The 144,179-nt window shown below is 43.5% G+C and overlaps 3 protein-coding genes across 5 annotated transcripts; 1 reads left to right on the forward strand and 2 right to left on the reverse strand.

Moving 5' to 3' along the window:
• Positions 1 to 4,234: 4,234 nt before the first annotated feature.
• LOC136642601 (tigger transposable element-derived protein 1-like) lies at positions 4,235 to 9,264 on the reverse strand. 2 transcript variants are annotated; one of them, XM_066618636.1, is made up of 3 exons: positions 9,135 to 9,264; positions 8,134 to 8,283; positions 4,235 to 7,568 (listed from the first exon to the last, which is right to left on the reverse strand). In XM_066618636.1, exon 3 carries the CDS (start codon positions 6,753 to 6,755, stop codon positions 4,896 to 4,898), a length of 1,860 nt encoding a protein of 619 aa, XP_066474733.1. In that variant the 5' UTR covers positions 6,756 to 7,568; positions 8,134 to 8,283; positions 9,135 to 9,264; the 3' UTR covers positions 4,235 to 4,895. The 2 variants fall into 2 exon arrangements, with proteins under 2 accessions (XP_066474733.1, XP_066474732.1); XM_066618635.1 differs by lacking the exon at positions 8,134 to 8,283.
• On the forward strand, positions 9,229 to 48,767 carry CMTR1 (cap methyltransferase 1). Its single transcript, XM_066618634.1, has 24 exons — positions 9,229 to 9,336; positions 10,844 to 10,978; positions 12,674 to 12,828; positions 15,193 to 15,351; positions 15,820 to 15,912; positions 20,478 to 20,549; positions 21,396 to 21,490; positions 21,573 to 21,645; positions 21,852 to 22,050; positions 23,244 to 23,362; positions 24,389 to 24,485; positions 24,817 to 24,949; positions 26,604 to 26,783; positions 28,633 to 28,689; positions 29,208 to 29,265; positions 33,784 to 33,852; positions 34,270 to 34,401; positions 34,934 to 35,056; positions 36,071 to 36,162; positions 36,484 to 36,552; positions 37,729 to 37,776; positions 38,585 to 38,697; positions 39,289 to 39,397; positions 45,512 to 48,767. Exons 2-24 carry the CDS (start codon positions 10,849 to 10,851, stop codon positions 45,711 to 45,713), a joined length of 2,577 nt encoding a protein of 858 aa, XP_066474731.1. The 5' UTR covers positions 9,229 to 9,336; positions 10,844 to 10,848; the 3' UTR covers positions 45,714 to 48,767.
• A 1,130-nt stretch (positions 48,768 to 49,897) lies between these two features.
• Positions 49,898 to 78,717, reverse strand: CCDC167 (coiled-coil domain containing 167). 2 transcript variants are annotated; one of them, XM_066618637.1, is made up of 5 exons: positions 78,633 to 78,706; positions 76,036 to 76,113; positions 62,708 to 62,802; positions 59,863 to 59,915; positions 49,898 to 53,178 (listed from the first exon to the last, which is right to left on the reverse strand). In XM_066618637.1, exons 1-5 carry the CDS (start codon positions 78,672 to 78,674, stop codon positions 53,075 to 53,077), a joined length of 372 nt encoding a protein of 123 aa, XP_066474734.1. In that variant the 5' UTR covers positions 78,675 to 78,706; the 3' UTR covers positions 49,898 to 53,074. The 2 variants fall into 2 exon arrangements, with proteins under 2 accessions (XP_066474734.1, XP_066474735.1); XM_066618638.1 differs by lacking the exon at positions 76,036 to 76,113 and having other exon boundaries at positions 78,633 to 78,717.
• Positions 78,718 to 144,179: the final 65,462 nt, after the last annotated feature.

Below are 144,179 nucleotides of genomic sequence, written 5' to 3' on the forward strand. Positions count from 1 at the left end.
ATGAACTATAATGAGTCTCTATCAAGAGGTGTGTGAGGAATGCCGGTGTTCTCAAAGAGCCCATTTATATCAAAGCAATGGCACACAGCATCAATCACAACATGATACAGTCGGTTCTACCTGTGAATTTACTTAACTACAGGGAGCAGGATTGCCACCAATCACTTTGTATTTGTGAGGTGTTCTCACCTATTTAAGGCCTCTGCCCTATCCCCAGCCAGCTGGAAGTGATCTGCAGCATCAGGAAGCCAGCAAGACCCTCAGCAAGGAAATGGAGACTTCTAAAATGGCTGCGGGAGCTTTCAAATGCCAGTGGGTAAGTATCCACTGGCATTCTGAAAATTCCTGCTGCTGTTTTAAAGTGCTGCCCGCTAGTCACAGGCACCATTTTGAAGGTCTCTACTACCTTGTTGAGCATCTCTGCTGTTGGCAGATAAGCTACCCATCCTCCTAACCTCAATGATCCCATAGGACAGTGGGACCATAGGACATAGGACCGCACCACTAAGTCTTTGCGGGGGAGTGGGGAAGGCAGCAATGTGATCCTCAGGATCGCCTTGTTCAGGGGGCTGCAGAAACTGGCATGCACTTACCAGTCCCTGCAGCAGTGCCCGGAGGGTGCGGGGAGCCCTGCATGAGCGTCTGCAGGGTTCCCCAGCCTCCGGAAAGTGAAAGCACAGTGATCACACTCCACTTCCGGTTTTGCGGAGGTGGAGCACAATTGCTGCACTATCACTTCTGAAGACATGGGCGCCCTGCAGACGCTCGCACAGGGCTCCCCCCAGGATGCTGCTGGAAGGACTGGTAAGTGCATGCCAGTCCCTGCAGCCCCCTGAGCAACACAATCCTCCCCCTTCCCCTTAAGGAGGCAGAGTCAAGGGCCCTTGGACTGGGGCATTACGACACCCTAGTTTGAGAAGCCCTGCCATAGGATCAATGTTTTCCTATCCGCAGATTTGGTATCCACTGTGGTTTCCAGGAACCAAACCCCTGTGGATACTGAGAACTGAGTGTATTGTGCATGTTTCATGTGTCTTTCTGAATGTGGTTGATTTACAACTGGAATCCAATAAGTTCCACTCTTTCAAACGCGAGGTCAAAAGTTCTATGTTTGCTTTTGTTAGCCCCAAGTTTCTTACTAAATCATCTAGTTCTTGCTGATTTGAAAAATGTGGCTGAGCACTGCAAGATGCACCTTGGAAGGCCATACCTTTGTTGTCCTCAAAATCACCACCAGGTTGGACATCTTCCTCTCCTGTCTCCACACTCTTTAGTGGTTATGGAATGGGAAGCTCATTGTAATGTGAAACTGGTGCAGCAGATGATGGGATATGTAAAGGCATTCAGGTCTCTAGGCTTCTTGTAGTTGGAAATATCCACTGAACAAAAGAAACAGTCATCAGGATGACTCTTTGGGTTCCCTCCAAATTCAAGGAATAGCAAATGGGATTGATTTCCTTGCACCATAAAGTCAGCCTTCTAAAGTTGACCAGCAATTACCACAACAAAAATGTGGCCCAAACCTTGTCTTAAGTCTCCCAAAGGTGTTCTGAAATAAGCTTGATACACAATGGAAGACTTAGTCCCTGTGCTAATTTTGAGCTTGACTTGTTTAGGATCAATATTTAGGATCACAAACATAAGAGTCTGGAGAGAGTTTACAACCTATTGTGGCCATGTTTACCCTGAAACAAAGGTGAATTATTAAAGTTATTATTATTATATAAAACATTCAAATTCAACGAATAATTTTGTTGTTACAGGAATACATGTCCATGAGGGCAACCAGTATTACATGGGCAATAACCTTTGTGTTTATGGGCTGAATTCTTTCTGAACTTCCCACAGGTGCCAAACATCCTAGGGGAAGAATTACTAACTGGGTTGGATCAGACTCTTTCATGGACTGCCTTCAGGTCTCTGCTAGGGTTAGGGCATCTGGAACTGTAGTTTGCAGGTACTTGGGGCTAAAAACCTGGGTTGTTGATCTGCACTCCAGGGTTAGTCTATCCACTACTTTCTTCTGGGGGTGTGAACTGTGTGGAAAATCTTCCAGGCTTGGTGGAAACAAAAGAGCCCAGTGTGATGGCAGAAAAAAAACTGCAGGTAAAATAGTGAAGCAAAAAACAAAAACTATTTTCTCTGCAGAGACTGCAGGGATTGAACTGAGACTTTTTATATGTAAGAATGCATTCTTTACTATTGAGCTATGCCCCTTTAGTCATAAATTGTCAATGAGCTAGAATCCTGAGGGCTGGTTTTAACCCTGGACCATGCAATGGATGTATGAAAGCTAGAGGAAGTGGATATAGGTGTTACAGGAAGTATGGTTAAAGACAGGGGTGCCCAAACCCTGGCCTGGGGGCCACTTACGGCCCTCGGGCTCCCGATCCGGCCCGCAGGGTGCCCCCTGTCTCCAATGAGCCTCTGGCCCTCCAGAGACTTGTTGGAGCCTGTGCCAGCCCCAAACAACTGCTCTCAGTGTGAGGATGACTGTTCAACCTCTCACCTGAGCTGTGGGACGAGGGCTCCCTCCACTACTTGCTGTTTCATGTCTGTGATGCAGCAGTGGCAGTGAAGGAAAGGCTGGCCTTGCTTTGTGCAAGGCCTTTTATAGGCCTTGAGCTACTTCAAAACCTTCATTCATATAAGTGCCATCTCTAATAAATTCATTTATGTAAATTTATTCAAATTTGAAATGTAAATGATTTCCGACAGTGTCAGAGAGATGATGTGGCCCTCCTGCCAAAATGTTTGGACGCCCCTGGTTAAAGGTGTCAATTCCTATAATCTTCCTTATATGGAGAGAGGTGAAATTCAGTGTGCCCCAAGGATCTGTCCTGGGACCGGTGCTTTTCAACCTCTTCATAAATGACCTGAAGACAGGGTTGAGCAGTGAAGTGGCTAAGTTTGCAGACAACACCAAACTTTTCCGAGTGGTAAAGACCAGAAGTGATTGTGAGGAGCTCCAGAAGGATCTCTCCAGACTGGCAGAATGGGCAGCAAAATGGCAGATGCGCTTCAATGTCAGTAAGTGTAAAGTCATGCACATTGGGGCAAAAAATCAAAACTCTAGATATAGGCTGTTGGGTTCTGAGCTGCCTGTGACAGATCAGGAGAGAGATCTTGGGGTGGTGGTGGACAGGTCGATGAAAGTGTCGACCCAATGTGCGGCGGCAGTGAAGAAGGCCAATTCTATGCTTGGGATCATTAGGAAGGGTATTGAGAACAAAACGGCTAGTATTATAATGCCGTTGTACAAATCTATGATAAGGCCACACCTGGAGTATTGTGTCCAGTTCTGGTCGCCGCATCTCAAAAAAGACATAGTGGAAATGGAAAAGGTACAAAAGAGAGCGACTAAGATGATTACGGGGCTGGGGCACCTTCCTTATGAGGAAAGGCTACGGCGTTTGGGCCTCTTCAGCCTAGAAAAGAGACGCTTGAGGGGGGACATGATTGAGACATACAAAATTATGCAGGGAATGGACAGAGTGGATAGGGAGATGCTCTTTACACTCTCACATAATACCAGAACCAGGGGACATCCACTAAAATTGAGTGTTGGGCGGGTTAGGACAGACAAAAGAAAATATTTCTTTACTCAGCGTGTGGTCGGTCTGTGGAACTCCTTGCCACAGGATGTGGTGCTGGCTTCTAGCCTAGACGCCTTTAAGGGGATTGGACGAGTTTCTGGAGGAAAAATCCATTATGGGGTACAAGCCATGATGTGTATGCGCAACCTCCTGATTTTAGAAATGGGTTAAGTCAGAATGCCAGATGTAGGGGAGGGCACCAGGATGAGGTCTCTTGTTACCTGGTGTGCTCCCTGGGGCATTTGGTGGGCCGCTGTGAGATACAGGAAGCTGGACTAGATGGGCCTATGGCCTGATCCAGTGGGGCTGTTCTTATGTTCTTATGTTCCTTCTTAAGTAGCAGTAGAGCAAATAGTAAATGAGTAGGACCATTTCTACAGTACAGTAGAGAAGCTATTGTGCAGTGTGGAAATGGCACTACGTGTAAAACCCACTGTCCTATCAGAAGAACCAACTGGCACAGGGAAGTGGCCAAAAAAGCAAGAGTTTTTATCACTAAATGGAAACTCCCCCCATTGTTTAAATGTTACAATCATCAGACTTCTAAGTCTATTTTCCTTGTTTATTACAGAATATAAACTTATACCCACAGTCTAGTGAAATAAATCAGAAAAGTCAGATTTAAGAATAGTTTGTCATTTTATTTATATCTTCAAAATAGAAATATAATCATAATTGCAGATAGTTTTGCTTGAAATGGGATATGTGCTAATTTCTAAGAATTCTTGTACACAACAATGGTTTCATGCCAGCTGCTATGATTGAAAATCCTGAAACCTTTAAGAAATTTTGTAATGCAGAAACCAACCCCATTAATTTTTAGTAACATTACAAACCTGGTTTGATACTCTTTACAACTTAAGAATTAAATGTACAAGTTATGCATTCACTGATAAGGTATCAACTGATAGAGTGGCAGACATATTTGTCTGTACAGGTGCCCCTCCCCCTTAGACCTTGGGGTTAAGGACCGGAAAACCTGGACATAGCAAAATGACTTATAAAGGAAAATTTCCTCCCATAAGAAACAATGAAATAAGGCTGGACTGTAGAAAGTGGCATGTAGACCTGAACACATACAAACCAGTACAGTCCTGTCCCCCTACCCTGTATCCATTCGGTATCAACCCAGGACACAGTTCTGATACCCATTTTGAACCAGTAAAGATGTTAATGACCTTCACATAGAATTATACATAAATATGGCATGAGCATTTAAAAAATATTTTCACAGAAAATAAAGGATTTAAAAACATTTTAACACAAAATAGGCACCAGCAAAGAACTTATCTCCAGAAATTAGGAGGTGGTTGAGGTGGAGAAGGAAGATTCAGGAAAAGTGGCATCAAGTGCTGTCTCCTCATTCCCACCAACTTCCACAGTCATGGTTGGACATGGCTGTATTGTAGCAGCTGAAAGCTCTTTTTGTAAGCCAGAAGGTCCAGGCTGAGGATTTTCCGTAACTGGTTTCTCCCTCTGAAAGAAAGTGTCTAGATTCCGCTCTTCTCCCTTCTGCAGCTTTGTGTTCAGTATCTCTTGGTAGCATGCCAGCGTATCTTTCATCACTTTTTCTACTTTCAGTGCACGATCATGGAGAGGGTCATTTTCTTTGAGAAGTTCTACAAGTCTATCAGCCTGTTCAAATAGGGAATGGAGAATGGGAACTGTCAGCCCCTTAGCTTGGGAAGGCTGGTCATCATCTTCTTCCTCAGAGGCCTCCCTGTCAAGCTCATCACAGTCTTCCTCAAATGCCTGCCTGTCAAGCTCCTCCAGTTCCTCATTTGTAAGAGGCAAAGCGTGAGACTCCAGCAATTTTTCCACACCCTCGGCTGCTACCTCTTCAAATCCTGCATTCTTTGCCAGCTTCACAAGCTCACTTTGAATCTGGATGGCATCAAAGTGTTCAAAGCTACACATCGCAGAAGGATATGAATTGTTCCAAGTTGCATTCATCAACCTGTCTGACACTTCTCTCCGTGACTCCCCGATGATCTGGACCCAATCCAAAGTGTTGAACTCTCTCCAGAATTCATGCACTGAAAGTTCATCATTTTTATCAGTTCCACCAACAAGTTTTCTAAAGGGTCTCCTTAAATAATAGCGTTTAAGAGCGGCAATAACACCCTGTACCCTGGGTTGCATGATGGCTGTGGATCTTGGTGGGAGAAGGTGGATTTTGATATTTGGGCACAAAGCTTCAAAGTCCAAGTTGTGTGCACTAGCGTTGTCCAACAGCAGAAGAATCTTGAATGCTAAATTCCTTTCCTCACAGTATTCTTTCAATTCAGGCACTAAATAGTTAACAAACCAATCACGGAAGATCTGCCTCATAATCCAAGCCTTGTGTTGAGATTTCCAAATCACAGGCAATGAAAATTTTGCCATGTTTTTGAGAGCTTGTGGATTTTCACTGCTGTAAACGAGCAACGGCTTAAGTTTTTTATCACCCCTGGCATTCCCACCAACAAGAAGGGTTACTCTGTCTTGGGAAGCCTTGAAGCCAGATGCACTTTTTTCTGGAGCAGAAATGTCTGTATGAGAAGGCATGTGTTTCCAGTAGAGACCTGTCTCATCAACACTGAACACCTGCCTTGGATCGTAACTGCCGTCTTCCGTTATTTTTCTCAACTCCTCTAGAAATGACTCTGCAGCCTCCATATCTGCCCTGGCAGCCTCTTCCTGGATCTTGACATTTCTAAAACCATGTCTTTTTTGAAAGCGGTAAAACCACCCTCGTGCGGCCTTGAATGGTTTTTCTTTGGCAGCTTCTTCCTCTCCCAAGTCCTTTTTCAAGTCCCCATATAAACTCATGGCCTTCTGTTGTATGAGGGCTAGACCGACCGGAACGTTCTTTGCATACAGATCTTCGAGCCATAAAACCAGCAACCTCTCCATCCTCTCCATCACTTCACTCCTTAGCCGTGTGATCTTTACTTCTGAAAGCTTTAATGCATGTCTACCTTTGGTTTCTATCTGCTTGGCATTTTTCAATATGGTATGCACGCTTGTTGGAGGAAGATGGAAGATGCGAGCAATCTCAGAAGGGCGCTCACCACTCTTACTTCTCCGGATAATTTCTAATTTTACATCCAAAGTAATACTATGGCGCTTCCTCTTATTTTCAGACCCAGAACGACTAGCATTTCCTTTGCTACTCATTATTGCAAGATGGAACAGGTATTGTTTGATGTTGTATTGCAGAAAATCAAAAGATGAAGCCTCTCTCTCTGCCTATCATGCTACTTAATAATATAACAATGCCACAATTGAAAATACAGTATTGTAATCATGTAAATAATGATGTCCTTTTAAGATCCCAGAGGGTCTGGGAGGAAAGAAAGAAGAGCAAACAGGCATGGCAACTGCAAAATCTAACTATCCAGGACTGCCCCTTTAAGAGGCGGGGGGGGGGAGAGAATGCAGGTAGATTAGGATGGCAAAATCAATGCTGTCCCTTTAAAAAACAAAGACTTGGCCCTTCTGTCCCTTTAAAAGCTATAACGAGAAAGAAGAGTACAGAAGGTAACCTATAAACATATGGAATTTTTATATCTAGTTCCTTAAGAAGTTAAGGACTTAAATGTGGGGAAACATGTAACAGGGCCCTCTGAAGCAACAACCACAAACACTCTTTCAATACTTAAAAAATGAACAAATACATTTCAGCATAAGCTTTTATGAATGACCATCCACTTCATGCATCTGAGGAAATAAAAGTAAACTAGCCTGCAGAGGTTTATGCTAAAATAAATATGTCCATTTTTAAAGTGCTACAAGATGCTTTGTTGTCATTACTGATGAAATATTAATTTGTTACAGAATTCTGTTAAGAAATCAGACATTTAATTCACTAAAGAATCATTTTCAGCTGTTGTATTTAACTGTTGTCTGACGTTAGATTTATTTTAGTACATGATTGCAGATTATGTAGGAAAGCCACTCTCTCCGCTTCCATCAGTTTGGTCAATCACGCTACATAAAAAAGAAAAAGAGTTATCAACTATAGCTTTGTTCTACTTTCACAAGTAACAAGCCACATAAAAAAATATTCATTAGGACAACTCAAGACAAATACCTTTGAAGAAGAAACATATTACACAAAGTTCAAAATTGCTCTTTGTGAAGGATTTAGAATAATCAATAGTATAAGTAGCTATTCTTTAAAACAAGCCACAACTGAGATTGCACTCTACAACAAGTTCATAACAGCAAGCATTCACAGGAAAGGGGAGTTACTATCAATTTGTTCTTAGGGTACTTTTCTGGATAGCTAAGGGATATCTATACAGCACAATCCTATACATGTCTGCTTTGCAGTAAGTCATGTGTTCAACTGGAGTATCTTCATGGCAACTTTAGGACTTTAAGTGCAGGGTGTCCGAAAATCTCACAAAAGTTCTCTGAACATAATATTGGCCTGAGGGGAAGAGTATTCTGGTTATGAAAAAGAGAGGACTGATAATAGGCCAGGTCGGCATTTGTCATGGCATATAAAAATTCTCCATTTTTAAATCGGCACCAGAAGTGGCTTACCCACCATGTGCATGTTACAAAAGCAATGTGTAGTACTTTGTGGCTCCAAGGCAAAAGCAATCTCCAGTCCTTAGCTACATGATTGAAGTGACAGTACTACTCCAATGAAGGCTTTAGAAAGTACCATTCAGTGTTTACGGAGGGGGGTTGTAACCTAACAGAAAACAGATTAAAGAGGGAATATTTAGAATAAAATTACTCCTGTATTTTAAAATGATGCTTAAACACACAATGAGTTTAGCCAATAAATAAATTTTTTCTTCTTCTTGTTTCTATTGTGGTGTTTGTTTTAAGTCTAAAATTGGAAGATGCCTTGGCATCTGCTCCATTAGAAGAAAAGTGGGGTGTATAAATAAATAAATAAAATTCCCTGGAGTGGTCTGGCCAGTGGAAGGCTCAGTACAGTGATGGGGAAACTGTCATGCATGGTCCAAAGCTGTGGACTCAGGAAAAGCGGCCACAAAGATTCAGAATGAACAAAGCAATCATTTCACTCTTTGAAAAGGCTTTTATTTCAAAGAAACTGAAGCAGAAGAATCCATTCTCCCCCTTTTTGCCCTCCCCATATTATTTCAGGGCAACCATTAAGGAGAGGGGGAAACATACCACAGACACAGTTAAGGCTTAAAAGGGGGGCGGGCAAGAAATGGGGCCAAAACACTGGCTTTGCAAGGGGAGAGTTTGCAGCAGGCTCCTGCGAAGAAACTTTTGCTTGGGATGCAGTGAACTGGATTTTTCAATCAACAGGATGCTACTTCTGAACAAGGGAGGAACTGGGCTGCAGCTTTCCCAAAGCGCAATCCTGGGCATGCCTACTCAGAAGTAAGTCCCACTCTAGGCTTGCTCCCAGGGAAGTGTGGCTAGGATTGCACTAGGCTAGCCTGAGCCTGGCAGGCATGGGTGCAGGGGGTCACAGCCCCAGTGATCCCCTGAAGAGATCCACTCAATCTGCCTGCTCTCTCTCCAGCCCCTTGTCCCCCCTGCAGGCCAGCAGTGCTTACTCACCCTCACCAGCTTCGCTGCCGACTGGGAGGCCGAGCCCTGCTGCCGCCGAGCTGCCCCCCGGAGAGAGCCCTTCGCAGAGACGTCAGCGGAACCAGGAAGCGCTTCCCTGCTCCGGGCAGGCGGCATGATGGGAGCTTCAGCATCCGGATGAGGGCACGAGAGCTGCGGGCGCCCGCGGGCCAGGGGCTCTCCTGGTAGCGACGTGAGTGCCGCAGGGCTGCAGCTGGTCCCCCTTTCCGCGGCGCGGCGCGCAGGGCTGCAGAGTCAAGCGGGGGACCGGGGACCTCCCGCGCCTTGCAGTGCTGCTGGTGGCACCACTTGCTGCGCTGCTCGGTCCTTCTGGGGCAAGATCCGTCCGCAGCAGCCCCAGAAGGCCTGTGCCGGTTGGGAGTCTTTGGAATGGCTCTGGCTTAACAGCCTGATCCTAGGCATGTCTACTCAGGAGCAAGCCCCATTAGAGTCAATGGGGCTTACTCCCAGGAAAGTGGATAGGATTGGGCTGTTAAGTCTCCATCGTCTTCTGCCAGGACAGGGCTGGTGGCGATGGAGGAAGCCCCTGGCACCCCTGCAGTGTTTAGCTTTCATTTCTCCCTTTGCTTGGCTTCACTCCTGTTGCAGATGGATGGGGTTGGTTTCACTTTCAGTTGTAACTGTCCACCATTCTGCAATTCCTGTTGATCCATGCCTGCTTGGAGGAAATCTGCAACCTGGTAGAAGAGGGGTGTGTGTGAGTGAGAGAGAGACCCTGAGTTAGTTTTCCTCCCCAGTATGCTCCAAGATTAGTAAATTTAGGGGAATGTATGCCAATTTTAGAAGCAAGACTTTGCTTATGCTTGCTATTTTAGCCATACATATCCAGGGGCACCAGTATGTATCTCAGGCCAAAAATGCAGCTTTTGGTGTTTGTCTTAATAACATACTGTCAAAATATATAAGGTCTGTTAAAGTTATTTGTGACCTCCAACTCTTGAACGTTTGGACTGAACATGAGAAACGGATGTTTTCCTTACAACTTTTCAACACAAAAATGCATACAAAACTGCAGTAGTTGTATGTTTGGAGTTCCATATTTTGTTTTACTATTCTGCTTCACTCACTGAGTTCAGTGTGTCTTAGGGCCCAGTCCCATCTGATGCAGCTGTGCCTAGTAGTAGTAGTAGTAGTAGTAGTAACTTTATTGTCAGTAACTTTATTGTTAATGGGGTATGTGCTGCATCCTGTGGTGGGGAGCAGTTACAGAGGCCTCCTCAAGGTCCCTTACTTCAGGGCCACGTTGTGGCTGCATCAGTGCTGGAAAGTTGGACAGGATTGGGCCCTTATTGTCATGTAAACATGTTTAGGATTACACGCTAAGGTGGAAACAAAGTCAGTTTGAAATCAGCAGGATGTTCTTCAGAATGAATGAGTTTATGACTAATAAACATAGTCCCAATATGTGCTATGAAAAGTCTGCTTCAGTCATTGTCATCTGCATAGGGGCCCTATTCAGGTGTGTGTGTGTGTGTTTAAACAATGGGAAGGAAATTGCTTACCTTCCTTGTTTTCTTCCTGTTTTAAATGTACACAGAGCACAGAGGAAAACCCATTCTCTTTGAAATCAAAAGTGGCTATAAAGAGATTGAAAATCTGGGTTAGTCCACTGCCTGAAAGTGATGCAGTCTGTGGGAGTTAGTTGGAGACTTGTCTTCTGTTTGATTTCTGTTTTGTAGTAAAAATGAAGCGAAGAGCAGAACCCGAATACATTAGCCCCCAGAAGAGGCAAAAGAAAAGGATAGAAGAGCTGGGCTTGACCCTCAGCTCCACATCTGATGATGAAACTCAACTTAGTAACCATGCAACTCAAGGTAAGGGTCGTAGAAAAAGCACCAATGTTTAGAGCAGGGGTGTCAAACATAAGACCCGGGGTCCGGATGCGGCCCCCAGAAGCTTTTAATCCGGCCCTCAGGCTCTCAGCTGCTGCTGTGTTACAGCTGAAACAGTAGCCCACTTGAAAAAAAATCTTGAAATATTTGCGTACTTTCTCTTCTGTCATTTGCAGTTAATGAGTTTGTATATGAGAACAGGGTCTGATTCCTGGCCATTAGCTGCTTAATGATGTCACTTTCTGCTTAATGACATCCCTTCCGGCCCTCATCTGGAACCCTGAATGCTAACTTCGGCCCTCGGTATGAAACGAGTTTGGCACCCCTGGATTAGAGAAACTTTATTTGGGGTCTCCTTGTGATGAGTATCTTTTGTTCTTGGTCCTCTGTGTTAAGCCGCAGTGTTTGGCCTGGCACTCACTAAACCTATGCCAAGGCCATACCACTTCTGACAGTAGGTGGTATTTCTGGGGAGATACTACACATAGAAAATCAGCATTGGGTGGGGGGGATAGAGTATAATCCTTCTTTCTAACATCTTGTTTTCTTTGTGGAGGGATATTTTGTGCGTGTACATAAGAGCGTTCAATCATGAGAGTCCCAACCTGCAGTGAAATGGTATAACCCATAGAGGCTACAATCCTATCCACACTTACCTGGGAGTAAGCCCCATTGACTATAATGGGACTTCCTTCTGAGTAGACATGCATAGGATTGGGCTGACAAATACTTTATTGATAATTAGTCCTGAATCTGCACATATAGAATCAACATTCTTTATTTTTATTAGTTTTTCATATATGCTTTTAGACATATGTAGCAAAATAAATGAAGTGGAAGTAAAAACTAAATGAAAAGTTGGTAATAATTTTTCTTTTATTTATACTATCAAAAGAATGAACTCCTCTTATGGTTGGTGCAGTTTCTCAGTTGTGTCGCTCATTCTATAAGGTAGTTTAGTTATGTGTTTCTATCTATGTTTTTAACAGCACCTAGATATTTTCTAGCCCTTAAGAAATATGATTATGAATCAACCCTGTCAATAGGTTCATGCTGGTCCACCTATCCCTACAATCCAGGAACGAATCCCCTGCAGATACCAAGATCTGTGGGTGGGCACTATTGAGAACCTCTGGATGCGACTGGAAGTGCCTTCTGGCTGTGTCCAGAGGTGTTCTGAGGCATGGGGAGGTTGCGCACAGGCTCCTTGCAACTCAGAAGGCCGCTGAGAGGCACTTCTGGTTGCATCTGGAGGTCCTGTGTTGGCCCTCCACATGCAGGTTTGGAACCCACAGAGCATCAAATCTATGGGTTCCAAATCTGTGAATAAGGAGGAACCACTGCATTAAGTTTCAAAATAAAGTTAAGCTCAACATCTTATTCTCTGTTGTAAAATCTTTGACTGTAACTACATGTAGTATGTTGTTCATTACTTCTTGCCAAATAAATATGATAAAAAGGAAGAAGTTGAATGAATTAATCTCTATAAGCTGCCAAAGTAGCATGTTACACTGAATATTGTGTTAGAAGCTTGTCTGTCTTCCATGGCATCTGTTGAACAATTGGAGTCAATTCCCAGTTGGCCGTTCAGCTTTACGCTATGAGGATGTGCATATGATGTGCTGTTATGACCCTGATTATTAAGAGATGCTGTTTCTTCTTCTGTTTGGTTTTCAGAGTCTTCCACCACGAGCAGCAGTGAGTCTGATAGTGAAAGCAATGAGAGGCGACCTGTCCTGGGTTCCTTTAGTGCCAATCTCAATGCAGACTCTCTTGTGGAAGGCACATCTTCCCGCTACTCCATGTATAACAGTGTGTCCCAGAAGCTTATGGTAGGTCTGAACTCTTCTTGCAGATCCTGCTGAAACCTAGCTGGAGAAGTTTAGAGGGCACTGTGAGCTCTAACCAATTTGACAGTTCCAAGCAATATTCCTTCTAGGAGTCTACCCCACTATGCAGTGGTTCAGTAGCATTTTCATGCACATGGCGATGATGCCAATGACAGATTTCTGAGAATGCTGAGCTCCAAGCTGTTTAGCACTTGGTTTTACTTAGCTTCACAGCCTTGCAGTCACTCACCTGATTTTAGAAATGGGCTATGTCAGAATGCCAGTGCAAGGGAGGGCACTAGGATGCAGGTCTCTTGTTATCTGGTGTGCTCCCTGGGGCATTTGGTGGGCCGCTGTGAGATACAGGAAGCTGGACTAGATGGGCCTATGGCCTGATCCAGTGGGGCTGTTCTTATGTTGGGGGGGGGCGGACCTTAAGAACTGTACTCCTTACACAGCAAGTGTAAAAGGGCAAGGATGAGGATCAAATGAAGATGTTCAAGGTGGAAAGCCTAGAGAAAGATTTGAATGGCTTTTTCACTCCCTGGTCGTTATCTTTACTGTGTTCATTGCCATCACAGAAATTCCGGGTATTCCAACATTATAAGTCTGAATCCCTAAGTCAAAGGGATCTGTAATGCCAGCTCTCTTTGCAAGCAGGATTATAGTCATTTGGGGGAGAACAAACTTGACCCTATAGACCCTAACCCAGGGGGAGTATAATCTTTCTTTAGAAGCAGGAGGCAAACTTTAGTGCAACTAACCATGTTCTCCTAGTGCATCAAAGTCCTTCTTGCTGCTCAAACATACGCTCCACAGACTCCATACACTCATTTTCTGAAGGCTGTCAGAATTTCAAATGAACTCCTAGCCTGATGAATCTCTGAAATAGATTCAAATATAAATGGAATTGCTAGTTTGGGGCTCTGGACTCATGTTGCTGTTTGGCACCATGTGAATTTTTTTATATATATTTAAATGACTTTTATGAAATATGGAATATTTTCTCCTAGGTGAGCATGGAAAATTTCAAGAAGGTGTCGTGCAGGTTTTGTTTTGTCAGAATCCTAGAGCTGACCTTCCACATATTGCAGAAAGTAATCATGCCTTTGCAATCACATGTACCAAGCTTCCTGTGTTTTTACAAGCTCATTTTTCAACTGCCTTGGGCAGGTTACAGAACAGCAGGAAGGCAACAGGTGCAGTGATGCCCCTTGAGGGTAGGGGTGCAGTGCTATTGCCATCCATTCACTGAAGTCTTCTATCTCTCAGCCTAGGGCAGTGGTTCCTAAACTGTTAGCTGTGGCTCCATGGGGAACCCTGGAAACCAGCCAGGGAAGCCATAGAAGCCTTGCAAAAAACCTGCTGCCCTATACGACATATAGGATTGTAGCCCTAATAAGGGAGCTATGGCCAATGGCTCAGTAGGTCAAGGGAGCCACCAGTTGAAAAAGTTTGGGAACCACTGGCCTAAGGTTTTTCCTGAAAGCTGTTAATAGGACCTTTGATAGTAGCAGAAAAAGGTAAAGATTTGCTTAGCAGTTGCTGTTTTATTGGGGGCGGGGGGGTTGTGGTGAAATCTTGACCGGTTGAATTTCATGTCATGGGGTTTAGTGAATTGATGGAGATCATCCCTTTAACTCCATTATTTTCAAGTGTTTCTTCACATCACTTTTTGTGTTGCAGAGCACATTCTAGGACACACATATGGGCTGTTGCCTGAGCTTGTTGGACCTTACTGTCACTCCACGTGAATTGAGAGTGTGCTATTCCCCATTCAGATTTCCCTTGCAGATTTGCAGTGGTAGGCAAGCTGCTTTTTAAGGAAGTTTGTCAGCCATTCACTTAACTGAGAAACTTCCAAAACTTCCAGGGAACCCCAGAGTTTCCTGGAACTCAGTTTGAAAATTTCTTCTTTAACTGGAGGGTTGTGGCTGCATCCTTCTGCTTACCTCCTTGCAGGTGGACTTGACCTGATTTTAAGTCTATGGCCATAGTCTCTTCTGTGTTAGAGCTTCCTATGCCAATAGCCCAGAGCGTTTACACTTTAAAAGTCCTTGCAAATGGAGTGACAAATCGCTGCTGAGCTCTCCACAGGTTGCTCATTTGCGGCAAGATCATTTCTTATGATGGTTCCTCTACACACCTCATTCTGTAGATCTAGCATCATCTTAGTCAAGTGGAATGAGCTTGAAGGGGGGTCCAGAAAGTCTCCTGTGAGATTCATTAACTACACTCAATACTTTTTAATCACAGCAGTGCAGTGCAGCATAATTTATTCCATTGGTCCTCAGCCTTAGCACAGACAGAAGTGTATAAATTTGTGGCCAGATGTTACCAAAGAGCTTCTTTTCACTTGGCTTACAGGCCAAGATGGGGTTTCGAGAAGGTGAAGGTCTTGGAAAATATGGCCAGGGGAGGCAAGAGATCGTTGAGACTTCGAAACAGAAGGGACGACGAGGTTTGGGACTGACTCTGAAAGGATTTGATGGAGAGTTGAACGTTCGCTGGCAGGATGAGTCAGAGGTAATTATGTACACTTTGTGTTTTTTTGTGACTGTGTCTTCTCCTTTTCCCTTTTCTGAAAGTGTAATTTCATCTATTTCCAGCATTTGTATTCTACCTTTCAGCTACAATAATCAAGGCAGCTTGATTACATTGGTTCTCTGGTTTGCGATCTGGAGTGGTCTGTTGTACTACTCCTGCACAATTGTCTCGGGTGAAGTTTATGACAAACCCTCACTTCCAGGGTTCATGGCCTGAAACCAGCCTGGAAATCTGCTTCAGCTTTCTTATTCTTTTATGCTGGCTCCAGTAAAATGTGTTGCTCTCCATACATTCTGTTAAAAAAAATAAATCAGATTATCATTCATTATTTGAATTCCCACACAAAAGGCTGCGTTGGGGTGATCTCTGACTTGCTTCCAAATGTTTAGGAATTCAGTGTTGTTAGAACATCAGGCTCTCTTTTGAATGCTCCAATTGTCTTTGCAGGCAAACGCTTATGAGCAAGTAGAATGGTTCCCAGAATGTACCACTGAAATTCCGGATGCTGAGGAAATGAAGGACTGGATGACCATAGGGAAGGTATTTCCACCCAAAACAAGGGAAAGAAGATTAAGGCCTTTGTGCCAGTGACACAATGGGGCACCATTAAGAATCCAATGAGTGCTGGTAAAATCCAGACGTGCTGTATGTTTATTACAGAAAATCCCGAATGCATTTTGAATTATCGTAACCTTTAGGTAGAGTTACAAAATACAGTCAGGTTACATCCTACACGCATTTGAAGATAACCTTTGTGTAAGGTGCAACTTGACTATCGTTGTATTCTTAAAAAGTCCAGATAATCAAAATCACGTTAAATTTCATAACTGCCATAACTTCTGTAGACCTGTCCCAATTAACCCATTTTTGCCTGGCCCACAGTGTACTCATTTGGTCCCTGTTGGGCATAAGTGACCCACACATGGCATGCACTTGACTTGGCATTTGGTGCTGGGAAGGATGAGAATGATCTGGGGATGAAGGAACTAGTGTGACTTTTTGCACAGATGGATTGTTACTGGATTAGACTAACAATTATGCAACTCTGCAGAGGAAATGCACCAGTTAGAATGGTATGAATCCAAACGATTTTCTAGTTGGCAATTCTTCAAAGCCCTGGCTAATCTCTGGACTGACAGATGACCTGGGAGTTTGATGCAATAGCTCCTAAGTGTCTTCTTCCTTTTCAGAAAGGTCATGCAACTTCTTGGGTTATCTGTGTAACTGGGAGCAATGAAAGAGGACAATGGTTAGACGAACAGTGCAGAGAAAACTTGTTATGTATCAATTGAACATGGGGTATAGGCCATTTAAGACCAAGGACCTATGCCATGATAGTCATGGCAGCATATAAATCTTTCTTTTCTGTTGCCATTGCATTTGCTCAGTGTCAGCCACAGAGGTGGTGATCTTTTTCAGCTGTGTCCTAAATTGATAACTGAGCTGTTGGAAACCCTCTGTAGCAGTTTGTAAAACACTTTGCAGATAAAACGGTTCATATTTGTTCTGAATTTGACACCTGTTGTGCAGTGGCTGTGGTTTTCTTTCTATCTGCCTTTGCTGGATACCATCCAGCTTTTTCAATCTGAGAATGTGGGCAGGATCCTTGAAGAAATGTGACTAGACGTATAATGCTTTCTCTGTGGAAGCCTGAATAGCCCCTCTCTGAACAGCTCTAGGTACCTGTCCAAGGTCTTTTCAGACAGGCACCCCAACTGGATGGATGTGATTTGTGGTTGATGTTTGGCTGCTAAATTGTGGCTTTGGGACTTGATTACATTGTTCTGGTTCTTTTGTTTGTTTGTAACATGCTCCAGATTACTTTTATAAAGAAGCAAGGTATATATACTTGAAATAATAAATACTATATAAAAGCATAATGAAATACATTATTGTGTTAAAATTTAAATATTAAAAATCGCAAATCTGTAATCTTGTGGCAGTATTTTTAAAATTATTGACATGCTACAAACTTTGTATTTCAGCACATGGGCCATCATGAACTCTTAATTTCTGTTTTAATTTATTGGTTACATCTTTACCTGTCCTTCCTTCAAGGAGCTCAGGGTGGTGTACGTGGTCCCCCCTTCCCATTTTATCCTTCCCACTACCCTGTGAGGTAGGTTAGACTTAGATAATGAATAATCTGCTATCACTTAGTAAGCTTCATTGCCATGGGGATTTCAACAGAGAGTATAAACTCTGCATAACTGCCATTAATATCCCTGAAAAATAATGATAATTTCATTGAAAACAGGTCTTTATTCTTCTATAAACTGTTAGAGTCGAAAGAAGTTTTGTTGGGCAATGGAAGCCTGGGTCCTGGGGAGGTATGTCATGCTTGGTACCTTGTTGGGCTCTACTTTCCCAACCTGGTACTTCCCAGAAGATAGATCCTTACCAGAGCTGTCCCTTGGGTAGGGCAAGTGGGGCAGCCGCCCAGGGCCTCACACTTTCATGACCAATATATGAACATAATGGGGGGCCCTGCACTGGTTGAGTTGCCCCTGACCCTCTATGTTTGGCTCTTTTCCTTGAGTACAAGACAGCTACTGCCCCTGTTCTTCAGGGTTCCATTGCAGTGCAGGTAGACTTCATCCATGTAAAGATTACACTGTGAAAGCTCGACTAACGTGGCAAGCTCATCAAGCATAGCTGCAGGAAGCCCCAGAGTTTGCAGTGGAACTTCTCATTTTGTAGAATGTACAGTCTCTGGCATCGAATATTGCTCCTTACCACTGATACAGCTTGAAAGGCAGCGGCCCTGCCAGAACTGTAAATAGCAGTGAAGGAAATGTTTTCCCAGATACTGTCAGTTTTTCTTAAAAAACTGGCAAGTGTTGATGTACCGTAGGGATGATTAGTGTGTTTATGCAGGCCTTCCCACTTTTGCTTGGACTGAAAATATGCTGTATTTTAGTAGTTGGTTCTGCAGCTGTTCTTAGGTAGTCTTCTGAAGGCTGAAGTTCAGATAGACTCATCCTCCCATATTATCCAGAAACAAACTTGGGTTTGTGACCACTCAGCATTGCGGCTTGCATATGAGAAGCAAAGTGCACTTTTTTCTACTGAGAGCCATTGCTCTTGAGCATGTCACATTCAGCCCCTACTTTCTAAGTGCGTTGTCAATAAATGACCTGTTACGTAGGGTTTTAATTATCTCAGGACAGAATTTTCAGGGATTAATATCCTCAGTGCAGAAGGGAGCCCTCAAGGACTCTGAAATGTTCTCCAAAAGCTTAAGCTCTGGTACATGCTCTCTTTGCTGCATCTTTGGCACCTTAGGTCAGTGGTCCTTGTTGACTGTGTGGTCCTGCAAACTAAGGATAATGCAGATAATGTACCAGTTTCCAGTTATGTTTGGCTACGTGACAACCTAATGAAGTGCAGTCAGAGTGTGGGCAGTGCTTCCTGCCTTCCCATTGAATGGATTGCCTCTGTTTGCAGCCAGTCTGTTTCCTCAAGTGGGCTGAAAAAGTAGGCTTGGGGAATGATGACAGTGTTCACCCAACACACAAGTGTTTCAACTTGGGCAAAGTTTCTATTGGAATAAATGAATTTAAAATACTGAAAAGTCTGTAGAAATTATTATTGGCAAGTGTAAGCCTGTAAAAAATTACCATGGCCTGCATGATATTTTGTTTCAGTCCTTTTTACATCTTGCATCTGAGGAATAGGATGATGGTGGTAGGGCAAAAAGGAAGACATTTTGTTCTCATGTTACCTGCCTGTCCCATCTGCACTGATGCTTCCTCAGCAGATGCAACTGAGGATTGCATGATTAATGAGGAGGTACCCCTTCCATTTGTGTATGTTTCAGGCCAAGTTTCAGTTTGGCCTGAAATAACAAGCCAAAATCAGATGCAGATTTTATTTGCTCTTTGAACTGTGAGAGGGAGATGCTCCATCTTAGTATAAAGAAATCTGTCATTGGGGGAATTGGAATCCAAGAAGGTGTGCATGAGGATGCACGTTCTTGGGATCAATTCTCTCTCTTCCCTCATCCCTATAGACCTTTATGTCGTGGGAGAGCAAGTCCACTCACAGTTTAAAAGGCTGCTTGGAAGATTAATTGAGTGGAGATGGAACATTCTTCCCTCCTTTGGGGCTGAAAGGAAATAAGTGACCTGTCTAATTCCCAGATCCAGTGGGTGAAGGTTTTCACTGGCATGCAGCTCTCTCAGCCAACTTTCACTGACAGCACGGAGCAGTGTGCATGCAAAGGCCCTGGTCTCTACTCATTTTGTGGGAGAATGCTTCTTTAAAAGCAGGATGTTTCAGTATAGCTCAGGGTCTTTCCTAGTCATTGCCCCCCCCCCTCCAATCATGTTCCTTCTTTTGTTCTCTTCCCAGCACCCATTTTGAAAATATTAAGAACATAAGAACAGCCCCACTGGATCAGGCCATAGGCCCATCTAGTCCAGCTTCCTGTAACTCACAGTGGCCCACCAAATGCCCCAGGGAGCACACCAGATAACAGGAGACCTCATCCTGGTGCCCTCCCTTGCATCTGGCATTCTGACATAACCCATTTCTAAAATCAGGAGGTTGCGCATACACATTAAGAGTGATCTGGCACATTTCTTACAATAGACACCTGTTTAAACTGGTTAAACCCCCCCCCCCAGTTAACCGGGGGGGGGGCAAAGATTGTTATAACTTTACACCAGGCACCACACTTCTTGGATAAAATAAATTATGCCAGCATGTTTGGTACACAAAGGATTACACCAGCTTTCAGCCGAAGGCAAGATATCCCAGACTATTTTCTTGTACAATTAGCATGTACTCTCAGTGGATTCTCTTTTTTATGCCTTGAAAGGCAGATACTATTTTTGTTCTTTACTACTCTTTGCTTTCCAGAATAGTGATTCTTTTAAGAAGAATCATGATGATCCTTTTGGGAAGGAGAGCTGGCAGCTAGACTTTAGCCAATGCTGTTCTGTGTGCTGGTGAGAAGGGTATACTGGGACTGATGCCAAGTCCTGCATTTCTCTCATCTGTAATGCTGAGCTGCCATTCAGCTGAGCTATGTGCTCTTGAACCCTCGTTAAGAGCAGAAGCACCTGTTTATTGATTCATGTTTTGTTCTGTTGGTTCTTTAGAGGAAACTGGTGATAGAAGATGAAACTGAATTCTGTGAAGAAGGACTCCTGGATAATATGCTCCGGTGCAAGGTGAATTTTATCTGTTGGAGGAAGGTTGGGCCTATCAGTGGGAGGGGAAGGGAGGAGTAATGAAAAGATACCAAGGCTCTGAAGATTGATTGTTTTTGAAACATTTTGGGCAAGTGACGTAGATGTTTACATACTGTGATGTGAAAAATTTCATTTCCAGACCATAATTAAAACTTAAATCAATGGCTTAGTTATTTTTGGAGTAAGTGTTTATTTCATGCTTAGTATGTGTTGAGAACAGTCTGCTCCAGAAGCAAAAGCTTACAGGTGGGACCTTGGTGTCCACTGATTTGACTCACCACTGATACCGAGGTCCACCTTTAAATACCTTGTAACAAAGAAAAAAGCACCAAAATCCAATTTCTTACCTTTGCGTTGTTACATAATTATAATTTCATTCCATTATTCACCCCATCTAATGGCTGAACACGGTATATTGTCTATACCAATGTATTCTGGGGCAATAATGGAGGAGCAGGAAGCCTAGAAGTGGGTCTTTAAAGCTATTTTTCTACTGATTCAGTATCCACTGATTTTCTTTTTAATCCACTGGTGATTCCAGAACAGAACCCTCGTGGATAATGAGGCACGACCTATAGTTCTTTCTTGCTTTGGCCTGTTTCATAGTGGCACACTGGAGGAAGTTGTAGCATGAGAACAAATATGTGTGACTACTGCCTAACTGATGGATTCCTCAGTTGTAGATTGACCAGTCTATTGCATTTCCCCATAACTAGGTTCCCATAATTTGATGGTTTGCTAAGGCCAAAATCAGATACACAGAGATGAAAAATACTTTGTCTAGTTGTCCCCTTCTTGCTAGATTAGGCTTGTTTTCTTTTACAGAGTGTTTTTGATGAGTTGGATGGAGAGGAAATGCGCCGAGCTCGTACAAGGTCAAACCCATATGAGATGATCCGTGGTGTCTTCTTCCTAAACAGGTCTGTGGCAGTTCTTTGGTTTGCAGTCCTGAATCTGCAGCAAAATAGAAGCTCTTAATAGATGTCCATCTTCCATTTACAGAGCTGCAATGAAGATGGCAAACATAGACCACGTCTTTGACTACATGTTTACAAACCCAAAGGATTCTCGTGGGGTGAGAGTTTCTCTATATCTGCAAATCTCAGGTTCTTTCCTAAAACTTGAGGAGTGGGTGAAAAAATTATCGGCGTTTTCTTAAAATACCAAGTGATACTTAAAGTGGCCTAGCAGTCAAGCACATAGGAGGTGTTTTGCAGTAGTTGCCTTGGTTGTGTGGCTGTTGAGGTGCTTGAATCTCTTCCTTTCTTGCAATTCTTGAAGAGGCCCCTGATCAAAGAACGTGATGCAGAGCTTCTATACTTTGCGGATGTGTGTGCTGGCCCTGGTGGCTTCTCAGAGTATGTCCTCTGGAGAAAAAAGTGGCACGCGAAAGGTTTTGGGATGACCTTAAAAGGACCAAATGATTTCAAACTGGAGGATTTCTACGCTGCCTCTAGTGAGCTGTTTGAGCCCTACTATGGTACGTATACCACGTCTCTGCATCTAGCATAGTAGCAATCCCTTTTTATTTCATCTGTAATGTTGGGCAAAAGACTTGAATTTTGAACTGAATGCATCCTAAATCCGTAACCATTTTAAAAAAAATTGTGCTGTGTGAAGGAATATCCTTGCATCTACCCATTTTGTGGTGTTGTATCTAGGATTACATGGTGTATTTTTAAATGGTAGAAGAGGAAAACAGCCCTAAACTGGCCTAAAGAGTTTTCAGGATCTAAAGAGAAACTGAATGTGAAAAACAAAATGAGGAAAGGGGGAAGCTAACAACCATTCTGAGAAAATAGAAACTTAAAAAGTAGCCACTGGATTGGTCGAAAGATGGGAAGGAGGTGCAATTCTTCCCAACAGAGACAGGAGGGAAAAGGAAGAGGCAGAAGTGATCTTGAAAGATGGGAAGATCAGAGCAGAAAAAACTGAGACTCCTGTGTGTGATATCTCGAGTAACCAGGCTGAGCAGACTTTGTTTCTCTTAAAATCTTGGATGATAGGGAAATCAGTCTAGTTAGGGACAACTAGATGCAGCTGTCCATATTTATTTTCTGTCCCCTTAGGCTCTTGTGTATGCATGTATGTACATGTGCATGTTGGAACCTAAGTAAATGTTTATTCTTGTTGTTTAATTACTTTGGTGTCTGGGTATTTTTTTGAATATTAAACCAAAAGAGTGCTCCAAAGGTAAAAAATGTGGTTAGTGGAGGTAAATTTATAAAATAATACATTGCCACTTGGTCAAGCGGGGGAGGACAAAGAGCTTAGTTTTGCTCATTTTTTCTTCTATTTGTGATGCTGGCTATTGTGGTACCATGACGTCCTGCTAGAATCTCCAAGAGTTGACTGCCATGTTCCCAAGATAGACTAGGAGGATCTGCATTATTATCGCTTTGTCCTATTTCTGATGCTGATGGATGCAGTTGATGAAGAAACTATATATCAAGGATATAAACTCTCAATAAGTAACAAAAAATGGAGTCCTGGGATTAGAGAAGCAATATTTTTGTGGGGGAAATACACAAATCTCACCTATGCTTCCATTGAAAAAGTATTCACCTTGCTTTTTAAAAAAATAAGTGGTAGTAACTCTTCAGAAGTGATTCTGTTCTTTCAATATTGTAACTGTATTGACATCAACAAGCAAGTTCTTGTTTTTCCCTCTAGGTGAGGGAGGAATTGAGGGGGATGGAGATATCACCCGTTCGGAGAACATCACTGCCTTCCAGAATTTTGTGCTGGACAACACAGATCACAAGGGGGTACACTTCTTGATGGCTGATGGGGTACGTTCCTCCTCTTTTTTTTTCCCTCTGGTAACTGAGCAACTAAAGCCAGCGACTCTGCTTTGGATGCATTGTGGTGTAATATTGCACTTACTATGAATGTGATCAGCACATGTTATGGAAAAGAATACTATAACATTGAGTAACTCTAGACAGTGATACTGGATCAATTTGTTTTTGTTTTGGAATTGAATTTTAATGACTTGATTTTTTCTTCAGATTGAAATGCAAAAGCAAATACATTGAGTAAATGTTCACAGATTGCTACATCTCAAGCATTCTGTAAATATTCTAAAGGCACCCTCTCAAACAGCTGTTGTCATGCTGTTCTGTCATTCTTGTATTGCTGTTCTTGTTGCAGTTACCTGTGCAGAACCTGCATTTATAAGGAGCAAAATGCAAACTCAGCTGAGTGTTTGGAGCTAGCCAAAACTGAACCTATAAACTCAGTAAAAATGTTTTGGCCAGGGGAGAAGCAATCCTGTAGAACAGCGGTTCCCAAAGTCCTACTTGGACTTTGGAAATGCTGTAAGTATTGGTGGGGGTGGGTGGGGCAGGGAGGTAGGCTGCCACAGCGATTGCTGCGCTGGCGGGAGCAAAGTGTTTTAAAAGTTACCTGGGGGGTTGTGCTGGCATCCATGAGTGTCCTGGAGGCTTGCAGCCCCCTCTTTGAGCCTCCAGGCTGCTCTTAATCGCTCTAAGCGGCAATTGGAGCCCACTGCTGGTTTTTGCATGATTGCAAGCAACAGGGAAGCATGCAGAGGAGGTTGTGAGCCTCCAGGGCCTTCCTGGACACCAGCACAACCCCCAGGTAAGCTTTGAAACCCCTTGCTCCTCGCAGTGCTGCAATCACTGTGGTATTGTTGAGGCATTCATTTCTGGGCCACTCCCCTTAAGGGGGAATGGTCAACTTCCTGTTGCCCTGGTGGAACTACTGCTGTGGAGCATGTGGATTCAGTTGTCCATTGTATAGAATGTGATACTGGACAGATTTACATTAAGATTCATTGTCTGTATGTATTTCAGGGTTTCTCTGTTGAGGGGCAGGAAAACCTTCAAGAGATTCTAAGCAAACAGCTGACACTTTGCCAGTTCCTCACAGGGCTCTCTGTTATACGGACAGGTACTCCCCCTCCTGTTTTGTCTTTCTTTCTTAGTTCTCTTCAGCTTCCTTTTGACTATTTATTTTTAAATGTTATTTCCTGCTTTTCTTGTAACTAAAAGGTGACTGAATAAAGTGTCAGAATAATAATAAAACAAGCACATACTCCTTGGCAGCAAAACATGAGAATAAATGTACTCACTGTAGCCAAACTAAAAATCAGCAAAATCAGGTAACAAAATAGACCCACCTTCTTTCTTAAAATGCCATGTTTTTGCTTGGCCTGAATAATCAGGAACTGGGAAGCTGTCTTTTGTAAGCCATGAGCTTCCATTTGCTTTTTGTCTTCCAGGAGGGCATTTTGTATGCAAAACCTTTGACTTGTTCACACCATTCAGTGTTGGCCTTGTGTACTTACTCTATTGCTGCTTTGAGCGTGTGTCAATCTTCAAACCTGCAACAAGCCGTCCTGCCAATTCTGAGAGGTGAGACTGAAATGTATGAGGGGTGAAGCAGCTCTCGTTTTAAATATGGCAATAAAAGAATCTGTGTAATTGCAAGTCTAGTATAAGCTCTGATCTGTCAACTGGGAACCTCACTTGGAAGGGGGGTGGTGGAGGTGGGGAAGAGAAGAAATTGTGTTAAGGTGTGAGGGGTGCCCCAAAAGGGGGGGTCTCTGGGGGTCACCCGGCAGGGTGTCAAGGGTCGGCTGGATGGTCTCTTGGGACCCCTGGGTGGGGTGTCCACCTCCCTGGGGTTCCTTGCAGGGGAAGCCTCAGACCAAGCCAGGGGGAGGGGGTTCACGACACCATGGTCCTCCTCCCTGGAGGCAGGACCTGAGGCCCTTGGTCTTCAGGCAGGGGCTCCAGCTCCAGCCTTCCCTCTCCAGAACTGCCTGTCACCACAGGCCTCCCTGCTTTTATCCTCCCCAGCCACACCCTCCCCTTCCTCCCTCTCTAGGCTTGAAGGGAACCTGACCCTAGCCTGCTTCCCTCCTCTTTGGTGGTTAATGGTGACCCGGCCCTGCTCACTGCTCCGGTCAGGTGAACTCTGGGAGGGCAGTCTCTCCCACCCAGCTGCCCTGCGTCTTGCCTGGTCAGCTGGAGAGGCGGTTGTGGCTCTGTGGCCAGGCAGTTCTGCCCCTGGCCTGCAACCAGGTAAGGCAGGGGTTGGACAAGGGCTCGACCCCTGACACAAGGGTTAGGTGAGGCAAGAGGATTTGGCAGGAATGAGGGACTGTTGGTTATCTTTACTCAGATTTTTGCCATTTGTAACACGCTGTTTTGTGCAGGGTTAGCAGAAGACTTTGAATGCAATGCAAAATCCATGCATTTGCTGGCTCATCTAATGGTAAAAGCTCAGCAATTCTTGTAGCACCAAGTGAGAAGCGGTTACTTTTTGTTGTATGCAAGCCATGTGTAATCCTTCATACCCTGAGAAATACTGTTAGATCTGTTAGCTAATGACAGTTGCAATACTGTCTTGTTCCTACTGGTGTTTGATAATATTTGAAGTAAAGTGATGTCAAGAACAGAGAGACAATGTCCAAGAAGCAATTGTATCCCCCCTTGCACTTTTTCAGGTCATTTCATGCCTCTGGAGCTTTATAAAGAACATTCCAGATCCCAGTAAACCATTTTCTAAAATGCTGCAGCTTATTTAGATGTCTCTCATTTGCCTATCTTTTGAAAATGGGAATAGGAGGTCCCACAGGTTGAAGATAAAAATGGTAACACATTTTGCACCAGTGGAACTAATTAAAAGAAAAAGGTACCCAAGAAAGGTTGTCGCACAGCAAACAAGAACAGATTGTCTTTGAGCTGGTGAACCATGAGATGAAGAAATTACTGTCCCCCGAGGGACTGCAGACTGTGGAAGAAAGCAAATGAATTGGTTCTATGAATGACAAGTTTTATTATTTATTCTTGTAATTATTTATAGCCAACTTTTCTTAGCCAATGGAGAAGTCAAAGTGCCTTACAATTTAAATAGCAGAGACCTCCCCCAAATACCCTGCATAAAAGACAAACTCTGGTATTGCACTTTTCAGATGCCATTCGGTGACGCCATTTGGCATCGCAAAGACACAGTTCAGCGTAGTGCATCCAAAGGACATCACGTTATTGTCTTGTCATGCAGGTATGTGGTCTGCAAAGGACTAAAGTCTGGCATTGATGAGGTGAGAGACTATCTCTTCACTGTGAACATCAAACTCAACCAGTTACGCAACTCAGACCAGGATGTTAATCTTGTGGTCCCCCTGGAAGTAATCAAGAGTGACCAAGATTTCTATGAGTACATGGTGCAGTCAAATGTAAGGTGAGTTTGAGAGGAAGCTGGTGCCTGCAAGGTGACCACATAGGACTCTACATGCCTGTCATTTTCTGTAAGAGACTTTTGCCAAGAGTCTTTTGCTTGTAAGAGTTTAATTCCTACACGGCCTTCAAGTGGGTACATGTGTGAGAGAAACTGGTAATGAACTTTCTGGGACATCTGGCAAAGAATGTGTTTAAAATTAAATCAATGTACGTAATGGACAGTTGGTGAATATGTCAACAATGTAACTATATTCTACAATGCGGATACTGATAAGCACTGGTGCAAACATGTTCTTGTAATAAGTCTTACTTATTTTGTTTTCAATATCCTTTATTTTGCTGGTTGAATCTTTAGATAATCTTGGACAATGACATGGGGCAGGAAGCTTTCTGCTGCTTTATTTTGTCATGGAAAGTTTCAGTTTCAGAAAATTGCCTAGTAACATTGAATGGATAAAACACCACTCAAATTAGATTTCACCAAAGTTGTAATTAACTTTTGGTAATTATTCCTAGGAAGCATGCATACATATGTAGTATGTATAAATGCATTGCTCTTTGTGCCTGCTAAAATTAGTATAACAGTTTTCATTGCTTTCATAGGTTTTTTTTTTTCTTGAGACAAGCAATGTAAGTGAAGTGCAGAGCATTGCATTGTGTTTTAAATACTTGCAGGCATTCCAATAAAAATAGCTTCTAAGTAAAGCTTGAATAACTTTGAATTTATCTTGTAAACCACATTAGGGCTGCAATCCAGTGTATGCTTACTTTGAGTGAGCCCCATTGGGACTTACTTCTGAGTAAAATTTATAAGAGTAAGCTGTACATCTTTACTGAGTTTTTTTTCACTATAACTTTTGATTTAAATGCTTTCAGTTAAGGGCTGCAGTTCTCAAACTCTCAGGAAGTTTGAGGACCACAGTAAGTCCTTGCAGGGGAGGGGGGGAGGCAGGGGGGAGGCCGCGACGCAATCCCCAGCACTCACCAGTCTCTGCAGCAGCCTCCCTGGTGTGTGGGAAGCCCTGCGCGACCATCCGCAAAGCCCCCCAGGTCTTAAAAAGTGAAAGCGCAGCGATTGCGCCCCACTTCTGGTTTTGCAGAGGTGGAGCGCAATTGCTGTGCTTTTACTTTTTAAGCTAAGGGGAGGCCTGCAGATGCTTGTACAGGGCTCCCCACACCCCAGGGAGGCTGCAGCAGGGACTGGTGAGTGCATCCCAGTCCTTGCAGCCCCCTTAGCGACACGATCCCGGGGATCGTGTCGCTACCTCCCCCCTGCCTCGGCCCCTTAAGGGGAAAGAGGCTAGGGCCCTCTGGCTGGGGCATCGTGACACCCCAGTTTGAAGAGCCCTGGGTTAGGGGAAAACTTTTGAAATACAATCTTTGTCTGTAATCCAATCTTTGTAAAGACTGAAATACAATCTTTGTTGTTGTTTTTGGGCAATGGAAATTTTTCTGAAATTTTTTTTTCTTTCAAAAAAATAGATGGAAAACTTTCAATTCAAAAGATTTGGGGAATCCCACATCAGTGACCTTGGGTAGCAATTTATTTCTGTCCCTTTTTAACCAAATGGAAGCAGCAACATTAAAACATTTTTTTTGTCTAAGCAAATGCCACAGTTTAAGTCCTATGAAGTAATTTTGAAAATTCTGCTCTGAAAGAAGAGGATAAATGTGATGCACATCTGACAGTACAGTGGTAATTTATTGCTGTAACAAAACTTCTTTAAAGGAAGTCATTTCACTACATGGTGGTTTCTGATGCTCACTCTGGTTTACAAGAAAATCAAACAGCAAATCAAACTGGATGGTAGATAACTTATTCTAAAGCTGGGACCTGTTTTGTCTTCCAGACATTGTGCTGTTCAGATCAAAGCGCTAGCCAAAATCCGTGCTTTCGTTCAAGACACGTGAGTATATTGGTTTAAAGAAAAAGTATGCTTTGCACAATGACTGCTGATCTGTTCAGCATTTGACTGAGCATTTTGCTCAAATGTGTGATGTTCCTTGAGAGGTTATACAATCAGTCTTCTTAAATAGTCTTCTTAAAGGCATCATCGGGGGAACACCTTTTCACAAAGCTAAGCCTGGGGGTGTATACAACAGTAGCCCCTCTCTAAAGAAAGTTTGTGAGCTTCATTGCAACTAACTTCTCCCATTAATTTCACTTTTGTCTGATGTGGGCCAGGTCTTTATTATGATAACCTGCTTGCTTGAAACCTCTTTTGTTTCTATTAATGTGGACAGTACATTTTCAAAAACATGAAAGCAATATATGTCGATGGAAAGAAACACATGCATGGTAAACTTGTGATGCAGAAGTCATCATGTGAATTGATTACTAGAATCTATCCATGGTGGGGTGGAATAGGATTGGGAGTTGGTGAATTGTGATTCCCTTCTCAGGAAACTTTTGAAATTCCTTTAGGACTTTGAGTGAACCACGTCAGGCCGAAATCCGAAAGGAATGCCTTCGACTCTGGGGGGTGAGTAATACTGTGAAACAGAATTGCAGCAGTGTATCTCTTGTGATTGCCATCCTTTTTAATACATGTAGTTGACATTGAGGGAAGGGTCATCCATTCTAAGCAGGGACAATATGTATTCTTATCAGTGAGGATTATTAGCGAGATGTGAACCTGTTGGGGCTCAACACTTGAAAATGCTACTAGTTGGTTGATACTAGTTTCCTGTAAGAACCCAAAGCAAGTATTGAGAACAAAACGGCTAAAATTATAATACCATTGTACAAATCTATGGTAAGGCCACACCTGGAGTATTGTGTCCAGTTCTGGTCGCCACATCTCAAAAAAGACATAGTGGAAATGGAAAAGGTGCAAAAGAGAGCAACTAAGATGATTACGGGGCTGGGGCACCTTCCTTATGAGGAAAGGCTACGGCGTTTGGGCCTCTTCAGCCTAGAAAAGAGGTGCCTCAGGGGGGACATGATTGAGATATACAAAATTATGCAGGGGATGGACAGAGTGGATAGAGAGATGCTCTTTACACTCTCACGTAACACCAGAACCAGGGGACATCCACTAAAACTGAGTGTTGGGAGAGAACAGACAAAAGAAAATATTTCTTTACTCAGTGTGTGGTTGGTCTGTGGAACTCCTTGCCACAGGATGTGGTGATGGCGTCTGGCCTGGACGCCTTTAAAAGGGGATTGGACAAGTTTCTGGAGGAAAAATCCATTACGGGTTACAAGCGATGATGTGTATGTGCAACTTCCTGATTTTAGAAATGGGCTATGTCAGAATGCCAGATGCAAGGGAGGACACCAGAATGAGGTCTCTTGTTATCTGGTGTGCTCCCTGGGGCATTTGGTGGGCCGCTGTGAGATACAGGAAGCTGGACTAGATGGGCCTATGGCCTGATCCAGTGGGGCTGTTCTTATGTTCTTAAGTCATACTGCTGGATCAGATAAATGGTTCATCTAGTCTAGTTTGCTAGTCCATCTTGCTAGTTTCAACATTTGTTAACCAGGTGCCTCCAGGAAGGCCTTTAAGTAGAGCACAAAGGCATTATACACATCCATTGTTCATTCTGGATATTCGGAGTTGTTCAGAAATACACATGAAGATTCCATTTGGCTAGCAAGGCATAATAAGCAATAGTAAATTTTTTCTTCCATGAATTTATCTCATCCCCTTTTTATAAACTTTCTAAGCTATCAGCCATCATGACATTCTGTATTAGTGAATTCCGTATGTTAGTTATGCATAGTTTACTGTTGTCTGTCTTGAACCTCTCACTGCTCAATTTCATTTCGTTCATTTTATTTCATTTTGTTGGGTTCTGACAGAGAGAGAAACCTGAATCTTCAGATTGCAGCTGAGGAGAATATGTTAATGACTGTGAATTCAGGGACAGTCCTAATGTTTCCCTAGTTAAAATACATCTTGCTTTAGGCTGCAATCTGTTATGCACTTACCTGTGAGTAAGGCCCATTGAACTTAGTGGGACTTACTTTTGAGTACATATGTATAGGATTGCATTGCAAGTCACCCATGCTTAATGCAAGCAGCTAACTATAGCTTCCATTTTTTAAATGCCTGTCCAAAACTCACAGGCCACAACAGGAAAAGGGGGGAAGGGGGTAACAGGTAAAAGGGGAAGATTTGGATAGCAAATTTCTCAGAACATGATAATTGATCATTTTACTAAGATCCATTGTGTGCTTTCATTTCTTAATCTGCTCATCCACTAAGGTATTTGACAAAGCTATAGCTCATGTGTGTTTAACTAGGGGAATTTTTTTTGAGGTTTTGCAGCTGGAGTCTCACTTATCTTCCTTTACTCCTCTCCCTTGGCGAAATAACCTTCTTTTGTTAATTGGCGTGATTTGAGTCTTTTTAATTTATTTTCATCATTTGCATTTACTCTTAAATTGATATTCCCACATCATATGAATTTGTATAATAAGGTAATTTGGGCAGATGTAATTTACAGACAAGACTTTCTTGTGTAAATGTGCCTGTTCCAATTGGGCTCTGGTGTATTTCAGAGATGCCAAGTTCAGCAAATCCTGCGATTTAACAGCTGCTGTGTCTCTTCAAGCCTGGTATTTGTCGTAGAAGCCCTTTTTAAAATTGACTCTTCAAATGTATTAGTTTTTTTTCCACAATTGTATAGTACATCTTCTATCTTGCATAGACTTGTACTTTTCCATACCAGACATCACACAGTAGCAAGGTGAGGTGACACAATTTGCTGCTTTGGTGTCCTAACTGTTGCATTTTTTTAAGATAAAAACTTCTCAGGGAGAAGTTAAAAACTTCTCAGGTAGACTTAAACAAGAATAAAATAACAAACAATACACAAAAGTACAATTAAAACAAACAGTCTAGGCTGCATAAAAACACTTCAGAAACCAGTTAAAACAAAAATAGGGTCTTGTGCACATAAAATGTGCTTACCAGGCACCAAAAAGACAGCAATTTTGGTGCCAGGTAAGGCTCCCTAGGGAGAGTTTTCCACAGTGTGCCACCACACAGAAGACACTCCTGGCACACCTCGAATAGGTAGGTAGGTATCTGAAGTAAATTCTCCAAAACTGATATTATTGCTGTTTCATTGTTATTATTAATGCATAATTATCAACAGATAGAACAGGTTCATGCTGTTATTAATCCTGACAGAATTATCTACCAAAGAAGCTGTAGGTCTTTTTCTTTTTCTTGCTTACTTCCTTATTTGCAAATAATTTGATTACTGCTAGAATGTATTATAGGGTGTATTAGAGAGGTGCGGTGGCTGAGTGGTTAAAAGCCACTCCAGTCTGTCGGCTGGAAGGTCAGCAGCCCAGGAGTTCGAGACCCCAGTGCTGTGGAACATGGTGAGCTCCTGTTACTTGCCTCAGCTCCTGCCAACCTAGCAGTTCGAAAGCATGTAAATGCAAGTAGATAAATAGGCACCACTTTGTTGGGAAGGTAACAGCGTTCCGTGCTTTTCGGTGTTTAGTTATGCCGGCCACGTGACCGCGGACGATGTCTCTCAGACAACGCTGGCTCCCTTGGCTTAGAAATGGAAATGAGCACCGCCCCCTAGATTCGTATACGGCCCCTAGATTCGTATTCGTATTCGTATACGGCTGTGCAGAGGAAATCTGTGCAGGGGAAACCTTTACCTTTATCATACTGTATTAACAAGTTGGTTACAAAATGGCAACCAGCTACAAACTGAGGTTCTGCCCCCAGTATGTGGTGCCTCGCTGCAGGTTGTCCATTCAAATCCCAGCATCTGTAGTTGGAGGAGGTAGCTGGAAAAGGGTTCTGGAGAGCGGCTGCTAGTCAGAGTATGTAATGCTGAGCAAAAATTTACAGACTCCGTATAAGTCAGCTTCATATGAACATATGCTCAATAGCCTAATGCAGATGGCATTCTAACATGTGACCAAGTTCTTGGTAATCATCCTTGCCTTTTAAAAATATCTACCTCACGCCTGTTTTCTGATCGCTTTAAAACAGTTAAAAGGTTTAAAACATTCAGAGGGTCCATTAGCACATATGTATGAGGAGTGGTGAAAAGGGAATGGCAAAACCTAAGTATCAAAAAGTAGAGCAATATCATTTCAGGCATCTTTTAGAGTGCTGCAATTGCCCTTTTGTATTTGTAATCTAATCAGTTGAATGTGCTTGCAGTAATGCTTTATGGCTGATGCTCTAAAAATGAAGTTAGCAACTGAGAGTAGAGAATTGTAGTGCAGTAGTTATTTTTAATTAACCCAGAGTTAAAGGGGTAATCTTGTCCATGCATAGTTACACTGTCTCCAAACTGTTATCACTTATGATGCTCCAGAGAACATTAAAACACCCTAGAGATTGTGAGCCTTTTTGGCCTTCCTTTATAAAGCGGAGCAAAACTTTTCCCAAACCTAACGAGCATTCATTGAAACTACGCTGTAGATGGTGCCACAGGATTAAAAACACATTTCGTTGCTCACAGCTGAGAAAAAGGAAAATGGTTCCGCTGCAAAATATCACCCCTGCTTGAACTGTGGGGATATTTATGGTGATATATTTTATCGGTTAATTATGTATTGCATGCAAAAGTATTTTATTTCTGTGAAAAGAATCTGTTGTTCCCATTATTCACATTTAAATGAACTGCCACGATCTGCTGGGCATTTTGCAGGCATGTACAAAAGCCAGGCAGGTAGCCTATAATCACACTTGAAAAGCTCCCATCACTCTTCATGAGTTGCTTGTGCGATCCTGCCATTTATGAGGAGGAAGGAGTAGGCGGACCAACATACCTAAGAAGCCCAGGGTGCAAGGGCATTTTGATCAGACAGTTGCCTCAGGGAAAGTCAGGTTGTGCTTGATTTTATAATGACACAATCTTTTAACCTGTGTTTTTGTTCTGGTTTTCTTTTCCTTGCCCCATGGGTACCTTTTATCTATGTGTAGAGTACTAACAACAAAAGAAAGGGAATGATAGAATCCATGTAATGTGAGAGCCAAATCCTCCTGGACTAACCAATGCTTTGATTGCTCTAGATTCCAGACCAGGCCCGAATTGCTCCATCCACTTCTGATCCCAGATCCAAGTTCTTTGAACTAATTCAGGTGAGACTTTTCGTTAGAGTCTGCTCAGATGAAGTGCCTAGACCATAGAAAACAAAGATGAAAAAAAAATTATGAGGTCTCACCCTGAACATTGTTAACAGCCATAACTTGTCCACTAAAGTGTCCTGTTGTAGGTTTGTAAGATTATGGTGAAATAAAGTTTCAGAAGTGAGGTAGCACTTCCCTAATCACAAAAAAATGTGTCTCTTCCTATAGCCCTTTGTTGGGAAAAAATGAGTTTCACAGAAAACACCTTCATGCTTAGGTGAGCTTTTGTAGCAATAGTGGTGATTTGACCACAGAGTGCTGAAAGTGACACTTCCTCAATGCAAAAGCATCCAAGTAGTTCTTTGAATGCCAGTCATTGTAGTAGACCTGCATGGGATACCAATTTCCTTTCCTACCTTTTTGCTTCAGGGTGCTGACTTGGAGATCTTCAGCTACAAACCAGTCCCCCTCAACTCCAAAACCTTAGAAAAAATCCGGCCTGTGATGGATTACAGATGTATGGTGTCAGGAAGTGAACAGAAATTTCTTCTAGGACTAGGGGTAAGTGGTGATAACTGAATGCGTCAGTGATTTCCAAAAGAAAGAAAAAGCATATTGTAAACAACACTGCTTGATTTATAATTTCATATAGTTCATTGTTGCTGCTGTGGAGTGGGCACATGATTGATTCTGGGTAATCTTACGAAGATGGTGCTTTGGTGTGTGGACTTCCTTTGCTGGCCTTTCTTGGACATGGTCCAAGCAGAGTAAAAGATGTGTTTTGTAAATTGACTAACTGCATGTTCCTGCTCCTTCCATTCCATCATTCTAATGTGTTTTTTGCCCATCTATGAATTTCAGAGCCTGTCTGTCATGTGTAAGGATGGGAGCGATGCTTGCTAAACAAACTGAATTATGTTCTACATCGTCGTCCCTCTTCAGTTGTCACCTGTTGACTTCCTCATTAAAACGTGTATCCAACTGTAAAAATTCCTCTTCTGTCCCAGTACTGACTGCACTCAAGAGCATGCAGTTTCCTCAGTTAACTCCTTTGGTTCCTAACTTTGCCACCTTTGCATTTGTATCCATGCAGAAGTCTCAGATATACACATGGGCTGGTCGCCCATCAGATCGCTGGACGAAACTGGAGCTGAAAACAGAATTGCCACGGGACACCCTTCTGTCTGTGGAGATTGTTCATGAACTGAAAGGAGAGGTCTGAAGCTATTTTTCTTTCAGAAGGGGACTAATTTCTTCTGTTTGCAATTTAAGTCCTACAGAATATATGTGAATGAAGAGAAATGACATTCCTGAAGCACTAGGACCCAGGATCATTCATCAGAATTGTCTAGCAGTAGGTCATGGCACCAACAAAAGGGAGTATTTTATTCATGTGGTGCTTAATTTAAGGAATTTGTTACCACAGAGTTGTGATGATAGCTATTAACAGAGGTGGCTTTTTGAAAGGATTAGACACTTTAATAGCTATAAATAGTGGATAGGTCTTTGAGTGACTGTTCATTAAGAATGGAATTTTTTTCATGTGCTGAGGCAAGGGTCTTTTTTTGGCCTGTGTACAATATACAATGTGGCCCTTGTACTGAAAACTTGGGAGACCCTTGTTCTAACATCTCTGATGAGTAGATGCTGAGCTCAGATTACTTGAAAGTTTTCTCCAGATGTTCTTCAGTGGGGACATCTGATTAGCCCATTAGAGTGCTTGACTTAGAGAGACCTCTAATCTTCCCCAGCTGGTTAATTCTGGTGTTTTTATGGTGGGTCCGTTTAACCCAGAGACCTTGAACGTCTTACTGAAGGGATATACTAGTAAGGTTTTATCTCCTTTTGTGAGCTATTGGTCTTTTTCACCCTATGATCAGTGAGGAAGGCCCCTTAATTCTGAGCTCTGTATTACTATTTGGTTATGACCTCGTAAAGATGCCGTGTTCTGGTTTCTTATCTAATGTTTGGTTTATGTTACACCTGAGAAGTTAGTTCTACAGCTGAGAACAGTATATATTTCCTTATGCGTGCTCTCTTTAATGGAAGAGAATTTATGGACAGGGGAAGAACCTGAAAAAGAGGGGCACTTTGTTGTGATTTAAACATTCAGCAATTTTGCTTTTTAAAACAGTGAGGTGGTAAACTGGTAGGTGCAGATACATCTATCCTTTCCATTACTTACAAAATGCAGCAGGACTTTGTGAGATGCCTGTTTTCCTTTCTCTAGGGAAAAGCACAGCGAAAAATTAGTGCTATCCACATTCTGGACGCCCTGGTCCTGAATGGCACAGATGTCCGAGAGCAACATTTCAATCAGCGGTCAGTAGAGCTTGCAGAAATTCTTATGTGCGTGGGGGGTAAGGGGTCTTTTTAATTTAGTGCCTATGCTGTATGTTAGGGTTACTTGAAACAAACTCTGAAAGACTTTGAAAAGGCATCAAGCCTCTGAATAAGATGCACTTTTTTGGGTCTCCACTCAGTCGAGGGGTTGTGTCTTAAGAAGTTAGTCATGACTAATCATGAAAATAAGTAGACATGTCCAGCATAACTCCCGTGAATTTCAATGGGACTTCAAAATTGTAACTGTTGTTGAATGTCAAAGTTTGTAGCTACACTGCAGAACTCTCTTTTTGGTTCCAGAATTCAGCTAGCAGAGAAGTTTGTAAAAGCTGTTTCTAAGCTTAGTCGACCAGATATGAATCCAATCAGGTGAGTGAAGCCTTTTGGATTGATGGGGTTGTGGTGCTTAAATAACCTTAATGGATAATGCCACAAATGGGCTTGTATATGAATCAATACCTTAGAAAGCCAGCAAGGCTGATTATGGGGGATGGTCTTTCAGAGAAATACTTTTTTTCAAATCAATTCCTTATATGAAGATCTCAGGATTGAAATAAACAGGTTTGATTCCTGAACAGAAGAATCTGTGAGCTGGTGTACGTTGCTTAGATGGATCTATTTCTGGGAACAATGACTTATACATAGACAGGAAGTGGGGAGATGAGTCAAGGTGCAAGAACCAGCAGGTTGTTCAGTACCAAGGCTTACCTGTATACCAGAAGGAGGTTGTGACTTGTTCGTTGCCATAATCTCCTTTTTTTAGGATAAGGCATTTACCTTGAATAAGCTTGGGTGGTCACCAGTTAAATAATCCAGTTTAACTTTTTGTAACTGAACTGCATGATGTTTTGTGCTTCTGGATGATGATTCAGGAACAATGTATGACAGTTTAGCACAGGGGTGCTCACACTTTTTTGGCTCGAGAGCTACTTTGAAACCCAGCAACGCCCGGAGATCTACCAGAGTTTTTTTTACAATGTTCGCGCCATCATAACATATAACATTTATGTGTACAATGTATGTTGGTGTACCTTGAGCCCCACTGAGTTTAGCAGGACTTACTCCTGAGTAGACATGCCTAGGATTAGGCTGTGAGGCTGCAATCCTAGCCACACTTACCTGGGAGTAAGCCCCATTGAGTACAATGGGCCTTACTCCCGGCGTTTCCTCCCAGAGGCACCTGAGGGGGGGGGGGTCGGCACTCCGCGATCTACTCATTTTGCCTCGCGATCTACCAGTAGATCGCGATCTACCTATTGAGCACCCTGGTTTAGCAATTTGCCCACTCAGGTCATCAAACCAGTTAACCGGAGTGACCCAAAGTACTGACGTTACTGCTAACCAAACAGTTCAAATTTGTAGTTAGTTCCTTAAAATTCTGCAGGAGGCTTAGAAATGAAGGTTTCTTAGAAGCAGATTCCACAAAATAAGTTCATAGCTTCTCTGTCCTAGAATCTTCAGTTTTGATCAGTGTGTCAAAACTCTTGCTACAGATAGAGGTTGTGGCAGCAATGTCATTCAACTTACTGACCTGTTTCCCCACAGAGTGAAAGAAGTGTATAGGCTAGAGGATATGGAAAAGATTTTTCTAAGGTAAGTCCTCTGCAACCCTTGACTTTCAGTCTTTCTTCTATCTACCTAAACAGTGTTATGCTAGTATTTGGAAAACAAGGTTCCCTTCTGTTCAAAGAGTACTCTGTTAATTCTCTCTAGCAGCACAATCAATCAGTTTGCACAAAAGGAGCATACACATGTTTACTAGTGAAAGGGAATCTGATGGCTTCCTATAGCCATGTCTCCAGTTGGCCTTTGCCAGGCTTGCATAGTTCCATCTTTTTTTCTTCATCTGTGGCTTCCCTTCTTTTCCTTCTATGAAACATAGAAGTGAGTTCCAGGGGTGGTTGCCTGCTAAGAGAGATATTGGCGCTTTTAACCATCGATCCATTTGTGGTTTGCATAATGGAATCCATAGATTGTGCTAAAATGGCCAGCAAGCAAACAACCCCCCTTTAATCTTGAGTTAGTAAGGTTGGCTTGCTACTTTCTTCTTGCACTTTGCAAAACTCTCCTCTGACTCTTGGGAGCTCTTTCTCCTATTCTGCATTAACCTGCTCACAAACTATTTCTGTAGCTCTTTTTGATGTGCAAAAGCCTTTTAATAACCTCTCCTTCTTTTTCCTCACACGCCTGAGGTAAGTGATTGTGGGGAACTGAAGTTCAGTGCGTGAGTGGGCTGAAAGCTGAGTTAATGCCTGCCAGGAGTTTGAACTCAATATCCAAGTCCTAAGCTCCAACTACTAAAGTCTACTGACACTCAAAGTCATTGCTGTGACCTATATTTTTTGCTTTTTGTGTTTCTCTGTGTGAATGACCCCTCTCCCCATTTTTTTTGGCTGTTCAGGTTAGAGATGAAGGTAATCAAGAGCTCAGGAGGAATGCCACGGCTGTCCTACACTGGTCGTGATGACAGGCACTTTGTCCCCACAGGATTGTACATTGTTCGGACTGTCAGTGGTAGGTCCTCCTCTGTTCAGGGGTTATTCTTTTATTATGATAGTCAAGCCTACCTCAGCTCAATGCTGAACTGCCCCCCCCCATCAGAGAAGCCCTTGACTCCAATGGCTACAGAAGAAGAAAATGTAAACTGTGGGGCCAAATGGCTAAGAATGCATAGATGGCAGTGAGGAAGCTGTGGTGAGACAGTGGCAGACCAGAGAGAAGAAGGTTGGAGTAGTCAAGGCAAGAAATGACCTGGATATGAGTAACATTCCATGCGTTTGGGGAAGTGGGCTGTAGTCCATGAAAGTTTTAGAAAGCTCCTGGTGAGAATTTTCGGTGAGAAATGTAGTCCAAGACTCTGCTGTTTCCAATTGGTTAATTACCTTTTCCATACTGTCTTTTTAAGCCAGTTCCTCCATGCTGATGTAGTCAGGCCTAGATGTGGGAAAAGTAGACATTGAGGGAGAACACGCTGGATTCTGTTTCTGGGGAATATTTAGGGGACCATTAGGAAAGAACTGTGGGGAGCCTCCAGATCCAGTCACGTCCCCTTTGGTATGTCTCTGTTTTTGATCTGGTTCTTTCAGGTTTTTTTTTTTTTTACAGATCACTGGACCATGGGGTTCAGCAAAAGTTTTAACAGGAAATTTTTCTTCAATAAACTAACAAAAGCAGCATTTTACGAACTGCCTCACGAAGCTGTGGCGCCATTTAAGTGAGTACCGCACAGAAGACGCTGCCAGTTTATCTAGGAGTGAGGGCATAGTAGTAGGGGCATACATGTAGTATGTATGGGGCATGTAGTGTGTATGTAGTATGTATGTATGTAGTATGGGGCACGTATGTATGTATGTAGCATACATGTAGTATGTATGGGGCATGTAGTAGTAGGGGCATACTAGTAGTAGGGGCATACATGAGGGGCTGTGTTTCAGCAGTGGAACGTCTCTGTTGCATGCAGAAGATTCCAGGTCCAGTTCCTGGCATCTTCCGACAGGACAGAGAAAATTCCTATCAGTCACAGGAGAAATCATTGCCTGAGTGTTGACAGTCCAGATCTATGTGGACCACAGAACTGACTCAGTATAAAGCAGCTTCTTTTGTTCTGAACTCTGAGTCCAGTCAACTATGAAGCAGAAGTAAAAAAGAAGAAATGTTTGCCCTCTTTCTTCATTTCTTGTATCTATTAGGTAATTCTCTTCTCACAGGTCTTCATTAGAATGTAAAAAGAGCCCAGCTGGATCAGGCCAAGGGTCCATCTAGTCCAGCTTCCTTTATCTCACATTGGCTCAACAGGTGCCTCAGGGAGCATGCAAGACAACTTGATACTTGTATCCTGTTGTCACTCTTTTGGCATCTGGTACTCAGGGAATGGCTACCTCTAAAACCAGGAGGTTGCATATGGTCATCATGGCTTGTAACCTGTGATGGTTACAAGTCATGATGACCACACAACCTCCTGGTTCCATCCTTTCTTCCATAAATTGGTCCAATCCCTTTTTAAAGGCATCTAGGCCAAGTGCCATCACAATATCATCTTTTCAACTATTCACCTGTTGTAAACTCAACCACCAGTTCCATCTGCTTTGTTCACAGCTTCACTGTGTCTCCCCCAGTTTCTGTTCCTGCACTGGTATTTTGGTTTGGTTCTTAGCAGTTCCTTCTTCCCCCAGTCCTGTGGCATGTGCAAAGAACTTGGAAGGGAGGTGTGTTTGTCCTTGTGCTGAGCTCCAGGAGCGTCTCGCAGCTTTAAAGCCCAGAAAGCAGAGAAACCATTCTCTGTCTTCTACCTCAAGTTTTCTGTGGAGGAAAGGAGAAGTGGTTTCTCTCCCTGGGCTTGTGCAGCGGTACTCACCAGAGGAGAAAACCAGCAGCAAACAAGTGAATTTATGGAACCATGCCTTCTACTCTTCTGGGTCATAGCCTTTCATTTAAACTTGCCCAGATATTTTTCTCTCATACCCACCTTTTCACTCATTGCTCCATATCTTTGGAATTATCTCTTCCCCCAATCCCACCTCTGAAATCTTGCAGATTAAGATTTTCACCTTTATTGGGTCCTAGTTTTATAACGCCCCTGCCCTGCCCGCCTCTATGAGCCTGATGCTATGGGTGCAGTATCAACCACAGCAGCCCCCATATATCAAAGGAATATATTATTCTTATTATTAATAAGAATAGTTATATATTGCTTTCCAACAAAAAAGTTCACAAAGATGTTTACAGAGAAAATAAAATAACTAAATGGATCTAAAAGGACTCACATTCTAAAAAGATGCAGAAGAGACAGCAACAACAGCCTCCAGAAAAGACACTGTGCTGGGATGAAGAGTGCTAAATATAAGAAGAGCACCATTTGAAAAAATGCCTCTTTGCCCACAGGATTATAAGATCCAGTCATAAAGATGAATCAGTATTCCATATATAATTTGGTCAAACCGCACCTTTCCCAAGCAGGGTTAGCAGAGACTGGCTCTTTTCCTTATGTGGACAATGAAGGTCCCCTTGAGGATTCTGTTCATGAACCCAGCTAGTCAGCCTATGTCATAGGTCCCAGCGGGTCTAAGACAGCTATTTCCTGTCTTTTTCATCTCATGGCACACTGTCAGGGTGCTAGAACTGTCAAGGCACACCATAAATTTTTTGACAATTGGCAAGATACACTAGTTATGCGACCCCCGAGCATTGGACGAGTTTCTGGAGGAAAAATCCATTATGGGGTACAAGCCATGATGTGTATGCGCAACCTCCTGATTTTAGGAATGGGTTAAGTCAGAATGCCAGATGTAGGGGAGAGCACCAGGATGAGGTCTCTTGTTATCTGGTGTGCTCCCTGGGGCATTTGGTAGGCCGCTGTGAGATACAGGAAGCTGGACTAGATGGGCCTATGGCCTGATCCAGTGGGGCTGTTCTTATGTTCTTATGTTCTTATGTTCATTCTACTGGTGAGGGACTTACATCCCCAATGGCCCTACTAAAAAATGATCCTCCCAAAAACTCCTGCAGCCCACTTGCAGACTATTCACGGAACACCAGTGTGGTATGGCACACTGATTGAAAATCACTGGTTTAAGACCTGGGAACTCCACTAACATGCCTCTACTACCCCATGTCTCTTGATGAATTTTGAGAAGAACTATGGGAGCATTTTGAACTTCCTTTCATTGGCTTGCTAAACTCCTTTGCACAAACCTGGGAATTACTGTTTTCCTGTTCCCTTCGAACATTTCTCATGACTGTATTTCTGCAGAAAACTTGAGGATGACTCTAAAAATAATGAGAAGAGGCTTGTGTGTGACTTTGATAATGGATGCATTGCATTATCATTTGTGAGCTCTAATGTGGCTGTAATTAGACACTGATATATTTTCTTGTCAAAATGCTAATTTCACTCTGTTCCAACTGTGCCGCTAAGTAGGCTGTGAATATTAAATGCCAGTAATTGTTGGATTCAGAGGCTGCTGTGTCTGGGGCAGTTAACTACTCAGGTATTTCTTTGTGCTATGACACAAGCAGGAGACTCTGAACTCAGTAATGCATTCCTGACCAAACAACAGAGCCAAGAGAAGTACCTTGTGGTGGGTGTGCTTAAAAGATCTGAGTGTGCTAAACTTCTTCACCTAAAATGTCAAGTTTGCTGAGCAGTTAGATTTTCTGCACCTCCTGCCGTGTCCATTCTGTTTGCTGGACCCTTCAGAAGTCTCCTGTAAAGCCTTTCACAGACTTTAGTGAGGCTCCTTAATTTCCCTTACCCTCTTGGAAGTCTAGAAAATGTGCAGCTCTGTGTGTGCTATACTGTTGCCTTCCCTCCACACAAAAGACATTGATTCCCCCCTTCCAGTCGGTGCTTTTGACTTGAGGCAAAAATAAGGCTCTTTCTGATAAAACAAGTTCCTTTTATAGACCTGGCCAGGGTGCCTGCACCTGCAGTATCTGCCCTTTAGCATTTGGATCCTGCAGAAATGATCGATGATCTTGCTAAGTTTCAGCATTTCTTAAGGCATTAGAACAGAGGTAGCAAGCCCTTTTATTTATTTATTTTTAAACTACCCCTGCTAATTGGGCAAGAGGCACTTTTTCAAGTGGGTGCTCCTCTTTTTAGCAGGGGGAGAGTAACCGGCCCACCTCACCCCAGCACTGTCTGTTCTAGTGGCTGTCTGCTGGTGTTCTTTTTGCATCTTTTTAGATTGTGAGCCCTTTCGGGACAGGGAGCCATTAGTTGTTTGATTTTTCTCTGTAAACCGCTTTGTAAACCTTTAGTTGAAAAGCGGTATATAAATACTGTTAATAATAATAATAATAATAATAATAATAATAATAATAAACTACATGACTGGAGGCACTGACTCCCAGGGCTTGGAGGCAGTGTGTCCACCCAAGATGTACATTCCTACTATGGAGTTGGTAGTGGAGCCCTTCTCCGTCTTGTTAATTCAGCTAAAATGGTAACCACATGGAGACATGGCCATGGTGTCAGTGAAGTATCTTACTGTTTCATCCCATTGCTGGATGCTGCAGGAAGTAACTTAAGAACATAAGAACAGTCCTGCTGGATCAGGCCATAGGCCCATCTAGTCCAGTCTCCTGTATCTCATAGTGGCCCACCAAATGCCCCAGGGAGCACACAAGACAGTAAGAGACCTGCATCCTAGTGCCCTCCCTTGTATCTGGCATTCTGACATAACCTATTTCTAAAATCAGGAGGTTACACATACACATCATGGCTTGTAACCCATGATGGATTTTTCCTCCAGAAATTTGTCCAATCCCCTTTTAAAGGCATCCTGGTCAGATGCCGTCATCACATCCTGTGGCAAGGAGTTCCACGAACCAAACACATGCTGAGTAAAGAAATATTTTCTTTTGTCTGTTCTAACTCTCCCAACACTCAATTTTAGTGGATGTCCCCTGGTTCTGGTGTTGTGTGAGAAGGAAAAGAGCATCTCTCTATCCACTCTTTGCGGACTGCCTAAACATTAATTGTGGAGGCAGTGATGGAGACTGTACAGTAGAAAACAGGCTGGATAAAAAACAAAGATTTAAAAATAATTTTAAAAATTTGCAATTATTTTTTAAAATATAGTGTGGTTTAAAAAGCTTTAATGCAAACTTAAAACAGCTTAAAACTGAATTTATGACCTTCTGTGAACCTATAGGAGGCTGTTTTTCTTTGCAAAAAGAGAACCAAGGAAAAATATCTTCCAGTCATTGTATAGCACAATAGTTCATTTGCTTGTATTATACCTTGATAGCGGGGGCCAGTATGTCACCACAGGGATCACCAGCCGATCCATCTGGGTGGCCTTTTCCTCCTCTTTCTCCAACTGGCTCAGAGTCGGTTTTGATAAATATTTATGACTTCTCTACCAATCAACCAATTAGTATGCAGTTTTATTTAGGAAGTATCTAAATAATAAATGGAAAATGTTGATCAATTATTTAAATTAGCTGTTTCTCTCCTTTCCCCCCTTGGTGATTGAAATCGCTGATTTAAATCAATCCACCCTGGTAGAAAAGGCCCTGCCCATGGGGCCTGCAGTTCTTTGGGAAACAAAGGGAGGGACAGCACCAACACAGGAAGAGGAAAACCTCTAAATGGGCACTAAGTGTCCAATTATTCTCGCAGTGTGTTTTGATAAAACGGGTTTCAGTGCGCTGTAGGCATAAAATGTTTTGTGCTTCTACCAGCCCTGTTGCAGCTCTGTGGCTTAGAGGTTTTCCTTTCTTCAGCCAGGGCTGTTATAGTTATACCATGTTCTGATGTAGAATTTCTTCCGAAAATGTGTTGCAAAATGTAGAGCTCCAATCACCATGGCATCTCCCTTCAGAAACACAGGGCTGTGTTGTGAGAGTTGGCTGAAGGTACAGAAATGAGACTTCAGGAGGGCTTCTTGCGCAGAGATGCCTTAAATCTTTTATGCCTTACAAAAATCCTTAATGACCCTTAGGATGCTTTCACCCCCACTCCTCCCTTTCAGAGATTGGGTAGTCTGTTCTTAAATTGGCCCCTTTGGCAAGGCAGGCTCAGTGGTAAATGGGATATTACCAGTTTCCCAGGCTGCCACTGAAGGCAAAGAAAGCTTTGCGCAGGTCCTGCCTGTCCCTGGTCAGTTAAAAAGAGAGAGAGAAATAATAGCTTGGATGAACAGGAACAGAGAGTCATTCTACTCATCCTCACCTCTCTTTCTCCCCCCACTCATACTCTGCTATAATGACAGCAAAAGGACAAGACAATACTGCTTAGGGTTCATCTTTTGCAAAATCACATATAACAAAAAGATGATGATATGATGCTCCAGTATAAGGGTGTCAAAGCAGTTTATCTGGACCTCATTATAATTAGGCTCTCCCAGCTTAATAATTGGGTTCTCTCATACCTTGAAAATATGAACAAGATTTGCACATTTTCTCTTCTGACACTTGCAACTGAGTTTCTAAGCGAGTTTCTTAGAAGTGCTTATTTCTGGCCATCATCTGATTAATGATGTCACTTTCTACTTAATGACATCACTTCCATCCCTCAGCAGGCACCATGAATGCTAACTTTGGCCCTCTGTATGAAATGAGTTTGACACCCCTGCTGTAGTATATATAGTTCAGATTTTTCTTGAAAATCCTCTTGTTCAGTGTACTGCATTGAGCTAAGAAAATCTAAAGCAGTTCTGTTGTTCTTAACTTGTAATGACTTTCCAGGGATTTGGGTAAGTCTTTTAACTGGAGATATCAGAGGCTGCACTGCAGACTTAAACACAAGCCACCATGTGCAATGGTACCCTCTCCTTGATTTGAATCAACTTTCTCTGCTCATTTGTGCCTTCTCTTCCCACAGCAATTGCTATGCCAGTCGTCTTTTTTGGGAATGGGGAGACGGTGTCAAAGTGCACGACTCTCAAAAAAGGGAAGATCCAGAGAAGCTATCCAAAGAGGCCGTCTTGTCCTTCATCAGACTCCATTCACCCTATCACCAATCCCTTATCAAGTCTTGGGGGACAGGAACAGAGGCAGGCTTGGAATCTTCAGTGACTGATTAGAATGAATGTCTTCTAATCAGATCAGTGAGCCATTGAGAACTTCTGTCCAGAAGGCATGATTGAGTGCTAGAGAACTCAGTGCAAAACAAGTGGGACAAGGCGTCAGACTGCAAAGTAGCACTGGACGTGTATCTGTTCCTGGCAGTGAATGTTACAAGTACCGCAGAAGTAAGATTATGGGAGCAGAGGACATTCTTCTGGATTGATCCTGCTATACCTTCCTAGGTTTTCCTCACCAATGCTTTCAACACAGTCTGGCTTCAGACCTCCACATATTGGATAGCACAGCAAGTAAGAAGATGAACACAACTTTCCAGTAGTGCCTATAAGAGTGGAGGACCAAGAAGCAGAAGACAAAGTTGCTCAAGTGCAGCCAGAGGGGAGAGCACACTTTGCATTGCCTCACTTGGCCGCTTTATGTCTCCTTGCATGATGAGTCCAGTATGAATGATGCACTGAGAAGTTCTGGTTCTCACAATCCCTGGCTCCTTGGCTTATGGCTCCAGCTTAAGGAGTTTTGGGTGCTGGCAAGAAGAAACCAGATCAAACTGAGGTCTCAGTTGTAATGGTGTACATGCTGCCACCACAATGACTCTTGATCATTTAAAAAGAGAGTTTTCATGTGTCTATGCAATATATGCTGTCTGTGCTCACTCTCCACCTTTACTCATACAGAGTTGCCAGCCCAGAGAGTCCTCCTTAAGATCTGGAAAGATGATGTCTTGCCTGCGGCTTTGCCCTGATTTACAGGAGGTTGGGGAGATTTGGGCTTTAGAGGTGTGGTAGTCTTAGATTTGAGAAGCATGTGGGTTGGTTGAAAGCAGGAAACACCTTGATTTTATTCTCAGTAGAATAGCCCAGCCCTTCTTGTAGATAGAGCCCTTTCTCCTGGCTGCTGTCGTTCTTACAAAAAGGAATAAAAACCTCTCTAGGTCTGGATCAAAATTCCTGCCTGAAGTGAAGGTACAGAACTGTGACTAGGAGAATCTTTCATGTTTTTCTTTGATACCAACAGAAAATAATTCTGCTTTTGAGAACTGTATTTCAGCACTGAGTTCTTGGGGTGTTGGGAACAAAAGGCTGCTTGAAGGAGCAGTGGTGTGCTTATCCCAGGCTGTGTCTTCACTCTAGGAGCTAAGGGAAACCTCTGCTCTGTTATCTAAGGGGAGCCAGCTGTTTGTATGTAGTAAATGACTTGTATTGCGCAGTGAAGCCACTCAAGTCAAGACGGGCATAAGAATAGTGTTGGTTGTGCAGGGAGGTTGTGCCTTAAAGAATTGGTGAGAAATGCTTTGTCTCCAAAAGTAAAGGTACTATTTAAGTTTTGGCTCCTCTCACCTGGAAGCAGCCAGAACAAGAATCGGGCAAAGAGCAGGGTTCAGCTGTTGGAAGTACACATCTGTCTAAAGTGGGCAGCGCAGAGCCCATTTTAAGTTTCCCATTATTCCTTCTGGATCTCCCAAGACGTATTAACTAATTTGTGCCTGTTCTGTTTGGGTGAAGTTTAGGCACAGTGAATAGGTCTAAACTTCTGAGCCTGTTCTTCCTGTGACATGCAAGATCATCTTCAGTGTAGTGACAGTAATTGCCTAGTTCAATCAATGCTTTGTATCACTGAGCCATGGCCCTCGATTCCTTTTAGTGAAAAATGGCCATAGAAGTTCTAGTTTGTAGTTTTAACACTGTCCTCAGTGCACAAAGGCTTCCTTCTCAGTGGATCAGGCATGAGGGGGAAAGGCCACTTTATATTAGAGCATCATTGTTGACGTCCAATACATAGTTCCACAACCAAGATACTGTTTTCATGGTATGTGTGGGAAGGGTGGATCAGGAATAGGCAAAATTGTCTTTCTATTCAGGATGGCTCTGTTCCAGTGCTGGAGCAGTTGGCAAAGATTAATCACAAGTAATCAAGGGATGGCTTCTTTCAAATGGAAAGGGACAAAGGTAAATAAATAATCTGATACCTCCAATGTGAACTTCATGGAGATGATTTTAAGGGACAGCATGGAGTGTGTTTCAACTGCCTTCCGCCCCCCCCCCCCCCTTTGAGTAATCTTGGACATGTTTCTCACTCAGGACCTCCTTGCATGTTGCCAAGGAGTACTTTGGAAAGAAGATGCTACAGCAAGACCAGGCTTTCTCTGATTGTAGCTGTATTATTTGAGGTAAATTGGCAGGGGAAGGGCGTGTGTTGGGAGAACACACTGATTCCTGAAGTTTATTCACCTGTACTATAGCTATTGTTTCCTGCTTGCAGGGCTGGGCAAGACTTAATACAGGTTCTAGGGTCATCTTAGAGGCAACATTCATCCAATCCAAAATAGATGAGAGGATTGGGCTTTTAAAGGCATTTCAAAACCTCACTATTTTAAAGCTGCATGCCTGAAAAAGATGAAGGTTTTAATAGACACTAGAACACCTTAACCTGTATTGGAGAATGACCTCACTTTGATCATTCAGAGCAGACACACCCTCCATGTGGAAGAGCACTGCAAAAATCAGGTGTAGCCTTGGGGCTCATTCAAGTTGCCACCTCCTCTCTTTCTACTAGCCCATATTGGAGGAGGGAAGGCCACAAATATGTTGTGGAAAGGAATGTTTACAGTGTGTTCTGTGATGCTGTGCATCATGTTGTGCTTATTCCTCATCCCTTTTTTTGTCTGTACATTGCCAATACAGTCCTTATAATTCAGACATGTGCTTTGGTCTTAGCTTAGATGACTTTCCTAGCACTGTGCTGCATACACAAGACTGAGGAAGTAAAAGTCTGTCTCTAGCCTGAATGTTTTAGGGAGAAAAGGAAACAGAGAGACTGTGCCTACTGCTCAGTGAAATTGATTAAGTTAACCATTTAAAGTGAGCTCCACTTTGGATTGTAATAGTTGGTAACTAATTGATTTTCCATCTGGTGGGAAATGCATGGACAGAAGTGAACACAAATGTTTACCACAAAATGTGCCTACAGTGGCATTTATCCAGAAGGCCTTTTATTTTAAAATTACAATTTTTTTCCCCTTCTTGGCAAATTTAGATATACTTTGACATGTTCCACATGGGTGTGATGGCTGACATTCTTGACTTCTTTGGGACTGCAGGATTTCCCTGCTATGGAAACGTCTACAAAATGTACATATTCAACACCTTAATCTCCTGCTAAACTCATGTTTGTGGATAGTGGACCATACTGATGAGCAGCCCAATCCTGAACTTCCCAGTGCCTGCTGAAGCAGTGTTACCAAAGCAGCTACTGCTGTATCCAGCAGGCACTGGGAAGCTGCTAGCAGTCTCCTTGGGAGAAGGGGACTTTCATCCCATTCCCCCAGGGAGAGCCCCAAGTCCCGCAAAGGGGCTTCCCAAATCTGTGCCAGCTATTTTGCCTTCTGGCCCAACAGAGAGTTCAGGATCCAGTGGATCCTGCTGGTCCCACCCCCTCCTGCCCTGTTTCCTCCACCCTCAGACTTACCACGGAGCTGCTGGAGCTCTGGCCAGCCCTCCACATGGCATTGAGGCTCAGTGCTGGCAGCCCCTCCTCTCCCAAGTGCAGCAGATGTGTCATACAGCACATTTGTGACACCCAGTGCTGGCACTGGAGCTCAGCACCAGTACTGTTTAGGATTGGGCCCCCATTCCACTATATCAAGTACGTATATTGTAAAAGCAAATACAGGCTGAGTCTCATTATTCACAAGAGTTCTGTTCCCAGAACTCACTGGATGGCAAAAAATGCACTAAAGCAAATCTATTTAAAAAACAAAGTTCCTTTGCTTCCGTGATTTAAAAACAGCCTTGCTGACCTTTTGTAATGCACACAGAGGCAATCAGTCTCTCAGAGGCAATCTCTCCAGCCTCTTAGGCTTCACTAGGAGACAGCAATCCCTCCCTTCACCAGGAGCTGCAGTGAGGGAGAAAGAATGGAGGAGGTGATAATTGCTGCCATTTAGCCTTTTTTCATGTGCTCAGGGGGAAGGGAGGAGTGAAGCCTGGAGAATGATTGATGGATTGGTAGCCAGCTGCCCTCTCTCGCACTATTAAACTGTTTTACTTTAATTTAAATGGTACTTCTCATCATTTTGAGATAGAAAAATCTGGATTCTCCCCCCATAATTAGGATAATTAGGTTATACCTGTAAACACTTGCATGACTGTCTCTCTACAACAGTAAAAAGCTGTTTTTGAAACTATGATTTTAAAGGGATGCATTTTTCCCCTTCTTTTTTATTTTTTTGTTACTTTTTTCCAGAAACAAAAATAACAAACACACACAACACATAATACAATACATAAACACAATATTAGAGGGTGCAAGATATCATACATCACTATAACTAATAAATCATTACATATTTCCTAATCCAGTTCCTCTTCTACGTTAGCCTCTTAATATCATTTATCTATCATATCATATATAATATATATATATAATACATTCATCTAAATACCCTATCTTATACTTCTACAACTTTATTTTCAACCAAGCATAAAATAATTTTCATTACTCAATCTATATCGGTTTCACTGTTGATCAAAGCACTCTAAAAATCTGTCCATTCCCACCACATACATTATTTTCTCTATTAATTCATCTTCCATTGGGAACTTTGTATCTTTCCAATATCTAGCATATAAAATCCTCACACAAATTAATATCATAATCCAATATCTAACATATTAAATTCTAACAACTTTTAATATCCTAATAATTACATATATCATTTCTCTAACATCGAAAATTAATATATCCTCATGACTAAATACATAAACATATACATAAACACCCAAAACAATATCACCTAAAATTAATTCTAATTCATTAAAATTATCCTCTAAAATTCTATCTTAATATCAAGCTAACTAAAATTTTTATACATGTTACATATAACCTATAAAGCTTATATAAATTCTCATTGACATCTAATAAACTTTAATTTCTAACATACAAAATTAACACATTACTGTCTTTTTATCTATTCCCTTGTCTCCAACCTAAATATCCACAGGTCTGCCAAATCTCTTCTCTAGACTTTAACTTTCCATCTTTTTTTCTAATAAATTTCACATGAATTCCTTTTAACAGATCACGGTTTAATGTACTCGCCCTTCTTGCTAAATCAACATCTTGATGAATCATCTCCTTCACTTGATCATTCCAATCTATGTCAGTTGGTTGAAGTATTTCTTCTTCCTTCACTTCATCAATCCAATCCGCATCAATTAGTCGAAGTATTTCTTCTCCTGTCTGGTGACTTTTGAGTCTTTATCTTCCAAGCTATCTCCATTAACATTGTCTCTTCCAATTGTTTGTTTTGTCCTGTCTCCAGTGTTTTGGATTTATCTTCCATTTCTTTGCTCTTTTGTTGATCCTCTCCTGCTTGTTATGTATTTGACTCATCTGTCTGTTGAATTACGATTTCCAGGCTAATTTGGATTTGTAAATATTGATTTGCTTGTTGCTTTCCCATTTCCAATACTTTTTCCATAATCCTTTGTTTTTTCTCATGTGATTCGGATATAACATCTTTGAGTTGCACACTAAGATCATTTAGTTGTATAGTTAACGCATCCAAACTAGCTTGAACCTGCAGATATTGATTTGTTTGTTGCTGTCCCATCGCCACTAATTTCTCTATATTGTCTTGTATTGTCTGCTTCCATTCTTTCCCTTTCCTCTTGTGTTAGTTTTCCCAAGCTGGACTCCAGGGCAGAAGAGCTCCTAACTTTCACTCCTTTTCCTGTCATCCTTTTTCTTCCTTCTTATATCTTCTTTCTTCTTACTTCACTTGTCAAGTCTGTTCTTGTCCTTGTATCTTTTTTAGTCCACTAGATGTCCCTGATGTTCTTATTTCTGTTGTTTATATTTTATTTCTGTTATTTATATTTGTTTCTATGTCAACCACATTCCTTTCCAGGAGATCATCAAAAGAATGTAATCCACCACTTTTGTAAAACAAAAAAAATGCAGGTCTCCAGCGGCTCTCCACAGGAAAACAAAACTGAACACTCCACAACAATGATTGTATTCCAAGATGGTTAATTTGTAATCCAACAAATTTTAGATTTATAAAGTTAGAGTTATGCACTCATATTTCCATAACAAGCTCTGCAGATCTCCTCCAAAGCCTCTTCACACATCAACAAACAAATAAGCAGAGAAAGCCTCCCCCTCCTTCCTCTTCTCCCAGGAGGGGGAAAGCCTGCCCCTCCTCCTTCTCTTGGGCAAAAGCATAATCAGGCAGTCAATTAGTCAATTAATGCCCGACACACACAATGGAACAACACTCACTTGCTTCTTTCAACTTCCTTCCCTGCTTGGAGCCTTCAGCTTAATTTCAACATTGAATCCTCACCATCACTGACATCGATGGCTGCGTTCCCTTGGAGAAAAAACAGTCCCTGGCTGGACCCTTCTCCAAAACCATACACCATCTGTAGGATCAAGGCCTCTCCTGGCCACTGATCCTTGGATCTCATCAGACCAGCGATTCTGGGAAGAAATAGCGTGCTTTCCAAGAGCTTTGCAGGAGTTCAGAAAAACAAGGCTACTCAGCCACCTCAGGCCCCACCCCCTCCGCATTTTTCCCCTTCTCCAGGGATTAGCACATTCCTTCTCATTTGCAGTGGCTGTTTGTGTTCAGTCAAATCTGTGTATAAAAAAATCCATGTATAAGAAGGTTGGACCCTGTAGTAGCCTTCATTCTTAGCAGTTATTTTTAGACAGTCATGAAAAGGGGGGACAGCAGCTGGTTTTCCCTTTCTCATTCAAATCGTGGAGTTGGCCAATTCCCTGTCCTGCCAACTCCCAGGAGGTGTTGCCTTCTGTGTTTCTAACAGAGTCCAGGCTCTTGCCCCACCTGTGCTTATGTTCAGCATCATAAGGAAATAAAAGCAGCAAAGGTGTGGGGGCTGTGAAAATGGGCAATGCAAGGAATTGGGGAAGTATGATGCATACAATGACTTGTGGACTTCCTGTTGAGGAGGTAGGATAGTGGGAGATGATCTGCCCTAACTGACACATATTGGGGCAAACAGCCTTATTTTGAGAAATTTGATTTCATTTTCAAAATGCCTAAAATAAGCTGGAACAGCTTAAGCATTTCACTACACATAGGTGGCCTGTGACAAGTATGGAAAATCTAGACATTACTGATGGCTTCTTGCAGAATAAACTGGAGAACTTCAGCCTCTTCTCCAAAACTGCATGTATTCTGCAGGTATTTTTCTCAGGTATTCCAGAAAAGGCTTGCCTAGAACTTGATGATGACGACAGGAGATGTGCATTGGCTTAAAATCCCAACTGCATACTGGAGAGGGGAGTAAGAGTCTACTACCATCAAAGCATTAGGACAGCTTGGCAAAAGCAGTTACATTGTCCAACAGGTATAGATCACCACCACCAACAGTACAAGGACCACCGAGAGTGCTGCATTCTTGCGATTTTCATGGCGAAGCACTTGCAGTTCTTTCTCTGAAAGGAGAAGATGCACATCAGCTGTACTTTCACCTCAAAATAAACTGCAGCCTGAATAGGAAGCTCAAGTTTCTTACTGCATTGGTAAATCTGACAACATCAGTATCTTGCCCACATATCTCCCAGCAGCTCCAGGCAGCTGTTCGGCTACTACAGTGTGATGCTGGCAGCAGATAAGCCTTTGCATGTTCCTTTAGGGTACCTCCTACACCTATCCCTTGGCATGGGGTTATGTTTCCCTATTGTAAGTGCACGCCCTCTCTTTTTGTCCTCCATGCCTTGGAGGGGGATAACTTTTTCAAGCAGAAAAGGTGGATTTATGTAGCCTGAAACACAAGAATAACAGGCTTGTTCAGCAGTGTGAAAGAAGGTCAAGTCAGAGTCTAGAGGCCTTGTTATAAGCACCGTGTGAGTTTTCATTTTACACTTTATGTTTCTCTGCCTGAAGTTTTTCATACTGTTTCACAAAGGTGGAACAAAATAATCAGCTTTGCTTTGTGGTGAGGGACTTCAAGATGTGTGGAGGAGCCATACACAATTAGTCCTGCAAGGGCATGGCTTCTGCTTGCTGCTTAGCCCTTTTGGAGACTACTAGAGAGCAGACAAAAAGAAAATGGTTCTTGCACAATGACTCAATACGGTGCTTTAATTTTAACCCTTGCAATGACTGTGAGAGGATCATGGTGGGGGAATAGTCTTCATACGGAAGAACAAAACACTGCATCCACTGAGCTAGCATCCTCAAAGCACCTCATGGCTCTTAGGGGAAGACAAAAAGCTGCTCCAGTGTCCAAACCTCTTCAAGCATGGTATCTTAAGATTCTTCTGAAGCCTTTGAGTTTTAAGGCAAATGTCTTCCTGATTTAGCCTTTTAAACATATTTTAAAAATTGTCTTGTCTTTGGGTGTGTCAGATGCAGAGCCATTTCTTCCAAAGGAACAGTTAGTGGGGAGGTAGCTGTGACTCGATGGAAAGACCAGCCTGAATCATGTGGGCGCTATACCCTTTTCATTGGGACCAATGCGCTGACCACAGAACATGGAGGGATACAGTACATGGTGATTTATCTACGGCAGACTGTAGTCCATGAAAGCTTATGCTAAAATAAATGGGTTAGTCTTTAAAGCATCAGAAAACCCTCTGTTGTGTTTTTCTGCAACAGATTTAACATTGCTATAATCCAGAGGCTGATGTAGGTCACTTGCCAGCTGATACATTTTACAACTAGGAATAGGGCCTGTATAGGAAATAGTCTATGTAAGACTGGGCATGCCCCAGAGTTTGGGGGGGGGGGGGTTGACTGTTGGGCAGCTGAGCCTAACCCACCTTACAGTGTAGTTGTGACACTTTGTGTCTTGGATGAAAGGTGGGGTATAAATGTAATGAACATTAGCCCATAATTCATTCAGAGGCTATTCAACAACTGTGCTGCAACTGCTTTCGTACACCTCCCTTGTGTTGCTGCTGTTGCTGTACAGCAATCAAGCCCATTCAGAGACAATTTCACCGCTTTGTACTTCCCGGGAGAGGTTAGACTACAGGGACTGCTTATTTGACAATAGAATCATTGTGGCTGACTGCAGTGGTGGCAGAGGTCAAAGCGCAGCTCAGCGTGCGACTGCCAGAGGAGTATGATTTTAATGGGAAGTCTCGAGTGTTAATATGACGACTCAGGCGGCTGTCCCTTTGAATTTGCTAGCTCCCTAAGGGAGGCAGCTTTACCAAGATGGGCCCATTGCATTAAAGCACAGGCAAAAGGTCTCTAGCCCTTGGCTGGATGCTGGTTCTCCTTGTAGCCATGCTGCTATTATAGGACACATCTCCCTGTAACAAGAGTGCACATAGCTCCCTTCCTTGACCCTGAATGCCAACTATTTATCCTCGTAAATCCAGGATCAATTATGTCAAAAGGACAGAAAGGTATTTTAGGTTAAAACCTTAGAAAGAATTTTCAGTTGCTATATTGCCTTAGTACAGTATATGCAGCAGGAGGGAAGCTGTACAATTTATTTCTTTGGACGTTTTCAAAAGAAGGTCTCACAAGCACTTGTCTTGGCTATGCAGAATCACAGAATTTTGGAGCTGAAAATACCTGGGAAGTTATCTAGTCCAGTCCCCTGCTCAGTTAACGGCTACTGCCCACCCTCTGCTTGAAAACCTTCAAGGATGGAGGACCCACTACTGCACAAAGCAATCGGTTCCAGTGCTGGACAGCTCTTGCAGTGAAGAAATTCTTTCTCTGGTCTAGCCTAAACCTAGTCTCAACCTGATGGTTCTAGTTCTGCCCAAAGTTTGCTCCTTTGATAGGCCTTCAGATAGCACCACTGATACTGGGCTTGGAGCACATGGTCCTGTTGGGTCCCTTCTAATTCCAGAAATTATTTTGCACACTGCATAGAACCAAGCCTATTTTTTAAACCAGCTCTAAACTCGACATGAAGCAAGCTGCAACTTAGCTCCATGACAAGTCTAGCTGTAGGATATACATATATGCAAACACACAAATATGTTGCCTCCAGCCTTTGGATTTTTAGATGTAAATCTATAATGTACAGTAAAAGGTGAAGAGGCATTATAACAGGCTTAGCATTCTGTACTCTAGTTAGAGGGTACAGCCGTAGAGGGAAATAAAGGGAAGATTTACAATAATCCAGCAGGTGGCAGCAGAACCTAAACAGCTACAGAACCAACAGTGAGCCAGCCACTAAAGCAATTATTAGGGCCTCTCACACAACAGGGAAAAAGGTGCCAATAAAGTAGCACTCAGCCACTCAGAGCAGCCCAGTATTGCTTCCCCACCACAAGTGGGCTAAGGGTTAGGAGTCTTAGGGCCCAATCCTATCCAATTTTCCAGTGCCGGTGCAGCTGTGCCAATGGGGCATACACAGCATCCTGTGGTGGGGAGGCAGTCACAGAGGCCTCCTCAAGGTATGGGAACATTTGCGCCCTTACCTCAGGGCCGCATTGTGGCTACAACGGTGCTGGAAAGTTGGATAGGATTGGGCCCTTACTCCAGAGAAGATTGCCCTTCTGCCTGCTTCCTTTAACAGGCCTGATGTGCTCCAGAACAGTATTGTATCACCTGGAACCAAATACATACTGGCAGAGTTCATAAAATTGCAGGGCTGAGCAGTGGGTAGAGGGTAGCCATGTTGGGGTTTTTTTGCATTGAAAATGTCACAGGGTTATTTGGAAGGCTGTTATCAAAATCTATCCAAGAGAAACCAGTGTCCAAGCACTAAAACTAAAATAAAAAATAAAAAAATTTCTATGTGGCACTCAGCACTGGTGATGGCATGAGCAGTACACAATCCTGGGGTGGCCAGTATACACAACAATTTCAATGCAACTGATGTGCCAGACTGGAAAAATAAGGGCACTTCCCCAGCCAGGGGATATGCAGGATTTTGTCCTGAGAAAATGTCATTTTCCTGGAGTAGAAAAAGCTGAGAGAAAATACATTTTTAGCCATTTCTGACCAATGTTGCTTATACGCAATTGGGACCAAATGTAGGCTGGGCAAAAAAGGGTTAATTCTCTGTTGCAAGTACCGTTTGTGCATTGCTTGGTATCCTTGCTCAATTAATTCATTAACACGTGAACTCTGCACTTTCCCATCCCATCAGGGAGATGCTCACGATTGCTTCCAAAAGTACAATAAAAATTCAATTACTGTGTAATGCATTAAAAGCAAAACTAAAATTATAAAAAAACAGCAACGAAACCAGGGACATCAGTTAAAACAGCAAAACCAGTGCTGGAACCCATCTTTCTCTCTCTATAAAACTAAAATTATAACTCTCTCTGTCTCCCTGGTGGTACTGATTTTGCCCTTGATTCCTTGCTGCTGCCTCTATTGATTACTCACTGTAATTCCTGTGTGTGTGTTGATGTTCTAGACCACATATGTACCCAGACAGAGTACACAACTGCTGTGAGAGATATACAGTGGCTTCCACTGTCCTGCTACGTCGTTGGTGCCTCCTTGACCAAGCATTCTGTCTGATTTGCTCCCCTTTGCACTTTTTCATGGCTATAATACTTTTAGCATTTATATTGCACTTTCTGCATTTACAAAGAGATTTATGTGGTACAACAGCCCGGTAAGATACCTGGAAAATACCTTGGGTGCCTCCTTTTTTTGAGGGGGGGGGGGAAGAAGGCAGGGTAAACATTGCCTAAATAAATATTGTTATTGCCCTTCCTATTGCAGCTGAGAAGCTGAGATGATGGGAATGGCATGCCATTTACAGCCCAGTCCTATGCTTTCCAGAACCTGGAAGAAGAGGTGCCAAAATGGCGACTGCTGTATCCTGTGGGCCCAGGAAGCCACCAGAGGTCTCCTTGGGGGAAGAAGACTTTCATCGCCTTCCCCCGAGGAAAACCCAGGCCTCCACAGTGGGCTTTCTCAAGTCTGTGCCAGCTAATTCACTGGTGCAGAACCAAGGAGCTCCACGTCAGACTTGCGAGCTCAACACTGAGCTTTGGATATGGCGGAGGAGGTCTCTGCTGTTCCCATCTGCCAGGCCAGTCCCTCCTCCTCTTCCACCCTCCACCTGCCTGTTGTCTTCTCCTGCCCTCCGCCCACCCTGAAAAGGCATCTGCTGGCTGGTAGCAAGACTTACTGCTAGCTGTGCTATGGTGCCATCTTCCCAAGGTTGAGGCTCAGTGCCAACTGGCACACTAGTCCAGCACCAGTACTCCCTCCCTGCCTGATGCTTTAAACATAGTTTACAGCATGTTTGTGACACCTAGCACAGGCACTGGGCTCCAGCACCAGTGCTACAGGGCCATCGGATTAGTGAGCCCAGAGGTGAGATCTGAACCAGGAGACTGATTTGCAGTTCATTCTCTCAGGGCCCAGTCCTAACCCACTTTCCAGCACTGGTGCAGCTGTGTGAATGAAGTACGTGCTGCATCCTGCGATGGGGGGGTTGCAGAAGCCTCTTCAAAGTGAGGGTTTGTTCCCTTAACTTGGGGCTGCATTGCAGCTTCATAGGTACTGGAAAGTTGGATAGGACTGGGTCATTGGCCCCTATGCTACATCCAATTCACTGTCAATGTTCTCATTCTCCCCACAGCCCTTCTAGGAGACAACACTGACTGCATTTCCCAAGGGCTATTTTCTTATCTGGAGACAAAAGTATGGTATTCATGCACTTTCAGTGTTTGTTGCAGAACACATTTGACGTGACAATACACATCTTTTATCTTCTCACCAGGGAGCACCCAGAACCTAGAAGTCGAGTAATTGCAAAATTACTTTCTCTTTGCCATCTTTAGAGATACCAAACAAATCAAGGCCAACAGACTGTAGATAAGCCAGGTCCTCCAAAGGAATCACTGGACTATCATCTCCTTTTGACAGACAAAGAATGTGTTTAGATAGGACAGACTAGTTTGCATTCCCTTTGCCTTGAAGTCGAAGGCACACAGAATTTCCTTGGGACAAACAGAGGTTGGCCTCTGCAGAAAAAGGCACAGCTTGCCTCATCAAAGAGGGTGAGTGACCTTAATTTCTAAGACTTCCTTAATGGAGACTTGCCTCATCACTCAAAAAACGTAAGGGTGTTTTTGTTCAACATTCAACAAATCCTGGAACGAAAATCACCTTGGAGAAGAGACCAAGAGCATGTTGTGGCATTCAGTAACTAAGAAGCTAACGTGAAGGAACGACACATCTCCTGAACAAGCGCTAGAGGTCTTGATGCATTTGATTTTAGAGCAGTGCTTCCCCGGGCCAGTGTGACAAGGTGGTTAAGGGAACAAACCAAGAAAGAGAAGGGAAACCCGCATGACAGGTCTCCATCCCTGCTTGTGCTTACTAGGCAAACACAATTTATCCTCACCCTTCCCCCATAACCCCCATCCAAGCTTTTTACTCTTGGAGATAAAAAATACTAGCCTCCTTTCAATGTTTGCAACAACCATCAACACATGGGAAGTGCTTCAAACACTGAGCATTTATGTAGCACTTTCCCCAAGTGTTATTACGATCTGGATGAGTCAATGGTCATTGCAAGGAGTGATCAGGAGCAGGAACAGACCAGGATCTGGCACCTGAGGCTGTGTACCAAATGCTTCCCCCTGCCTTCACCTGGTGATGTGCCAGTCTCTCCTCCTCCCATTCCCTGGACTGGAAAAGGAAGAGGGGGACAAAAATGTGGAGGAGACAGTGGTGAGCTGAAGCAGATCAGACACTTCATCTTTCCTTTTTCAATCCAAGAAATGGGAGGAGGAGCATCAGTGGAGTTGAGGGTGGAAAGAGGCTGCTGAACATTCATCCTGAGCAATTTGGCAGGTCAGATTTCCAGGAGGGAATGGTTTTGCTCAGCAACTGCCCCTTTCAAAGATCCTCATGCCCAGTTTCTCTTTTCCTATTGCTCATTCCTCCCATCTTACCCTCTTGGGGAAAAATATCCAACATCCTTCATTTTCAAAAAGTTAGCAATGACTTTTTGGGAAGTATCATTTCCTGCTGCTGAATTCACATACTCCCTGCGAAGTGCTTAAATACTCAGTTGGGGAAGCGCTTCCATTCAATATACTGCCCTCAGGGTCATGGAAAGTTGAATGAATTCTTTCAGTATCAGAACCCTTCCTTTCCTGGTCCAACCACATAGGAGGGTGCAGCTTACAGGACAGTACTTTCACAGGGAACTGTCTTAATGCACTTCTTACCATAGTTTTCCACTTTAGTTGTTAACAGGCTTTTCTCTTTCTCCAGTGACTTTCTGAAAGGATGCAAGGAAGATTATTTAGAGACTGGTAGAAGACGCACAGTGCAAGAAAGCATCCCAGTGCCCAGCTGAGAAGGTCCCCTGGCACACAGACTATGGCCTAGTTCTCACAGATACCAGATGAGGTGGCAAATCTATGGCTGGACTGTGCCACTTCAGGGTGTAGGTGGGGGCTCAGATGATATAATTTTTTCCCATTCAATAAGAGAGCCACAATGATGCAGTGGTTCTGGTGTTGGACTGACAGCCCAATCCAATGCATGTCTACTCAGAAGTAAATCCCATTATAGTCAATGGAGCTTATGCTTGCTAAATGTGGATAGGATTGCAGCCTTGGACCTAGAAGATCGAGATTCAAATCCCTGCTTAGACATGATGCTTCCTCGTCACCTTCTCTCAGCCTCACCTACCTCACAGGCTTGTTGTGAGAACAAAAAGGAGGAAAGGAACCATGTATAATACGTGCAGTTCCTTGGTGGGATGACATTTTTATTTACATAAAAATGTAAATAAATAAATAACTGGTAAGTCAGAAAGCAGGGCTCTAGCCTAGCTTTCCCCCCATATGCTGTTTATGTGGGGAATTTTTTTGTATGGGACCAGTGTTCATTCAAATGTTTTCCTTCCTGCAGTGGCATGTCCTAGACACAGGTTTATCACCCATCTGCTGTTTGTGAGAACTAGATCCAAAATATCTTCCACTGGGTTCTAAAGCTAGCAGGGAAGGCTCAGATATATGCATTCCTTCATTTGGAAAGTGACATCCCTAAGACATCCCTAAAGGAACTCTTTCAAGGAAATATTCTTGCCTTTCTCTTGCATTTCTTAGGCAATTCAGGGCTACTGCATGCAAAATGAAATTTCTAACACAGACGTCACTTCCTCATTCAAGTTGAAGCTCTACTTCGGCAGCTGGGGTGCTTTTCTCCATTATACTTTCCAAGGAGAGTAACAAACGCAAAGCTTGCATTGTTAGTTGCACAAGATGATTAATTAATCCACAGTTTTTTAAAGCATAAGAACAAAGCAAAACAAATTGCCTGGAAGTAGCACCTGCAGACACAGTTTCGTTACAGGGGCAGTCTCGGTGTGGCTGGAAAGAACATGCAGAAGCAAATTATCGGCCGATTCCGAGCAGGCTCTGCGGTGCAGCTGGGGAGGGTAGGAAGCCTAATAGGGTTTGTGGTTTCCTTGGCAAGGAGCAGAGTGTAAATGGAGCCAAACCAGACAGCAGCGTGAGTTAAGGGAAGAGTGTAGGATGCATTAACGTTGAGCAAAGGCAAAAAGAAACAGAACTCTTAGAAGTACATCAGAGGAAGAGAAAACAGAGGCATCAGCCTGGTAGAAAACGCAGCAGTGCGGCCAATTTAAAAGCAGCTATGGAAGCACCATTGTAGAAAAAAAGGACATAGGAAAAATCTTATGTCCTTTTATGGTGGGAGGTGGAGGATTAGAAAGAAATGTGGCCAAATCCTTAGGAAACATGATTGGGGAGTAGCCCCCTGCAACACAGAGTTTGTATCTTCTCCAACAGTGGAATGAGACCTTGAGAGACATGGAACTACTCCTACCTCTTTTCTTGTGCCTGCCTCTTCCTTGTAACGCCTAGTTTAATGCAAGGCATTTTGACACTGCACTGGAATAATCTGCTCCCTCACCAATAGCTGGTGAGATGGGGGGGGGGCAGAGCAACATGCAAGCAAATGTCATCAAGTCACATTAGACTAACATGTTCAAGTTAAGCTAATGCAATACAGAACACAGGAGAAGATATATGGAACACTAAGCAGAGTGCTAGGAGGCAAGTCATAGATGAAAAATGTGTATTAGAATCTCACAATAGGGCATGTCTTCAGCATGCATCTGAATGGCCCAGAATATGCTCTGATTCTACTGCACCCAGGCTTTGAATAATTTAGATCCCAATTTCACCACTGGAAATGAAGCAACAGTGATGGTTCCCCACCGGCCATGCATGCACTTCCAGGTCAGTAAAACTGGGCAATTATAACTGCACTCAAAGAAAGACATGATACTGACAGTCCAATCCTATGCATGCTTACTTCACAGTAAGTCCCAGTACATTCAATGGGGCTTACTGCCAGGTAAATGTGCAATGGCATTGCCATGTCTCTTAAATAGAAAAGACTGAGGAGAGAGGAGGAAAATCAGGCAAAAGATTCACATATAGAAAAAGGAATCATTTTGGTGGAGTAGCATCCTGAGAACCTCTGCTTTCATTTTTCTTTTTCTTTCTTTCTTTTTTTAAGCGAAGCTTCTAGTTCTTATGGCAGCAGAGACAAGCTTGGGCTGTGTCCTCCCTGTTGACCTGGCAGAGGCTGAAAACCTTTTCATTTTGCTTGGCCTTTCCCCTTTAATTTCTGTTGCTTGGCTCTCCTCATTTCAACACTAGCATGATTAATATTTTTATTGCATTTTATGCACTTTTAATTGCATGTATTGTTTTCATTACCGTGTTGTTAGTCACCTTGGGCACCTGAAATGTAAGGGGAAAAGGTAGGGTATTCTGTACATGTTTTTAAATACCTACTGTTGTGGGGAGGGACTCCAGGCATGAGGGTTAAAATGTAAACAGTCTCCAAAAATAAAGTCATCTCCTTTTCAGAGCAAACTGCAGCCAAGTTGGAGCAGGGGGGCTCATTCCATCTCTGCTCTGGCCATTTACAATCCACACACCCAGCCCACCAGTGGTATGAGGGATCAGCAGACACCTGCAGGCTCCATGAAACATGAAAGACCTCCTAGAATTCCCAGGACAGTAGTACCTTCCTTCAGGAGTCAGTTCTTCTCTCCGCAGCTTAAAATCTACTTCTTCCAAGCCCTGTCTGCACTGGGACAGCTTCTCCTCCAGGCTATCTATCTGAAACACATGCAAAGAGAGCCAAGAATGACAAGACTTTTCAACAAACTGCTCACTACAGTATTTCCACTCAGTAAATTGGGGGATTTGACTGGAGACTTGCATGGTTGCAGTCAGCCCACCCCCACACAGAAACTGGCAGAAGGCATAGCAGCTGCTTAGTTTTTCACTACCTATGAACCCTTTAAGTAACAGGCAAAATCTCTTGGCTAGGGTCTGGAAACTCTAGCAGTCAGGAGAAAAAAAATTCCTTTAGACTAGAGTTCAAGAACAGGAGACCCAGAGCCATAACAGGAGACCCTGAACTAAGAAGTACAGGCGTCCCCCCATAATCATGGATTCGGTAACCGTGGATTCAGTTACTGGTAGATCTGTACCCTCCCACGCCTGTTAATGTTGTTTAGATGCTTACTGTAGCATCTAAATGTTACTGTAGCAGCAAAATATTTCTTTCTTTTAGATGACACTATAAGCTTGCAAGCTTATAGTGCAATGTGAGGGCAGGCTGCAGGCAGCCTGAATGCTCGAAGAGATTAGATCAGGCTCCTCCAAACCCTGGCCTGGGGGCTAGATCTGGGGCTAGGGGAAAACCTCCTGCTCCATGAACCAGAACTTACCATTCCACCGCCACGCAGCTTGTCTTCTGAGTATATCTGGGCACCGGAACACTCTGGACAGTCGTGTCTGCCCAGATGTCCTATTGCACAGCCTTCTGGGACACTGGGCAACAGACACAACTACTCAGATCTACTTGGAAGATGAGTCGCGTGGAGGCGGAACAGAAAGCTGCTGTCCAAGTGGGGACCGCATTTTCATTACACAGCAGTCACAAGTTTGGTGACCCTTGGATTAGATCAAACAATAACTGGAAGCAGTTAACTTCCTGCTTCCTGTTAACGGACTATCTATGCTCTTCAAGCATTCAGGGTGCCTGCAGCCTGCCTGCACATTGCGATAAGCCTGCACACTTATAGCCCTGTAAAAGGAAGGAACATTTTACTGCAGTAAGCATCCAAACAACATTATGGGAAGCCCGCAGGGAGCAGTAGAGATAGGGTTCCCCCCGGTATCCATTGGGAGGCCCTTGAACGGATCCCCCACGGACATGGGGGAGGGCCTGTACCAGTTGCTTCTCAGTCTTTTGCCAACCCAGAGGTATGGAAAGAGTGGCTGCTAACAATCTGTTTTGGGGATAAAGGAGACCCCAGTGCCTTAATCTGCATTCCTTCCTCAAGATGGTTCTCCTACAAAATGGGCAAAGGTTTTAGACATTTGTCTACAAGATTACTCTCCATCTACGACCAAGTGTTATATCTCAGGGAGAGACAGAAATCCTCCTTTTACAGTTGGGGAAATGTGGCAGAGACTCCATAAGAAAAGGATTCCTAAACAAGAAGAAAGGATTGTTTTGTGGTTGGTCTCCCCTACTATTGGAAATAAAGATCGAGACCAGGAGCAGATGGGCCTCACACCATTTATTGCTAGTGCTCTTCTTTAATCAAACTTACCAAAAATCACTGCATCAAGAAACAAGTTTTCAAAGATATGAATGCAAATTGGATACATTTCCTGTGTATACCATCACTTTTAGGGTAAAGAGGTGCCTCAATCTGACAAGGGAAAAATGTGCATGAAAGCAGGTTTATGCACACATAGAGCTGATGTGGGTGCACAACTGGATCTGCATAATGATTCTCCTCCAGGCCTTGCTGAACTAGATGCGTATACATAGATGCATTGGTGCCACTAGGAGTTCTGCATGATCAGAGCTCGATCAGAGCAAAAATGCTTTTTAGCCACACTGAATAGGAATCAAAGAGCAGATTCTCAATCATATATTTATTGCAAAAACAATACACTGCAGAAGAGACAACACACACCATGTTTTCCCTACATGGAGATCACATTTGTGCTTTCCCATGTTAAAACTGAAAACACTGCAGGGTCTTAAGATGTCCAAAAACGATGGGCAAACTGCAATTACATCCATTTCTTAGGCAAAATTCGACTGGAGTTTTTCTTTGGGTGCACATGTACAGGGTTTACATTTTCTCAGGGAAATAAGACCCGTCTGCATTATTCCCTCACATCTTCATGCAGCGATGTCTTCCAAAAATCGACTTTGGAAGTGGCCCAGCGACTTGCCCCAGGTGGAGCAGGCAAATTAACCTGGGCAATTCAGAATCCCAAGCGGATATTTCTAACTACTGTGATCATCTTGTATTCCACTGGAGTTGTGGCAGGAAGCAACTGCTGGCTGCTTAAGATAGTCATCTAATTAGCCCGCTAATTTATTTTCCAGTAAAGTGGAGAGAGAAGAGAGGGAGAGGAACAGCTGAAGCACAAGAAAACATGTGATCAAGGACTTGGAGTATCATATGGGAAGAATTCCTAAGGAAGAAGGAAACTCCTTAGGGAACAGTGCCCCAGGGAATCCAGCTCATTTGGAGTATGGGCAAGGGGAGAGAGAGAGAGAGAGAGAGAGAGAGAGAGTGTGTGTACAGGGACAACACGACAACTGTCTCTTGCAATCCTATGAGTGAAACATCAGGACAGACTGTCTATCAGTATTTGATAGATGAATGTGTCCTTTGCTGAACATATAAAGCTACTTTATACTGTCAGACTCTTGGTACACTTCAGCCCAATGCTGTCTGCTCAGACTGGCAGCAGTTCTCCAGGGCCTCAGGCAGAGGCTACTTTGCCAGCTCTACTACCTGACATCCTTTTAATTGGAGATGCCAGGGATTAAACCTGTGATGATCTGCATGCAGAGCTAGTTCTGAGCTTGCTAGAGAGCTATAGCCCCTCCCCAGGCAGGGGAATGGGAAGGTGAGCTCGTACTGATTGACAAGCTAACGAAAAGCTCTGCCAATCAGTCCATGCTCATCTTCCAGTTCCTTTTTCCATTTGTGTTGTGTGCAAGCAGCAAGGTGGCAGGCTGAGAAAGACCAAGAACCCATTTGGATCGGTTCTCCCATTCAACTGATGAGATGTACTGAATCCAGAGAGCTGGGAGATTCCTCCGATACGGCACAGACTCCAGTTGCCTATCCCAGAGAAAGAAGTAGAAAGGGAGGACATCCCTTCCAATCAATACAGAGGAAAATCAATTCTACTGATTCCCTGATTAACCACTTTGTGACTCAGTTCTGAGCTAATTAGTAATTCTCATGCACTGCTTAAGGAAAGCAAGAAAAGCCAGCCCCAAGCAAGGCACAGGGAAGGACAAAAAAAAATCAAGGGCATTGACAGGAAGGCTGCAAGAAACCCATTTATGGCAACCACAGCAGGCTGAAATTTGAAAAACAATACTGGCTGTTGTAAAGATTATTCCCACCATTATGTTAATATTAGAAATGTGCTTTACAAATGCTGCATGGCAGCCCAGCACTGCAAGCTGAGTCATTTCAGAGTGTATTGCTCACTGCAGTAGCTCTCTTGAACTAGGTGAAGGAGGGGTGGAGGGACAAATAGAGATGTGGACAGGCAGGGGTGGAAAAATCAGAGCGTTCGGGCAGGAGTTACCATTTATTCTCAGGTTTGCTGAGGAACTTCCCAAGGGCCTCATACCTGTACAAAAACCTCAGAATCTGAGAGACTGTAAGGCATCCACACAATCCCTAGAGGCAACTCTCCAGAAAGTTTTCCTTGAAACTGCCGTACATCTGAACCTGCTGCAGATGGAAAACATTTGCTCCCACTAAGGAACGCTTAAAAAAGACAAGGCAGAGAAGGCTCCTATGGAGAGAGTAGAGGGAAGGGAAGGCAAAGAAACAACCACAATTAAACAATCCTACATGATAATTTTCCCAACTGTTGCAGCCAAAGACTGAATGGACAGTTTTATCCTAGGCATATCTACTTGGAAGTAGATCCCAGAGAATTCAACAGGATTTCCTTCCAAGTGAGTGAAAAAACAGGACTTCAATCAAACGCTGACTAAAATTTGGACCCTAAATGGGACATATACATATAGAATATGAAAAGTGGACACTTGATTTTTGGGTCTCTCTCAGGTATCCACAGCTGTTGTCCACAGCTTAGCTGTCCACAGCTTAAATTTGCATAAGTGGGAAACTTAACATTTTGCTTTCACCAACCGTGGGGCTGGGAAGAAATGCCCTCTAGAGTCCAATTCACAATGGAATTGGATATGTTTTGGAAATTTCACTAACTGTCAAGAGAGAGAGCAAAGAACCTTCCCCCCATGTTCAAAGTCACTGGCAGATTATTTAGCCAAGAGGGTTGAAGAGATGAAAGAAGAGTGCAGAAAGGTGTCTGAAACAATTACCTGAATTAACTTACAACGCATGCAGCTGCAAAGTGGGAATGTTTTAAGACTAGACTGGCTCTTTTGCAGTAAATGTTGGCTGCAAATACATGTGTGTTTCCCACAGCAAACATGCTCAGTGCAAAAGAGACACATCCTTAAATACTATTTTACACAGAAGCTAATATGGTGCTATGATTAGAGAGTTAGACTAGGAAGACTCAGATTCAAATCTCCATTCAGTCATGAAACTCAGTGGGTTACCTTGGGCCAGTGCTGATGGAAAGATAAAAGGAGGTAGGGAAGGAAAACCGTTTATGTTACCCTGAGCTTCTCGGAAGCAGGGCAGGATGAGAATATTGTTACTAATAATTCAACATATGCTGGGGAGTCCTGATTGCGCCTTTGCTCTTAGGTGTGCATACACCAGTGTTAGTGCATCTGCTATTTACGTGGTTTATTGCAAGAAATACTGGTATAAAACCAATTGCTGCATAAAGTGTTCAATCAGATTCAGGTTAATTCTCATCATTCCACAGAACCTGAAACACAGCTTAGTACTGTGTGTTTAACATCCAGCACCACAACAAAACAATAAGAGCTGCCTGCCACAGTAATATACCTAGTGAATGCCTTTCCACTGTTCCCAAGCCAATTCAGTGGTGCAATAAGAAGACAGGATAGACAGCTCCTTCATATATATATATGACAAGCAACGCCGAAGCCAGCAGCATTCCCTAGCAGGACATGTACCATCAGGCACAATGCCCATTTCGACTGAAATTTGGATTCATCTGTGTGCTATTTGAGAACTCCCAAAATGCAGGGGCTTGCGGAAGGTAGACCACAATCTAAAGAAACATCCACTATTATTAGTGATTTTATTCACAGAAACCAAGTCCAGGAGGGCAGACTGGAAAACAGAGGGATGACATTTGATGTGAGCTGAAATTGTTGAGTTGAGGGGCTTTATAAAAATACTTTTTGTAATGAATTAATAAAAGCATTCTTCCTTGCAGGAAGGCTACAAGCAGTTTTCAAGAAGCGGCATCCGCCCTCTGTCTTTATAAATTCCCTAATTAAGATCCTGGCATTCAGCCACATCACACATACACCGACATCCAATGGAGTTAGATAATGAGGTTTTATGCCTCCTGACCCCTGTAAAACAGATTGGAACCAAACAAAAGTGGGGGACGGACAGACTTGCAAGGCCGAGACAGATGAAACCACCTTCCTGTTATGCAGATTTGCCCCATGACACCTGCCAGCAGCTATTCCCCATTGTCTGATCACTGCTTACTAAATTCATCATAATACACGCGTTATTTGGACAGTTCCAGAATTATACAGAAAGGCTGAGCAAAAGTCAGAAGGCAACAGCAACAACTATTATGCTTTTCATTGCAACTTTAGCCAGCCTGCCTTCATGATCCATAGACAATGCACATTTTAACCAAAAAGAGAAAACCAACAGAGCTTTAGGTAATACCCTTAATGATCTGACATTTCATCCTCTTTTGGACTTTGCTAATAGCAGCAGCAATGTCCCCCCAAAAGCCTTGCTTATCAACTTCCTTTGTGTCTATCTCTGACTAGCTGGAATGATCCTCTTGCATCTTTGCAGCAAAGGCCCACACCACTTGAGGACTAGAAAGAATTTCTTCTTCTCTTTGCTGCCCTATTAAAAAAAAAAAGTCTTTTCTATTCTGCCACCCGTGTCCTTCTGCCTCACAAAAATAGCTTGCGTTTCTGCCACTGTGATCAGTGTCAGAGTGGAAGAAACGTGTGTGAAGTTCCAAGATGTATGTGAAATACTGACCACTCTACTGTCAGGGTCACTCAATTATTTTGGCAATGGCCTGGATTTAACCTAGTTCCTCTATAAGTGAAAGGGGAAAAACCACCCCTGAAAGCACAGGTAGAGAGTCAAACAAGCTGTATTGGGAATGTGTAGAATTTTAATTACTAGATATTTAGGAAGTAAAAGATTTGTCATATGAACATAAGAAAAGCCCTGATAGATCAGGTTGGGCTAGTCCAGCTTTCTGTTTCCTCCTGTGGACCATCAGCTATCTCTGGGAAACACACAAGCAGGAGGCAAAGGCACATTTATTATTTATTATTATTATACACATTTATTACAGGCAAATGGTATTCAGAGGCACAGTTACTGAACCTGGAGGGAGCACGTACCCATCATAATGAGTGCCCACCGATAGATTTGTTCTTCATTCATTTGTTCAATCCCCTTTTAAAGTCATCTAAGATAGTGGCCATTAACATTTCTTATGGCAATGAAATCCACAGACTAACTGTGTGCTCTGTGAAAAAAGTACATCCATCTGTTTGTCCTAAACTTTCTAGCAGTGATTTTCATTGAATGATCCCTGGTTCTAGCACTGTGAGAGAGGGGGAGAAAACCTCCACTCTTTCCAAACCACTCATAATTTAATACATCCCAATCATGCCCCCCCCAATTGCCTTTTTTCCAAGCTAAGAAAAAAAATGTTGTAGCCTTGCCTTGTAAGGAAGGTGTTCCAGGCCCCAGATCATTTTGGTTACCCTCTTTTGGAGCTGTAGAGTTCTACACTCTTAATTCAGATGTGGTGACCAGAAGTGCACACAGTATTCCAAATGCAGCCAAACCATAGATTTTATACAAGGGCAATATAATGTTAATAATTCTTGATCCCATCCCTAATGACTCCTAGCATGGAATGTGCTTTCTTCACTACTGACACACACTGGGTCAACATTTTCATTGAGACATTCAGCACAGCCCCAGGAACTGTTTCCTGGTTTGTCACCAACATCTTAGACCCCATCAGTGCATACATGAAGCTGGGATTTTTTGGCCCCAATATGCATCCATTTAAATTTACTGAAGCTCACTTGCCATTCCATTGTCCAGTCACCCAGTTCAAAGTGTTCCAGTGGCAGCTCATTATAACCTGCTTTGATTATTACAATGCTGAATAGTATTGTACGAAACTTGGTTACCTGATCGTTTACCCCAGATGGTTTATGAACAAATTAAAAAGCACAAATCCCAAAAAGGTAGACCCCACTTTCCAATTCCCCCATTGTGAAAGCTGTTCATTTATTCCTACACTCTTCTTCCTGTTCTTTAAGCAGCTAACAAGCCATAAAAGGATCAGTCGTCTAATTCCATAACTGCTAAGTTTACTCAAGAGCCTTTGGTGAGGGACTGTGTTTACTTGATCTTTCAAAAAGCTTTTCTTTTCAAAGAACTCAAGAATGTCTGTGATTCAAGACTGCAGAAACCATGCTGATTCTTCTTCACCAGGTTCATTTTCTGCTTTAAAATGTTGTCTTTAATTAGGCATTCCACCTATTTACCTGGAACAACGAAATAAACATTAAACTGATCAGCCTGTAATTTCCTGGTTCTGCCCTTTTTAAATATCCCTGGATTCTTTTTAAAATATTGGTATTCTATTACCTTCCAACCCTTTGGTCCAGAAGTTGATTGAAAGGATAGATAACATATTCTTGTTAGAAAAACAGCAATTTCACTTTTGAGTTCCTTAAGAACTCTTGGATGGATATCATCTGGACCCAGTGATTTGTTAATGTTTAATTTGCCAATATGCTCTAGAACACGGGTGTCAAACATAAAGCCTGCAATAACTCTTTATCTGGCCCATATGATAGTTAGGGCTCTCCCAGCATCACCGTCAGCAAAATGATACTCGGCAGAAACATCAGGCTGCTCAATTATCATGCGGACTGCTCTTTCAGCAGTGCTGTTTCTGGGAGGGAAACAGCTGTGCTGTACAGAAACAGTGTACACTGTTCAGAAACACTGTTCAGAAACAGTGCTGTTTCTGGGAGGGACAGACAGAAGGAGGCCTCAGAAACCAAGGAATAATAGTACAGAGAGACCAAGAGGGGTGAGAGAGGGAGGACAGATGCTGTTGAGGCGCTGGGAGAACCCAATTATCACACGGGCTGCCCTTTCAGCAGTGCTGCTTCTGCCGAAGTGTCACTTCATATAGCACCTCAGTTGCTGAGCTGCTAAGTGATGTCTCTGCAGAAGTAGCACTGCTGAAAGGGTGACCTGCCTGAGTACTGCGATATCTTGAAAATATAATCACGACTTGCATATTTTCCTCTTCTATCATTTGCAGCTAATGAGTCATTAAGTAAGAACAAAGTGCTTTTTCTGGTCATTATGTATTTAATGATGTCACTTCCTGCTTAATGATGTCACTTCCGGCACTCAGCAAGTGTTATCAATGCTATTCAGCCCGCTGTATGGAATGAGTTTGATGCACCTGGTCTAAAACCTCATCCCTTGTCACTTCTATTTGACTTAGTTCTTCAGACTCCATCTCTGAAATGGTCAGTCCAGGCACAGGTATTTGTCCTACATCTTCTGCACTGAAGACAGATGCAAATAATTTATTTAATGTCTGTGTTCCCAGTCAGTTCAACAACATTTACAACTTGCCCTAAGTCCTGGGCACCACATAGGATTAAGTGCAGGGTTGTCTCCCCTTTGGTCAGTTCCAGAACCAACAGTTTTAGGGCAGTTATTTTGTCTTCATTATGGCCTTAACATGGATTTACCAAGTCTATGTGCAGTTAATTGAAGATATCTGTTACTACAACAGTTTTTTTTAGATGCCTCCCCAATTTTTTTCTTCACGGCAAGATCTTTTAGGTCAGGATCTTGTGATGTTAAGAAAGATTTAAGTCTATTGTATTGCCACTGGGCCACAATGCAGAGCAGCATTTGATTTTACTCAATCATTTACCTTCTTGGGTTAACCGATCATACTGAAAACAAATGGATCCAAAGGCTGGACGACTGTAGAATTTATGGTCTAATAATACAGGTCAACAGCACCATTTACTACAACAATGTATAGGAAATGCTTAAAACACTCTAAAATACCTTATAAATAATAATAATAATAATAATAAAAGCAGTTTGTCTCTTCTTCTGAACAAGATGGAACTGGTCAAGAGCAACAGTACTTAAATCAGATTTACTGGATTTATCTCCAGTAAATTTTACTTTTTACAATGGAGAGAGTTAGGAAAGTTGCTTGTTTCAGTGCAGTACAATTTGCATCATGGCTGTGCCAGGCTCCTCCATGCTGCCAAGAATTCCCAATTGTTATCAATGTGGATTACGCTGGGTAGATGACATGTTCCAGTTTAGACAGGGCAGGTAGGAAGTGTGCCACATATGCCAAAAATAAGCAGATGCATCTAGTGCAGACATTCCCATAGAGAGGCAGAGCATGACACGATCAGAGAGCTCCTGATCTGAGGACTGGATTTTTTTGCCTTCCATTTGTCTGTTCGTATTGAAACTATCTGCCCAGAAATGAGTCTGTCTTCAGTGGAACCCTAGCCAGGGCTAACTAGAGCAGAAAACTACTACACATGCTGTTACCGTTAGTGAATCTTAATACAATAATGTATTTTTGGTCACAATGCTACACAGCCCACATGCGGCAGCCTTAAAACCCTGCTTGATGGTACATACACGTGCTTGGCTATACAGGTTAATTTTTAAGTACTTGCTCAAGATGCTGTCACTTCCTATTTCTCTAGCCTTGCTCTTGTTTGACTGGCTTCAACACAATAATTTTTAACCCTTTTCTACAAAACAATTGGGTGATGACGTCTCGCTTGAATCACTAATTAATATTTTCATAATAACTCAAGTATGAGCACTAGATCTAGATGGCTCTGTCAGTGCAATCATCAGGCAACTAAGGGTCCAATAGCATCCAACTTTCCAGCACTGGTGCAGCTGCAATGTAGCCCTGAGGTAAGGGAGCAAATGTTCCCATACCTTGAGTATGCCTCTGTGACTACCTACCCACCACAGGATGCAGTGCATACCCCATTGGCACAGCTGCACTAGCACTGGAAAATTGGACACTGTCCCTTTATGCTAAAACACAACCAGCAGAGAACTCCCAGAATACCTATATAAATAAGCTGTTGGGACAATATGCCACCTTAACTTTCTTTCAATATCTGTTTATTAATATGACAGTAGATGACACACTATTATTCATTGAACAAGCTGCTGTTTATGCACTTGAGTTGCACAGATGTCTTAAATGGATAAAATTGGAACGGCAGCTAACTTTGAGCTACATCACAATCATCTATTACTTCCTGCTGGTCACTGCTTTGTATGCATCTGAACTGCTAATCATCATGTCATTTAAATTGCTAGTTCTCTAAAACCATTAAAAATTTCTGAATTAGTATGTTGGCTTGATCTCACTCTGAAAAATTAGCTGCCATTCCACTCTTCCTTAACTAGCATGCTTACCTCAACAAAAGGTCTGGTTGTCCTTATTTGTATCTCTTATTCTTTACAGTCACAGTAATTCTATAGAGCGTTTAATAGTTAGACTGATTTAGAATGGAAGGGTTGCACATACTTATGAGTGTGCCACACACATCTGACTCTTGTGGGCATGAACATTATGTATGTCATTGTCCAGCATTGGAATTTGGTTATTCAGGTCCTCAGCTTTTCAGTGAAGACCATTTTAAAACTCTCCATTTAAAATTGATTCCATTCTTAAATAACCTTATTATGTATTAATATTTATTGTCAAGTCACCATGTTATCCATGGCTAAAGCAGCCGCAAAACAGGCTATAGCACTTCTGATTAGTGAAGCTTGAGGCCCCATATCTCAGGATTTTCCACCTGTGAACATTTTTGTTACACTGTTCAACAGAGATATGGGGCCCTCGAGCCTTACTAATCAGAAGTGCTGTAGCCCGTTGAGGAGTACAACAAAATGTAGCTTAAATCAAGACATTGCCAGTGAGGCCTGAAAACTTTTCTTTTTAGACAAGCCTTCTGAGTTCCTGGCCTTTTTAACATCACTTTTTAAACATCTTTTAATACCTTTTAACATCTGATTAGAGGCTTGAGTCTTTTTTATAAACTGTGCTGTTTGCTCTTTTTACATTTTTTATCTGATTGCTGTTTTTAAGATGTCTGTTGGTAATATGTTTTTATCTTGTTTTTTAAATCATGTTTTTCATTGTGTTTGTAATCATTGTTGTGAGCTGCCTTGGGTCCCTTTAGGGAGAAAGGCAAGGTATAAATAAATAAATAAATAAATAAATAAATAAATAAATAAAATTGCCTTTGATTAGGGTGAGCTTCACTAAGTTCAAAATAACTGTAGCAACCAAGTTGAGGACACATTGCCACACAGGGAACACCAGTGAGCAACTCCTCAGAGGAAAAACTGGGGATGGAAAAGGTGAGGGGGTTGGAAATGTGGTAAAAGAAGAACTTATCAGATTCCAAAGCCATCTCTCATCTACCCTCCAAAGGCTGGAATGGGAGAGAAGAAACAGTGAACAAGTCAAGCAACAAAAATATTATAAACTACAATTACAGGTCCACCCTTGTTATACACAGATTTTTTATACATGGATTTGACTCAACACAAATGGCCACTGCAAATTAGAAGGAATGTATTAATCTCTAGAGAAGGGGAAAAATGCATCGCTTTAAAATCACAGTTTTAAAAAACTGTTTTTTTTACTGTAGTAAAGAGACAGTCATGCAACTGATCATTCCATTCTTCAGCTGAGCCAGGCAAAGGCAGAGGGTCCTTTGCATTTCTAATTTCTAAGAGGCTGACTGCCTCTCTACAACAGCAAGAAAAGCTGTTTTTAAACAACTGTAAAGGGAGACACTTTTTAATTTTTTAAAACTGCTTTTATTTAACACATTTTATGGTATCAGCAGGGAGTCCCAGAATCAAACCCCAGCAGATGTCAAGACACGACCTTATTTCATTAGGAGCAATGGAGGGGCAAGAAACCTAGAAGTGGGTCTTTAAATCTATTTTTCCACTTTTTTTTATCCATGGATGTTTTTTTATCCACTAGGGTTCTGGAACGGAACCCCAGTGGATAACGAGGGACAACCTGTAATATAAAATACTGGAGAAAGAGAAAAAAAAAACCAGGTTCCACCCAAGCACTGATTGGGATATACTGGCTCCCATCAACAAATGATGACATAAGGGAATTTCCAAACATTTTTCACCCCTAGGCACAAGTCAAGTCACCCCTTATGCAGCATTTCCTGCATCATTCTCTCAAATTACCTAATCACACAGATAACACAACTGAAAAAGCCAAGAGACAAAGTGGAAGAATGCACAACAAGCTCAGTCAGATAACAAGCCTCCAAGGCTGCATTGATTGCAAAAGTGGAACAGATACGGTCTACAGCAGAAAGTACAGCTTTTGCAATTAAAATGGATAGTATCCTCAGTGACGAACAAAACTGGCCAGAGACACCTAAAGATCATTAGTTTAATTATTTCTACTGGGTTGTAACATTGCCATTTCCCAAGGCAGACATAGGCTTCTATATGGAGACAATGATGACTTCTAGGAAAGATACAGGCCTCTTCCTGGCTTCATTCTTCTCCCTCAATCCCAGTAACCAGCAGTCATTTGAAAGAAGGGAAACAGTTTCCAACAGGAATTAATTCAGAGCAGCAATGTAAAAGGACCTATACTTCAGAAAGCCAGTACAGTGTTAAACGAGGACTTGGGAGACATGGGTTCAATTTTTCACTCTGTCATCACTAGTCCAATCCTGAATTTTGCAGAGCTGCAGGTCCATTGACACAAATAGGCATATGGTGGCCATTCCAGGACTCCTGCTGCAAACAATGGCTGCTGCTACAGGCAGGAGCTCAGGTAAGGCAGTAGAAAGGGGCAGGAGAGGAACAAGAGAGTGTCTGGGTGGGGAGGAAGTGGATCCCAGAAGTAGTGTGCACCAGGACCCTATCCCTGTTCCTTTCCCCTTCCCTCTCTATTATTAGGACTTGCAATAGCAAAATGACTGGAGAAGATCTTAGGAGGCATTATGTTAGTGGAGACTTGCCCCAAGCAAGCGAACAAATGTTTTCTTACCTTGATGAGGCCTCTAGCATTGCCCCCCTCTGCAGAATGCAGATTGGCACGTGGCTGTTGTGCATGACTCTGTAGCTGCTGGGGGGGGGGGGGAGGATTTAGTTAGGTTTGGGTTGCAAGTTCACTATATGACCTGCTTGGGCCAGTGACTATCTCTCAGCCTAACCTACTTCATAGGGTTGATAAGTGGATAAAATGGGCCCAGGGAGAAAGTGTACATGTCTGTTGCCTTGAGCTCCATAGTGGGGTGAGCAGGGGAAAAAATGTTAACAAATAAGAAGGCTAACTGCAGTCCATCTAATAACCTCATTCTCCTCTAAGTGTAGGCCAAAGCGACAGCCACTCTCCTGCATATCCTATTTAACTTGCAAGGACTAATCAGCCACTTTTCAGGGACTGGGTGTACCTTTTCAGTATATCCAGTCTTTAAAAGTCACAATGAACTTTTGAAGTTCTTTTGAAAAGAACACAATTCTTTTGGTCCAAGAATGCCACAAACTTGGCAAATCACTGTGTTTAAGCAAAGGCAGCAGATCAAGGGGCAAAGCCTGGTCATCCAACAAGATGTCGTAATAACCAATAGCTTAGATGAGTGTTCTTCAGAGTACAGGTTGCAACCCAGTACTGGGTCACAAGACACTTTCAACTGGGCTGCAGTCAAATATGTATTTGCAAAGTATATCAGGAATTCACGTTTTTGTCAACAGTTCACTCAATTAAATGTTAGGTATCTTACTGGTCTACTTTGTAACCATAATATTATTTACAGTTATCATTTGTGTACTGAATTATTTGTACTTAGTGCTATTTATATATTTTTATTATTAGGCATTTATTGAAAAAGTACAGTATATCAGGAAACAATAAATGCATTTCAGAGAGAGAGAGAGTTCATGAATCACTCACCATCTCACCCGTCCATACTCTGAGATAGGTACATTTTAAAATGATTCATTTTATTTGTTGTATACTTAATTATAAGACATCTCTTTATAAGGTTGTCCATGGTTATGATGCATGATGGCTATAGGCCACTTCCAGGTTGAGAGGCAATATGCCTCTGCTCTTAGTACATTGAAAACATGCAAAGTAGTAGCCAGGACTCTGTCTGTGTAACAGTACCCTCAACCGATAGGCACAGATGGTGTAATAATAATAATAATAATAATAATAATATACAGTATTTATATACCGCCTTTCTTGGTCTTTATTCAAGACTTTATTCAAGGCGGTTTACATAGGCAGGCTTATTAAATCCACGCAGGGATTTTTACAAATTGAAAGAAGGTTCTTTCTTTCAAGAACCACTACATTCAAGGTGTTACACTCCGATCTGGTTTAACATTCTGGCCTCCATCCTCCCCGCTCCGAGCAGATGGAACAGCTCAGCTGCAGCTTGCCAGCTGCTTCAAGGTCGCACGGTGCCGGTGGCCTCGAACTGGCGACCTTGTGTAACTACTGTAGCAGGATACCATGAATGTTTAAGCAAGCACATCCCATTGAGTTAGATGGAGTTTACACTCCAGTAACTACACCCAGGCTAACAATGCTATCAGCAGTAGATTTGTCCTTTAGTTTACACAGTACTGTATTTTGCTTATTGAAGTTGTTGCTCAAGCTATGATAACTTTCAGATACTGAGGACAACCACCAGAAAATGGCAGTCCCCTTCTTGTTCTGCTAGTGAGTGTCTACAAGGCATCAACCACCTATCTATTTCCAAATCTATCCATGACCAATGGCAGTTTGCCCATTCATTTCTACTTTCTGGTCAGTGTGTTAAAGGAGTGATGCTTATGTTGTGTTGTCTTTGTAAATTTTTGTTTTGTTTCTTCTTTCTCTGTATTTTATGCAATAGAGGTTTTACTGAACTGAACTGAGCTACTTTCTGGTCTTGTTTCTGCCATGGGAGGTGCTCAAGCACTCACAACTAGTAAGCATCAGGGATGTGTGGTGGGTGGGGAGGCAGTGCCTACGCCATGGGAGATGCTCAAGCACTCACAACCCATGTGCACAACAGGTTTGTGGGTGCTTGAGCACCTCCTCAAGCACATGGGTTGCACATGTTGTGCACATGGGTTGTGAGTGCTTGAGCACCTCCCACTGCTTTTCAAAGGACACCAGTGGGGAGGCACTGCCTCACCTCCCACCCCTGATAAGGGCATGCCTGCAGTTGCTATGCAAAAACCACATGCTCTGGTCACCCTCTGAATACACTGACAAGTAGGGAGTTCTCTTATTTTGAGCCAGGCCACTGAGAGGGGCCTTTCCCAACCTTACTAGGAGATGCCAGGCTTGAACCCAGGACCTTCTGCACGCAGAGAAAGAGCCCACCAGCTAAGCCACTACCCCACCCCTCCCAAGCTGCAATTCCCTTTCCCTTTCACCTCCCTGGTCTTAGGTCCATCAGTCTCCCTCTCTGTCTCCATGCCATTGGTAGATGCCACCTTGATCCCGCCCCCTACCCAAAGCCACGCCCACCCACTCTCACTCCCTCTGTTTCCACAGTATTTCCTCCTCCCTCCCTTTATCCCCCTTCAGCTATCCTTGGACCCCCCCGCCTCCTGGTTGCCCAGGCAACACGCCGCTCCTCTCACCTCTTGGGCCACGCTTATGCACTCTCGCCGTTTCTTCGGCATTTTCCCCCTCCACGTTGCATGGGCGGGCTCAAAGTCATGCGCACGCCTTCCCCTCCCCCCCTTTGGCAACGTGAGCACTCATTGGGCCAGGAGAACCGGGCTCCTGTAACCAGCGCGGCCATCTTTGTCTAGGGTCTCGCGGGCCTTTTCCCTCAGACGTGCCGCCATGTTTGAGTGGGGCAAAATCTGTCAGGTGGGGAAGGGGCGTGGCTTTCTGTGCAGGGCAAGAGTCCTGACAGGGACGTACTGCGCATGCGCGAGGCCTGTGTCTGTAGAACTGTGCCAGGTTCTGTTGCAGTCAAGTGCCCTGCAGGAATTTCATTCATTACAAAAGCATCTGCTTTCTGCTGGGAGGGCAAGAAAATCATTAGTGGGAGGGGAGCTGGCAGCTCTACCTTCATCACTCTCCTCATATTCTAGCATCTCTGATATTCAGGCATCAAGTAGGTTATCATAGGTGGGAGCTGTAATGTGCCCCTGCTGAATTTTTTATACATATATGGTATTCAATATTTAATTTAGCTCTTTTATTTAGTGTTTAGCTCTCCTTTAAAAGAAGGCATGCCTCAAAATCCTCCTCCATTCTTTGATGCCTCCCTATGTTTAAAGGAACCTACATAAGAACAGCCCCACTGGATCAGGCCATAGGCCCATCTAGTCCAGCTTCCTGTATCTCACAGTGGCCCACCAAATGCCCCAACCTCCAGATGTGGTTTGTGAAGGATCTACACACAGAAATCATCAGTTTTTGTGTTTTGGATTTACAGGGTTTTATGATGCGGGCTGAGCAGTGGGAAGGCTGTGATTCACATTGTGAAGGACAGAGGAGAGTTGTGGTATGAGATCTGTATTAAAAACTTCAGGTTCCACAAAAGCATCGGATCTAGGACAGTGTTTCTCAGCATTTGTTCCCCTCTGTACCACTTCGCATGGTCCACCTATTGGAAGTGCCACCAGAAGTAACTGGCAATGATGTCATCGCCAGCTACTTCTGGATTGGGAGGCCAGACACAACACTATTATCACCAGTAAGAGGCTCAGGGTGGGTGGGATGGCCTTCTTGAGTGCATGAAAAGCACAAACAAGTTCTGCCTGCTGAGCTGAGGGCCTAATCCTTTCCAATTTTTCAGTACTGGTGTAGCCATACCAACAGGGTGTGCACTGTATCCTGTGGTGGGGAGGCAGTCACAGAGGCTTCCTCAAGCTATGGGAACATTTGTTCCCTTATCTTGGGGCTGCGTTGTGGCTGCACCAGTGCTGGAAAATTGGATAGAATTGGGCCCTGAGCTGCTTCTTGTGACATTACATTGCTGCTCTCACTGCTCTTACTGCCAGGTGGCGGGTGTCTGCGGGTTTCCACGAGTACCACCAGACACCACTTCAAGTACCACCAGTGGTACTAGTTCCACAGGTTGAGTAACACTGATCTAGGATTATTTTTTAATGTAGTCAAAGAAAGACAAGAGATGTTCAGAGGGTGGATTTTTTCAGTATAAGTTTCAGTATAAGTACATTTGTGAGCATTTATACTTGTAAAATGTTTTGGAGAGGGTTGATGGGTTTGGGAGGAAGTGTTTCTAGATATGCTGGATTGGGGATGGATGAGCATTGTGCTTTGATGGTGGATTTTTGGGGTCTCCATATCAAAATAAGCTGAGCATGGATTTCAGTTTTTGTGTCATAGAAACATGAGACACTTGATCTGTTATTCTGATTGTGCAACTGGGGACTGATTGCATCTGAGATATGGTTATAGGATGATTTTATGTGGTGATAATCATCAGAATCCATGTAGATCCCATTTTTTTCAAGACTCATAACTGGACCAGCGTATTGCTGTCAGTGCTATTCACATCCCAGTCCTAACTAATTTTCCAGTGCCATGCCAATGGGGCATGCTTTGCAATGCATTCTGCAGTAGGGAGGTAGTCATGGAGACCTCCTCAAGGTAAGGGAACTATTGTTCCCTTATCTACGGGCTGCATTGTGGCTGCATCAGTGCTGGAAAGTTGGTTGGTACCACAAAAATAGTTGCAACAAGATGAGTAGAGGAAAATAAGCTGCTAAGTGCAAAACCCAAATGTTCTAAAATCACAAGTCTGTTCTTAAGTCACAAGACTGCATTAAAATTCTGTTGGTTTTATTTTTTTTAAACAGTGTTACATGTTTGTATTCTTGGTTCTACATGTTTAGTATGCAATGCATGCCTCTTTCACCCTTAGTATAACCCCAAGTTCTAAATGGAATATTTATTGAAACAAATCTAACGAAACTCTTCTCCATCTTATAACAGGTTGCAGGCACCTAGAAACCCCTAAAATTATGAGCCTTGTAATTAAACTAGACAAGTAGGCACCTCTGGGTAAGTCAATGAATTTTATCCAAAACAACACAAGCTGCCACTGAAATGCAACCATCTTGTGTTCTTGGGTGGAACATAATCATCTGTTATAACAGAGGGTGACAAAGCAACCTGAAATGAAGGCAAAGGCAATGATGCTGCTTAGTGTATAGTGAGCGAAAAGAAAAGATGTTTAGGGAAGGTGGATGGATAACTGACTTTAACTACAGCTAGCAGAGCTACAGAAATGTAGCTGTTATTAGCAGCTCTTAAAGTGAAGTAACACAACTGCAAAACACTCTTGCGGGTCACTTTAACAAATGATTTTGAAAGGCCACATGGTTGTAGCACCATTAGAAACGTGTTTCTGTTACATTTTTAACCCAGTGTTTTCTCTCCCTCCCCCGCATTCTGTTAATGCAGTTTTTTTTCTTGCTAGCCCTCTGTTAAACCCTCCCGCTTTCTCTCTCCACCCCATAGCGTTCTCTTCTTTGTTCCTTTCTGAGCCTCAGCATGCTCTTTTCTTCTCTTGCACCCCATCTGCTCTCCCCTTCTTGATTTCCCCAGCCCAAAAGTATTTTTCTTTCCTTTTGTATTTCTGCACCCCACTTCTTACTAGCTAGTTTTTCCCTTTGCACCCATAGCACTTCTTATCGCCCACCATAGGGCTCTGTGTACCATCTGTCATCCCTTCCCCCCTCCCTCTATTTCCACACCTCATGGATCTCATTGCATCCCTATTTCCCCCTTTTTATGGGTGTTTTTTTCCCCCACCCACCTTCTTATCTCTCCTCCTTATTCTTATCTCTCCTCCTCCTGCCTGAACTTCCCAACAGCACATAAGGTATTCACTCTCATAGGAGCTCACATGTGAAGGGCTTTGCTGTTTATGATGTGGTAATGAACCTGGGTTGACAACTGGTAGTAGACAAGGAAGTGTAGCTAGTCTTGGCTCTCTGATGAGTATTTCAAACTAAACAAGTTTGTCTATTTCACACACATTGGGCTTTTTGATGCACACCTCAAAACAAATCAACATGGAAACTGACCCAAGATCGCAGGTAGCTTGTGCACTGCAGTGCAAGCTGGTTGCAAGAGGCTGGAAAAACTGGTGCCATCTCTGGTGCACACCTGTGAAACTAGAGAGAGGAAGAAGCAGTGTGGAACATAATGATCTTTAGGATGTGTGTAGCGTCTAGTATTCAAAGCACATATGTTACTTGTAAGGATTATGACCCCTTAAGGTAAGCAAGGATCATTACACCCATATTGAGGGATGGGACTGAGAGTTTCTGGTAGAGGTAAGATTCAAAACAAGGGTGTTCTGATAAGTAGCTCAGACTCTTCAGTTCTACACCATATAATGTAGCATAATGTAGGTGTTCTTCCATCTCACTGCCACTATTGACAGGTTTGTGCAGGATGCAGCTATTCCAGAAACAAGTGGGAAAGGACCACAAACAATAGGCATTCATAATTCCCTGGGGTGCAAATAGTTACATTTGATATAAGGTCTTTATGGTGAGCAGGCTATGAAATTTTTTATCACAAATCTATAAATACTTTTTATCCAAGGGAAGAACAGTACAGTAGTTTTAACTCCAGTCACATGTAAGCAGTGATATGTCTCCCTTGGGTAGTGGGTTAGTAGATTTCTTATCACCAATGCTAAAACTATATTTTTTCTTGTTTATATTATCGACAAGATTCTTTTTCACTCATGATACAGCAATACTCCTGATATCCATGCCATGTATGTATATTGCTAGTGTGAGAGCTGCAGGAAAAAAGAATCAAAATCAAATGTACAGTTTAGCCAATGTAGATATTACATTCCAGCTGAAGACAAACTTTTTGGTCACAATTCAGCACAGAATTAGGTGTACTATTTGACTGAAGCATGCCAGGCACTGTATTGGATTGAGGTCTTTTATTGTAGATTTCTTTCTTAATGGTTTCTAGGCCTCAGTACAAGTTATGCATCCTTTTGTCTTTTTATGGTCCTAGCAATCTATGCCTAAGACAGCGCAATCTGCCCATCACTACATAGGCAAGTTTAATGGGGTTCCCTGAACTATGCCCATACAACATAGCACAGTTCATGGCTGCACATTTCATATTAGGTACTTTGGGTATAAAGGTACTTTGGGTACTTTGGGTATAAAGTCATGTTGGACCTATAGATTGCAGACACCGTGAAGTTATCTTCAAGGGAGTTCAATACATGGGAATTATCCCATTTTATCCTTGCAAGAACCCTGTGAATCATAGAACGTTTTAGTTAAAAGGGACCTTAGAGGTCATCTAATCCAATCCCCTGCTCAGTACAGGCAACGAATTCAGCATTCCTGACAGATGGCTTCTGCTTGAAAATCTCCAACAAAGGGGAGTGCACTGCTGCACAAGGCAGGTGTAAAGTTAGTATTAGTATTGGCAACCTTCAGTCTCGAGAGACTATGGTATCGCACTCTGAAAGGTGGTTCTGGCACAGCATCTAGTGTGGCTGAAAAGGCCAATCCGGGAGTGACAATCCCTTCCACACCGGGAGCAAGTGCAGTCTGCCCCTGGTCTGTCTCCCTGGCTATGGGCCTTCCTTCTTTGCCTCTTTGCCTCAGAATGCTGGCCAAGTGTCTCTTCAAACTGGGAAAGGCCATGCTGCACAGCCTGCCTCCAAGCGGGCCGCTCAGAGGCCAGGGTTTCCCACTTGTTGAGATCCATTCCTAAGGCCTTCAGATCCCTCTTGCAGATGTCCTTGTATCGCAGCTGTGGTCTACCTGTAGGGCGCTTTCCTTGCACGAGTTCACCATAGAGGAGATCCTTTGGGATCTGCCCATCATCCATTCTCACAACATGACCGAGCCAACGCAGGCGTTGCTAGGGATTCCAGCACGTTCCAGGACTGTGTTGTTAGGAACTTTGTCCTGCCAGGTGATGCCGAGAATGCGTTGGAGGTAGTGCATGTGGAAAGCGTTCGGTTTCCTTTCCTGTTGTGAGCGGAGAGTCCATGACTCGCTGCAGTACAGAAGTGTACTCAGGACGCAAGCTCTGGGACCTGGATCTTGGTATGTTCCGTCAGCTTCTTGTTGGACCAGACTCTCTTTGTGAGTCTGGAAAACGTGGTAGCTGCTTTACCGATGCATTTGTTTAGCTCAGTATCGAGAGAAAGAGTGTCAGAGATTGTTGAGCCAAGGTAGACAAAGTCATGGACAACCTCTAGTTCATGCGCAGAGATTGTAATGCAGGGAGGTGAGTCCACATCCTGAACCATAACCTGTGTTTTCTTCAGGCTGATCGTCAGTCCAAAATCTTGGCAGGCCTTGCTAAAACGATCCATGAGCTGCTGGAGATCTTTGGCAGAGTGGGTAGTGACAGCTGCATCGTCGGCAAAGAGGAAGTCACGCCGACATTTCAGTTGGACTTTGGACTTTGCTGTCAGTCTGGAGAGGTTGAAGAGCTTTCCGTCTGATCTGGTCCGGAGATAGATGCCTTCTGTTGCAGTTCCAAAGGCATGCTTCAGCAGGACAGCGAAGAAAATCCCAAACAAGGTTGGTGCAAGAACACAGCCCTGCTTCACGCCGCTTCGGATGTCAAAGGGGTCTGATGTGGAGCCATCGAAGACAACAGTGCCCTTCATGTCCTTGTGGAAGGATCTGATAATGCTGAAGAGCCTGGGTGGACATCCGATCTTGGGGAGAATCTTGAAGAGGCCGTCCCTGCTGACCAAGTCGAAAGCCTTCATGAGATCTATGAAGGCTATAAAGAGTGGCTGTCGTTGTTCCCTGCATTTCTCCTGCAGTTGTCTAAGGGAGAATACCATATCAGTGGTGGACCTGCTGGCTCGGAATCCGCACTGTGATTCTGGATAAACGCTCTCTGCAAGTACCTGGAGCCTCTTTAGTGCAACTTGGGCAAACAACTTTCCTACAACGCTAAGGAGAGAGATGCCACGGTAGTTGTTGCAGTCACCCCTGTCACCTTTGTTCTTGTACAGCATGATGATGTTTGCATCCTTCATGTCTTGAGGTACTCCACCTTCTCTCCAGCAGAGACAGAGGATTTCATGCAGCTCAGTGACGATGATATCTTTGCAGCACTTTAGGACTTCAGCAGGGATGCTGTCTTTTCCAGGTGCCTTGCCAAAGGCAAGGGAGTCCAGTGCCACGTGAAGTTCTTCTAGGGTTGGTTCATTGTCAAGCTCCTCCAGCAAAGGCAGGCACTCAATGTTGTTCAGCGCTTCTTCGGTGACTACATTTTCTCTGGAATATAGCTCAGAGTAGTGCTGCACCCAGCGTTCCATCTGCTGCGTCCGATCCTGGATGACCTCGTCTGTAGCAGACTTCAGAGGGGCAATTTTCTTCTGCGTTGGACCTAGGGCCTGCTTGATACTGTCATACATCCCCTTGATGTTGCCTGTGTCAGCTGCAGGTGTAAACAGGTGTAAAGTTACGATGACAGATAGTGGCTGGCCCAGGGTCAAATGACGAATGGGGAGTCAAACCCATGTCTCCTAACTTCAGTACTTTATTTAGGGACCAGCAACTAAAGGCTGAGCTAAGTCACAGGCTATCCCTGTTGGATAAAGATGAACTTTTGGACAAAGATAAACTTTTTCAAGTTGTGCTCCTCTTGTATTTAGCAGGGGGAGAGTTACTGGCCCTCTTCACCCCAGCCCAGTATTGTTTCTAGTGGCTGTTTGCTGGTGTTCTTCTGTGTCTTTCTAGATTGTGAGTTCTTTGGGGACAGGGAGCAATTTAGAGTGCAATCCTAACAGTTATTAAGGGCACAATCCTAACCTACTTTCCAGCACTGACATAAGGGCAATGCAGCTCTGAGGTAAAGGAACAAACATTCCCTTACTTTGAGGAGGCCTCCGTGAGTGACACCCGACTGCAGGATGCAGCACACGTCCCATTGGCACCGCTATGCCAGTACTGGAAAGCACTGACATAAGGGGTTAGGATTGCACCCTTAATTATTTAATTTGTCTGTAATCCGCTTTGTAAACTTTTTGTTGAAAAGCAGTATACAGGCATGTGTCGCTTATCAACCTTCTGCTTAGTGACAGACCGCATGTATGGTGGTGGTCAAAGCACAACAAAGAGACTCTTAATGAGGCAGTCAGGACTCCCATAGCCCGCAGCAGAGTGTCTGTTTACACAACAAAGAGGCTCTTAATGCAAAGAAGAGGCAATCTATCTTCAGTAGCCTGTGCAACCAGCTAGTATCTTGCAGGGAGTGTCTGTTTACTCAACAAAGATACTAAATTGGACTGAATGTTCGCTTAACAACCTAATTGCATAACAACGTGGATAGGAGAACATATCCCTCTTGTTACGTGACACACATCTGTATACTGTAAATAGTATACCTTTAATAATAAAAATAAACTGTCCACTTGAGTACTACCAGCTGCCCCCCCACCCAGTTGTAGATATGTGGAGGGCTGTGGAAGCAGGACATTGTCAGGCCAAGTTAGGGAAGAGGGGACCTTTCCCCAGTACTGTCCATCCTCTACTCAGAGTAGCCTTTCTGTGAAACTCGTTGCTGTTCAGGGCACTCTTCGCAATACTATTTGACAATCTTCATAGTCTGTAGTCTATATTATGGCTAAGAGTGTAAGTTTAGGCCTTGGCTCACATCTCAGAGTTCAACTTTGTAGGTGGACTTAAGCTTATTAACTGCTTTTGCAGCATCAGCAACACACGAATTGCAATACTGGTTTAGAGCCCAAACCTGAGCTCGATGTGCCAGCTTACCTTATGGCACATTTGCAAATCCTAACGCCAGGCAAGTGCCCCTGCTAGCCCTGCTAGCTGGCTGGTGCTGGGCTAGTGCCGGGCAGGCACCGGGCCTCTGCTGCTTGGCGGTTGCACAGACCGCCAAGCAGCGGAGAGGAAAGCAGGGGTGGAGGGGAGGTGGGGAGGCGGCGTTCTGGGGGGGAGGTGGGCAGAGGGGGGTAGAGGGCAAGGAGGAGGGGTGCTGGGGGAGAGAGCAAGGGGGGAGGGAGGCAGAACCAGTGGAGCAATGCTCCACCGGATCCAGAGCCTTCACATCAGGCTCAGCGCCTGACATGAAGGCTCTTACCTTACCACCAATCATTTGGTCGGCGGTGAATTGAGTAGCCCCATTGTGGGGCTACTCCCTTCTCCTGAGGTGCCATCTGCGACTGCTGTGGGAATGCAGGATGCGGGGGCAGCCATTTTCGGTGCCGCCACGCGCCATGGGAGCTCAGGATTGGGCTCTTAACCTTGCACATTTGTTGCAAGAGTTATACTGGGATGACTAATATGAAGCACTTTGAGCACAATTTTATACTTGTCTACTCAGAAGTAAGTCCCATTGTCTTCAATGGAAAGTGTGCATAGGATTGCACCATTTGATGTGCTGTGTAAGTACTAATTATGATTGTTCTCTTCTGCATTGTATTTTTTGCTGTAGAAAAACCAACAACATTGCAATATTAAGCCGCTAGGTGTAAAATCTGTCTGAACCAGGATCGTGCTTAGAAGCATTTTGTTTCAACTACAGTGACAGGGTGATGTCTGAAAGCAGCCTGAGCTTCTGATCCTGAATCCATTGAACTCAGTGGGACATTTCAAGAGGCATACATAAGTTGGGACTGTTACACGGTCAAGTTAGTATGGGATCACTGGGTGTCAGAGCAGCTGCAGGGTTCTCCAGTTGTGACTTTCTAGTTAATAAATAATGTAAATCAGTAGCCTTTTCTCTGTCTAGCAAAAGCTAGGCTAAAACAACCTAAATGGAGGGGGAAGACAGCAGGTTCAGAGCTAAAACCAAATGAAAGCTCCCAGCAGTGTTTTTGAAGCACAGTGTGCAGAGAAGGGACGGACTATCAAAAGAGAGAGAGGTTTGTTTCATACATTGCTCTAGTTTGTTTAGACAGTATAAATGCAGGTTTAAAATGCATAGAGGCCTGAACGCAAGCCATCTGTCATGGTTCTCAACAGGACAAAACATCCATCAATCTTGCAAAAAGAAATTTCTTTGAGAATTATTGATTCAGGGGTGATGGAGAACTCTTGCGCCATCCCTTATAGAACGGCATACATGGAACCATCAGTGCCCTGCCTTCTTCTGATGGGGTGAGAGTGGGTAGGGCAGGGGTCACTTATTCTCCTTTCTCTGGCCAATGACTGCAAAAGAAGCCGTCTGCAACATCTGCACGAATGATTAATGGTTCTAATTTGGTTGTTTCTGTCATTTTCTCTTCAGAATTCGTCAGGCACCTTGTTTCCAGTTGGCCCAATATTTCCCAGGTTCACTCCCAAGTGGAACCTTTGCACCCTGACTGGGGATAACATGGCTCCCCAGTTAGAAGTTTCCTGTTTTCAGTGTTATTCAGGGTTCTGTTTATTTGGTAATGTACAGTGAAAAAAATGAGGGCTTTGGTTTGGTGGGAGGGGTTTAGTGCTGGGGAATACCTGTCACTTTCCGCCTTGATTCTTGAGTAATAGCTTACAATTTTGTGGCACGCAAGAGCCTCAAATCCTGTATTTAAAAATGTATAGATGTATGACATGAAAAATGACTAAATATCCTCTGTGCATTGGCAACAGGCTCCTAATGGCTGGAGTTTTAACGCAGGTAATGGGAACTGTATAAACAGATCTGTGTAAGAATAGTGGTGGGCATGGAAAGTGTGTGGGGACAATTTATAATGCCTTTGGTAGCTATTTGAGTAAGAATGTATTCTGCCTGTAATCTTTGGCCTCGTGGAACCGGAATTATTGCAGAAAAAGAAAAGTCATTCAAATGATCAATCAAAGTAAGAAAGAGCAAATAAGATTGCTTCCACGCAAGGCTTTTTCTGCAGAAATGACATCATTCAGACATTTAGTTATTATGGAGAGTCCAGGTGATGTTGTTGCCAAATGGTTGTGTTCCACTGTTTTCTGTGTTACCCTCCAGTCTTTTTTTCAAACCTGCTTTATGGCAATTTTTCCGACTTTGACTAGAATTGTAATACAGCCCATCCAGGGTGGTTGGCAAAATGCTTGTAGGGCACTTGGCAGCAGAACTGGTGAGTTGATAAGATGGTGCTGATGCCCCATCTTTCAGCATTGCTTTCCTGAAAGGTGGGGCATTGGCAACATATTATCAACTGGCTCATGGACTTGTATTAATACCATTTTGCCAGACCACCCTGAATAGGCTGGTATTAGAATTTGGCTGTTTTTGGTTGAACTGCTGTTGATGTCCTGATGTGGTGCAACCACTTCTAGCTAGAGTCTTTGCTTTAACATAAATTGTGGATGCAGTAAAGCAGTGATTTTCAACCTTTTTCATCTCATGGCATACTGATAAGGCACTAAAATGGTCAAGGCACACCACCAGGTTTTTGTCAATTGACAAGACACACCATGGGGGCTCACATCTCCCGTTGGCCCTATTAATAAATGACCTTCCCCCAAATTCCTGTGGCACACCCGTGGACCACTCATGGCACACCAGTGTGCCATGGCACAGTGGTTGAAAATAGCTGCAGTAAAGCATGAGAGTGCACTTTCTTTTTTTCCATTGTTTGATAAAGTGCAATTGCGTCAATTAAAAAAATGAAATGAATTAGCAAATGGTGGGATTACTTGGGCTGCAATCAGACCTAATTAGAGGGAGGAATGTGACCAATAGAGAACAGGAAAAGACTCGTTAAAGGGCTAATTTGTAATTCTTGTGACCAGGAATAACCAGGAAATGATTAACTGTGGTTAAGAAAGAAACATTAAAAATATTCATTAAAAGGACCTGTTTATAGTGTGTATGAGCAGGAGGGACCAGGAAATGGCTACTTAAAGAGCCAGTAGATAGGGGAAGCAGGATCTACCAAACAGGAATGGAGGAAACATTTAATTAAAGGGCTGGAACATGGGAGAAATGGAAGATATGGAGATCTCTCCTGATCAAAGGCTGAAATCCAGAGTGCTCTTTAAGTTTCACTGAAATTCACAAGACTTGTTTCTGGGTAAATATATTAGGGCAGTGTTTCTGAAACTGTGGGTCAGGACCCACTAGGTGGGTCACGAGCCAATTTCAGGTGGGTCCCCATTCATTTCCATATTTTATTTTGAATATATTAGACTTGATACTACCCTGGTATGTGACTGCATTTGGGGAAATGTTACAGACCTATACTTTTAACAAGCTACTCTGTATATGCTTTTAGCAATGTTTATAAATGGGACTTACTCCTGGGTAAGTGTGGGTAGGATTGTAGCCTAGTGTTGTTAAAAAATTTTCAGCTTGATGATGTCACTTCCGGTCATGACATCACTTCTTGTGGGTTCTGACAGTTTCTCATTTTAAAAAGTGGGTCCCGGTGCTAAATGTGTGAGAACCACTGTGTTAGGGTGATGCCAGGGAGAATTAGCATTATGAGATTGTATTTGGGAATGCAGTTATAAGTTCTGTGTGGAATCGTAATTTTATTTCTGTTTGCAGCTGATTGCAGAGAGTAGTGCTTCAGCAATGCTGAAGGGTCCTAATATGAAAACAATCCCAGCCTGGGTTTGAAAAGACATAGAACAGTATACATGAAAGTAACTGCTGTATATCATGCTGAGATTAAAGAACCGATATACTGACCATGGTATCCGGGCTTGAGACTCTGCTGAAGGCTTGTGACATATGGTTGTCAAGAGTGTTTGAATCCATGTCATGTAGCCAACAGAAGCTGGCTATTTAGAGTATTTCCACCACTTCAGGGGTGATTGTTATTGTTGTAAATATTCTTCAACAGTTTGGGTACTTTTGTTTAAAAACCTCTTTCATGTTCAAATGTTCTTCCTCTTGTGTTGTGTTTCCCTCCTGTAATCACCTGGAGCCAGCTAGCCCTGTCTTTTTAATTCCAGCAATGAACCTGATCACTGATTCTTAAGACTTGGGGAGATATGAACTCAAATTCAGTCACATCCCCAATATTGCTAGCCCAGGGCCAGGCACGTTCAATGCATTTCTAGCATGGGAATGTCAGAAAATGCTATCAGAGTCCTGCAGGCTGGGTGGCACAACTGTTGGTGTTTTTCCCTCACCGGTGAGATAAATATACAGAAACCCATGAACTTTGTCTCCGGTTTGTCTATGTCACCTTCTATGCTTCCACCTTGACAGCTATGCACAGATTTCAGGAACAGCTTGAGATTACAGAATTAATTAGAATTAAATTAATCAGTACACCCACCACAAGGCTGCCTGGTTCCATGAAGTGAGCAATTCTCTTAAGATGGGTTCGCACAGCCAAGGCTGATGCTCATCACGGTTGTCAACACACACTTCTCATTTTGATGAGGCTTCGTCTCTTGCATGTTTGGAATCCGTGGTGAGGACTGAAACTCAACAGCTTCTGAAAGATACGTGACAGGGATGTTATTCCATGCACCTCGTTAGGAGGGGGTGTGATTTAAGAAATGAGGAAAGAAAGTGTCCTTGATGAATACGCCTCTGCTTCAGTGATTCAGACTTGTCTGTGGATGCTGGACATTCAAGTCAGGTGTGCTTGCAGGGGAGAGACATCTGGATCCTTCACAATAACTAAGTAACAACCTCGCATCATAAAGGTCCTTAAGTTTCCAATGTGGTAGTTTGGAACATTAATAATGAGAAAAGACCTGAAAGAAAATTGTTTAAATTGCCATATATGTTCTGTTCAGTATGTTCAGTTCTTTTTCATCTAACTACAGGCACCCCTCCTGTATCTGTGGAAAATTCATTCCACCCCCACCGCCACAGATACAGTGGATATGGGGGAACCTTATCTCTGCGCACCTTCCCACACTCATTAACTTTGTTTTTAGTCTTACTGCTAGCGCCAAGGATGAACGGGTCTTGCTTTTACTGGTCGCTATAAGCATGAAGTTTATAGATAGATAAGCTGATAAGAAGCCTGCATGCTAAATGGCACAACTCAGATAACATTAACAGGAAGCAGGAAGTGCTAGCGGTAAGGCTAAAAACAACGTTAATTGGCATGGCGTGCGCTCCCCCCCAGAGCCGCAACTGAATAACTGAATACTGAATAACTGGATAACTGGATACTGAATAACTGGATAACTGAATACTGAATTGGATACTGAATACTGGATACTGAATAACTGAATACTGAATACTGAATACTGAATAACTGGATAACTGAAACCACAGATACCAGATCCGCAAATACAGGGGGTTGCCTATTCACATGTTAACTGTTCTCAGACTGTAATACTGTGCACACCTCCTTCTGACTAAGCATGCACAGGATCAGGCTATTAGAGTAATTTCAGTGTTAAACATGTCAATGAATGTTTCTTTTATCAATTTTTAAAAAATCAATTTTGTGTGAGAAACAAAAATATTTATGAATCTTAGACTGCATTTACACAATTCAGCAAAAAATATTTTCAAGAGTTATTGGACGCTGCTGCATCTTTAATCATTCACTATAAAGAATCTAAACTAAATCTAAACTAAATCTAAATCTAAAGAATCTGTTGTAATACCTCGGGTGCCCATCTTAATGCTTATGCCTTGGTCATGCTCAGAAATATGTTTCTTTTGGTAAGAAGTTAACAGTATTAATGTTGTACTGCAACAATCACTGATACTGGCTGATACCTGTGTCCTTCTGAACTGTCTACCTGTATCATGGAAGTTAACAGTGGGATAGCTGAAATGTACTCTCTGTGCCCTTACAGTAGCTAAAAGATTGACATTGAAAAATTGGAAGGATAAGTGCTCCTATTAGTCAATGAAGACCTTTTGTCTTTATTGACTTTTGAGTGAGTGGTTTACAGCCAACGACTATGAATGGATATATTTGTGGATATTTGGAAGCCTTTCGTAGACATATACATATATGTATGAAGTACATAATACTGTAGATTGCTTAAATAGAGGGTGTCCTTGCTCCGTGGCCTGGCTTGCATGAAATACAGTGCCTGAGATTGGCTGGTGGGAAGCCCAGTATGAGACAACTGTACCCCTTACCTTAACATTTCACTGAATGGAGCACACTCTATGTGCTCTGCTTGTGCCTCTGCAGGCATGGCTTGTCGCCTTTTGAAAGATTGTCAGTTCAAAGAGCTAGAAACTGTGTTCAAGCCTACTAAGTCAGCAGGATTCATGAATGGTCTATTCCAGTGGTTCTAAAACTTTTTGCACCGGGACCCACTTTTTAGAATGAGAATCTGTCAGGACCCACCGGAAGTGACATCATCAAGCAGGAAATTTTTAACAATCCTTGGCTAAAATCCTACCCACACTTACCCAGGAGTAAGTCCCATTTACTATCATTGTTAAAAGCATATGCATAATGGCCTGTTAAAAGTACAGATCTGTAACATTTCCCCAAATGCAGTCACATACAATAGCAGTATCAAGTCTAATATATTAAAAATAAAATATTGAAATGAATGGAGACCCACCTAAAGTTGGCTTTCGACTCACCTGGTATCCTGGTATGCCTCGCAGCTGCTGTGTGTGACCCTCCTCCCTCTTGCCACTTCTGGCACCCGCTCTCTTGCAGTCCATCCTTCCCCCTCCCGCCTTGGTTACAGATGAAATGGGGACAGCAGGGGTGTGTTTAAAGAAAACTCTGACACACACGCATTCACATGCGCACACACACAGGCAGCAGCCCCGTTTTTCCCCCCAGCCGGCCTTTTAAAGGGAACGACTCAAGACTCGCGTTTTTTCTTGTTGTAAAAACGATCTAGACAATTCTGAAAGTCCACCTGTTATGACCCGTTTTTGAGTTGAGTTGGGGGGGGAGACTCGTAACTCAACTCGAATCAAGCCGCACCTGACTTTCCCATCCTTGCCAAGGGGAAAGCTCTAGGACTTTTTGGTTTGGGAGAGATGGTGAAATCCAGATATTTCCTGATCCCCTTATGGGGGTTGGCATGGATATACTGCAATCATTGTAGGTGATTCTTCACTTATTTTTATTTCACATTTTACATTTTTAGACCGCCCTTACTCTATGGAGCTCATGGAGGTATACATGGTTATATACATGCTTTGTCCTCACAACAACCCTGTGAGGTAGGTGAAGTTGATAGTGACTGAACCAAGGTCACCCAGGAAGCTTCATGGCTTATGAATCTGGTTTACGGGGGAATAGACAGCAGGTACTGTTTCTCTCAATGAAGGAAATCTGCACCAAAAGGGGATAGAGTGGCAGTGCAGTTAGGACTGCTGCAAATCTTGTGTATTTATTTCTATGAAATTGTGGCCTGTTTAAACCTAAAGCCTACTTATTTCATGCTTTACTCAAAGCCTACTTGTCTGCATCCCAAACCCAAAGCCTACTTGTCTCATGCTTTAATAGGGGGTGTGAAGACAATGCAATGTACCAAATACAAGATGTTGGAGAGAAAAGGTATAGATTTTTTTTTTCTTGATCTGCTAATTTTCTATGCATGGGGATATTTTTCATCAGGAAGCATTAAAAGCACCCAATTATGCACCTGCCCTCTGAAGTTATGAGTTCAGAACTAATTTTGCCATTTCATCCACTCTTTGTAACAAAGCCTTTGTAACAAAGTCTATTAATGTGATGTGAGAAGAGGGCAGAAAAATGGAGGACAAAGAGGGACAAAGCTCCTGCACCCCCCAAGGTCTCTGCAATTGCAGAGTGACGGCTTTCTGCAGCCCAGGGTAGTTCTGTGTTTTCCAAATAGGGGCATGTGATTACATCCTTCCAAGTCTCTGCTGAGCTCCATGGGAACACATGGCTCAGTGCTTCCAGCTGTCTCTGATCAAGAAGTTAGTAGGGAACCTGAAAATAGCATATTTTTCCTGATATCATTTCTCCGACTCAGGATAACTACAACCAGAATGATCAGCCCTGGAAAATGGGAACCTGACAAGGAATGTTAATGCCCTCTGGTCTGCAAAGGCTTAACAGGCTGAAATTTCTCCCCCAGTGCACACTGACATATCATTATCCATGAGTCTGCTTGTGAAATTAATTGAGAAAATCCCCCAGCTAGCACCCTGCCAGAGCCCTAATGAAAACTCCCTCCTCATTCGAACATGTGGATAATACAAAATAACCTAGACAAACCTCTAGCCACCCCAGGCCCAGCCTAGCTGTTATCTAGCTAACTTGATTCGCGATCAGTTCTTTTATTATCTCTATGGACTTACTAGAATATGCTGTGTGGGCATAAATAGATCAATAGGCTGATAGATGATGGATATAATGTACATTATATATTGTGTGGATTCTCCCTATCTCTCTCTCCCTCTCCCTCTCCCTCTCCCTCTCTCCACACAGGTATGCTAACTAAAAATCTATTTATCTATCCCACCACCCATTTGCTAGGAGACAGCATGGTCTTGTGAATTTTTTATAGCTTCACTTAGGTTGGAGACAATCCAAAGGTCAAACTCCTCACTATATCTCCAGTCATCTTGCCAGTCAGCACAGATCATAGGGCTCTGGTACTTTCTGAATCTCTGATCACCTACAGGGCACTAAATTACTGCTATTATGCCACAATTTGCAGTACAATATTACTCTTTGATACACTACCTGCCTTTGTCTGCATAGCTGCAAGAACCATATGCATTATTTACCAGGCTAAGCACACTGCTGCGGCTGCTGCAGTTTGCTGCTGCACAAACAGATGAGAACTAGAAATTGGCTTGAAATCTTAAAGGAAAATGAGACATAGTGGATTGGAACCACATCCCATGCCCAGAAAAATGGTTGGTAATATTTCTGGGACTAAGTCTCTGTACTAATGGGTGGTGCTCATTCCCTTGGTGTAAATATTTTCCAAATCATTAACTGGGCTCTGGAATAACAGTGAATTGCACATACATTCCACATCAGGTGTCTTCTCCCCTCCCCCCTCAATACTGCACTGTGTAAAGCTCTAGGAGCCCACCAATGTCCAGGGAATGTCCATGAACTGTTCATTATAAGGGTTGCACTTGCTTAACTAAATATGAACACTTACTGCTTTGGATTTGCAAAGGTTCAATGTCTGGGAACCCTCTAGCTGTGTTTTATGTTTGGTCAGAGAAACCATTGTGAGTCACAATCTAGAGAAAGTTAGGCACGGTTAAGCCCAATGGAAATCATTAGGACTTGCACATACAGTTAAGCATGTAAAATCCTCTTGTTTTCAATGGTGCGAAACAGAGGTGTACCCCAGGAAAACTGGGGCAGAATTGCTCAAAGAACTTGGAAGCTACATGGTGATTCTTCCAATTCACATTGTACCCGCCACTTTCTTCCTCCATTCTCCAGAAGAGGAGGAAGAAGGCAATGGGCATGTGATGGGCAATGTGAAGCCACCACTGCGCGTTTCCTCCCAACAAGGAAGAAGCCGCTCAGCCCAGCTACAGAAGGGGGTGTGCGAAGAAGTGGCCTCTTGGAGCTGGGTAGTGTGGTTTCCTCACAAAGCCGCCATCTTGGCCGGACCACCCCAGGCACCTCCCAGGTGAAGTTCTGGGGTGGAACCTGGGGTGTTCCGTCCCCATGCCTCCTCACTAGGTACGCTAACTGGCGCAAAAGAGCACCTATTTAGCTTCGAACTGGGCCCACAGTGTACTGTATAGCCTGGTTCAGCTGAGTTCAAGTGGGGATTGCAGTGCAACTGTGCCATCTGCATCCAGTGCATGAATATGTGGAAGTTTGCTTTTGCAAATGGATCTTCTTGGCCGGATTGGGACATCTGAGATAAAGTGGCATCAAGGAGGGAAGGTTTCAGTGACCAGTGATCAATGTTGCAAGGCTGATAAGCAACTCAAGACAACTCGGTACACAGGGATGAAGGTTCACAGGCTTTTATTTGAATTGCATGCAATTGGCCCACAGGACTCATGTCACAAAGCATGGAGCCCTGTCTGAATGCTGGTCCTTAACCTCTATACCTCTCACAGCTCTTTGTCCTCAATCTAGACTTCTCATTCGCCGAAGATTTGACATCATAGATGGGGCTAACTCTTAATAGGCTAAAGATAACCTTAGAGACACCTCATAGGTGAGTTTCAAGTTACAGGTTTCCAAAAAAAGGTGAAATTAAATGTATTGAATTACAAAGTTTTCAAGAGCCAGCAGGGGGTGCTAAAATATCATTTTATCCAGTATTGACCCAGTGCTGACCCATATGCACATCCATCAATCCAATTAGGACTTCCTTGACAGGTCTCCATACCATCCTCATTAAAAGAGATGACACAATGTACTTTGACTGGTACCTTTATCTTTCTCTGCATACCTTTCTCTTATGTTAATGTCAACATTGAAACACCTGTGAAACCTTCCTGCAATGTTAAAGCTTTTGTCTGTTCTTAAGACCTTTCTAAAATCAAGCAAACTTTTGGTTCCTTAAGACTTACTTCTAATGACCACTATGTCCCCATATATGTGGATTACAATTTAAGGCAAAGACTATTTGGTCCTAACTTTTGTCTATATATATAGGCCTTTTGCTCTGAAAGAATAAAATAAGTGAGTACTAGCAGGTAGGCATAGTGATGTCCTTGGCAAGACATGTACTTCTGCCAAGTTGAGGCCTATCTCTTTGTTGCCTAGCTTCTTTATCTCTCTACATTCCAGAATGTTTACAGGCTTTAGCTTCTGTGCGACTTGCTTTTTAAATGAAATCAAACAGCTTTTACTATTCCCTATGTTTCCATGCTTTAGCAATGTGGCTTTTAAGCTTTTGCACAAATGGTATGTTACCCAGGTTGCTGTCACTTTCCATCATATAACACAGGGGTGTCCAAACATTTTGGCAGGAAGGCCACATCATCTCTCTGACACTGTGTCGGGGGCCGGGGGGAAAAATTTACATTTAAAATTTGAATAAATTTACATAAATGAATTTATTAGAGATGGAACTTATATGAATGAAGGTCTTGCAGTAGCTCAAAGCCTATAAAAGGCCTTGCACAAAGCAAGGCCAGCCTTTCCTTTACTGCCACTGCTGCATCACAGACGTGAAACAGCAAGTAGTGGAGGGAGCCCTCGTCCCACAGCTCAGGTGAGAGGTTGAACAGTCATCCTCACACTGAGAGCAGTTATGTGGGGCTGGCACAGGCTCCAGCAAGTCTCTGGAGGGCCAGAGGCTCATTGGAGACAGGGGGCACCCCATGGGCCAGATTGGGAGCCCCTGAGGGCCGCAAGTGGCCCCCAGGCCAGGGTTTGGGCACCCCTGATATAACACGGCCTTTGAGGCCCCATGCAGCTTCTGTGAAACTTCTGTGAAATTAACTATCAGCTACCAAAATGATTCTTTCAAGCAACTTTTCTGTTACCATCGTATGTGTTGCTCCAGTGGCCTTTATATGTGGGTTACAATCTTGGGTCACCGTGCCTCGATCAAGAGATATCTTCAAAGCTCCCTGGCTGTCTCTGCACTCCTTACTTGATTTAACTTACCAGGTCCTTTATTGCCTGGTTTTGACATACCTTAGGCCCCAGGGAAACAAGAGAAACAATTTTTTATTAACAAATTCCAGCAAGGTGACATCTTTTGGGGGGATGTCCCCCAGGCCCCAAATACAGTAGATCAGGGCCTCAACATGAACAAAAGCCACTCCTCGAGTGTACCAGAATGAAATGGGATTGGAAGAGAGGGAAGGTGATGCAACTCTGCAGTGAGTGCAAAGTTGACCTATCAAACTGACCAGGGTCCATCTGACCCGTATGATACCAAGAGCTCAATATTCTTTCTGTTTTCACTGTATCTCAAACAGGGTCGTCCTGCACCTGGCAGGCCACAATCTGTGGCTGATGAGCTGAATTTGACTTGACAGGCCCAAATTGTGCAGGTCTGTTTTCACTGGAGCAGTCTGGAGCCCCCAGTGTGTGACCAGCATTGCTCTGGCTTAATTAAAGCTGACTCTGCACATACACCCACGTGGCTCCATCTTATCAGTGCATGCATAGACAAACTAGCTACAATGTGTGCATTTGATTCCCCAGGATACCATATCAATGCCACAGCATTCGAGTATCTCTCGATCAAACTGTAGTCAGTCAGGGGGGAGCAGAGTAATACACAGACATAAGCACATACAGTTCAGCAGGCTCCATCCGTTGTGGTTTAGAATCCAGTTCACGGTTAAGATAATGTTTCCGTGGTAGCTGATCCTCAGGGGAGACTGGAGTAGGAGGCAGACTTGTTATTATTGTGGAGAGCCATAGAGTGGAATTGGCTGGCACTTCAATAGGCTCTACTCTGTTGTTTCCTGGACTTCAGGCTGTGTTCGAGAGACTCGCTTGCTCTTTCTCCAACAGGTTTCCTTGGCCCCATTATTGTTCCACCTTAGGAAGCAGATTGCAGGTTGCTTTTCCAGCTTGTCTCTGAAAGCAGTCCTTAAAGGAGATGGATTTCTGATTGAAATACTCCCCATCAATTGCTGTGGAAATTCATCTGAAACAACACGGACGCCCTGCAGGCAAAATTGCCCTACATGAAAGGATGGGCTTTCCCTGGGCCTCAGGCTGCTTGTGCCATCCACAGCATATTCTTGCAATGATGTACCTTTTTCTTTGGTCACATCCTTCCTTCCCTCTGCTCTCTTGATTCATGAAAGATGAATATGGAACTTAAATCTCCCTTAGCAGGTACAATTTGATCACAAGGAATATTAGCAGAAGTTCTCCCTCTGGCCTGATTGGCTGATAATCTTAAGAGGTTTTGTCTTTTGCTTGCAACTTAGGGCATGGCTCATGTCCCTCGCCAAATCAATTTTCTGACATCTGCAGTTTCCACTTGTGTGTACATCCCTTGCTTCCTTTTATCCATTGCCTACAATGCATACTATTTATTTCTGAGGGTGGTACACTAGTTTCCCTTAAAATGAGAACTGATTTATGATAGGGGTTGGTGCTAGAAATATGTGCTATGTTATCTTGTCCATTCATTTTTTGCTCACGTGCGCTCTCTCTCTCTCTCTCTCTCTCTCTCTCTCTCTCTCTCTCTCTCTCTCTCTCTCTCTCGTTTTTGTATGGTATTTGATAGATCTCAAAAGTTTTTAAACTAACAAATATCTTCTTTCCAACTCTAGGCAAGCAAAAGCAACATGGACAACAAGAAGATGCTTTCACCTATTCTTCCAGAGTATTTATATACTGCTTTTTTTCCAGGATCAGGCCCAGGTCCCATTGAGGGTGCACTGGTACCTCCAGCAACTACCCATTCTGCCAACTCACCTAGGGTGCAAGGGGGAGGAAAGAGACCAAGTCACTTGAAGGGATTGGTGCTGTTGTTGCCTGGGTGACAGCAGCACCAATACCCATCTTGCAAGACTCAGGGCCCTCATTCTAGGAAGGAGGTGTCTCCAGGGTGTGGGTAGGTATTCAGAAAGTTGGGTGGAAGGTGCCAAGCTGCCAAGGAAGAAACACAGGAACTGGTGATCTGGCTCTAGGGGAGGTGCAGGTCAAGGAAGTTGGTGGAGAGGCAGGGTGGTAGGGTGCTGTAAGCATACTCCCCTCTCTCATTTGAGGTGCATACAGAGTCATTAACTAGGGCGGAACCTAAGGGGCACCTGCCCCAGTTGCTACGCCAAGAGGGGGTGCATTGCTGCACTAGGGCTCTGCCCTAGTTACAGAGGAGGTGCTACTAGCTTTGCGCTTCCAGTTCCTCCATAGAAGGCAGTCATGAAGCTGCCACAGCAAGCACCCCTCTTCCAGAGAGAACCTGGAACTTGATGTCGTGACATCTCTGCCCCGGGCGCCAGGGTAGTGTGTTATGGCTCTAGGTGAAATGAAAACTAAACTTAAGGGTGCATGTGCACTCACATGGCCTGTCTCAATCTGAGGCCTCTTTGATTTGCCCCTTAAGAAGGCAGTACACAACAGGCTACAAACAAATCAATAGAAGCTTGGCTACCAAGGCATCAGATCAAAATGGGAAGGAAGAAGGACCAAGAATCTAGAATTTTCTAATCCAGTATGTTGGCAACCTTCAAAAGACTTTGGTATCGCGCTCTGAATGGTGGTTCTGGAACAGCACCTAGTGTGGCTGAAAAGGCCAATTCAGGAGTGACAATCCCTTCCACACTGGGAGCAAGTGCAGTCTGTCCCTGGTCTGTCTCTCTGGCTATGGGCCTTCCTTCTTTGCCTCTTTGCCTCAGTCTGTTGGCCAAGTGTCTCTTCAAACTGGGAAAGGCCATGCTGCACAGCCTGCCTCCAAGCGGGCTGCTCAGAGGCCAGGGTTTCCCACTTGTTGAGGTCCACTCCTAAGGCCTTCAGATCCCTCTTGCAGATGTCCTTGTATCACAGCTGTGGTCTACCTGTAGGGCGTTTTCCTTGCAGGAGTTCTCCATAGAGGAGATCCTTTGGCATCCAGTAAATGTTGGCAAATGAAATAGGTAATGTTTCTTGGTCTGGGCTGTTTCTTTTCTCTCTAAATGAGATCAACTCTCCATTGATGACTAGGGACTGACTGTCTGTGAGTCTATAGTAAACATTTACAGATGCTTCTCTCTTATTGTTCCAGAATGTCTCTTTCAGTAAGGCCTTATGCTGCAAATGCGACATTAACAAACCAAGGGGACACTTTGGCATGTAAGGGAATGGGTGATGACAAAAGGGCCCTATGTGCAAGTCACACATTTTCTCTCCTAATTTGGAATTAGAACTATGAGTGCTGGAGGCCAGAGGGATTTGAATGCATCACAATGACATACAAATGAGCTCTTTGGAGCCAAGGCTTTACAACCCAGTGAAAGGACAAAGCAAGCCAAACTAGTTAGCATCAGCCTCCAATGGACAGTCCTTGAAATGACACCAAGAGGGCTGCTTTGGTGGGGGAGCTGTCAGGGCTTGGAAGTGAATGGAGCACAGAGCAGGGGAGAAATGCAGAGCAGGGAGCCCAGGCAGACAAAGCTATTTTGTGTTCAGACCTATGATTCTGCCAAACACCCAGACTGATAGGGCCTGTCAGGTTTTTATTGCCAAACTGAAAGGAGTAAATGCTCTTCTGCTTTGTGGCTGAATGCAGCCTGAATGTTTTGGTCGTTCCTCATGCTAGTCATGTCTGAGCTGTTTGTGCACAGTGGCTGCTTCTCCTGCCGAACTGGCCAACAAGCCCACCTGCTTCCAAAGACAATTCATGTTTCAACTTCCAACAATGAATTCAGACTTTAAGAAATGCCAGAGCCTGGGCAAGTTCTCTTTCAAGGTATTGAAGGTGAATGAGAAAATCCATGCCCAAAGACATAAAAATACATGGGCTATTTGCAGATCTGCTGAAGATTGGCACAGGACTGACAATTTCCCCAAGTGTACCTAGACCGCCATTTGCACTTACCTGAGAGTAAGCATACAGTAGGAGTGTCTTCAGAGTCAGCATGCACAGAGTTGTTCTGCAAAGTAATTTGCAGCATTTCATTGCCTTTGAGTTCACTTAATAGAGAAGAAACATACAGATAAGGATAAAAGCTATTTCTCCCTGAAGGTAGCTAGGAAATATATACAAGTGGCCCAATCCTATCCGCATGCTGAATCCAGTGGAGGGAGCAAAGTGGGAGGCTTCAGAGGGAAAAGGGTATTTAAATCCTGTTTCCCCTCCATAGGCCTCCTGCCCTGTCATGAGTCTCCTCAGACCAGCGCCAGCTCTTTAGTTAGTGCAAGTCCAAGGAAAGAAAGGGGGCAGGGAGGCTGTGGAAAAGGATAGGATTCCGCACGTGCCATTGCTGCTAGATCCACCCCCTCCTGCACCCTCCTCACCCCATCCCTCGCCCCTCCTTGCTCAGTTTCACCCCTTCTCTGCCTGTTCCATCTTCCCCCCCCCCTTCCCATGCTGGTTTACCTGCTCTGACAGCCAGCCAGTGCAGCAATGACATGTGCGGGTTTCGCACATGACTCTGGTTTTCCCGCTGGTGAGCTTTACAGCACCAGAGTGAGCTTTACAGCTGCCTTATAGAAGCCAGTGCTGGTGGAACACTAGCTCTATCAGTGGGGCAGCCCAATTGGGCTGTGTATTAAGTTGATTGGATTGGATCCTTCCGTAGTATTTAATCCATAGTATTTAAACTCTGCTTTGGAGTATGGAACATGTGGCATGCGGCAGGGGCATTGGAGAAATCCTCCTTTGCCCCTTGCACAAACCAAAATGCCTCTAGAAAAAAAAAAGCTTGGGTTCTAAGCCATGCTTTGCTTTCTGCTACATCATACACATGGAATCATTTTCCAGTGAACAATGGGGATCACTCTGGGAATAGCAAGTTTTGTACAGAGTTCCATGTTCCAGAGGGGGGGAAAAAAACAACATCCTCACAGTTTATTGCAATCAAACAAGCATGCTTATTCCCTGTAGGGCAGAACACAGTTAACTAAGCTAGAAACTAAAAAGAACAAGAAAGAAAACTCCAAGAATTGAGTTCATTCCATAATAAAAGGGTTTAACTCCTTAATGGCCATGTTACAACAATAGGCTTTGAGATAATCAACTTTTTGAAAGGGTAATACATAAACTGTTTTTAAAGATGAAGGGAAGATAGGAGAAACCCTTACATATACACTTTGGGATGGGAAGAAGGGAAGAATGGGTTGCCTCAATTTCTGGTCTGCCTGACAGAGATGAAATTGCACAGCACGGGGAAGGTGTAGCATCCACAGTTCTGATGTGAGAATGTTCTTACATTTCATCATAGCAAGGTCAATCAAGCAAACGGGAGAATAGACAAACAGAAACTTTCCTTTGTTCATGTCCCCCCCCCCCATTGCACTTGATGGCTTTTGTAAACTCTGCTTTTGTCAGATCAAATGCAGGGATACTGCTTTATTCAGGTACCCACTTATAATATCACCAAGGGCAGGGGGAAAGCAGGAGAAAAAACAGTTTAGGTGGGAAACTAGCATTCAAATAGGTAGTTTGGGGGAATTTGATTTGTTTTACAAAAGCTGAAAAATAACATTACTACAGATCTTGGAGGAACAAGTACTGGAGCTTCCTTTTAATACTACACAATCTGTGTCCCTCATAATCTTTAATACCCAGTAAAGCCTTCCAGTGTTGTACAATGAGGAAAAATTTTATTGTCTGGTAGAAAAGATGAACTATATGCAATAGCCAACCATAACTATCTATGGGAAATAATTATGTTTTCTACTTGCACTTGTATAGAGATTGCTTGTGAACAGTGTTTTTTCTTAGAGCAGCTGTGAACTGGTATAGAAAACGGATAACAAAATGGCAAGGAGCAATCCTGCTAGGCTTGAGCAATGGCTGTCCACATCAAAGAGTGAATGGGATTTGGTGTAAGATGCTCCTTGTTACACCACCACTTTTTCAAGTTAGAAACCTCCCACCTCTAGCTGCTATGAAATGGTAGCAGAGACAGTCTTAAAAACATGTAATACAAGCAAAATACTGGATTTCCAGTGCCCGGCTTCTGAAGCTTTGTACCCTGGACCCAATGTTACATTTTGATATCTTCACTCTTTCCCTTCCAACATGGCTGAAAAGGCCAGAGCCTTTTAGACAAGTTGCTATGAGGAATCAAGCTGGGCTCAGTAGCCATGAGGTCCATCTAGGGGAGTAGGACATAGAGAATGACCGAGGAATAAAATAGCAGGAAATGATCCAAAGCGTAGATAAGGCTGAGTAGGACACAAGACTAGAGGAACAGGGAGCCACACAGTTTTCAATTGTTTCGGCAAGGTCACACAGCTGAAGCAAGATGGAGGCTCTAAGTTCAGGGAAACTAATCCCAGTCAGTCTCTGGGAGTGGGGCTAATTGGGGAGTCTGTGTCTCAGTGGGTAGGAACCTCTGGGTGGGAAGTTCAAGCCTGGCTGGGGCTGATAACAATCTTCTCTCAGTTTGGGGCTAGGATTTGCCTAATAGGTTCTACTTCCCTGTGAGGAAAGCCCATGGTGGCATTCAATTCCTGGCACAGAAGGCTTTCAAGCAAGCGCCGTTTGTGTTTGTGGATAAAGAAAGGTAAGCTAGGCCTGTTTGTTTAATTGCATGCGCTTAGGCAAGGGTCCCCCTCCAACTCTGCATTTATTAAGCCATAAAGCTGGCTTTTAAATTATTGAAAGCAATCTTTTTTTATGGCTTCTGTTATAGTCCTTGAGTAGTTGCCAGCATCATGAGCAGCAGGGACACAAATATGCTGTTAGAACACCCTGCAGACTGACAAGCTGGCAAAGGAGCGAACTTGAAACATCCGTGCGCAGAAAACATGCAAAAGCCCTTGTGTCTGGAGACATTTTGGCTTTCCTCATTTCTTTCTCACCTTGCCTTCAGTATAAATCGTCTTGGCCCCAAACCAAGCCTTTCCCTCTCTTCTGTGGCTTCCCGTGTGAGATCAGCAATTAACTGGAATGTTAGCCTCAGAAGCAAAGATCCCAGTTTCTTGCTAATATTCTCAGAATGCAGTGAACTGGAGAAGAAGGAAGGAGGGCTTGCTGCGTAAGGAAAGCTAACCGTTGCCTGAGATTTAGGCTTTTCTGACATGCCAGAAATCCTAGTCATTTTCTACTACAGAAAGACCAACCTTCAAAGTTTTAATACGTGCCTTTTTCTGTGGGCCAATCCACATGACTCTTTTTTAACAAGCTAAAACCAGTGTTGGTGTATTTAACTGATTTTGTGAATGCCTCAGTACATGCCCAAGTGCCAATTAATCTGAACTTCATCAAACCACTCCCTCCCCCCCAATAGCCTTCATGGCTTCTGAAAAGATATCTGCTACCTCCAGGTCCAGAGGTAGAATGCCTGTGCATACCAGTTGCTTGGAACGAACAATGGAATAGGATTGTTTGACTACAAGTCCCCTTTCTGGACTTCCCAGAGGTTTCTGCTTGGCCACACTGGAAACAAGATGCTGGACTAGACAGGCCTTTAGACTGATCCAGCAGGGCTTTTCTTATGTTGTTGTGCTCTGGTAAGTCACAAAAGGCCATAGATCAGTTGCAGAGCACACACTTGACCAGATAAAGTTCCAGGTCCAATCCCTGTTATGACATCTCTAGTTAAAGGACCTCAAAGTTGGGAAAGACCTCTACCTGAGACCTTGGGGAGAAGCTGCCAAACAAAGGCAAGCAGTGCTGAACTTGATGGCTTGACTCCATACAAGAGAATTCCTTATATCCTGAAAAAGCTCTGGGTGAAAGAAGAGAGCTTCAAGCCCTGAAACTTGAACATTAGTCGTCCACTAAAATATGTATTATTTTTACCTTTTATGTTTACAGTCTATTAGGGAGCTCTACTCTCCATGTACCTGCACTCACAAAGTTAGAAAAACTTGATCTGGATGTAAATTAAAAGTTGACAGGTGGGATTTGAAGAGGTATATGATGCATTAACAAAAGCTATTCTGATCAAGGTTAAATTCACTCAGGCCATGACAGAGAACAGCCCCCCCACCCCCACCCCCACCCCCTGCAGTGGGGAAACAGCAAAACTCCATTAGTGACTCTGTTGTACCCATTTCTCTCTGTAGAATCATTCTCTTCCATTGCATTTGAATTAAACACTGACTGTCTCTCCTGTTCCCCACAGGACTAGCCTGAAAAAAGTAATTAATTTTACACACTTCAAACATGCCACACAACAGTAGACAAACAGCAGATAAAAAAAACCTGCTGTATGTGCCTAAGATACTAAAGTCGAGAATACCTCAACTGCTGCTAGAACTTTTCATTGTCAAAGGACTGTGTAAAATACAGTCTCTTTTCATCTTCCACATACTGTAGATGCTAATTAATTTTTGCAGCCAAAATTTGAAGAAGATTGTTAGCCCATTTTGCACAGGGGGACACTGAGGCAAATATGAGCATATGTGTCTTACCTAAGGTGGAGGTGAGATAAGAAAAGAAGAATATTTGCCTCTTCGCTCAGGAAGTTAGACTGCACCTCCTGACAGAGGGCAAACTCAAGGGTACTAAGAGCCTCATCCTATCCAACTTTCTAGCACCAGTGCGGCCACGATGCAGCCATAAGGTAAGGGAACAAAGGTTCCCATACCTTGAGGAGGCCTCTGTGACTGCCTCCCCACCACAGGATGCAGTGCACACCCCATTGTCCCAGCTGCATCGGCGCTGGAAAAATTGGATAGGATTTGGCCCTAAGACTCTAAAAGCAGAGATGATAAGAGTAATGAACAGAGGAGAGCAAAGTAGCATCCCCCTCTCACAAAATTTAAGTTTTCATGGATGGCCAACATGCATCTGGTACCAGAACAATCATTCTTCATCCTTTTTCCCCCTGGTCATGCACAATGTCTTTTGGATGCATCCTGCTCCATCTCCATTTCCACCACTTCTTCATGTTCTTCCAAATTTCTTCGTGTCCTCTGCTCCCCACTGATCTCCCATCCCCTGCCAGGCACCCCTCCTCTTCCCCAACACTTTGTTCCTCTCTTACGTCTCCTACCTCCCTTTCTTTTCTGTTTTGTTTGTGTTAATAGCAGTGCTGCAAGTCTCAAATGCTAAACAATTAATGAATCTGCCTTCATCTCTCATCGTTCTGTAAACTTTGAACAAAAGAGCTAGAGGCCCTCATTTATTTATTCATTTATTGTTTTTGAGGCAGCTCTTCTGCCACTTCAAGGGCTACAAATTTAGTTTTAAACCAAGGAAAACAGAGATTCTCATTGTTTTTGCCATAACCATAGGCTTGAGTGCAGTCTAGAATAATGGGACTTGAGATAAAACCTAGTCTCCCAGAGCTGATACATATCTCCTTGCCTGTAAGCCATTTGTCTCAGCAAAGAAGATGGCAGATAATAAGGATCCTCTTTGTCTAAGTCAGGGGTGTCCAAAGTTTTTGGCAGGAGGGCCACATCATCTCTCTGACACTGTATTGGGGGCCGGGGAAATAAAGAATTAATTTACATTTCAAATTTGAATAAATTTACATAAGTTTACATAAATGAATATATTAAAGATGAACTTATATGGATGAATCAAGGTCTTGCAATAGCTCAAGGCTTATAAGAGGCCTTGCAAAAAAGCAAGGCTGACCTTTCCTTAGCTGCCGCTGCTGCATCACAGATGTGAAAGAGCAAGCAGTGAAGAGAGCTCTCATCCCACAGCTCACATGAGAGGTCAAACAGTCGCCCTCACACTGAGAGAAGTTGCATTGGGCCAGTGTGGGCTTCAACAAATCTCCGGAGGGCCAGAGGCTCATTGGAGAATGGGGGCTCCCTGAGGGCCACATTGAGAGGCCTTGAGGGCCGCAAGTGGCCCCCGGGCCGGGGTTTGGGCACCCCTGGTCTAAGTGATAGAGTAGCATCTATCCCAGTGGGAGGAGTGTCACAGCTAAGAGCATGATCAGTGATCTAGGGAGCCTCCAGTGTGCAAAGTGCTTCACACATATTGACTTGATATTTTCTTTTCAACAACCCTGAAAAAGAGAAGCAAGTATTATTGTCCCCATATTGTAATTGGGAAATGGAGGCTGAGATGGAAAGGCATGCCTATGTCCATCAACTGAGAATTCACCTCAGAGGAGGGATCTGAACCAGAGCAGTCCCAATTTGTAGGTTACGGCCCAATTCGATTCAGTCATAGCGCTGGCGCAGCAGCCACTGCACTGGCACTAGGTATTGTAAGTGTACTGTAAAGCGCTTTTTAACACCTGGAGAGTAAGCAGTGACAGCGGGAAGGCCTGTGCCATCCCACCAGTGCTGAATCCCACCCCAACCTATGGCCAGTGGAGCAAGTAGGAGCTGCTCTGCACACAGATGGGGAGAGGCCCTACATGGGGCTTCTTGGACTTGCACCAGTGATTTTGCTGGCACGGATCCCAGTAGCCTGTTGGACAGACTGGAGTTTGTCATGGGATAAGGGAACAAATGTTCCCTTACCCAAGGAGATCTCCAGGCTACTCGGTTCCAGCACTGGATACAGCATGGGCCCTGCAGCCCTGCTTCACTAGCACTGGGTAGGATTAGGCTGCCTGTCTCTTAACCATGACTCTGTACAAGCTCTAATGGTACCTCTCCAGATCAAAATGTACCTCAGCTAGGAAGGAACTTGCTATGAGGCAGAAAAACACTAATCTTCAGTGCACCAGCTGTCATGTAGAGATAATACTGGCCTACCTTGCTGGACTGTTGTAAAGATTACTATGCTTTGACATTAGAACTGCTGTTATTATCCTTCCTTTTGATGCTTGGAATTAGAAATATCTTGAAGAATGACACTATAGAGCAGAGGTGCCCAAAATGGGTGGTACTGCCCCTTTGGGAGCAGTAGGATTTCCCAGGGGGCACTAATAGGCAAGGAAGGTGTGGGGGTGCTGGAGAAAGTGAGATTGTTGCACCGTGCTGATAAATGGCACTCCAAGAGTTATGGAGGAAGAACTGACTGAGCTACAAAATGACATTGAACTGAAGCCAGAGTTTAAGAAATTGTACCAAGAATTTTGGTTACAGAGGAAGATTTCTGCTTGCTATCTTGCACTCTGGACAGTGGTTAAGAAGGTCCTTGTTGCATTTCCAACACCCTATTTGGTGGAACATGGTTTTAGTGTGGTCATCCAATTTCTCCCCAAGCAAAGAAATTGACTGCAGATTATGATGATTTAAGACTTCTGCAAAACCAGACATTGGAAAACCAAACATTGGTATCACTTTATCAAGCCCATCCGTCACATTAAGAACCGACTGAACAGTGAGGTAGTTACCAGTCTAAGATTTTTGCTGAATGACTATCAGATTTTGAAAAACTGGTATCGCTGGATGAAGTTATTGTATTTTATTGAATAAACTAAAAAGTTTTAATTGGATTTTGAGTAAATGTGTAATTAATTGTTACTGTTTTGAATTTTATTATTATGTTCCTTAGTGGGCTGTGCAAACTGCACTACCAAAGAATGCTTTTTATAGCGTAGGGTGGGCAGGCGCTGAGGATGCGTTTATGGAACCAAGGGGGTGGCAGCCCAAAAAAGTTTGGAAACCACTGCTGTAGAGCTTTAAGAGTTGGAGAGATGCTCACTGTGGGAACCAGAACAGAAATACACAGACCAGTCTCTTGTTTGCTGTAATTATTCATTTGTGTGCTTGGAGCAGCCGCCCCAATTCTCTTCCCTGGGAACTGGCACTGGGGTGAGTTATGAATGGTTGCAGCCCTTTAAGATGCTACTGCTTAAATCCCAAGTTATCCCTGCTGAGCCAAGTATTTCTGCTTGAAGCAGAATACCTGCTGGCTGCTGCTGGTCAATATTATGAATCTCCAGTTTTCTCTTCTCTCATCAGCATTATAAAATGGCTGAATGTACTGTACAGTGTCAGGCTGAAGCCACAGGACTATTGAGAAGCTTCAGGGCTCCTCTCTTCTTGGCCTGCTGCCCTCACTGACAGCCCAATCCAGTTTTCTGCCACAGTACAGCATGCAGCTGTACCAAGTAAAATATTTTTAGCTACCCCCCCCCCCCCGGCAGATTATCCGATCACCTATGAGTCTCCTCGGAGTGACACCAGCCATAGAGCTTGCTAAGGAGAGAAAAGGGGGGAAGTTCAAAAAGAGGAGATAGGATCCTGGCACAGTTTGTGCTGGAGCTATGACAGCCATTTTCAAGAACCTGAAGAGATGTCACATAGAAGAAGGGGAGAATATGGTCTCTGCAGCTCCTGAAGGCAAGACTACAACTAATGGGTTGAAACGAAGGATGGTAGGTTTAGGCTAGACATGAAGAAGGATTTTTTTAACTGTAAAGCTGACTAGCGCTGGAACAGTCTGCCTGATACAGCAGAAGGCTCTTCTGCACTGGAGGTTTTCAAGGAGAGGCTGAATGGCCCCCTGTCAGGGATGCTATAGTGGCCTCACTAAGCATGGGTTTGAACTAGATCATCTCCAAGGTCCCTTCCAACACTAACATTCTGTGATTGTATGACTTTGTGCCCTGCAGATGTATTTTGTTGAATGCTTCACTAAGCAGGCTGGCTAATAAAGAGCTTTGACAACTAATGAAATGCCTTTATAACAGCCTTGGGTAACACTTACCTGAAAACAATAGCCTGATGGCTTCCTTTATTCCCATATCTCTTTATAGCCTAATCTGGACATCTTAATTCCTGCTTTAAAACCTCTTCAGTTAATGTTGTCCCAGTAGAATTTCAAAATTCTTCTGGGTTTAACCTATTAACTCTGTATATATCATTGCCTGGGCTATGATATTCCACCCCCACCCTCTTTAAAAAAAATAAAATCACAGATACCCTGTCATTTGGGTAATAAACATCCTTCTTTAAGTTCTCCGAGAGGAATATGTTTAGCTGTTCATTCCATATTCACTAAGCAGGCTAATAGCCCCCTAGCTTTATCACCAGTCTCACTGTAGTTGGCACTCCATGTTCATCATCTAGCCAGAGTTTCCCATCTTTTCCCAACATTTTAACTGTACTTTGTGGAATACAGTTTGTATTTGCTTCACATTCTGATCCTAGTTCTTCATGTCTCATTGTGATTATGTATTTGGGCAATGATTTAATAAATAAGGAAAATAATGCATTTAGAATTCATTCATTCAATCAATTTTTACCCCACATTTTTCCCCAAATGGCACCCAAGGTGGCTAACAACCAATTAAAACACATCAAAGATAAAATACATAAACTATAAAATGCACATAAAACTAGAAAAATCACCACCACCACCATCATAATTTGTTATTTAACATTATCTGTGTATGCAAAATTCTTCAGTTTTGCCCTCCCTGCTTTCCTGGGATAGATGAAATTCCAGGAGTGGCTTCACCAAGTCAATGTCTTTGTGAAGGGAAACTGTTATTAGTAATTAGGCTGTAATTCTAAATAATCTTACCTGGGAGTAAGTCCCACTGAATTCAATGGCTTTTACTCCTGAGTAGACATGCCTAGGACTGCACTGTTCACATACTTGTACTCTGCTTTCCCAACCTGGTGGAACTGAATAAAACCACACAATAAAACAATAGTAAAAAGCCATCAGTAACACTGCAACATCCATAGTTAAAAGCAAGGCAAAATTAAAAAAAAAAAATCTTAAGACCCTTCAGGAAGCCTAGGAATGCAGAGACAGTCATAAGTTCAGGGAATTTCAAAGACCAGGCACCATAACAAAAAAGGCCTCATTACAGATCACTGCTAGGCAGACACCAAAGGTAATGACACCTGCAACAGGGCCACTTGGGATTACTTTATAGGAGACCAAAAGTGCCTTCATTTAATTACAAATGTACAGGTTAGGCAGATGGGAAGCAAACAAGCACACACACCAGCAGTGTTTATGCTAGTGCAACATCAGTTAGCATTCTAGCTGCCTCTTCTGCTGATCAGAACTGTCTTGGCAGCCAACTCCAGACCCAACATTGTTTTCTAGCTTTCTGGCAGATTCATGTTTAAGCTGCCCTTCTATTTCAGCCCTTGCTCAAGCAGGTGGGCTGTTACACTGATTCCAGCAGCTTGGAGTAGCCACTGACCTTGAAAGGCCATTAATTAGCATCTTATTGCCTACCATCAGATGCGATGCTATACAAGACTAGAGAGAGAGATTTCACATAACCAAAGAACATGCTTGCAATTTACAATACTGCTGTCTTCCAGTGCAGCCACCCATTTTACATTTGGTAGCTTGACAAGATGTTTTAATCTGGTGATAATACAATTGTAGTTTCTTAGTGAGTACATTTCCAGTAATGTGACAGACTTCATCCTCAGGACTACAGCAAACAGAGCAGAGCAAACCAAATTTGGGTAGTGCTATCTGCTTCTCCATCATTGCTCATGTGGCCATAAATGCTAATATTTGATGTAACCGGGGGGGGGGGGTGTCGGTAAATGGCTGTGGAGATTCCCATGAGTAGATCAGGCAAAGCCTCAAAGTTATCTTCCATGGTGTATACTGCTATTAGGTTAGAACAGGAGTGTCAAACTTGTTTCAGACAGTGGGCCAAACTGCATTAACAATGCCTGTTGTGGGCAGAAGTGATTCATTAAGCAGGAACTGAAGTCATCAAGCAGGTCATGACCAGAAATAAGCATTTTTTTCTCACTTAGGAACTCATTCACTGCCAAACAGAAAATATGCAAATCTGGATCATATTTTCAAGATATTGGATATAGTGGGCTGTCCTTTCAGTAGTGACAGCACAGCTTAGCAGCTGAGGACAGCTGATGGTGGTGGTGGAAGAGTCTGAATGCCGGATGAATTGTTTCTGTGGGCTGCATCCAGCCCCTGGGCCTTATGTTTGACATCTCTGGGTTAGAACAGGGGTGCCCAAACCCTGGCCTGGGGGCCATTTGCAGCCTTCAGGGACCCCCAATCTGGCCCATGGGGAGCCCCCAGTCTCCAATGTGCCTCTGACCCCCCCAGAGATTTGCAGGAGCCCACGCTGGCTCAATGTGACTACTGTCAGCACGCGGGCCAACTGTTTGACCTCTTGAGCGAGCTGCAGGCAGAGGGTTCTGCTTGCTGTTTCATGTTTGTGAAGCAGCAGTGGCAGCAAAGGAAAGGCTTTGTGCAAGGTCTTTTATAGGCCTTGAGCTATCCCGAGACCTTCATTCATTAATATAAGTTTCATCTCAAATATATTTATTTATGTAAATTTATGTAAATGCAATCAAATTTTAAACATAAATTAATTCTTTTTTTCTGCCCCCAACACAGTATCAGAGAGATTATGCGACCCTCCTGCCAAAAAGTTTGGACACCCCTGGGTTAGAAGAACTGGTGTAAAAGTTGGGTACACATCATGCAACTTGGTGTCAGTTGTCAATTATAATTATTGTTACCTTGTCTTGTAAAGTGCCATGTCGGCAAATGATGCAATGTAAGGAGAATGACACCAAGACTGAGTGCATCCCCCAGATCAGGAAATGCTATAAGCATTTATATTCCATGGGAATCCTTTTTTCCTCAATGTGACGTACCTATCAACTGACACAGAGTAGGGTAAGGCAGAACTGAGAGTAAGAGGAGGAGCAGGAGAAAGCACTGAAAAGACAACCAAAATGCCAAATTGCAACCATAATAACAGTGTTGCATTATTGGGGCTACAAGCCTCATAGAAGCAATAGCAACTTTTCTCTTGCTTAGAGTACAAAAAGTATAAGAAAGTCTGACTTCATCTTGGGCTTTTGTGCAAACTTCCAACATGAGATGGGACTGAAGAAAAGAAAGAGAAGAACCTCTGTTGTCTCCTTCCATCAGATTCTCCATCACTAATGGGACATAATTGCAAAACTGCCACAACAATGACATGATTTGCACCAAGCTGCGATGAGCCATATTGCAATGAACAGCAATGCGTGACAAGATGTTCGAAGGGCTTCACAGATTGAGGCGGGAAGGGGGATAGGATATTAAAATGTATCGTTTAATCCATGGCTTTAAAACCAATGATCATTGGCAATTTTAAAGTCTGCATCTTGTAACATTTTGTTAACCTTGACCTAAATGAATGTGATAATGGCACCAATGCTAAATGAGGAATTAACATGAATAATATTGGATCGTATTAAAGTCAATGGCCTGTGCTAAACTAACTTGAAGGCAGGAGTTAACAAGAATGTTCTGTACCTCCTGAAGGCTGAGATCTGGCATGTTAAACTGGAAGTATAAAAAGTGATATGCAAGTCATGCACGTATCTGCTCTTGCCAAGACTTCATTCTCAAGTCTGAAGCGACCAAGTCAGTACATGAGCCTGAAGACTCCAGGCTCAGGCCAGGATCCAGGAGGGCTAGGCAATGTACAAACAGAAATATGGTCCTTGTTTCTTGGGTCATACATTTATTTGCCATCAGCCTCTGAATCTTTTTGCTGCCGACCACTTCATTGAGTTGATCAGAACTTGACTTCAGTGACACAGAATTGGGAGATGTGTCCTGCTTTAAAGGAGCATCACAGGAGGATAGCCACAATGACATTGCTGCATGTATCCAGTCATTTGGCAAGATAGTAGCTGACAGTAATGAGAGTCTACACGCTGTTGTTTGCGCTGTGCCATTTGGAAACTGATTACTTGTTTCTCTTTAATTTGGGTTTAACAGCTCGGCCTCTGAGAATGCTTCATCTTTATTGCCTGTAATGAACAGGTCTTATTATGGCGTTTATATTTCCCCAAAGCATTTTCTGTAGTGCAGACTTATGAAAAATTAGGGCCGATTAATATGTTGCAATTGACCATGTGAGTGGTCTGCACAAGCTGTGTAATGTGGAGTGGGAGAATTCAGACACCATCACAGCAGTGGTTTCTGTGGACAGGGCTTTCTGTTTTCAAGTGTTCTCAGCTTGCACAACCTGCTGATACGATGCTGTGCGCATTCTCTTCTCTCACGTGGCACTGCTCATGTGACCGTTTGCATGAGCTGTGATGTGTGCAAATAAATGGACACGAAGAATGCACTATTATTATTATTATTATTATTATTATTATTATTATTATTATTAAACTTTATTTCTACCCGCCTTTCTCCCCAGAGGGACTCAAGGCCTGAGTCAGATATGCTTTGGTCACCTCCTGCTTAGACTACCACAACACTTTTTACAGAGGACTGTGTAGCACTATAGCTAGTACAGAATGCTGCTTCTCAGTTAATGGGAGCCTCAAAGTAGCCTGATCATTATCTCCTGGTCCGTTCTGAGCCCAGTTTTGTCTAAAACCACAAATAAACCAGGACATTTAAAAGATCAACTGCTGATTTCCATACAGTCTTACCTGCCCATTAAAATCTAATGAGGAGGCTTTGTTTCCACTGCCATCTGGGGTGGGTTTGGTGGATACTTAGGATAGGGCCAATAGCATCCAGACCTTGGAACTGCTTCCCTCTGAACACCTACCTAGTCTCATCCCTGCTGACCTTTTGGAAGCTAATGAAGACACTTCTGTTTTGATGGACCTGTTACTGGCGGATGCTGTGCCTTTTTGTTTAGCGCTGCTTGGTTGTGTTTTGTGCTGTGTTCTTGCGATGTCTATTTTTAAAATGGTATTTTTAAATTATGATTGTGTACTGCTTTGGGGGCTCTTTTGAGCCAAAAAGTGCCATATGATTTTAAAATAAATTCTTAAAAAAATGCACCATAAAGAATATGCACCATGTTGTTTCCAGTACTATACAGATTAGGAAAGGGATTTCACTAGACCCCGTGAAGATACATGCTGGGAAGGAGCAGAGGTTGTTTGTAACCTCTCTTGGAAATTGTCTGCGCCTCTCCAAGAAACCTTGAGAGCCGTGCTTCATAGTATTGCAAAGCCCCCTCTAGTTAAAAGGACACTCCAGAATATCGCCTCACCCCTGCCCTTGCCAAGTATTCTTCAACAGTTTGGCTGATTTATCCATGTAAGAATGACTTTTAAGGGCAATTTGTTCCCATTTGGTGCATGACAATTTATAATCTGTATCTGCAGGCTGTTTAATCCTGCAGGTCTAATGTATGGTTCTTTATCATCAGTTGGAAGGCTCTATAAGTGAAATGATACATCTCTGTTCATTAAAATAGCAACTCCCCTTGCCCATGATGAGTATGAATGTAAAACATTTTAGCTACCCATTTACTTTTCATTTTCTCATGCTCACTATCTGTCAAATGAAACTTTAACCTTTTAACACGGAATCTTCCTGCGTGCGCCTTTTAATAACTTTCTTGATTCTCCGCAATCTCCCGAATGACAAATTTAACGTCATTTCCGACCACCCCCATTCCAGTTCGCTTGCCCCCATAAAAATGTTAACTATGTCCCATGATATTGCATGGTCGAGGTTATTAGGAAAGGGATTGAAAATAAGACAGTATCATAATATCAAATAAATCTATGGTGTGGCTGATTGGAAGATTGTGTGCAGTTCTGGTTACCCCATCTCAGAAAGGGTATTGTAGAGCTGGGAAAGATGCAGAAAAGGACAACCAGGGATCAGGGCACCTTCCCAACAAGGAACGGAAACATTTTAGTTTAGGTAAGAAAAATGACTAATGCAGGGGGACTAAATGGACAGAGACTTTTTATCTTCTTGTCTCATAACACTAGAATGCAAAGTCACCTACTGCCAATTCCTAATGGGCCATTGTGCTGCTGGAACTAATGTTCCAGCACTGCAAGGTCCTCTATGGCTGTTGCTAAAGGTGACAGGCTGTTTTGTGCATTTGGTTGCCACTGCAAGCAGGGAGCAGTCATGATGGTATGCCAGTTGTCTCTCTACAGCCCCAGGAGCCAGGAAGTCAAGTGCAACTGGCAGGAGAGGGGGAGGGGTTGGGCAGAATAGGGCAGGGAAGGGGAGGAACAGGACAACAGTCAAGGCAAGGAGGAGGGCGAATTGAGGCCAGGAAGGTGGTGGTATCTGTGGTAGCAGCACTGCCTATATCCTAACCCACTTCCTGGCCTCGATCCACCTTCCCAGGTCCACTCAGACTTGCACTAGCTATATAGCTGGTTGAGTAAACCCAGTGGGCAGTGAAAACCAACTCCCTTGCAAGAGAACAATCGTTACCTGTAGGAGATCTCTGGGACTGCCCATCCCTCGCAGGATGCAATGCAAGCTCTTGTGGTAGGGCTATATGAATAGGGGGGGTTTGGGGGATTTGGGTAGGACTGGGTTGCTAATGACAATGATTGGCAGTACCTTCAGGACAGACAAAATAAAGTTCTTCTCCATATAAATTGTGATTAATTTGTGGCATTCATGGCCACATGATAAGGTGATAGCTACAACCTTCAAAGGCTTTAAAAGGGTATTGGGGTTGATGGAAGAGGACTATTATTGGTGGGTATGAGGGATGATAACAAGGTGGACCCTCCAATTTGAAACCTGAGGCCCTATGTCACAGAATGCTAGTTGCTTGGGGAAGGTTGTTGCCTTCATGCCTTGCTTATAGCTTCCAGGAAACATCTGGCAGTGGGAGAATGGATGTTGGATGACATACCTCTGATCTAGCAGGGCTCTTATTATGTTCTTGTGATACTTGCTTAGCATACAACACTAAAAGCAAACCAACTCTTCTATCTAGGACATAATGTAAAAGAGCCAATAGCTCAGTCTTGCACTGGTTACCTGACTTCTGAGCCAGGAGTAGATTCATACAGAGCTGCCTTATGCCAAGTCAGACCTTTGGTCCATCCTGCCCAGTGCTGTATAATCCAACTGGAAGCATCTCTCCGATAACTTAGGCAGAGGCCTTCACCTGTACCTGTACCTGTGATGCTCTACCTGGAGATAGCAGCGACTGAACCTGGGACCTTCAGGTTTTACATGAGGTGAAGCATGTGCTCAGTCACTGAAGGACAAACCTCCCTTTAAACCTGATCCCCTGGAGGTAGTGATTTATGAACATGTCTCAGACTTCTGACCCATCTAGGCCACTTCCAGTTGCAGCTATAATGACTGGCAGTTTTTTCCTTGAACAGTGGAGAGACTGGATACTAACTTTGGCTGCTTTACTGGAAGCCTCTTGTTCCCATGCCCCAGGAGCTGTACGTCCTATGGCTGCTTTTGTATGCCAGGAAGCAAAATTGTAAATGTGTATCCCCCCCATCCTTGCCTGCCCCCAAAATAATTCAGTATGCATATTCAAAACATTGGCAGAACTATTCAATATTCAAGGTGCAGACAAATGTATTATTGCCTGGTGCTGGAGACAGCTTCAACTAAACAGACATCTCTGTACTTCTGTTCCTAGATGAAGTCTTTAAAGAACTCATTGTGCAGGTTTTTAAATATCATGGAGCCTGAATATGGAGAACACAATAGCAGGTGATGCCTATTTGGTGGCACCTATGATGTTATGAATGTATTTGCCCACAGCACTTTTGCAACTCTGGAAAAGTGTTTGCATGAGAGAATGCACACATACCACTTAATTTTTTTTTTTTAAAAGGTGACCAATCCACCTGAAGCATGTGGGAGAGGCAAGAGTGAGAGCTGAACCAGTCGTTCAGGGTGCTGGTAATCTGGCTGTTGGGCAGGTTATGAAGCTGAGTGGAAAATGGGTCCGCACATAGAGCAAAGAGCCTGCTGTGGTGTGCAGTTTTTTAAATGGTGTCAATCCTGAATTATTTTCAAATTCAGATGATTGAGAATTTTGGGAATAACTCTGGGAAGGGGCAGGTACTGCAATGTATTTTTAGGTGCTGGGGTGGAAGGGATTAGATCAGGGGTGCTCAATAGGTGGATCGCGATCTACCGGTAGATCACGAGGCAAAATGAGTAGATCGCGGAGTGCCGACCCCCCCCCTTTCAGGTGCCTCTGGGAGGAAACACCGGGAGTAAGGCCCATTGTACTCAATGGGGCTTACTCCCAGGTAAGTGTGGCTAGGATTGCAGCCTCACAGCCTAATCCTAGACATGTCTACTCAGGAGTAAGACCTGTTATACTCAGTGGGGCTCAAGGTACACCAACATACATTGTACACATAAATGTTATATGTTATGATGGCGCAAACATTGTAAAAAAAACTCTGGTAGATCTCCGGGCCTTGCTGGGTTTCAAAGTAGCTCTCGAGCCAAAAAAGTGTGAGCACCCCTGGATTAGATACATTCTTGTAGTCTTTGCAAGAGTAGGAAAGTCTGGAAAGAAGTCATTTTGGATTAAGGCCATGGAGAGCAATATATCTGGCTCACTGACCTGCCTAATACAGTCTATAGAGTTTGACTGCAAGCACTTAGTTCCATCACGTTTTGGAAAGCATATCCAAACATAGAAACTATGGGGTTTTGTCGAGATTAGGCAACACCCATCTTTCCACAATATGTTGTTCACACTCCACCCCCCTTCTTCTTCAAACCCACATCACAACAAGATCTCTTCCAGTAGACTTTCCAGCCTATAAACTGAAGGAAGTGCAGCCCTGGCAGAGTTGCAATTCAATTGTCCCTGTTCTGTAAACTGCAGTAACCTCAACCTCTGGAAAATTAAAAATTTCATTATAGTTGATCTGGGCTACACTGTCAGTGCTGCCAACTTGCTGCTGGGTATTTTGGGTAGACATATCTTCAAATATTAGAAAATGATCTATTTCCCCAATTTGGAGGATGTTTTTCATTATGGTCTCTATGAAAACATATTGATGCAGCCAGTTCATGTCTTAAAGATCTATATACAGAAATAAATCTAAAATAATTCGTTTGAGGGAGCAAAGAGGGACAATTATTAGGATGTTAAGACTGTTTCACATTCAGTGCCTCTACAATACATGATTCTTCAGGAATCATTACCTTAGTTAGAGACTTCTGAGATATGGCAAACAGAACCCTTCTACTGATTTTTCCCCAAATGTGGCCTATTTCTGTGGAAGCTGAGGGTTAGCCTGTAATTTGGAAGACTTGTTTTTCTTTGGCATGTTTCAGTTCACAATTTGCCAGTGGTTGTTTGCCTGACATTAAGAAAACATTTATTTTAGCTGTTTGTATTTAGAAACTGGGATGGAGGGGAGCTTATCTATATAGGCTGGCTGCGTTTGCCTCTCTCACAGACAGGCCTCTTCCATGGGAATTGGATGAGAACAGAAGTTCCAGTCTTTGTTTTTGGAATCCGCTTCCAATCCTGACTGGTCTGGTCTGCACATGTAGAGGAATAAAGCGGAAAGCAGACCTGCACTTCAGGCTGCAGGGTGGAGAACTGCTTTTGAATGTTTTCCTATGATACAATTCTACAAAGTCAAAAAATGGTTGATCAGGGAGAAAATTTCTAGCACAGCTTTCTTCCTAGTGTGCTTGTTTTCTGCTTGCAAGGAATCACTGACATATGAGAACATTAAAAAACGAGGTCCGTCACTGGCAGTTGGTAGTTGCCTGCATTCTTCACCTGTGGAATGAAGATTCATCACATGTACTTGCAGTCTACTATCTTGAGGATTCTCATTCCCACTTCATTTTGCTGTGCAGCAAGTCCTCACATCATCATCATCATCATCATCATCATCATCATCATCACAACAACAACAACAACAACAACAACAACAACAACAACAACAACAACAACAATTTATATACCGCCTTTCTGGTCATCCGATTACTCCTCTGACTTTATTCAAGGCGGTTTATATAGGCAGGCATTTCTAAATCCCTCAAGGGGATTTTTACAAACATAGAGGTTCTCTCTTTCAAGAACCAACAACATTTCAGAATGGATCTTCCTGGTCTGGTCTCACTTCTGAGCTCCGGTTCACACATAAAGATCACCTAGATAGAATGATAATTTCTTTCTTTCTGGTCAGACATGTAGAGTAGTAGGAAATGTATTATTTATTTTTGAGGTCTGCTACCCCTTCAATCTTCACATGAAGCTACCTTCATATGACTGGCACATCTAGGTCAGTATTGTCTCCACTGACCCATAGTGATTTTCCAGGGTTTCAGAATGGGCTCCTTCTCGCCCTATCTAAAGATGCCAGGATTCAACCTGTGACCTTCTGCATGCAAAGCATATACTGTTTCACTGTCCTACAGCTCCTTCCCAGCCCGTGTGTCTAAACTAAACCTGCCACTAACATTCTATGCAACTGATCTGTTTCTGTTATTCTGTAGTCTCAGGAACATGCCACTTTCAAGTGCAAATATGATCTTGCATCTCTGTTCTTCTTTATAACCCTATATAATTTTAACAGACCCGGTTTCCTTTGATGGGACTCTTTGGCAAACTTGGTTCCTGCCTGCAAACAGAAACATGAAATAAAAAGGGTTCTATTCTGATTCAAAGACTGGAATAGGTTCCAATGTTATCTTTTAAAGGACCCATTTTATTTGAATCAAGTACACAGTGGTTCCCAGACAACTTTCCTCCATCACCCAGGATGTTGTCTGCAGTGGGTCCTTTGCCCACTGTGACCAAGAAGCTGGACAGCAATATAGGGTGCAATCCTGAAGTGGTGTCCGGTTCATAGCAGGCCCATGACCCACCGGCAGCTTGGTGGTGATCCACCTGTGAGTTGGGACCCACAGTTTGAGAAGCACTGAAATGGCAAGTTAGGGCCAAATCCTATCCAATTTTCCAGCACTGGTGCAGCCATGCCATGAGGCATGCGCTGCATCCCACAGTAGGGGAACAGTCATGGAGGCCTCCTCCAGGTAAGGGAACAAATGTTCCCTTGCCTCAGGGTCACATTGCGGTTGCAATCTTTTTAATGACAGATTTTTGCTTGTGGAGTCTGGGACCTGTCTGTACCTAGTCAGGACAATGTAGATGAAACAGGGTAGGGCTATTAGTTATGAGCAAGCTTGAGTGTCCAGGTTGAGAGTGTGAATAAAATGTTAGCTATCCTTCGCAATACCACAGTCGATTTGACAAAATAGATAGGATCTGGTATGGAAAAACAAACTAGGCTGCCCATGGCCACAACGATGGAAAGAAGCATAAGGAACATTGAGCAAAGTCATATTAATAGAATACCTTCTCCACATGCTGAAAACATTTCATAAGCACATGCATCTCACTAATCCAGCCAGGTTCAGGGTTTCCAGGAAATTTAAAAAAACAAAAACAAAAACTTGATGTTGCAGAATTAGAATGAATAAAAAAGTTGGTATATTTAAATCTGTTCTCTTGGGTGTTGGAACTCTGTACATGCCAGCATCTGAACATAAGAACATAAGAACAGCCCCACTGGATCAGGCCATAGGCCCATCTAGTCCAGCTTCCTGTATCTCACAGCAGCCCACCAAATGCCCCAGGGAGCACACCAGATAACAGGAGACCTCATACTGGTGCCCTCCCTTGCATCTGGCCTTCTGACATAGCCCATTTCTAAAATCAGGAGGTTGCGCATACACATCATGGCTTGTACCCCGTAATGGATTTTTCCTCCAGAAACTTGTCCAATCCCCTTTTAAAGGCGTCCAGGCCAGATGCCGTCACCACATCCTGTGGCAAGGAGTTCCACAGACCAACCACACGCTGAGCAAAGAAATTTTTTCTCTTGTCTGTTCTAACTCTACCAACACTCAATTTTCGTGGATGTCCCCTGGTTCTGGTGTTATGTGAGAGTATAAAGAGCATCTCCCTATCAACTCTGTCCATCCTCTGCATAATTTTGTACGTCTCAGTCATGTCCCCCCTCAGGCGTCTCTTTTCTAGGCTGAAGAGGCCCAAACACCGCAGCCTTTCCTCATAAGGAAGGTGCCCCAGCCCAGTAATCATCTTAGTTGCCCTTTTTTGCACCTTTTCCATTTCCACTATGTCTTTTTTGAGATGCGGCGACCAGAACTGGAACCTAGGAAAAGGGTTGGTGGAGCCCTGCCCCCTACTGCCAGGTGTATATACTTGGCAGCAAGAGTAGGTAGCAGGGAATGTGTGTGTGTGTGTGTGTCTGTGAGGCAGAAGAGAGATGCCTGGGCCTTTTCCAAAATTTCTTCAAAAATTACCAAATAAGTATTCCAAGCATTTGAGGTGTCTGGTGTGAAAGCATCTTCTCTATACTCGAGAGCCTGCATTCATTCTGCCTGTGCCAGCTGCTGCCTCCCTAGCATTCCTTCTCAATTTGTAAATAAACGAATTTTCACAGGCACCATAAGGCTGTGTTGCTCTTTCCCCCGAAGTATACTGTAAAGGCTGCCCTACTTGGGAAGGGGGGGGGGGAGAGAAAAATGTCTGGTTCAATAAAAGATAACATCTCTCTAATCCTGTTGGACCAACAGAGCAATTACATCCTCAACTATTCTGATTGAGACAGACACTGCCAGCCATGTCGGGCCTCACAGGATAATGAGATAATGTCCTTATATAGATAGGGGTGCCATTTTTGTTATGGCACAGCTCCTGCTCTTTCAAGACCTGTCTGAGAGATGAAAATTCAACAGGTGAAACTTTCCCAACCTCCACTTCTCTTACCTGGGAAAAGGTGCTCCCAAACAGCAGTGGTGGAGGCAACTTCAGGTATTACGCCAATGTGATGAAAAACAAGCGGAAATGCTAGTAGCGGACCTGCCCTCATTGCGACCTAGGGCTGGTCTGCAACACGCTGCCCCCCCCCCGGACATGCCACCCCTCCCCCAGCATACTCACTGAAGATCACAGAGCCTCACATGACATTCCACAGTGGTTAAGAAGCCTTCTGGGGCTTCTTCCACCGTTTTAAACAATACTTCCAGAAGAATTGCTTAAAACAGTGGGGGAAGCCACAGAAGGCTTCTTGCTCACTGGCGAGGGCCGAGCAGAGCCTCGCCTGTCTGCAGAATGGCTTGGACAGGCAGGCAGGGTGGCACAGCAGGCGGGGCGGCAGCCATGGAGCATGGCAAGCGTGTGGTAAGCACAGCACCCATGGCATTTGCCTCCCCTGCCTCACCCCAGGACCACCACAGGGAAATGCAAGTAGATCTGCACCTGCATTTGTGAATGGATCATCAAGACCAGAATAACCACAGGAGCAAGTGTCAAAGGGCCATTGACACTTTATAGTCATCATTTTTTAAAGTAGTGCATTTCTGAGAAAATGGAAGCAAAGCAATATGTCCGCGTGATGGGAATTGGGGTGGGAAACCTAATTGCAAAGTGTTTCTCAGTTCACTTCAGTAATGTTCAGTTAACTCCAATGCACTCTGAATAAAACCAAAGAGACTCCTACAGAATGTCATGTTAATAGCACTGATGAAATGAAAATTGCTGCCAAAAGGATTTTACTGTATATTGTACAAGAAATATAATGAGAAGAGTAAAACTAAGTGCCACTGATATTCTGTTAAATATCCATACTGCAAATTGGAAGAGCCAGCAGCAACAGGAAATAGTCTTAATATAGCCTGGATGCTCAGGTTATTTCTTTGGGTGCAATCCTGAGAAGTCTATAATTATGGGTCTATAATTCAAGGTTTAAAAAAATGTGGTGCTTCAAGACATATAAGATGATGTTTAAAAATTCAAAGCTGAGAGGGCTGTTTACACAGAAATACAGTATCTGTGTAGGGGTTTGAGGCAGGCGTGCCCCAGTGAGAGGCCTCAGACTTGCTTCAGGGGGAGGGGGTTAAAGCACCCTGGTTTGCCCTGGTCTTGGGCAGGTGCTGATGACTGCACAGCCTCCTGCCTCACCTCTCTTTCTGCTCTCACTGTCATCACTGGCCTCCCGTCTCTTATGGGGCTTCCTGCTTCCGCTTGCCCTTCCCCTTCCTGCCTGAGGGGTTGAAAAGGAGCATCTGCTGGCAGCTGCTGGCCCTTAGGCATTCCTGGTCCCACCCCTGGTATCCACTGACCCAGTATGGGGCCCTGGCTGCTGGTCTCCACCTTCTGGGACCCCTGCCCTGGTAAGTTGGGGTCTGTGGGGAGCAGGGAAACCCTGACAATCTGTTTTGGTTGCTAATCTTAATGGATTTGGTTGTGCAGCTTTCCTGTTGTACAGCTTTCTTGTTTAGCAACTGGTACTGTGATGACTTCTCTGGTCTACCCTGGTTCAACAAGCCTGCAGCATTTCTGCTAGGACTCGGGAGACTGACATGTATTTCAAATCTCCTGCACAGAAGAAAAAGTCACTGGCTCCTAACATTTTGACACATAGAGTGCAGAAACAAACCTAAAACATCACCTTTTCTAATTACTGTTCTGTGCTCTTGGGCTTGTGATCTGTCTCACACATTGCTGGCTGCCACAAGAAGGTGGTGATCTGAAACACTGATGTATATTGGAAGGGTGCTACCCGGCTGATGCTACTGTCACCTCTGTTCATTAAAGAGGCTGTAGTACTCTCACATTAGCGGTAGATGCTGCTACATGCCTACTGTCATATGCTGACAGTGATTAAGGTCTACATTCTTTGCAATGTCTTGTCTATAGTGAAACTATTGTCAAGACCCCCCCTTTTGACTTTCAAAGGCAGATTTGGGGGGCTTAGGAAGCTCTTTGCTTTTTGGCCAGGAACCCACATATTATTCACCTGCTAAGGCTATGACTTTCATCTTCCTAGCATACATACTGGAATTGTCACCTGTCCATAATGTTCATAGATTGCCCATACTGCAGAAATTCTATCCATAATAAACAGAAAGCTTCTTGTGATTGGAATTTGTCCATGTTTTGTTGCCATATCTTCATGTGAAATTAAATCCTACTGGGTAACACATGCAGTACATTTTGCAAGGATAAGGAATCACAGATTATATGCCCAGCCCTTTGATAGACTGTACTGTCCTTAGTCAATACAGTGCAATTTCCATTATCAATTCCATTTAACTTTAATACAGTATTGCTGTATGAAATAGGAATTTCCCCTTTATATTTAACTACGGTATTTGAGAAGTTGAAACTGCATATTTAGAGCTACATGATTAGTTTTAATTGCAATAATAAACTGCTTGATGTCATATACATTTGCCCTGACCATAATTTGCTAAATTAAAAGGTGAATACTAAAACTCTCAACTATTGTGTGGTCAGAAATATTGGAAAGCAATGACCAAAGAATAACAAGCATGTATGTAATCAGTGTGTGAATCATCATGACTCATCGTACATCTACATAGTACAGAAATTGGTTTGTTTTGGGATCATGCAACATCAGCCAGGGTCATCAGCAGGACTTAGCCTTTTTCTGTTGAAAAGGCAGTGTGCTGTATGATCAGGGTGACTAGATGCAATGGAGGACAGAGTGCCTGTACTTTTAACCAGTGTATAGAAGAGGGAATTTTGGCAGGTGCAGCTTTTAAAACCCTTCCATGTTGAGATGCACCTACCAAAATTCCCTCTTCCATGCAATGGTTAAAGGTATAGCTACACTGTCCTCCACTATATCTGGTCACCCTGTGTATGATCATAGGTACAGTAGTTCTCAAACGTTTTAGCACTGGGACCACTTTTTAGAATGACAATCTGTCGGAATCCACAAAAGTGATGTCATGGCTGGAAGTGACATCATCAAGCAGGAAAATGTTTTACACCCCCAAGTGACAAAATCAGATCAAATCAAGTAAATTAAAAGTTCACAATAAGTGTAAGTTTAAAAGTTTATTTAAAATAAAGAAGAATCTTCTTCACTCTCCCAAGCAGTTGCTGATCTGTTTAAAAAAAAAATTCCCCAAACATCCCAAAGGCTGCAGTCCTACCACACATACCTGGGAGTGAGTCCCATTGACTATCATGGTTAAAAACCTAGTAGTCTGTTAAAAGTACAGATCTGTAACATTTCCTCAAATGCAGTCACATACCGTGGTAGCGTCAAGTCAAATAGTTAAAAATAAAATGAAATGATTGGGGACCCACTTGAAATTGGCTTGTGACCCACCTTGTGGTTCTTGACTCACTGTTTGAGAAACACTATACAGAAAATTGTCCTTATACTCCAGCTGAGGACTGTAATTCATTTTAGCCCACTTTGATTTTTTTTTGGGGAGGGGGGATGAAAAGACTGTTTTTGATGGGGGAGACAAAAAGTATTTCTAAAAATAAAATCTTAAATATGTGAATGTTCTTTTTTTAAAAAATGCTATTCATTGGCTGTTGGTTCCTCTGTCTATTTCTGCCTTGGTTCACCATTTCACCTTGGTTAGGTCTTATTTTTCTTTTCTAGAATGAGTAATTCCATCCAATCAGGAATCATAATAATGATCATAATAAGAGTGAAGGCGGCATTTGCAGGACTGCTCATGTGGTGATTCTAGTCAATCAGTGATCATACAGTGAATATGATGACATCATGATGCTGCATAGCCAATCCGATTTGGTTGCCTGCTGACACCACTAAAGGCAAATGAAGCCTATTTCAAGAGAAACCAATGCTTCCTGAACAGGCAAACATTTTTGTCCCCTTTCATAGCAATACATGAACTTTTAATTTCCTAAATTAAGAAACATCTGAGCTTTCTCAAGTGTAATGAACACAGGTTAGCTTGTAATACCTATATGACCTGACGAAGGGGAAGGGAGGTTGGAGGAAATAATTAGGAGCAATACCCCACAACAAGAGCCCCAAAAGAATTGACAATCTGACAAAAAAAGGAATCTCCCAAGGATCTTTGCAGTCAATTTGAGGCCTAAGCCTCTCACTGTGACTGCAGTGACTGGGAATTGTCAGGGAGTCATTCTGCTTCCCTTGGGTGCTTCGTGCATAAGTCTAAAATACTTACAAGCAGATGAAATAATTGTGTTAAAACATATAGATGACTGTAATGATCTTGCATTCACTATGGAGACCACTTGAAAACATATTATATAAAGAGTCATTTTACAGTCTTAAAATAAGCATCCCATCCGTCTCAGCAACACCTGTGCAGAGCATGCATTATCATTAAATCCTGTGATTATAGCGTAAATATGAATACAAATTGCCCAATAATCAGCATTGTGCACTTGCCACCCTAAAAATAAAAGGTCCCCAGCTAGTCCAAATTCTGCCGGAAGAAAAATGGATTTCTTCAATACCAGCCAATCAGGGGTCACGAATGTGATGCTATTGCAATGCAGTGTAGTCAAAATTGACTACATCCTGGAATCAGGTAGCCAAATTATAGCGAAGGTACCTTGTATATTTGCATCCTGTGGTTTATTCTGTGCAATTTTTCTGCTTCTGCAGGTTATGGGTAGTGGTAAGAAGCTATGTAGTGCACTGCCCACTGTAAATCTGATTGAACCCCTATTCGGCACCGGTGATGTCATTACTGACGCACATTCAAGCTTATTTTCACAGCCACGAGGGCCAGAAACCTGTTCCATTAAAATTATAAGAAATTCTCAGGATGCTGAACTCTGTACCTTGTGCTTGTTTTTGTCCTTTATCTGAACTTGCAAAGAATACACCATGTTTAGTCAACAATGGATCTAGAAAGTCAGGGCTAAAAAGTGACAGCCAAAACTAATTCCTCTGATGGCACTGTGGTGTCACTATCTCCTGTGTGTCTTCACAGATCACTCACAAGTCCTTTACGATGTGAATCGTTGCACATCCAATTGTTGCTGATGCTTGGATGTGACTCCCTCTGATCAGCTTACACATGCTTTTCTGAGCAGTCTACCCAAACAGAAAACAAAGGCTATCAAAGGGGCATATCAAACAGTGGAGGATGAATGCACTGCTGTCTCGTCTGTCCCTCAGACACAGAAAAAACAAAACACCAACCAGCATTGCAGAAGCCTGGATTTGAGAAAAGGGAGATGTTAGAAGATAGATGCCTCAGTCAGATCGATAAATACTGTCAACCGGATAAGAGAGAGAAGGAGGGAGAAGGAGAGCCAGATAGATAGATGGATGGATAAAATGAGAGGTAACAGATGCTGTATATGCCTGTTGTGTCTGCAAGGAACACATGCAACAATCTCTTAAGAAAAGCAAATGCCCTTTCTGTGTCTTTCTTCATGTTGCTTTGTTCTTGTCGGGGCTGCTGCTTGTGTTCTGCTCTAGTCTGAAATTCTGTTTCTGTGAGAAATATCCATATCTGCCAACTCTGACAACCCACAAGGTAGAGATTTGAGCTCCCCCCCCCCCCCCACACACACCAATCTGGAAATCAGGCCCATCTTGTCATTTCTACTACTTAATCCATCATGAAAGTGAAGATGAGAATGGACAGATATTTTAATATTCCAATTCATTTGGACCATTTTGAGTTAATGGTTGCTTCATGTTGTCAGACTTTAGGGGTAAGCAGAAGATTGATATGTTGTTTTCCCCTATGGAGAAAAAAGCAGATAGGGGGACTTTTAGCACACAGGTGGCAGGAGTGTTACGTGAAAATCCCCTTTTCCCTTCCAAGTTGTGTTTTTATATCTAGTTGTGTATTTTGCACTAAAATGCAGGCCTAAAACTTCTCTTTCAGGCCACAAAAGGAGTCAAATCTTAAGCTCACTCATTTCTCATGTTGTTTGTCAGTCTGGGAAGACTCATTTTTCTCTAGAGACACTGGAAATGTCTTTATTGTTTAAGTCAATCACTGAATATGCAAACACCTTAAAGGAGGACTTTGGCAGCAAAGTCTATCACCTATTGTTAATTAAATCACAGCCATTAAACCACCTCCAAAATCCAGTAGCAACAGGAAGTAAGCTACTCCCCCTCCCCCAGAATCAGGCTTTGCTGATAGCTGGTTCTGGACCCTTCCACCTTTTCTTTACATACTCCACGTATACTGAGCATGTGCAAAGCTCTGGGATACTTCCGGTCAGTTTAGGTCAACTTCCAGGTCAAAGACAACTCTTATAAGAGAGAACTCAGAGCACATGCTCTCTCTCTCTCTGACTGCCCTCCTGCCGGAGTGGCCATACTCTCTCCCATCCAACTGCCCCCCCCCCCGGACAGGTAAATATATCTGGCGTCTACACTCCCTCCCTTCTTCCCTATCTATTCCTCCCTTCTCCCCCATCTTTAGTCAGCAACTGGGTTTAGCAGATTAAGGAACCCCTAAATACTTCCCTACACCCTATCCATTTCTGATTCCTTTTCGGATGCACCTAAATACATAGCACATGCAGCCACCACTAGCTAGGTACACTAGACACAAGTACCAGAAATCTTTACTTATCAATTCTCCATGTGTATTATGTTTACCTTTGTGTGTTTTTGCAATAAAAATATAATCCTTTGATTGAAAGTTACCTTCCTCCCAGTCTCCTCATTAAGCTAAACAAGGGATTTCTTTGCTCTACGCTGTCTTGGTATCCAGCCTATGGTCCCAAAAGTTTCCAAAAGGCTAATATACTAATTCCCCTAAACAAAGCAGCCTTTTTGGTAACAGGAGGGGAAATGGTTAAGCAGCCCTCCCCCAGCTTCTCTTTTGCTCCTGATCCCAGACATCAAAGGCTGTTTTTCACATAAAAAGAAAAGACAGAAAAATAAAGGAAAATTAAAAAAAGAGCTAGGGAATTCTGTGTCATGTGCAGTTTGGTCCTAAGCTAGTAAAGTTATCTTAATTAACATGCATATAAATCTGAAATGCCAATTCTGAAGGTAGGACAAAGATTTCAAGGAATTTTTGGGTGGTGGTTTTCAGCACAGTATAGAGATCTAATAAAACATTGAATACTTTCAAAATTAAATTGCAAAAGAAAAGAAAGCACTGTGCGTATACTTGTCATAGCTGGTTTTTAATGCATCATAGCAATAATAACAATATTCACACAAGTCATATAATCATGCTTCTTTTAACCAGAATAATTTGTGCCTTTGGTATCTGCACCCTGTGCTCAGACCATTTCATTATTTGTAGGAATGGCTAGTCAGTGTGTAGAACCAGTAGCCACAAAAAGAGATGCTCTTGAAGGAAGGCCCTAGCCAGTCTTCCATGCTATGTAGGACAGCAGCCATATTTCTAGGTGGGGCCATGAGTAGCCTGCTAGTGAGGCATGATGAAGCAGGCATCTCAGGTGGTGGACATGTGGAAGATGGTGGGTTGTCAAGGAATGCCCAATGCGTGCCTTGTATCCACCACCCGACCTGGCCCCATACCATACCAGGTGCTGCTTCTTTAAGTTACTTCCTACCCCTTTAAGCGCCCTGTTTCTTTTTTCTTAAAACAAGCTCCCATTCTTTAAATCAGGGGTGCCCAAACCCCGGCCCGGGGGCCACTTGCGGCCCTCAGGGGCTCCCAATTTGGCCCGCAGCGTGCCCCCTGTCTCCAATGAGCCTCTGGCCCTCCAGAGACTTGTTGGAGCCTGTGCCAGCCCCACACAGTGTGAGGATGACTGTTCAACCTCTCACCTGAGCTGTGGGACGAGGGCTCCCTCCACTACTTGCTGTTTCATGTCTGTGATGCAGCAGTGGCAGTGAAGGAAAGGCTGGCCTTGCTTTGTGCAAGGCCTTTTGTAGGCCTTGAGCTACTTCAAAACCTTCATTCATATAAGTGCCATCTCTAATAAATTCATTTATGTAAATTTATTCAAATTTGAAATGTAAATTATTTTTTTCCCGGCCCCCCGACACAGTGTCAGAGAGATGATGTGGCCCTCCTGCCAAAATGCTTGGACACCCCTGCTTTAAATGGAAGCTGTCATGTCACAAATGCAAAAAGCCATTTTTTCTCAAAAGTTCGAGGTTGGGTAAAACAATGCTGTAGATGGGCTGGTACCGCCACTAGCCTCACCCTGGTTACAACTCTGTTTTGAAACAGGAAGGTGAGGAGCACCTTCCCCTTTGTGAAAAGACTGGAGTTGGGATACCACTTTTTCCAGCAGGAATGACAAAGTATAGTCTTTCACAACCTTTGTTTTCCAGTTCAAACAGGGGAGGGGCAGCATTGTGGGCCTCATTTTGGAACATGAACTTTTCCGTGCCCTCTACAATGGCCAGCGATGACAAAGGCAGCCTGCTCTTTCACTGTTCAGTGACTTGTGTGCGTGGGGGTGGGAGTGGAAACTCTTGCACTCTGGTTGACTCTGTGGGATCACAGTTGCCCACACACATGTAGGCAGATGTCACAGTCTGGAAGTGATAGTGTCAGAAGGACTGATATGATAATCAGGCTCTGTATGTAGATAATGGGCACGCAGTGCCTGAATACCAGTGTACCAAAGAATGCCGCCTGCCTGTTTAAAGATGAGCTTGCGATAAGCCCATTCACCTCAGAACCATGGCGCCTTGTTTTTTCCAGGGAGAGATAATATGGAGGTTTGACAGGACTGAGGTGCTGCAGGTGGGTGAATAGTGCTTGCATCCTATTTACCAGGCTGTGGCAGCTTCTGGACACTTTGAACGCCTCCGGCTGATAGCAGATCTCTTTTGCTCATCTCCCCCTAGAGCTGTCCTTTCAATGATCACCCTCCGTACAAAGGGAGGCTGCCTCTGCCTATGCACTCGAGCTGGCCTGGCCTTTAAACAGCACAATCGGCTCTTTCACTCATTTCAGCTGTCTTTTTTCACCCACAATACTAAAAAGAGCTGGTAGGGGACATTCTGAGCAGCATGTCTTCGTGACATCCCTGACTTCAAAAGCAAAAGGCACAAGAGTTGGGGGAAAGCACTCATAAATTCCCTTTCTCCATTTTAGAGTGGAGGTATGTTACAAAGCACTAAGCAGGCCTGAGCCTTTTTACTTATGGGCCTGGACAGACACTATGGATCTGGGTGGAGGGAAGGGGGCATCTTCTTTATACAAAGAAACAGAGCTAGCTTGACTATCAGTGGAAAGTTTTGCTTCAGGGATAGTAATACATATTTGCTGAAGAGGTTCATGGTGTTATTGGTGGTGCTTTTTAAAAACACACGTAACATGTACCCATGGGATCCTATCCATGTTCTTGTGCCCATGGGATCCATGGATGTAATCATGTGCAGGGATCCTGAACTAGGCTTTGTCGTGAGGTTGGTGACGACTGTTTGAAGAGGCAAACTTCCATTCCAAAAAGTGCTTTTCCCAACTCAGGAGTCCAGGGAATTGGTTAGGTTAAAACCATTAAATCTGCTGTTTTAGCAGGATTTAGATCTGAAAAGTTTCATTATCATTTTGGAAGTGTGAAAATTGCATTAGCATTTAAGCAGTAAACACGCTCCACTCAATCTGGAGTGCTGTATTACAGAGATCAGTTGGAGTCGGTGGGGGGAGGGGAGGGCTATTACATGGTTCCAATGTAAGATCTGGAAATGTGATCCAGATCCTTCCTAGCCTGGGAATCTGTGACCTCCTGCCAACATCCCTACTCATAAGCATGGTACTGATCTGACCCTTGCTCTGCAGGCAGGCACCCAGCATCAACTACATGTGTTTAAAGGCCCAATCCTAACTAAATGTTCCTCCATTAGAATGCGTGGCCCACCAGTGTAAGTTCTGCTCTGATGGCATGTGTGATGAGGCCTCCAGTGCACACGGCTGGTGGCTATGTGCATGCACTAACGGAGGAGCCACCCACTGCCAGGTAAGTTGGTGGTGGGGCAAGTGGTTGGAGGAATGGGCCAGGCAGGGGGAAGAACAGGGGAGTTTCTGGGGATGGGTTGGGTGGGAGGCAGAAGGAGTGAATCCTGGTGGCTCCAGTATGAGCCAGGATCCTATCCCCTTTCCTTCCCCCATTCCCTCTCCCTTACTCTCCATGGTTCTGCACCAGCAAAAACAGCTGGCACAGATCTGAAGAAACCCATTGGGGCAGTGGAGGCTCACCCCAAGGTAAGGCAATGAAAGTCCCGTTTCCTGAAGGAATCTTCCAGGACTGCTGTACCCCACAGGATGCAGTGCACCCTCTGTTGGCCAGCTGCATTGGTGGGAAGGTTTCATTAGGATTGGGTTCTTAATGTGTGTCTCCTGCACACCCTGAATTTGACAGAAATAAACAACAATAAAATATTGAACCCATAAAAATAGATCCAAAGCATCAGGAGAGGGAAAAGGAAAAACAAAGAAAGAAAATTTTCGATATATCATTGAGTCCAAAATAGTGGACAGTAGAACAAACTACTCAAGGAAGCTTACAATACTTCAAGAAATTTTTACATAAAATAATGATAAATTCCCTGAGTGCTGGAAGACAGTGCCCCCCAAACCACAAAGATTAAAGTGATTTTCAACACTTTAAACAATTTTTTCAACCCTGAAAATGGTCACAGATGTGTTGACATCCAAAGAACTCCACTCTATGTCAGAGTCTATACCCCTAATTCACATGCTCTTCCCTTTGTGCTGAAAAGTAAAACCAATAAATCTAGGTTAAGTGTTTTGTGATTTGCATTCAGATCACATTCCTATATGTATATTTAAAGCAAAAATCTTCAAGACACCTTGCATATTTTAAAGCTGAAGGCTAGATATAAATCTCTTTTGTTCTGCTCTATTAGTTCTTTTCTTAATTGACTTGGAAACAAACCTTTGCTTGCTTTCCCTAATTATTAACTCACAAAGGAGTTCTTAGAAGAAGCTCTTTTTTGATCTAGTCATCTAATCATTTCTTCCAAGGTAAGAGTGCAGAAGAGCTGGACTCTTGCAAAGTGCTCAGTCTGGTTTGGTTTAATGGCAGAAGGGAACCAGAGAAAGTAGCCAGCGTTTGTTTTTTATTTATAAAAATGAGAGAGAGAGAGAGAGAGAGACTCCCTGGGTAGGTGGAGGAGGAGGAGTACAGCCAGGATGTAGTAGCCAGGATGCAGAACCACATCACACCAAGGATATAACCTGGTGAATGGAGGAAGAGTCTGGTAGAATCTGGCAAATTAGAGGTTGAACCTGGACAGAATACAGTGCATCACAGGTAGTGCCTGCCAGAATCCAGCATAGGTGGAGCTAGGTGGGAGTGGTTAACAATAAAACTCACTCTTTTGGAGTGGATCTGAAATTTACTGGCATTTCAGACAGGTGTTGCATTTAGGGCAGGGACTGGTACTGGAAGTTGTGCTTTTTCTGGTTCATCTGTAAAATGTTATTCCATGATGAATGTTGTACTGGTTTATTTAGGATAGTGGGTTGTTGCTCTTGACTTCTGTCTTGCATGGTAAAGCATTTGTAAGCCATTTTGTGTCACAAGCTGCAAGAAAAGTGGAGTGTAATTTTTTTAATGTTATATAAAATTAAGATGAATATACTGGTTACTTGGCACTATGTGGTCTTATTGGCCACATGAGTAAAATACACGACCCTTATTGCAGATACAGGTGAATGCCCATCCAGTTGCGTGCCATAGACTTCCCTGGGCAAAAGCCCCAGGCACCGGCCGCTAGGACCCTCTGAGGCTTCCGATGGGGGCGAAAACTGTGCTTCTGGTTTGCCTGAAGCACAGTTTATAGCACTGGGGAATATCACAGAGGTTTCTCTGGTGTGGGCTGTGGTTGCGCGAGGCTCTGTGAGCCTCTGGTGAGTAGGGGGGCCGGATATCTGTGCGGGGGGCAGTGATAGCCTGCGGGGGTGCCATCACGGAGCTTTGCCCCAGGTGCAGGGCTGCGGAGGTCTACAGCTGTGTCCATTCCCATGGTCTTGGGATTGCCCTTGCCTCCAGAAAGGCTTCTGAGCTCAGCAGAGGCCTTGGATGTCCTGATGGGCTTTCCTGGGCTTCCTAATGCCTTATAAGACATTAAAAATGTCACTTCTGGTTTCTTCATGAAACCAGAAGTCACATGATTTGAGCTGCTGAGCTCAGTCTGAGCCCAGTATTGGCCATGGATGGATTTCCACGGCCTCTGCTGAGCTCAGAAGCCCCTCAGGAAGTGAAGCCCCTCCGGAGCTCTACTCCCCTCGCCTCTGGAGGGGGAACATGCAGGGGGCACATGAAGGGCCCAAACCCAATCTGCAGAAAATGGAATCAGCAGATATGGGAGCCCCCCTTTATACGTCTTCTAACACTGGATATTTTCCTAGAAAACAGAGAGCTGTGCGAAACAGTGCTATAGGAGTGACTGGGTGTCCTGTGAAATGTGTTCACAGAACTGTATTCACCAGTGCATTTGGTCATAGCATGTTACATAATTGACCATTGTTGCCATCACTCCTCGTACCTGGCAGTGGTGGATGACAAGAGGTGTTGATCTCAGGGTATGAGCCAGGTTGTTACTCATCCTTAGAAATAGCAGAAGGACTCATCCTTCTTGTTGAAGAAGGCATCTAGGGTAGATTGTCTTTCCACTGTTGCTTTACGAAAGGAAATATGGTAACAGTTGGCCCCCTGCTAGCCAGAATTTGCTGATCTCATTGCCACAAAAGCTTCTAGTCAGAAGTCTTAGCTAGAATATTCAATGCCCATTGGCTGAAAGTGCAGCACAGACAGTTGTACTTTTCCACACCAAACATTTTTGTGATTCTTATGGATTTTAACCTTTTCCCTTTTTATGATACTGTTAAAGTTACACACAGGAGAGACAGTCAGTGCTATAATGAAACAGAGAAAGCAAGTATTAAAGCAAGAGTTGCTATAAAATGAATAGTCTTATTCAAAGTTGTAAACTGTTCTGATGGCAAATATCTGTATTTAAGATCTGAGATTGAATTTTAAGAAGCCCCTTCTTCCTCATCCCTATTTCCAGACTCTGAGAGTTTGTCTACCCTTGTTCAAGCTTATAAGAACATAAGAAAAGCCCTGCTGGTTTAGGCCAAGGGACCATCTAGTCCAGCTTCCTGTATCTCACAAGAACTGGGCAAACCTACTTCAAAGTTTACTTTAAAAAGCTAAGATTCTCAGGTTGCAGAATTGCTCTACATATTGCATTCATGTAGAATGCAAAATTAAGCATTAAAAGCCAATCCTATGGTTCCCCCCACCCCCCCCCACCCCGCTGATGCAGTGAGACCAAAATGGCTACCACTTCATCCTGCACAAGGGTGGTCATGGAGGTCTCCTCTGGGTATTGGAACACTTGTTCCCTTACTCAAGCCTCCACAGCACTGAGGGGTCTACTCAGTCCTGTACTAGCAAAATTATTGGTACAGGTCTGCATGGACCCAAGCTGTGGGGTTGGCTCCGGGAAGGAGGTTAAGATTTGTTGACTGCCACTGCTACTGAACCAGCCTCCTTCCTGGAGCTGATCTGCCCATCTCTTGCCCCTGTAGTCTCCCTATTCTGCCCCCCTGCCCCACTGCTGCCTCACTCCTCCTCCCCACCTTCTCCCATCCCGCATTGCCTCCCCTGACAATATACCTGCCTTGGCGGGCCTTGACAAGGCTGCCACTGCACATGGCGCAATTGTGTCCTTCCTAGTGGCACTCTGGCAGTAACCTCCTTGCAATGTCAGAGTGCCTTTTGTAACTGCCATAAGGCAGTTAATGCTTGTGGAATATGCATTAGAACATAAGAACAGCCCCACTGGATCAGGCCATAGGCCCATCTAGTCCAGCTTCCTGTATCTCACAGCAGCTCACCAAATGCCCCAGGGAGCACACCAGATAACAAGAACCTCATTCTGGTGCCCTCCCCTGCATCTGGCATTCTAACATAGCCCATTTCTAAAATCAGGAGGCTGCACATACACATCATGGCTTGTACCCCATAATGGATTTTTCCTCCAGAAACTTGTCCAATCCCCTTTTAAAGGCGTCCAGGCCAGACGCCATCACCACATCCTGCGGCAAGGAGTACCACAGACCAACCACATGCTGAGTAAATATTTTCTTTTGTCTGTTCGAACTCTCCCAACACTCAATTTGAGTGGATGTCCCCTGGTTCTGGTGTTATGTGGGAGTGTAAAGAGCATCTCTCTATCCACTCTGTCCATCCCCTGCATAATTTTGTATGTCTCAATCATGTCCCCCCTCAGGCGCCTCTTTTCTAGGCTGAAGAGGCCCAAACACCATAGCCTTTCCTCATAAGGAAGGTACCCCAGCCCAGTAATCATCTTAGTCACTCTCTTTTGCACCTTTTCCATTTCCACTATGTCCTTTTTGAGATGTGGTGACCAGAACTGGTCACAATACTCCAGGTGTGGCCTTACCATAGATTTGTACAACGGCATTATAATATTAAGCTGTTTTGTTCTCAATACCTTTTCTAATGATCCCAAGCATAGACCTGGCCTTCTTTACTGCCGCTGCACATTGGGTCGACACTTTCATTGACCTGTCCACCACCACCCCAAGATCTCTGTCCTGATCTGTCACAGACAGCTCAGAACCCATTAGCCTATATGTGAAGTTTTGATTTTTTGCCCCAATGTGCATGACTTTACACTTACTTACATTGAAACGCATCTGCCATTTTGTTGCCCATTCTGTCATTTTGGAGAGATCCTTCTAGAGCTCTTCACAATCACTTCTGGTCTTCACAACTCGGAAAAGTTTGGTGTTGTCTGCAAACTTAGCCACCTCACTGCTCAACCCTGTCTCCAGGTCATTTATGAAGAGGTTGAAAAGCACCGGTCCCAGGACAGATCCTTGGGGCACACCGCTTTTCACCTCTCTCCATTGTGAAAATTGCCCATTGACACCCACTCTCTTTTTCCTGATCTTCAACCAGGTCTCAATCCGGGAGACGACCTGCCCTCTAATTCCCTGACTGTGGAGTTTTTTCAGTAGCCTTTGGTGAGGGACCGTGTCGAATGCCTTCTGAAAGTCCAGATATATAATGTCCATGGGTTCTCCCACATCCACATGCTTATTGACCTTTTCAAAGAATTTTAAAAGTTTTGTGAGGCAAGACTTACCCTTACAGAAGCCATGCTGATTCTCCCTCTGCCATTCTGATTCTCCATCCTGCCAGAGTTAAAGCCCAATAGGATTGGACTATAACTGTCTTGCCCAGATGTGTAACGCCATGTCCAGATTGCAAGTTTTGATTTACTACTAGTATGATTTACTACTAAACTGGGAGAGTAGAAAATACCTGTAGAAAAAAGTACAAAGTTGCTCAATAGTCTTTGTGTAAAAATGCCTTGTTCAGATTCCCTGGGCTAGCCACAGTAACTATCAGAGTGTATGGTCAGCAGGGCTGGGAAGTTCAAAACCATTTCAGCCTGATAGCCTGGCCAGCAGCAACTTTACAGAACCAGTTGGAACCCTGTTGGACCTTTGTATCACATGGCATGATCCTGCATAGCTCATAGCTGCAATACCACACTTTGGCCACCTGTAGTGATGATGCTGCAGTATAACAAAACCCAACTGCCCTATTCTCTCTAGGGAGCCATAATGGTGCAGAAAGTAATTGTCAGAATCTCCCCCCTCCTGTTCTGAACTCTTCTTCATTCATGTATACAAAAGGTGAGGAGCTGGTGGTGTTGAGTTCTTTGGTGTTGATCCCTGGGAACAATGCTGGCTTGGATAATATAGCTGGCACTGGACAAGACTGGGCTGACTGCAGAGGTGCGATAGTATATGTCAGGGATGGTACCCCTCCATTATGCTTTGTGGATTGCCCTCACCTGTCATAGCTGCCTGCTGCCTCCCTGCCTGCTACAGGTTGAAGGAGAGATTTAAATCTCTGTTGCTGTGCTCTGTTAGTTCTCCTTTTAATTGGCTTGGAATCAACCTTTGCTTGCTTTTCTTAATTACTAAGTCACAAATGGCTTTGGTTTGTTTGATCCTGTATCTCAGTTCTTTCAACGTCCTCTTCCTAGTTAACATTCAGGGGGTTAACAGGCTTAATTAACAGGCACAGGGAGGCAGATGCAGTATGTGATCTGAGAGGTACACCTCAGGGTGCCTTTTGGATGTTGCAGAAGGAACTGGGAGGCAACTCTAGAAATATGTGCACTGGCAAATGTAATGTATGATCTGAGACTTCTGTCCTGGATCTCTTGTGACCAGGGCTGCAAAGTTCAGTTGATGAATTAGAGTAATCTGTTTAAAAGGCTTTTCTACATACTAAAAAGCAGTACAACATATAAAAATGTTAGTTATTGTCAGGCCTGTAGCCAGGATTCTAGAGGTGGGTGGGCGGGCGACTATTTTTTCAAGGGGGGCAATGATGTCAGGTATCTATACTGGTAGGCAAAATGAAAGGATAAGTATGGAGAAACATCAGATACCTGTAACTCCCCCAAATTTCATGAACGGAAAATAATGTGGGTTGTTTTTTTTTGAAAGATGCACTCATTATCTGTAAAGCAATGTAACAATAATTTGCATAGAATAAACAAATGCCATGGAAAATGTATTGCCTACACAGAAATAACATGCAACATATCCTTTCATTTACACACCAGTGCATTACACAGGCCTGCAACCCTGCAAAAGTAAAACATATCACTGTGATTCAGGTAGTATTTACTTGTATTGAAAGTGCCTATCTAACACCTATATAATGCCTATCTAGCGCCTATGCAACACCCATCTAGCGCCTATCTTACACCTACATAACGCCTATTTAATGCCTATATAGCGCCTATACAGCACCTATATAGCACCTATTTAACACCTATATAGCGCCTATTTAACACCTAACACCTATATAGCACCTATTTAACATCTATATAGCGCCTGTTTAGCACCTATCTATCACCTATATAACGCCTATCTAGCACCTAGCAACTATATAACATTTGTCGATGACACATAGCTGATGCATTGATACATATTAAAATAAAATGTATTTACTTTACATAAAAGCAAGAAGAAAGGTATGCTAATACAGTAATGCCATTAGAACACTAGTTTTTTTTTTTTTTACAATGTTCATTACAAGTTGAATCTCCTTAGAACCAGGGGTGGATCCAGTGTCTGTATTTGGGAGGGGGCCATGAGCACTACCTTCAGAGCCCAGGTCAACCAGGCGGGTAGCTGGTAACCAACCTGGGCTTGTCGCTTCTGTGGACATTTGCTGGGCAGGCAGACCTGGGTCTGGGCTCCCACCTGAACTTGGAGCCCAGATCTACCTGCTTAGGTAGACCTGGGCTCCTGATTGAGCTTATAGCCTACAAAAGAACATGAGAACAGCCCTGCTGAATCAGGACAAAGGCCCATCTAGTCTAGCTTCCTGTATCTCACAGTGGCCCACCAAATGCTTCAGGGAGCACAAAAGATAGCAAGACACAACCTGCATCCTGGTGTCCTCTCCTGCATCTGGCATTGAGGTAGCCTACTTCTAAAATCAGGAGCTTGCACATACCTATCATGACTTGTAACCTGTGATGGACTTTCCTCCAGAAATTTGTCCAATCCCCTCTTAAAGGCATCTAAGCAAGTTGCCATCACTACCTCCTGTGGCAAGGAGTTCCTCAGACTAATTACATGCTGGGTAAATAAATATTTTCTTTTGTCCGTCCTAACTCTCCCAACACTCAATTTTAGTGGATGTCCCCTGGTTCTGGTGTTATGTGAGAGGGAAAAGAACATCTCTCTAGCCATCCCTTGCATCATTTTATATGTCTCAATCATGTCCCTCTCAGGCCTCTGTGGCTATTTGCTGGGTGGGTGGACCTGGGCTCCCATTGCAGCCAATCTCCTTGACACCCGCCCAGTGGGTGTTCCCCTGACACCTGATTTTGCTCTCCATCCTGGCGGGCGCCCTTCCCTGCTGGCAGGACAGTTGGGGGGGGGGTATGCACCCATGGCCTCCCCCGGATCTGCCCCTGCTTAGAACCTTTCCCACACGCGGGTTCTTGGTTCTCTTTAGCTCAAATGCTTTCCATGTTTTCTCCCACCAGAAAAAGGGTCTCCCCAGCCTCCAAGCAGCAGCCATTAATTTTAAAAGTATAACTGAAAGGCAAGAACCTGCCCCCATGATTTCTCCAAACAGAAACATTTCTCCCTGCTCCCCCCCCACAGTAGTACCATTATAGTAATTAGCATGTTCCACAGTAGAAGAAATAGCACCCTCCCTTCCCCAGCCAGTACAAGTAGAAATCTCTTCCAACCTTCTTGTAGCTGCTCTTGGCCAGCCCTGCTCTCCATGTGCTCTGGATGGGGGCAGGGTGACCAGAGGTCATAACTTCCAAGGAGCCCCCCCCCCCGACCCTGTTCTACTCACTCTACACACATGCACTCTCTCTCCTCCCCAATCCCTGCCAGAAGCACTGAGCCGTGCACAAAAAATTTGCAAAAAGGGCTTCACATCACCCCCAACTGATGCCAGTTTAGATAGAGAACAGGTTTGGAAAAAATGCTAGGGGGGGGACAAACTGCTGGCTCGGGGGGGGGGCAAAGCCCTCCCTGGTGCCCCCTAGCTACAGCCCTGGTTATTGCAATTGAAGAATTTGCAAAAATTGCAGGTTGCAGGGTATCATCTTAGAATATTTACCCCCTTCTATCTCCTGCACCAGGAGGAAATCCTCTCCTGTGAAATGGTAATTTAATAATAATATTGAGCATCTGTAGTGTGCTTTTGAATGCTGAAAGCACCTTGCATGTATTGTCTTGTGGTTTTCCTCATAACATATACATGAATATCATCATCATGTTGGCAGCCTTCAGTCTCGAAAGACTATGGTATCGCGCTCTGAAAGGTGGCTCTGGAACAGCATCTAGTGTGGCTGAAAAGGCCAATTTGGGAGTGACAATCCCTTCTACACCAGGAGTAAGTGCAGTCTGTCCCTGGTCTGTCTCCCTGGCTATGGGCCTTCCTTCTTTGCCTCTTAGCCTCAGACTGCTGGCCAAGTATCTCTTCAAACTGGGAAATATAATATATAATATACAGTATTTATATACCGCCTTTCTTGGTCTTTATTCAAGACTTTATTCAAGGCGGTTTACACAGGCAGGCTTATTAAATCCACGCAGGGATTTTTACAAATTGAAAGAAGGTTCTCTCTTTCAAGAACCACCACATTCAAGCTGTTACACTCTGATCTGGTTTAACATTCTGGCCTCCATCCTCCCCCGCTCCGAGCAGATGGAACAGCTCAGCTGCAGCTTGCCAGCTGCTTCAAGGTCGCACGGTGCCGGTGGCCTCGAACTGGCGACCTTGTGGATGTTAATCTTCAGGCAAATGGAGGCTCTACCCTCTAGACCAGACCTCCTGCCCTCATGCTGCACAGCCTGCCTCCAAGTGGGCCGCTCAGAGGCCAGGGTTTCCCACCTGTTGAGGTCCACTCCTAAGGCCTTCAGATCCCTCTTGCAGATGTCCTTGTATCGCAGCTGTGGTCTACCTGTAGGGCGCTTTCCTTGCACGAGTTCTCCATAGAGGAGATCCTTTGGGATCCAGCCATCATCCATTCTCACGACATGACCGAGCCAACGCAGGCGTCTCTGTTTCAGCAGTGCATACATGCTAGGGATTCCAGCATGTTCCAGGACTGTGTTGTTTGGAACTTTGGAATTATACATGAATAATCTAAAAACAAAAAAGTTTATTTGGAAGTATTGTTTTATTCCTATGCACATTAAATAGATTAATAGAAAAATATGATTCACTGAATGTGCAAAGCTACTTAGCTCAGTGTTGCCAATAGCACCTGACAACAACTCTGGACATGCTGCCAGGGACCGGACCCTGGAGCCTCTGCCTACCTGGCATGTGTGTTAACACTGAGCTGTGGCTCCACCCCAAGTGACTAGGATTTATTTAGTTGGGGAACTTTCCTACTTGTGATATCACAAGGGCTGTGGAGTCAAGTTCCAATGGATGCTACAGAGGAGGAAGTAGATGGATGTGTTCTGATTTTGGTGACAGCTGCATGTTTACGATTGCTTGGTCCTCACCGATAAGCAGGTGCAGCAAAATCCTGCTGATTCTTTGATGGCCAAGAGCACTGATAAATGCTGTGTGATGCTGTGCTTAGATGATGTATGTGTCTGTAATTAGCTTGTTCTGATTTTTTTTTAAAGAACTGTCTTGAGTTTTTCCTGTAAACTGCTTATTTGTCAGAGTATGAGGTCTCAGGGACATCGTTTCAAGTTCGATAAAGTGTGACCTTGCTGTTGGCAACTTTGCATTTCTAACACTGACAAGATAGTTTATGGTACTTAAAAGCAAATGATTTTGTTTTTCTAGCTTTTTTTTTTCCTGGAACAGAAATAGTTCTGCCCTCCCTTCCAACAAGAACCCAACATCTGATGCATCAGTAACTTCAAGTTACTGATATAGCTTCCAGACTGATT

This window comes from Tiliqua scincoides, chromosome 1 (genome assembly GCF_035046505.1).
Source record: "Tiliqua scincoides isolate rTilSci1 chromosome 1, rTilSci1.hap2, whole genome shotgun sequence".
Lineage (NCBI taxonomy): Eukaryota > Metazoa > Chordata > Lepidosauria > Squamata > Scincidae > Tiliqua > Tiliqua scincoides.

Coding starts and splice junctions, on each gene's coding strand:
- CCDC167 (XM_066618637.1), bottom strand. CDS start 78,674: ATGCCGAAGAAACGGCGAGAGTGCATAAGCGTGGCCCAAGAG. Junction 76,114..78,632: donor GCATAAGCGTGGCCCAAGAG/GTGAGAGGAGCG, acceptor CCCCCCCCCCAG/CAGCTACAGAGTCATGCACA. Junction 53,179..59,862: donor AACTAAAGTGGAAAACTATG/GTAAGAAGTGCA, acceptor TTCTCCTTTCAG/AGAAAGAACTGCAAGTGCTT.
- CMTR1 (XM_066618634.1), top strand. CDS start 10,849: ATGAAGCGAAGAGCAGAACCCGAATACATTAGCCCCCAGAAGAGGCAA. Junction 12,829..15,192: donor GTGTGTCCCAGAAGCTTATG/GTAGGTCTGAAC, acceptor CTTGGCTTACAG/GCCAAGATGGGGTTTCGAGA. Junction 21,491..21,572: donor GGTGTCTTCTTCCTAAACAG/GTCTGTGGCAGT, acceptor TTCCATTTACAG/AGCTGCAATGAAGATGGCAA.
- LOC136642601 (XM_066618635.1), bottom strand. CDS start 6,755: ATGAGTAGCAAAGGAAATGCTAGTCGTTCTGGGTCTGAAAATAAGAGG.